Source organism: Chenopodium album, chromosome 5 (assembly GCF_948465745.1).
Source record: "Chenopodium album chromosome 5, dcCheAlbu1.1, whole genome shotgun sequence".
In the NCBI taxonomy this organism is placed as follows: Eukaryota; Viridiplantae; Streptophyta; class Magnoliopsida; order Caryophyllales; family Amaranthaceae; genus Chenopodium; species Chenopodium album.
In genome coordinates this window covers 63395195-63539373 of record NC_137838.1, presented here as the reverse complement: position 1 = coordinate 63539373, position 144179 = coordinate 63395195, and the positions used below count along the sequence as shown (strand labels likewise).

At 35.7% G+C, this 144179-nt stretch overlaps 2 protein-coding genes and 1 long non-coding RNA gene across 6 annotated transcripts; 2 read left to right on the top strand and 1 right to left on the bottom strand.

Annotated features, from left to right (window-relative positions):
- Positions 1–5682: 5682 nt before the first annotated feature.
- Positions 5683–9556, top strand: LOC145630854 (uncharacterized). 3 transcript variants are annotated; one of them, XR_014112280.1, is made up of 5 exons: positions 5683–5936; positions 6965–7056; positions 7604–7672; positions 7977–8088; positions 9050–9556. It is a non-coding gene; the product is annotated as an uncharacterized LOC145630854 (long non-coding RNA). The 3 variants fall into 3 exon arrangements; XR_014112279.1 differs by having other exon boundaries at positions 5683–6007; positions 9153–9556; XR_014112278.1 differs by having other exon boundaries at positions 5683–6007.
- A 14434-nt stretch (positions 9557–23990) lies between these two features.
- On the bottom strand, positions 23991–81086 carry LOC145632166 (alpha-mannosidase I MNS4-like). 2 transcript variants are annotated; one of them, XM_081684468.1, is made up of 18 exons: positions 80940–81086; positions 80335–80480; positions 77987–78106; positions 77777–77869; positions 76927–77013; positions 54930–55020; positions 54058–54113; positions 53750–53822; positions 49554–49663; positions 42867–42917; positions 31276–31364; positions 31114–31195; positions 30842–30955; positions 30220–30299; positions 27143–27278; positions 25621–25691; positions 25200–25455; positions 23991–24421 (listed from the first exon to the last, which is right to left on the bottom strand). In XM_081684468.1, the coding sequence occupies exons 2-18, from the start codon at positions 80458–80460 to the stop codon at positions 24203–24205; spliced, it is 1854 nt and encodes a 617-aa protein (XP_081540594.1). In that variant the 5' UTR covers positions 80461–80480; positions 80940–81086; the 3' UTR covers positions 23991–24202. The 2 variants fall into 2 exon arrangements, with proteins under 2 accessions (XP_081540594.1, XP_081540595.1); XM_081684469.1 differs by lacking the exon at positions 30842–30955.
- Positions 81087–125483: 44397 nt separating this feature from the next.
- Positions 125484–129814, top strand: LOC145632165 (mitochondrial dicarboxylate/tricarboxylate transporter DTC-like). The gene is made up of 6 exons (XM_081684467.1): positions 125484–125809; positions 126026–126109; positions 126888–126949; positions 127366–127727; positions 128700–128914; positions 129398–129814. The coding sequence occupies exons 1-6, from the start codon at positions 125687–125689 to the stop codon at positions 129452–129454; spliced, it is 903 nt and encodes a 300-aa protein (XP_081540593.1). The 5' UTR covers positions 125484–125686; the 3' UTR covers positions 129455–129814.
- Positions 129815–144179: the final 14365 nt, after the last annotated feature.

The following is a 144179-nucleotide window of genomic DNA, read 5'->3' as shown; positions in this document are numbered from 1 at the left end:
ATATTCTTGTCGCCGTCGACTATGTATCCAAGTGGGTTGAGGCCATCGCCACTCCTACCAATGATGCCAAGGTGGTCCACAGACTTTTCAAGAAGACTATCTTTCCAAGATTTGGCGTGCCTAGAGCAATAATAAGTGACGGAGGATCTCACTTTCATGAACGGAAGTTAGACACCCTCCTCAAAAAGTATGGTGTCTACCATAGGACAGGTCTAGCCTACCACCCCCAAACTAGTGGCCAAGTTGAAGTTTCTAACCGTGAGATCAAGGCCATTCTAGAGAAGGTGGTGGCAAAGTCAAGGAAAGATTGGAGCAATAAGTTGGATGACACCCTTTGGGCGTACAGAACTGCATTCAAGACCCCTATAGGCACTACTCCGTATAGACTTGTGTACGGTAAAGCATGTCATCTCCCGGTCGAATTGGAATATAAGGCATATTGGGCTATTAAGGAGCTCAATTTGGATGCCAAACTAGCGGGAGAAAAGAGGTTACTTCAACTTAACCAACTCGATGAGTTCAGGTTGACGGCCTATGATAGTGCTCGAGTCTACAAGGAGAAGACAAAGAGGTGGCACGACAAAATGATCCTTCCGAGAGAATTCAAGGAGGGTGATAAAGTGTTACTATTCAACTCTTGACTTAAACTTTTCCCAGGAAAGTTAAGGTCAAGGTGGTCAGGTCCTTTTATTGTAAAAAGGGCCAACAAATTTGGTTCTGTGGAGGTTTTCGACGAACATGGTAACGAGTTCAAGGTTAATGGCCAAAGACTCAAGCTATATCATGAGGGGGCTACGATTGGTGCAAATGAATTACTTCACCTAAGCGGTTCCGATTCACTTTGAGTTTCAATGTGGTAAGAGGGTCGTGCGGGACCTAGATAAACCAGCTCTTTGCGGGAGGCAACCCATATTTCTTGCTTTCTAGACTAATATTTTTCTTTATTTTTATTTTTACTTTTTCTTAGAGAGGTGAGGAGAGTGAAATTTTACCTTTCATGAGTGTTTTGTACAGGTTTTAGATCACAAAGTACGGAGGTTTCAAGAGAAAAAGGCGAAGAAAGAGAAGCTCCAGGATTGGGTACGGGCCCGATCGGGCGAGGCTCGCCCGATCGGGCGCGTACCTAAGGTCCAGAATTGGAGTTTATTTCGCCCGATCGGGCGAGGAGTCCCGATCGGGCGTGAAATATTGATTTTGTCGGAGCTTAATTTCGCCCGATCGGGCAAGGAGTCCCGATCGGGCGCGCAAGTGAGGAAAGAAATCAAGGGAAACTTCGCCCGATCGGGCGGAATTTTGGAGAAATCGAGTGCCAAAAATGAAATATCGGGCGAGCAAAATGGCGATTTCCAAGTTCGTGTTCGCGCCCGATCGGGCGGAGGTCGCTCGATCGGGCGCGCACTTTACATTTCAGCAACAACTACTTTCGCCCGATCGGCTCGCCTATTTCATCCGGAGGATTTATTCTCTTTCTCCCTTTCTCTTTTCTTTTTCTTTCTTATTTCTTCTTTCTCTTTCACACTTTCTCTCTCTAAAACCTCCATTTTCAAACCTTCAACTTCACTCTCTTTTCAAGATCTCCTCAAATTCACCCATCAAAACCTCAAAATTTTTACATATTATTAATCCTCACACCTTCCTCTACATTTTCCACCCACTTTCTCCCACTCTCTCTCATAAATTCTTCTAACCCTTAGAGAGAGAAAACTTTAAATACCCAATTTTCCACCTACATATGGCTTCAAAGCGTTAGGCAACAAAGGGGCGAAAGTTCGAGGCAACAACAACCAATGGTCAACCCGGAGCTCCAAGTACCGGGATGGGAGGAGGTTGTTATCACCTCGGAGGAACAACGGGCAAGGATGCTAAATCTCATTGACAGACAGGTAATCTCAACCCGCTTTGTTCATCATCCTACGTTATCTAGATTAGTCTTGATAAATATGTGGAAAAATAGTTTAAGGGTATAGGCATGAGTGGTTTCTTCCAAATGTGCCATGATACATATGATTATTTAACATTAGAATTTATCTCTAGTTTTAATGTTATTAAAATGAATGTTATAATCACTCATGTGCAATTCCGATTATTGAACAACGATGTGCGATTAACTCTTAAAGAATTTGGGAAGTTGTTTGAATTAAAATCGGATAAACCAATCGAACCCTCCCAAGACCACATTGTCGTGGTCTACAAGAGACTCACTGGGGAGGGTTTGGCTAACCTCCAACACGCCAAAGGGACATGGATTCAACATCCCGTCCCAAAGTTTGGGCAAAGATTTGCCGGCCTCACTATTTTTGGGAGGCATGAACAGGCAAATGTAAGGAGAGATGAATTAGAATTATTGGCATCCTATGTAATCCTCAATGCTGAAAAATTGAACATACCCCATAGGATAGCCAATCACTTTCAAAGGGCGGCCAATGCGGCCGAAGCGGGTAGGTCTAGGGCATCTATCTATTTTGGGGGGTTAGTGACCCATATTGCCATAAAACACGTAGGTTGGAACCCGGATGGGCATAGGAAAGTGGCGGGGTCAAACCTCATGGACTTAGCTTATTTAGGGAGCCTAAACTGGGTGCAACCCGTGGGAGGTGACACTTGGTGGATAGTCCACCGACAATCGGGTAGGAGAGACCAAGCCTTTACCTTACCCAACCTCGCCTTGACCAAATTTTAGAAGGGGAAGCCTTCTTACACATTTGAGATTAATGGTCAGGGCGAGGTTCAAGTACCTCACCCTTCACCACAACCCCACCAATCACCCCAAGACCAATCCCCCACACACCATTCACAACACTACCCACCACCTCCACCCTTCACCTATGGCATACCCACTTCCTCGGTCGACTATAACGTCGACCCCAATGCCCCTTATGGCTTTTCGGCTTTTAGGAGCCAACTGGACCGTATAGAGATGGGGCAAGGGAGAGTAGAGGGCATGGTGAAAAACCTAGATTCTAGGTTAAGCACCTTGGATAGTCGGGTAGGTCACATAGAGAGGAACCTTGGGAGGGGTCTATACCCCATGTATGATGACTATGCACGCCGAGGGGCTATCCCCCCCCGAGGCATTAGTTCCCCACTGGTTCCAATACCCCCAAGGAGGGTATTCCACCCCCGGATCATTTGGCACTTATGTGGACTACTCTTCAGTCCATGGATATGGGGGTGACGCTCCTTTTGGGGGTATGGGGGGAAATGTGAACCCTAACTACTTTGCAGGTGGTTCGGGTTATGGTGGTGCTGGAACGAGCCAGGGTGGTGCCGTCTCGAGCTATGGAGGAGGGTATGAGAGGATGGATGATGATGAGGAGTAGCTTCTCCTAGCTACCTTCCCAAGTCAATGAGGGCATTGCTTGATTTGGCTTGGGGGGGGGGGGGAGATTTCTTGTATATATGGTAACTCTCTTTCTCTCTTCTCTATTTATTGCTTTCCTAGTGTAGTTTTTATTGCTTTCCTTTATGGAAAAAAAAAATACAAAAAAATTTAAAAAATAAAAAAAAATTCAAATATACGTTCCAATTGTAAATCATGCTTCCCTGTGTCCCATACTTAGGAAATATTGTTTTGATTCTTGGTATATGATAATGAGCTTTGTGAATTGGTTGATCATGATTTGAAGTTTAATTGTTTGGATTCCTAAACATGCGTCAATTTTGCCAACTATTTGTGAATTTAGTGTTTGACTAGTTGATTTGGTTAGGAAAGTGTGTTAGTTCCTGGTATGTCAATGAATTTGAGTATTGGTTTGCAACTATTAGTAATGTTTATATAGCTCAATATTATGCACATTGAGGAGGACGAAGGCATTTGTTCTCTTAGGAAGCCTTCAGACGATATTAGATACATTTGTTCCCTTCTTGCTACCCATGTTGTTGCTTGTGCGTGCCCTTTTATTGTTTATTTAGCCACATTACAAGCCTATATGAGCCCCATTGGTTACTAGTCCCAAGCTTGGCTTGGGGGAGCTATTAGTTGGTGAGGTGAGGAAGTTGTGGTGTGCACATTATTTGCACAATGTGGAAATAAAAGAAGAGTGATTGTTCTTTGATATTATGATTGGAAAATATTGATGTTTTGTGTTACAAAGTTTAAAATTTCCAATGTGAGATAAAAAGAAAAAAAAGAAGAGCAAAAGAAAAAAAAAAGTTGTTTCATATGTTCAAATGTTCTATTTGAAGGTTGTTCAAGAAAAAAAAAAGAAAAAAATTCAAAAGGAAAAAAAAAGTTCAAGTTTGAAAAAAAAAAGAAAAGAAAAAGAATAAGTGGTTCAAAGTTTGTTTTAATTCACTTTATTCCATATTATCATATTTTGTGAGTGAATATGTAAGTGTTGGGATTGTGTTGTATATATGATTATTTGGTGAACTTTTGTAGAGTTGAGTTGTGATTGGAGATGTTTTGGTCATCACTTGTTGTGACCTTGGGTTTTATTAGGATATGGCTCCCTTTATCATGGCTTTACTCTCACATTTTCCTAAATTTATCCTACCCTTTACCCTAGCCTTACATTAATTACAAGCTTTAAAGACCTTCCGACCTTTGTGCATAGAGTTGTATGAATGTGAAAGTGTTGTTTATCAATGCAAGTTATGATTTGACATATTTCGATTCGACTAGTAGGTTGAGCGTTCATTGTTTTAAACACACGAGAGTGTGAGATGGGAGGGCATTGTTCACAAATAAAGGGGTTGGTTGGAGAGCGATCGGGTACATCTTTTACTCGCCACATAAATGAGAGTTGAATGCGTGAGTACTAGTCTTGAACTCCATATGCTCATGTGGTTTGCTTTACTTGACAATTGTTGGGGATGAATGAGATTGATTGACATTGAAGCATGTTCATTAGATTTGTCTTGAATAGTTTGTGCTTGGTTTTGTTTATTGGGATGAGGTATGTTTTATATGTTCATTGATGAGCTCTTTGCTTAGGGACAAGCAAAGGTTTGGCTTGGGGGAGTTTGATATGTCCAATTTATATAGTGTTTTACCCCCGTCCCGTGGTCATAATTAGTAGTGTTTTTGGCTCTTTAGGGCCGCATTTATTACTAATTTGTGTTTTCTAGTGTTTTCGTAGTTTTAGTTGAGTTTTACAGGAAGGAAAATTTGCCAATTACTACCGCAAGTTAATACTACTTTGTAAATTACTACCGCAAATTAAAAAAGTTGTGAATTACTACCGCAAAAAATTTTAAGATGTTGCGATTACTACCAAACCCCCATTAAACCCAACTATAACGTCATTATATCACTTTAACCCATGGTTAAAGCCCTTAACCATGACGTCATTATATCCCTAAACCATTTTCTTTTTTTGGGGGGTTGGTTAAAGCCCTTAACCATGGTCAAACACGGGTTAAAGGGATATAATGACGTCATATTTGGATTCACTAGTACAAAAGTGACCTAAGGTAACATCACATGGTATCACTTTGAAAGCTAGAAACTGAACTTATTTATAAGTAACACTACTGTAACACTTTAACATTAGGTAACATTGGATTGTAACATTTTGATATTAAGTAACACTTTACTGTAACACACTAACATTTTGATATTAAGTAACACTCTATTGTACCACTTTGATACAGTATTAAGTATTGCTCACTAAGTAAAGGTACCATTTAAAACAAACGACCTTTCTTCATTACCTTCCTAAACTTATTTTGGCATTTCGATTCATTTCTTCATTAGCTTCCTCTTAGCACTACGTCCTTCACCACAACTCCCCTCTACCGTAACCGCCCTCCTCACGGTGCTCCACTATAGCCTTCCTCCACCAGAGCCCTCCTCCACCGAAGTCCCCTTCTGACACATACATCTCCTCGTCTCTCATTCTTTCCCATTAAAGCGCACTCAACGTTCTCCTTTGGGGCGACTTCTGAAATCAATTGAGGCCAATTTTGATATCCATTGAAATGAATTCTCTCGGGTAACTAGTTGACTCTTTATGCAATTATCGAATCTCAATTTCGTAATCTAGGGTTTATTCTTAATTTAATTGTAAGTATATTCAATTTAGCGTTCTTCTAAACTCGATTATAATATTAAACTATTGCTTATAATTAATTTTCTATTGAACTATTGCGTGTAAACTTGATTTTTACCGCCCTAGGTGTTCGAAATATGCATATGAATTACCATTGCTGTAGATTTCAGACTCCAAGAGGAAATTTTTCTAACTTTTTGGATAAATTTTTATGATTTCGATTATTAAATTTGTGTTTCCATATAATTTGCCTTTGATGAATAATCAGAAATAGATGATTGAATGTTTACTAATTTGCAGTTTCAATTGTTTTAAGTTATTTTTACCTTTGGCTATTATTGTTTAAATTTAATCTTTAAAAACATGAATCGAAAATGTTGATGTTATTAGTATGTTCATCCCTAAATAAAAGTTTTCTAACTAATTGAGATAAATCCCAAACCAGCAGCAATTTGATGCAACTTGTTAGCTGATGTGGAAAACTGTTACTAGATTTGTTAGAGGAAGAATAATTAACTAATATGGGGGAGTTTAGTTTTGTTATCACTATTAGTTTGTTATGAGGGAATATTATAATAAATAGAAGGGAGGGAAGGGTAGTAAGAATGTAAGCTCATTCGGAAAAGTTGTAAGTAGAAGTTTTGGAAGAGAATTCCTTCCTCTTGAAAGAAGGAAATTGTGTTGAGTTCACACTGAATATTAATACAATCTATCTTTCGGGTATTGCGTCTTCTGTTAATTTCTATGAATAATTATATATATTGATAATTGTGGAACAACAATTATTTATATATTGATATATGTAAAACTCATATGTGATTACCAATTTGAATGTAATTAAGCAGTGTTTCTTTATATGGTTTTGTTGTCTGCCCATTATGAGTTTGAGTCATTAATTTGGGTTAGATGGCATGGTTTATCTGCTGAATTCCTAAATATGACTGATACGTTGTGTTTTAATGGTCATGGAGTCTCATCAAGCCAACGAAAAAGGATGCATCTAGGACTGCTAAGGCTGTCATCTCATGATTTAAGAAAGTTGGGTGGATTTTATATGGATCAGGTAGGTGTCTCTTGATTCTTGGAACTGTTGTATTTATGTTGGTGTGAGAATTCTTTTGTTACAACTTAGTGACTTACAATAGCTATATGGAAGTTATTTATAAGCTAAGGATATGCATTGTCAAACACAAATATGGGCTTATTATATTGAAAAATCTTGTTCAGATTTGGTCTTTGGGTAAGTGATGCTTAAATTAATCAATATCTCTCTTGTGTTTCAATGCACATCACAACTTAACAGTTCAGAAGCTATATAGGTACTCTAAATCAGATAATGTAATGCAGGGTGGTGTGAAATGTAGAAACAAAATCCCAAACACTTAAGTATCAATAGCCCCTCATCAATATAAGTAACTTTTCCCTACCTTATAAAAAGTATAAGCTTTCTCTTATGAACAGTGTGAGGACTTTAATACCCCTCAAAAAGTTTATTTACGTATTTACCCTCACGTGTAAAGCATATGAGTTTACTTCTTTATTTACCTTTTTCATTTCTACGACTATTAGTTACTTTGGCATAACTTTTCATCTTTCTCTGTCTGATGGAGATCTGAAGCACCCTAAGCACCTCTTCAACATCATCTTTGTTGTCACCATAGTCACATTCACTATAGCAGGTACTTCTTCTTTCTCTATTTCAAAGATTTTCTCTGTCCTCTTAACAGTCATGTTCCTAGAAATAAGAGTGACTAATCCATTTGACAGTATATAATTAAAACTTCCACTACTTTGAAGAGGAAATTGAAAAACGGATCTTTACAACTGCCACAAGCTCTTATGTATATTAGTGGTTATGATCGATAAGAATAAATATCCAGTGCCTAAAACAAATTTTGGGACGCATAGATAAAGGGCGGTGAATACTTAGGGAAAAACAAATTATTATCAGTGACTAAACTGATAAACAAAAATGCATGACAGGAGCAAGCAGAGGATACTTGCGGTTGGTGAGGGAGATTTCTCTTATATGGCCTGCCTAGCTAAACAAATTGGTAACACCACCAATGTGACTGCTACTTCCCCCATTCTTAAGGTTTTTTTTTTATTAGTTATATTTCTATTGTATGTTGTTCTTAATTTATAGAAGTTTAATTGTATGACATTAATTTGTTGTTTTGACAATAGCTCCCTTCATATTATCATCTATACACTTACGAATCTTGGTCAGTTTGATAGATTCTTTTTAACTTAAAAGAAAATTTCACCTTTTTAGATAGATATTGGCGATGTGGCAGTAGTAAAATAACATTCATATGCTGTATTATTGGAATTTCACTCTATACGTCAGCAATAATATATCATAATTTAATCTATAAATAAGTTACACACGCTTATATCATTTTTTTTTAGTTATGTGTTTCAATGGTTTGATTTGAATGGCTCTTGCAAACTTAAATTAGGCTCTAAGAAATTAAGCCAAATAGCTCAAAATTAACATTAATAGTCTACTTTTAATTAATCCTACAATACTTAGGCTCTAAGAAATTAAGCCAAATAGCTCAAAATTAACATTAATGGCTCTTGCAAATTTAGGCTCAAAGAATTTGATCCCAACATATATTATGTATGCTCTATTCGCAGATAAGTTGCTTTAATTTTCTTGCATGGCGGAAGAATATAAATGGAGGAAGTAGAGAAGGTATATAGAATGAAGAAAAAAAATTACTCAAAGTGTTGTTAAATCCTTTTATGATTAATTACAGTTTTTAAGATTAAATCTGAAGTCTTGAATCCTTTAATCTTCTCTAAATACACATTGTTATGAATTGATTATTATGTTAAGACTTCCAGTTTGTGAGATTTTTGCTTTATTTATAGTTTAAAGTGCATGTGTTATTATTTTGAGGTCTTTTGTATGATATGTTCAAACTTTATTATAGCTGATTTTGGTTTACTTGTTGCAAATCAAGGGCATAATGTGTTCTTACCTCTTTAGATTGTTAAAGCCTTTTATTCTTGGCTGCTAACTATTTCTTTATTTCTCATTGTGTCAGTTGACTTTAGTTCTAAATCAACATTATTGGCTTCCCTTAAAGAATTTGTAGCAGACATCTAGTGTTGTTGTTGCTCTCACTATTACTGCTGTCACTATTGCAGCTATTACTATTGTCTGCTGTTGTATTCTGCTGTAAACTGCTTCTGCTGCTTAAACAGCTTCTGCTGCTGTAAACGGCTTCTGCTACTGTAAACTGCTAGTACTGATGTCTGCTGCTTGCTGCTGGTACTGTTAGCTTCTGTTGTTCGCTGTTACTGCTAGCTGCTGTTGTTTTATATTACCGCTAGCAGTTGCTAGCTGCTATTACGATTGGTCTACTGGTGACTGCTTTCTACTGGAATGACTGTTATTTTGCTCTTTCTACGGAGTATTTTGTAATTTGGTTGTTTAGTGACTGAATTTGACTTTCTTTTTGTTTAGATTATTTAGACAAATAAAAAAAAATTGGTGTTTATGGATTTTTTTTTTGTAATGAAACTATGAAATAATACCAATTCAAATTATTCTCTCATATATATTAATTTCACATTTGTAGTTGTATATGTTAATATAATACTTATTTTTAAAAATCTAAAAATTGAATATTTTAAATAATATATAATAATAATAATAATAATAATAATAATAATAATAATAATAATAATAATAATAATAATAATAATAATAATAATAATAATAATAATAATAATAATAATAATAATTAATAAGGTGATACATTAGTTTGCAAAAAGTGATACATAATGTCTAATAAAGTGATACTATATGTCAAAAGATGATTAAAAAATGTTACCTAATAATCAACAGAGTGTTATATTAGTTCGAAAAAATGATACATAATGTCGGATAAAGTGATACTATATGATTGAAAAATGTTACCTAAGATAAGTAAGTGTTACATAAGATATAAAAAGTAACATTTTGAAAATGATACTAATTATATAAAAAGTAATACATAAGAGGGTTTATAGTAACACTTTTGAAAGTGTTACCATACGTAACCCAAAGTGTTACATAAGACCTTAGGTAACATGGGCGGAAGTATCACCCAATAAAGTGTTACCTATTGTCTATAATAACACTTTTACCACATTATGTAACACTTTTTGGGTGTTACTTAAGGTTAGTTTTGTACTAGTGATTTAATGGGGGTTTGGTAGTAATCGCAACATCTTAAAATTTTTAGCGGTAATAATTCACAACTTTTTAAATTTGCGGTAGTAATTTACAAAGTGGTATTAACTAGCGGTAGTAATTGGCAAATTATCCTTACAGGAAATTGCACTTTTGGAGCATTTTCCCGGGTTTTCATGGATCGACTACGGAAGCTAGAAGGACACGACCATTCTTGAAGCCCAGGATCGGTGAGAGCCGGTGATTAAAAGTTTGGTATGTGATATCGGGGCTATTGGATCAATTAATCAAGACCCGATGAGGAAATCCAGATTGGGCAAAGGAATCGAGCCCAATCGAAATCCAAGCCTCGAAGAAGAAGCCGGGCCCGATCGGGCAAGCATACGCCCGATCGGGCGGCTGCGCGCAAAGGCACCCTTAAGGAAGAAGCGCGCCCGATCGGGTGAGCGTAAGCTCGATCGGGCGCGGCGCACCAGCAGTGGACAGAGAAAAAAGGCGGGCCCGATCGGGCTCGTGTTTTTCTTAGTAGATGATTAGTTTTGTTTTAATTTTTTTTTGAGGAATGTTTAAGTACGAATTATGTACGTAATTTTTGATTACCTTCTCTTTTAGACTTTCTCTCTCTACTTTGGATATTTTCTCTCTCTTAAATTCTCTCTCAACTTTGTTCTTAATTACTTTCATTAATCCAGATTTCTTTTGGTAACAATTTCTTCTCTTTTAATTTCAGCTATTTTATTTACTTCTTTGATTATGTTTTGCTTTATTTATTTGATTAGTTTTGTTATGATGATGCGTGAGTAGTTTAATTTCTAGGGTTTATGGGGATCTAATAAATAATATGAAGGGGTAAATTTGTGATTGTTGATTATCAATGCTTGGTTAATTTCCTATTGATTGATTTAATGCTATGCAATTAGGTTTGACCAGATTTAATTGTATGAGTTTAGCAATATTAATTAGAGATTCGACAGATGAGAATTGATGTTTAGCAATATTAATTAGAGATTCGACAGATGAGAATTGATGTTTAGCAATATTAATTAGAGATTCGACAGATGAGAATTGATGTTTAGGCTTAGTTTCAATAGGCGGACTAATTTATAAATGGTTAAGTCGAGATTCGACAGATGAGATTTAATACCGGTAAATTAACTCTGTGATTATAATACGTAGCGAAAGCCCTTTGTAATCTGATTAATCAACGCTTGATGATTGCTTATTATGATTTGCCCTGGAATATTGTTTATTAGTGAACCTACGCCCTAGGTCTTTTAATATTTAATTTCTCCCTACTTTATTTCCTTCGATCTTATTCTTCGTAGTACAGACTTTATTTACAACAATATTGGTTACTTTGATAATTTAGATTATAATAATTAATTAGGAGTAGAAAGACTTGTTTCCCTGTGGAGTTCGACCCTACTTCCCTATCTACTTTATTTAGAGGACTTAGGTAATTACTTTTGATTAGGGGATACGACTTTACCCTGTCATTTGACGATCAAATTGTCAAGAACTCTATTCTGGCTGCGAAAGCCGAAATGTTTAGGCTGCGAAAGCCGAAAGGCTGCGAAAGCTGAACATCTGCGAAAGCCGAAACATTTTTTTTTATCATCTTTCACCTTATTAAAATCAAGCTAAAGTTTCAATGACATATTGAGGGACTTTAGACCAACGATGACATGATAGAAAGGAAATCATCCCCTTTACTCCTTTTTTAAACCAATTTCTTTTCATGACATGACATCACCCAGAATACCTTTACTTGTGAAAGTGTTCTACATTTGCAAAGGATCAATCTAAATTCTTTAGCGCACTAAGACTAAAATAATTTTTCTTGCCTTAGTAGCTACTTGTCCCGAACACTTAGCGAATCAAGGATCGTTTCGACATCCTTAAAATTTTTGAAAGATTCTCTATTCTTTGAGAACTTCGCAGAGTGAGTCTCGGATTTATTTCCTTGAATACCTTGATCATCGCCTATTCTAGACTCGATCAAAGTGGGGCTAACTGTAGATACCTACTTTTGGCCTCTTGTCCCGAAAGGAAGTGCGATGATGTTACAAAAATCCGTTCTTCATGTTAGATCAAAGTTGAAGTGTTTATGGACTACGAAATGCATTATGAAGTAAGTTAAAACTCATATTTGAGACCAACTAATATTAGATCCTTTTCCGATTACTAAATAGGCCTAAAACGTGCTCATACATGTTTAAACTTGATTAATAACGGACCTAAATGCGGTAAATGCAATGAATCGATCCAATGGATCTTACATTGTTGAAAAACGAGCCAAACTGATAAAACAACCATCATATTTCCGTTCATTAACTATTCAAATGGATATCCCTTTAAAAGAGCTTTCCAACGGTATATTATAAGCCCAATTCCGAGTTAAAACGAAAAAGTTATGATCAAAACACTAAACCGGGTCCTAAAACTGACACCCTTGCACCCCAACGGCCATATCTTTCTATCCATAAAAGATTTTAACCTAATTCTAACGGTATTAGAAAGTAGACATTCAGAGATTTCCAATGATATCTCACACGCATAAATCCAACTTTGAAATCAAAAGTTATGGAAGTTTTAAATACGCGTTTTCGTATAAGGCAAACTGCATCCCAGCGCAACTCAGTATGTTGCGCGCGCCTGGCGCGCACGACTCATTGAGATGCGCGCGGAACCCAGCGCGAATCAGAGAGTTGCGCGCACCACCTGACGGCGCAACTCGATCTAAAACCCTAAACCTAGATCCCTACGCCTATAAATAGGGGTCTTCGTTCAGCATTATAGGGACCGAAAAATCAGAATTAAAAACCCTAGCATTCTCAAAACCCAAATCTCAACTTTTCTTACCATCATACTACCTTTTCTTCTCTATTCCCAAATACTTTCCAACCCTAATTGAATCCATTGAAGTCCTTGGAGGTACGAAGAAGAAAGAAAGCACTAGGTGAAAAAAGTGCTTTGGCAGCGGTTCAAACCCGGTCTAAGGCACCGGTTTGAACCGCTGCCTATGTGGGGGGTGCCAAATACCCCCCTTTTTAGCACCGGTTCAAAACCGGTGCCATATACCCAATTAGGCACCGGTTAACCTGTGCCAAAAATGAACCAAAATATTTATTTCATTGGTTTTGGCACCGGTTAACCGGTGCCAAAACTACCCAAAATATTTTTATTTTTTTTGCCTTTTTTCATTTAAAAATTAAATCAACTAAAATAAATTAGAACATCAAAATATAAATTAGAACAAGCGCAAAAGACAATGAAATATAACAATATATTAAACTGTTATTGTACAATACAAAAAAAATATAAAAAAAATACAATGAATTATAATCATAAAATAAAATTCAACGTTAAATTGATATTGAAAAATACAAATAAAAAACTACAACATCAAAAACAATATTCCAAAACCAAAGTCTTGAATCCTTGTGCGTCAATTAACACATGCATCAATTAAAAGCCAGAAATCAATAAAACTCACAAAAAAAATGCAAAAAAAAAAACCAGAAAACTCATGCATCATGTACGAACTCAAAAATCAAAATAATTTAATAAATAAATAACAAAAAAAAACCCAAAAAAATCGAAACACAATTAACCACAAAATTTTTGAATGTGTTTTAAATCCCAAAATTTTCGAAGATCAATTAACCCCAAAATTTCGAAAAGCAATTAAACCCCAAGATTTTCGAAGATCAATTAACCCCAAAAATTTCGAAATCAATTATTCCCAAAATTTTTGAAATCAATTAAACTCAGAACCCAGAAAAATCAATTAAAAGCAAAATTTTCGAAATCAATTAAACTCAGAACCCAGAAAAATCAATTTCGAAAATCAATTAAACGCAAAAAAAAATTCAAAGTCAATTAAACTCAGAACCCAGAAAAATCGATTAAAATTATTCCCAAAATTTTCGAAATCAATTAAATTCAGAACCTAGAAAAATCAATTTCAAAAATCAATTAAACGCAAAAAAATTCAAAATCATCCCAGAAAATTCAAAAATCAATTAAACCCATCAATTTCGAACAATATTACAACAATCAAACCAAAAAAAATCAAGGCATTTACCAAAAATAGTCAAACCCAGAAACCCTTACGTCGAATATTAAACCCAGAAACATGCAGGTGGCGGCGGTGGTTAGTAAACCCTTACCTCAAATAATAAACCCAGAAACATGTAGGTGGCGGCGGTGGTTAGTAGCGGTGGTGGGCAGAAGACAGAAGGGAGAAGAAAGGTCGGAGAAGAGGGGGGAAAGAAGAGGAGAGCGAGATCGGACAGAGAAGGAGGACAATAGAGAAGAGATCTGAGGTTTCGTTGTGGTCAGAGAGATCGAGAATGAAGGATGACAGAGAAGAGAGGAGAGAGAAGGAGGAGAGAGAAGAGAGAGGCAGCTAATAATAAGAGAGAATGAAGCTGAGTTCTCATTTAGGGTTAGGAATATAAAGGACAGCTAAGGATAAAGCTTGACTGGTTTTTTTTTTTTAATCTAACAAGGGCACCAGTTCAATTGGCACCGGTTCAAACCGGTGTCTTTTTTATTTTTGGCACCGGTATAGGCCAAACCGGTGCCTTTTCTCATGTTCTAAAATCCCGCCCATTTCTAGACCGGTTTTGGCCACCGGTTTGGCCTGAACCGATGCCATATGGGGGCTGCCTATTGCTATTTTTCTACTAGTGAAGTCCATAAACGCATTAAACGGAGATTAAACATAAAAGAAGAACGGTTAGTTTTCTGAGCACTTAGATAAATCACTTTTCTTTCATTGTTTAAATAACTTTAATTGAATAAATAGTGTTGTTTGATAAATTTAAACAAACTTTTAATTAATTCCACATAGTATCTTGTGTTAAATAATATTAGAATTGAATAATTAATTGATTGATTGATCACCTAAGCCAAGGCGAATCTTGTTTACTTTTGCTCCTTTCACGAATTTGAATTATATAAAGAATAATGACTTTGCAATGTAATTCCTACATGATTAATGCTTGTAAATAAAATCAACTAAATTAGTCTTTAGGTATCACGTTGCATATATTGTTTGGTAATGAAATTGTGAAAAAGGAAGAACTAGTAGAGGCCGCACTAGGGCTAGAATAGCGATTCTCCTTTAAAGGGAACATTATTTTAGTACCCTCGCTCCCAAACTCATTTCTGGTTTATGTAGACCAATTTGGGCATGGTTAAACCTATGATTTGTGCTAAATATCCCATGAAATCCACATGGGAGAAAGGCATGAACGAGGTTTATGGGTTTTCCCAAAACTCATTGGCGACTCCTACTTGTTTCTTACAAAAAAGCGTGATGATAGAATCAATTCTAATTCAAGGTCCCCTAAATAGTCAGGAATTCAAATCCTACTACACCTTAACAAGTGTAAAGTCCTAGGCTTTTAAATGGTCATGAGAATCTAAGGAAGGACCCCATACGATGGGATCACCCTCCTTACAGTTTACAAGTTTCTAAAACTTGTGGCGACTCTTTTGCTCTAGTTTCCTTTCCTTTGAACGCCACCATACTTAAGTATATTATCACAGTGGGGCTCAAGTGTGGGATGCTTGAAATATTCCTTACAATTACCAATCATGAAATATCATATATATCTTAGGTATGAGATAGAATCAAATCTTATTTTAATTACGGAAGATAAATCATATTTATTTCCCATGATTATCCTAACTAATTGAGGAGATTCTATCCTAATTGCCTGGTCAGTCACAAAATTTTAAATCAATTATTATCCAAAAATAATTATGGGATAATCTCATTATTAAATCAATTATTATCCATATACAACCTTTTGCTCGATAATTATCCAAACTTAACAAAATTAACCACCTCAATTTGATAATTATCTTTCAAAATCAAAACTTATCTTTTATTTTAAAATCTGATTTTTCATTAAAATAAAATAAGGAATTTTAAATTTTTAGAAACGCGACAGCCACCGTGATGTGGCCAGCCGAAGCTAGCCACGCTGGTCGTACATCGGCTGGTGTACACTACCACAAGCAACGACGCATAGCAGCAGCAGCGCACGCAACACTTGTGTGGCATTGTTGTTGCTGCTCTTACTGTCCGAGCTACTGCCCCACTTCGCCCCTCCTCGGGACCAACTACAGCGGCGGTCGCCGTGGCTACGCCACCCCCGCACACAAAATCCCTTTAATTTTATTTTATTTTTAAATTATAACAATTCTTTTGTTATAAAATAAATTAATTTAATGTGGTCCAATTAATTTCAAAATTAAATCATATTCAATCTTGAAATTAGGGTTTTTCATGAAATCAATCGCCAATTCAATTTAACTCTTAAATTAAATAATTTGATCATGAAAAATTCATAATTTAACATGAAATCAAATAGATTAAAATCATAAATCATATAGGAATTGAATTAAATCAAAACCAAAACACAAAAATCACAATTCAGGGTTTAGGGTTTCGAATTTCAAAATTTAGGGTTTGGGGGTTCGAAAATTTCGGACATATGAGGGCAAAAATTTGGATCTTTTATGGATAATCTTGAGCAAATTAAACAACTATTAATAATTCTATTTGTTAAATCACATTTAAAATAAAAATTGACCTATAATTAAATTATTCTCCCTCCTAATTGAATTAAAATTATGGACATTCAAAGAATTAAAATTCAATATATGTACATGCATAGGATAACTAATACCACTGTAGGACTTTAGATACTATAAGAGAAATTGCATGAATCATATTCATAAGCATCTAAACACCAAGAACAATGCATAACGCATAAACAACAATTAATAATACCTTTGAAGCGTGAATCCACTAGCAATCGAGCAAGAACAAACGGAAGACTAAGAACCCCCAAACGTGATTCCTCTACTTGGTCCACGGGCACAGATTAAACCTCCACTAATGCTAGTTAGTTGCAATTGAACTCTTCAATTGACCTTCTACGGAGAAGAGAGAAAGATGAACTAACCACGAACCACCACACGCGACACCTAGGGTGGCCGACAATACGGACGAGGGGAGGAGATAGAAAACCGTGAGTGAGAGAGAGAGAATTAGAGTTTTGGGACTTGGTTGCTTGAATTACAATTAACTGACTTGTCAATTGTGGTTTCATATTAAGTCGTGGATCTTATTTATAGATCATATCTCTAAATAAGAGTTCATGTGAAGCCAAAACTTCTAATCCTAATCAAACTACTCTAGCCCAACACTCTTCAGTATGGTTTATCATGATCTCATGAGGCCCATTAATGAGCTTCTTACTTGTTTAACCCAATACCCTTGTTGTGTGACCTCATAGGATCCATTCTATTGGGCTTTGGACTATTTGACTAGCCTAAAGATCATTATTTATCATATCTAGCAACAGACAATGACGACCTAAAAGAATGAACTTATTATCTCCATAATAGTAATCCTTAATATATATAGAAATTGCACTTATCGAAGACATAATTCCTTCATATACTGGTTTACGTTGCAGAATTTAGCAGACAACTAACCCCAACCAAATTCCTGCTGCAAACTCTTCTTTGGTGTGCAAACTCAAGAAAGCCTTGTATGGCCTTAAGCAGCCACCAAGATAGTGGTTTCACAATATTTTTTATACTCTCTTTCAAATGAGTTTTTCTCAATCCAATTTAAATGACAACCTACTCTATAAAGTCACTGATAATCACATTGGTTCTATTCTATGCTGATGATTTGTTCATTTTTGGTAATAATATCACTGATATTGAAATCAATGATATCTGCAGCATTTCATATGAAGGATTTAGGGCCAGTAAGATACTTCCTTGGCATTAAGATTGATAGGATCAATGCTGGCTTCTTTCTATCTCAAAAGAAGTACATCGGTGATATACTGAAAGAATTTGGCATGTTGCAATCTAAGCCTTTACTTCTCCCTATGGATAGTCACACCAAATTGACTCTAGACAAGGGTGATCCTCTTCTAGATCCCAGTTCTTATTAAAGACAAATTGGCTACATGATTTATCTCACCATCACAAGGCCTAATATTGCCTTCTCTATTCATATTCTGACTCAGTTCATGCAACATCCTACAACTGCTCATATGCAAGCTGCTACGAGGTGGTTGCACTATCTTTTGGGCTCAATTTATCGTGGCATTCTTCTTTTGCTTAAAGCTCTGCTGCTACTCTGACTGATGATAGGCACGATTATGCTAAGTTTATTGTTGCTTTTTAGGTCTTTTTGTTGCTTTTTAGGTTGCAAATGCATAAATTGTTTGTTTTTTGCTCTATTACGCTTTATTTTTGTTTTTCTTAATGTATCAGGTAATTTGATAGTCATTTGGACGCTTTCGAAGTGTTTGGAGTTGATTTGGATGATATTTAGATGGAAGCCGATGAATTGAGTTTATTAATTATAGATACCATGTTCGTGAATGTTGATTTTGAGATTTATATGCATGAGGAATGAATATAGCATTCACAAGGGTCGCTATGCATCTTTCAGAAATGAATTTGAGTTAGAAACGAAGTTAAACGATATTTTACAAAGTGACAAAACAGACCTTTGTCCACTCTTTTGATCATAACTTGCGTTCTACAAATCGGATTAATGCGATTCAAATTGCGTTGAAAACAAGACTTGAAGAGATTTTCAATGATAGGTCAAATTCTCCAAGAATCCTCCTAGAACAGAAATTATGGCCATTTTAATCCGAGCTAGGTAGCCTGCGACCATACCCCGCGCCCAATCGAGGCTCCGTAGCTACTGCCAGGGCGTGGGGCTGACCTGCGCCTGTAGGATTTGGCGAGTGCATGACCAGCCCACGACCACAAGGTTTCGTTGCTGCACATCACTCGTCCCTCGTTTTCGTCGATATTATTCGTGCCACGCCACCTTCTATCATCCAATAATATTGCAACTTATATATATATATTATTTTCTTATTTCTTTTCTTTAATTATTTTTAGATTAGATTTAGGAAGTTTATAAATATTTCAAGGGATTAACATTTTCCCTTATGCCTTTTTATACTTTTTATTTTACGTTCGTTGTAGTTTTCTCTCTAGCCCTAGTTTTCTCATGGGCAACTCCATGGATTATCCATGGATTGTTCTTGAGTTTATAAATTTTATTCATTGAGGTAATTTTATTTCTTTATTTTAATTATGCTTTCTTTATTAGATTTAGCTTTAATTATTTATTTCATGTTTGAGTAGTTAAATTTGGGTTTGGGAATCCATGTTTATACTTTAATTCTTGATTGATATTATTTATGATTTGATTATTGATATCTCTAATTGATAGTGTTTTCTTATTAATCTTGCAAATTGATCAATTGTTTGATTAATTATTGTTAATAAGAGTTTTAATCGAAAGATCTTACTTTTAGAGGCTTACCTACAATTAGCAATTCTGATTATGTTAGCGACCGAACTGCATATGTTAAATTGAGAGCGTTAAGACCCGACCGTAGGCTTAGCAATTGCTCTAGATAATTGATTGATTGAATTGTATTGATATTTTGATAGATTTAGAAGTATAATTATGGTGAACCATAACCCTAGGTCTTTTTATTAATTGTTTTATTCCTATTTTAATTTAGACTATTTTTTTAATCCGAATTTCGTGACTTGTTTAGTTTCTCCAATTTCTTAGAGGTTAGATTGAATACCATCTCCCTGTGGATTCGATCTTACTTACCCTATTACATTATTAAGAGGTTTTGTTAGGATTTTTTTTTTTTGACAGGTGCACGACAACTTATCAACTGCCTATTGTGATAGTGATTGGGCTGGTTGTCCATTCTCTAGAAAGTCAATCATTGGTTAATGCATCTTCTTTGGTGATTCTCCAACCTCTTGGAAAGTCAAGAAACAAGCTGTGACTGCTAAATCATCTACGGAAGCAGAATACAGGGATATGGCCTTGACCACCTGTGAAGTTACTTGGTTATAAAAGCTCTCCTCAAAGACTTGGCCTGGGCATTAACAAACTTCCTCCCACAATTTTGAAATGTGATAATCAAGCTGCTTTAGCAATTGCAGCTAATCCAGTCCTGCACGTACGCACTAAACATGTTGAAATCAACTGTCATTATGTGCGTGATCAGGTTCAAAGGGTACAATCAAGCCTGAGAAAGTCGCTTCCTCTAATCAAGTTGTAGACATGCTCACCAAGGTTCTTCCTGTCAAGCTTCATAACTCTCATATGTCCAAGTTGAGAGCTTCATTATCTCGCTCACCAGCTTGAGGGGGAGTAACAAGATTATTATCATAATCTTTCCATATCAGCTTCCATGTCATACTTTCAAGAATATTTTTTGTTTTGCTATTTTGTCTTTTTCCTTAACGGTTTTCTCATGTTCATTGTATGAATGATTAGCTGTCCTAAGTTTGTTGCTAGATTTCCTGAGCTTATTCTATAAGGGTGTAAGCTGGATTCTCTTTTCATTCAAGCAATCTAATCATACTCTCTCTTTCTCTCTGAATTCTCTCTAATATCCTCTGCATTGAATAATTGCATAATGATTTGATTTAATCATCAAAATGGAATTAAAAAAAAGGCACTACATTTAGCAGTTTATCAATACACGTAAATTACATAAGTAGTATAATTGGAAAAACAATACTCCTTCCATTACATATTGTTTTCTTATTTTTCTTATTTGAAATCTTTTTGTGTGAAAATATTGATCGAAGTAGGATAAACAATATGAAACAAAGGAGAGGTTGTTATATACACCAAGGAGATTGTTATATACACCACTTTGTTCTCATTTTGATGATTATTTTCTTTTAATCATCAAATGATAAGCAAAAACTTCAGGTTAGTTGGGTACACGATACACACGAATGTGTATAAAATATTTCAGAAACCTAGGAGAATTGAACATAAGATGAGATATAGATTGCTGGCATATAATCCCTAGTCCATACCTATCCTATAAGTAGTGCATGAAACAAGCGTAGAATTCACTAGTCTTGTCACCACCAGCGTATTGCTCAAATATATCCTTTCCAAAATAAAAGAACTTCGACCCTCCTTCTAGCGCAAGTACAAATGTACAATTAATATCATTATTATTCTTCACAGTTACAAGGTTTTTTTTAAGGAAATTTTCACATTTGCTACCAGTAAAAGGACCCTGCTTTACATTTACTACCGCTTTAATTTTTTATTTTACTTTGCTACTATCTAAATTAGAGTTTGTTAAAAATCACTACCACTTAACGAAATTCGTTAAGGTTCCGTTAAATGGGGCCCAATATTTCATTAAAAATAATTTAATTTATTTTTTAAAAAAAAAACTTAAAAAAACAAAAATCCCCAAACAGCTACCGAAACCACCAAACAGTCACCTACCCCCCTCCCCTTGCCGGCGCCCAAACGTTCCCCTGACGTCGGCGAACCCCTAGACCACCACCACCGACACCACCGTAACCCCCAAACCCGGCGATGCCCCATACCACCACCACTACACCACCCTAACCCCCAAACCCAGACCACCACCAGCGAAAGCCCTATACCCAGAACACCACCACCCACAAAACCACTAAAACCCACAAACCCAGACCACCACCACCACCCACCGAAATCGCCAAACCCAGACCGGTCGGAGTAGGGCTGGGATCGGGTTTCCAAGGATTGCGATTTAATTGGTGGTGTTGGGTGCCTGGAGAACTCGTTCGCGTCGATTTGTGGTTTATTGGTAGGCATGAGGGCTAGTGGCTAATTTGCGGCTGATTGGGTGTCGGTTTGGGGGAAGGGAGAGAATAGGGGTGGCGGGAGTGGGATGAGGTGGGTCGCCTGGTGCGACTAAGGGTGTCTAAGGCGCTGGCTGAGGGTGGGACGAGGGAGGGGGTTGCTGCTGAGGTGGGGAGGGGTGGTGGCTGAAGGTGGCTAGGGAAGGAGTGGTTAGGCGCCACTAACGGAAATAGTAACGGTGTAAGACATCCGGTAGTGATTAGTAGACTGAATCCACAACGATAGCGGTGATACCTGTCACACAAACAATACATGGGCTATGCGATAACATGAACCCAAAACATTTGTTGGTTGCACTGTTACAAGATATCTTAATCTTCCAAATCCGCACTTTTTTGGGTTGGCTCGGGTTGAAATAGGCCATGAGACCAAACCTTTGTTGATCACCTCTAGAACTAATCAAAAACGCAAATTTGTGCCATTTTATTTTGAGTTTTTTTTTTTTTAAAAAAAAAATCTTATAAAGAAATTTTTTGGAAAAATTGTCAAAAATAATACAAATTTTGAGTGGTCGGCAAAAAACAAGTCAAACTTTTGATTATTTCTAAATAATACAAACTTTAAGGGGAATATGCTTTAAGCGAGAAATTTACCTACAACCTAAATGACCAGTAATTTTTTTTATTATTATTTTTATAAATCCATTAAACAATTTAATTAACACATAATTAACATTTAAACTATAGTCAATTAATAATTAGGAACCCCTCAAAAAAAAATTAATAATTAGGAAAAACCACTACTCCCCACCACCAGCAGATCTCCTCCCCCACTTCCACCCTCGGTGGCGCCAGCAAGCCTTCCCGCCCTACTGTCATCTTCCCCCTCCCCAAACCGCCACTAGCCCACTACCGAACTCCCTTCCCCTAAAATCCCTCTCCTTACCCACGGTCTCTCTTTTGTAATTGTTGGTTTTTGAGAAATTTGTTGTGATCCTTCTTTGCTTCAATAATTTATCTTGAGGCCTGAATTGTTATTTTATTCAATGATATGTAAATTTATTTTCTTGGTTACTGCAACATATATAGATTCGGCAGAATTCAAGTTAATCTCTGAGATTGACACAAAAAGTTAATCTCCTCTCACATTACTTTTACTTTTTAAATAATAAAAGTGAAATAGTAAAGTGGCACAAAAATATATGCATAAAGTTGTGAGATGAGATTAACTTGGAATATTAATCTCGGAGAATATCTTAAATGAATTATGTGGATAAATTATGGACTTCTTTATTAATACTCCAATGCAGATGTCCAATTTTGGGCTTGCAAAGTGGCTTCCAGATCAATGGAACATTTCAATTAAGCTTCCTGAATATCATTATGGTTTGAAGGAAATTTGGGTTGGTAGATTGAAAAAAAATGATTTTTTTTTTGTAGCCCATTGTTTACTGGTCGTCTGTCATTGGATTTCGTGGGTGGGGCAAGGGGCAGCGCAATTGGGGTTTCGTGGAGGGGGATTTTGTGGGTTTTTATGGTGGGTGAAAGTCGGGGAAGGGAGTGGGAGCCTGGGAGGGTGGGGGTGCCAGAAATGGGGGAAGGGTTGAGGCGCCGACAGGGTGTGCCGAAGGGCCGAGAACCGGGGAAAGAGGATGAACAGGAAGAGAAAGGGGTGGCTGGTGGGTAGGTTTTTTTTTAATAATAATAAATCTTTTAAAAAATAAAAATATTAAATAGATAAATAAAAATTCAAATTAAATTATCAAACCAATAAAAACAATGACACGTGTCTCATGTACGTATCAAACAAGTCACTAACCGATCCTAAGTTGTTTAAAGCGGACACTTTACAAAGTTTATATTATTTAGAAATAATCAAAAGTTTAACTTGTTTTTGGCAGACCGCTCATAATTTGTATTATTTTTGACAATTTTTCCAAATTTTTTTTACTATTTAAATCTGGATATGCCAAAATCCGATGCTAAACAATCTACTTGTAGCGCAAGTACATCTCTACAGCCTTGCCATTCATAACTTTCTGCACATAGGGATCTTTTAACCAACAATCACTTCACCAAAATGTCAATTCTATAAGATGGAGACTGTCTGAATTGATGCAAATCTTCGACTATACATAGAATTCAATTTACTCCAAGTATCAAAATTTCCTTTCTGGTATATACAATTGAACACTTTGCAAAAATAAAACGCGGAGAATAATTTACATTACAAATAATCACTAGTAATGAAAGCTGCTCAACGTCACGATGCTCAGACCTCTATATAACTTAATGCAATGGTATACTGTCCCGCCAGCTGTTATTGTTGGGGACTCTGATTTCCCATCTCAGATTTGCTTGATTCTTCAAGAGACCCATTATTTTCGGTGTATGCAGGGCTTGAAACCACTATGTTGCTCTTAGAAGAAGCTGTGTTAGCTACCCTATTATCTACAGAGAAATCTTCCTGAGCCTTAAATTGAGGCTTAACAAATGATACCCCGATCTTTTGTCCATGATTCAGTCCTCGACAAAACCCCTATAAAGCATAAAGAAAATTTTATAGAACAATTTATAAATTGGGGAAATGGGGTTCAAAACTACTTGCCATGCAATAAATAAATCTTACTGTAGCAAAAACCAACTTCAGATTCAATGCCTTGATATTTAGGCAATAACCACATTTGATTAAGTTGGCAGAGGAAGGGTTTAACAAATTCTACTCATTAGGTTTATCCATTATAATAAATTAATAACAAAATAATCCTATACACACACCCAATCCACCCTTTCCTAGAGGCAAAGAGAGTGATTTTTCTCTTGTTTGCTGTCACATGATTAAAACCTGCAAATCACAAATTTATACTCACTCCGTTTCACAATCATCTAAATATTTATTATTTGCACAAATATTAGAGTAGCAAGAGAGAAAGTAAATGGATAAAGTGTTAAAAGCTGGGTGGGTGTATGAAAAAGGTGGTTAATGGAAGAGAATGATCCAAAATAGGTAAATGTTGTGCAGTAAGAGGGGCAAGAATTCAAAAAGGATGTGTCAAATACAAAGTACAGAGTAAAACATCTTGTTATAAACATTTTTAAATGGACCAATATGGCAAATGTTAACACTGTTGTGAAACAGAGATAGTATGCAACAGTTGTATCCCCATTGTTTTTATATGTTTCTCCTGATTGGCAGAAAAGAGAAGCAAGAGCATGAAGTACAAGCTTAATTGAAGCTTCAAACAGGCACCCAAGCTAAAAAGCATGTGCATATGAGGCTGCATACAAACAGAACGTTCAACATAAAACACACTGACCTTCACCAACCCTGAGCTGGAACTTGTCGTCCTAACAGGTAAGGCAGATAACAATGCATTGGGCCCCCAACCTCTATGGTGAACTCCACTACCATTTGCTTCTTGGGATTTCCTGGAGATATCAGAAGAGTGTAGTTCTTGCCTCAAGCTGCTATTATGGCTCCTACAGTAGGCACCATAATATGAACAATGTTCACGTACTAGGGATATTTGAGGGGTTGCAGGTAGCAGGTGGCCTTCAGTACTGAATATATAACTGCAAAGGAACAAATAACAAAACACTGGATAATTGGAACTGCAAAAGCCATTCTGTAGAACTTATTCCCCCCCCAAACACACACACACACACCCACCCACCCCAATCCTTTCTCAATTGATTTAAGTACACAAACCTATATATGCATGGCATATTGGAACTTACTTGTAAGGTCCACTTTCAACAAGATTATCAGCACCCACTGCCAAATCAAATAGCAGCCACAGATATTTAACCTGAGCACGAATGTAACTTGCATTAAAAAAAACAAAGTTTTACAGCACCAAAACCTGAAGCAAAGTTTATCATACATGCTGCAATTCTAGACGTCTAACACGGCACAAAAGTGCATTTGGGTTGTATTGATTATCTCAGAATTTTACCCAAGCAAAACACCAGATAAACAAATCGACACCACTGACACAAATTTGGAACATTTTAGGTAAATCAATGCCAATCATCTCTGCAAAGAAATACTTTAGTTTATGAAAACTATTCTATTACATCACATAAAGGGTAATACCAAAAGAGGACAAGGTGTCCTCAAAAAGAAATTCCAAATACTACATGTCAGCCAAATTTCTTTACACTTGTATCTCTCTAGAGAATAATTTGAGAAAGCCTTTGCCCATAAAGAAGAAGGCAAATTACTTTATTCCATATCAAATCATATGGGATAGTAATACCCTTATAATTCGACCATTTCTTTCCAGCCAAACACACTACAAGATTGCCATCATGCTATTTCGCCAAAGAAACTTCTCCTTTGCCCTATCAAAACTCAAAATCGAATCTGCACCCACTCTTGAATGTTCGAAAAGCACAGCCAAGCACATCAACATTGGACCCAACACAAACGCACACACAAAAGTTCTAAGGTAACCAAAAATTGTGAGTACCAATGAGGACGCAGTCATGCACGAGCACACACACCACACACAAACACGCGCACACACACACGCGCACACACACACATGCACACGCACGAGCGCGCGCACACACACACACACACACACACACACGTTGAACCAAATGAGCTTACAAAACACTTTTCACAAAAGATTCTTGAGAAATTCTCATCATATACATTACCTGTGTATAGCAATCTATGTTACATGGACACAGGTATGAGTATCCAAATATTATGGATCAGAGTGTTTAGCATGTCATTTCCAAAAAATTTAGACACGATGACACCATCTTAACTTTGGACAGGTACGGGGATATAATTATTTCAAAAAATAATAAGTTTATAAGTGTCCATCAAAAAGACTGTATTGTTATACTTAAGACAAACTGAATATATAACATAACAAAAAAATAAATCGAATATACATTTTCTACTTCCAAAGTTCTGCTGCAGCAAATAGCAACTTCAGCAACCTTGCCACACCTGATGACAACAGGGCGTGTTTGGTCCTTATACCCCGAATCTGTGTTGGGCCGTTTACCAATACAATAGAACTTCAACCAAGATAACCTAATAGCTCTTTTGGGAAACCTATAGGTACCAACTATTATTTTGTTCAAACATAAATACCATAATTAAGAAAAAAATTATTTTCCTGATATGATATCGAAACCAAAATCTTTATGCACAGGAGCACAAACTTGCAATTCAAATATACAAAACAGGGAGAATAAATTATTAGAAAAGATTGATTCGTCATTTAGATATAAGACTCACAGTTTCAGCTAGGAAAAAGCTCTCCATGTGATCTTCTTGCTTGTGATTCTCAACATCTGTTATATGACAATATCCACAAGGACATCGGGCCCCATATTGCAAGCTGGAAACAATGTCACGTCCTACATCCAGATACCTTCAAGTACAAAATGATTTGGAATAAGATATACACCTAGCAACAAAAACTAAAGGCACAGCAATGGTTCTGAATATTGTGCTAAGCTGCCCTCATAGAGAGGAGAGAGACAAAGAGAGGTACTAAAAGAGATCAAAGACTTGAAGGTATTTGAGATGGTGACACTAAAGTACGATTTAGTAAATAGTTTCAACAGACTGCATTACCTCAGATAGTCTGTAGACAAACACCGTGTCTTAAACCATCAATAAATAGTAAGCTAGGGAAACTTAGAGGTTGGAAAGTTTGATTAAACCATCTTTTGTATAGAACAAAAGAAGCTAAGTGATATATGTGTTTCATATGCTATTTTATCCCCCGTCCCACAGTCATTTATATACATATTTGAGCTCTTCGGAGCTACTTTTAGCACTAATGTGTGGTTTCAAGTGTTTCGTAGAGTTGGCATTTGTTTTGTAGGAATTTCCCGAATTTGTCGGTAATTCCTATGGTTTTTTGGCCACTACGAGATATTGAAGCTTGTAGCACATTCATGACCGTTGATTGTAGCCCAAGACCGATAATATCGGTGACTAAGGGCTTGGTTCATGGAATTGGTCCGAGCAATGGACCAAGAAAGAGTGGCTCTTGATATTTGAAGCCCAAGGAAACATAGAAGAGAAGCCACGACCAAAAGAAAACCGAGCCTGATCGGCAGCCTATGGCTCGATCAGGCAGTTGCCCAGAACAAGAAACAGAGATAAAAGGCGGGCCCGATCGGGCGACCCTTCGCCCGATAGGGCGCATGTATTTTTAGGCGGCTTAGGATTTTCTGTTTTGGCTAATCTTCGAGTTTAGTTATAAGTCTCTTCTTGTAATCTTGTTTTAGTACGCTTTTCATTATTCTCTTTTCAAACTAAAAACTTTAGAGAGATTTTTAGTTGGTGATTATTGTTAAACTAAAGTTTTCCCCTTTTAGTGCAATTTCATATTTTCCTTCTTTCGGTATAATTTCTTCTCTCCTTTATTGCTTATTTTCTTACTTTGTTCTTAAACATGTCCTTTTCATATGACTTGATTAGTTTAAATTTAATTACGTGTGAGTAGTTTAATTCTAGAGTTCTTGGGGGATCCATAATTAATATGAAGGGATAATTTGTTATTGTTGATTATTGATATTGCATGGTGATTTCTTATTGAATTGTTTTAATTCTTTACAATTGGATTATGAATCGAGCAGATGTGGTATGATTGTAAAAGTATAGCAATATTGAATTGATGAATTGAGCAGATGTTAATTTGATATTAAAGGCTATATTCAATAGGAACTTAGATCTTGTAGATTGCGAGAGCGTGTTAGATCTATGTTGATTAATAAATTGCAAGAACCTGTTAATCATGTTATGTTTGCAATATTAATTGTTGATTGTTATGTTTTATCCCAAAATATTAATTATTGGTGAACCTGTAACCCTAGGCTTTTTATTTATTGATTTCTCCCTATTCTTAATCTCCTTAGTATAATTCCCTTAAACAATAAATTGGTTAGTTGATAGTTTGGATTATTTTAATTAATTAGGAACGTTTCCCTGTGGATTCAACCCTACTTCCCTATATACATTAGCTAGAGGATTTACGTAATACTTTTGATTAGGTGATACGACATTAACCCATCACTAAAATAATTTTCGCAATGTGGTTTTTCTTTTTTTCAAATGGCCAAACTTCTTTCACAATACGTTGTACAAGTCAAATAATTACCACCATTATAGATTCCTTATAACTACCCAATGCCATTTGGGATTCTTTTTATCACAATTTATACTAAAGATTAAGAAAAGATAACTTTTACAAGTCCCTATGGTATATATGCACACCATATGATATCGATTTAGACCTTTATCTTAATATTAATCTTGCTTTTAGTCTCGCTTAGTCTTCTTACTTGATGTTCTAATCCAAATTATAAAATATTTAGTTTTCATAATCTTAGTTTCCTATTAATATTTCTTTACTCTTATCTTATCTTGATTAGCGTTAAATTATTTCATGGATGATAATTTGGTTTGTTTAGCTCATGATTTCTCCTTGTTCAATTAACACTTAGTTAAAATAAATAAATTTGCATTTGAGCATACTGTATTTCATTTTTGTTTCTATTTGAAACTGTGGTTCTAGCAAATTCATGATTACTTCTAAGGATTTTTGAGCTATACCATAGAAGAATTTTTAATATTGAGATTGAACATGAATATTGAGTAGATTTTTTTGCTAGGGATAGGTAGGTGGGTGGATTTTGTAATTCTTGGACTTAAGGGGTTGGGATTTAGAATTCTTAATTAAAACCTTTTGCCTTATTGATTTAAGTCGATCTTGTTGCTTTTCTTTGATTGATTGAGTGTTGCACGATTTACCTATAATTCTTTGATAATGTGGCCTAGGAAAGTCTATTAGTTAATTCATCTTAATTGGATATGTAAGTATGGAAAGAAAGTCCATGCTTAACAAACTACTCGCCATTGAAAGGTGAAGAGAGTTTACTTAAATTCAACAATTCCGACTTGGCTTAGTTTAAGATTCAATTTATCCCCTACCCCATTTATCCTTGATTACATGACCCCAACCACCCCAATGTGGTGTTTACCTAGATTGAATTTCATTCTAACTTTTGTGATTTTGTTAGGTTATTAATATCTCGCTTACTTTCTTTGAATTGGCTTGGTTTTGGATTATGTATCATGTTTGTTAGTGTCGTCCTTATGGATTCTCTACCCTTGCTTAACATTGTACATGTATTAGGGTTCGAACTTGGTTTTGTTAGATCTATGAGTTTTGTTTAGACCACGCAAAATTTCCCTTATCAGTGATATGTAAGCAATAATGGTACTCCAAGAAAAAAAAAAAATAAAGTAAAAAATAAATAAATAAATAAATAAATAAATTATTCCCTCAAAATACAAACCTGGTATCTCTGGTAGCTTTGTAGAGCCAATAAGTACTCTCGGCTAATTCTGGACGCAGTGGATAGCTTTTCTGACCTTGCTGAAATTAAATTTTTAAATCAGGTACTGCATCATAGCCTCTCTTTTACAAATATTGTTCAAATATTTTGGCTTGCTTATTGAGGATTGTCACGTGACTAATACACTATACATAATTTTTTTAGTCAACGCCTTTATCACATAGAAAAGGAAAAAGACAGGAACTTCTTTTGAGGACATCCCAATTCAGTAATAAGAATTCCAATTTGAGATGAAGGTAGTACTCTGATACTTGCATAAAAGGAATTTCTTGTGGCTTAGTAAAGAAAATCATATATAGTATGTAGGTATTGAAGTTTACAAGATGAAAGAACTGACACCAATCATACAACAAGAGCTACAGTGCATACATATAGTACAATGAATAATAAAATGATAATTTTTTATAATTCAACCAAAGGTGCCAGTAAGAAGCATTAGCTGAATACTAATTCAAGGAAAACATCAATTTAAAATGGCTTTTAATAATGAACAAAACCAATTTCCTAAACTCACATAACTGTCCTACTAATAATAGCTATGAGGAAACTTTTGAGAATTTACCTGAACATTTAGAGTAGCCAGATTAAAGCCCTCAGGGGTGAATCCATATCTTTTCCAAACACTGTAGAAGGCAGCATGTGTACGAATAGCAGGATCAACATCTCCAGCTAAAACCTTATAAATACAAAGGGTATAAATTCTTCTTGCATGTCATCAATGCAACTTCAAGTTGAAGATGGCTTATATCACTTCTATTTATAAGTAATTCCATTGTAATTGTGTGTTTTTTTATTTAAGGAAACCATTATAATTGTGTTAGAAGTATGTATTACCTGCAAGCCAGGCCAGAATGCTTGTAAACTGTTGAATAATGGCCATACAATAGCTGCAGAATCCATATTTACTTCTACATACCTAAATGGATTTCCCCATCACATCAGTAATGCTGGTAAACCAAATCAACAATAATGAGATCAAAACATGTAGATACTTACCAGGGATCAGTGAAGAGATAGTGCATTACAGCTCCATAAGCCTCTTGAAACATGTAAAGATATTCTTCATCCCCAAACAGTAAAAAAGCCTGGCAATTATGGTTGACCATTGATTATGTACTTAGCCATTTCTTTTTAGTTTAGAGGATAGATTAGTATAATTGTGTATCCAACAAGTATTATATATATATATATATATATATATATATATATATATATATATATAGGGGAGGGATCCGGTGAGAATAGGTTCATATGTGAGAATTCATACTTATATGAAACTGATTTTAAATTTAGAACATGTGAGTAAAAGTTTAGAACATACGAGTAAAAATTTAGAACATCTGAGTAATAATTTAGAACATCTAAGTGAGTAATATGTTTAGAACATTTGATTTAAGAATTAGAATAAGTGATTAAAAATTTATAAAATCTGCTTTATAAAATTTTAAACATATGAGTAAAATTTAGAACATTTGATTTAAGATTATGAACATGTGAATAAAAATTTAGAACAAACAAATATAGAATATAGAAAGTGTGAGTAAAAAATTTAGAGCATACGAGTAAAAATATAGAACATACGCTTTAAAATCTGGAACATATAATTAAAAATCTTAGAACACACATTTTAAAATTTAGAACATATAAGTTAAAATTTTGGAACAAGTTATTTAAAATTTATGATATTAAACTTAACTAATTTATGGTTTAGAACATGTGAATACTAAATTAGAACATTTGATTTAATTTAGAACACCTAAGGAAAAGTTTAGAACATCAGATTTAAAATTTAGAACATACAAGTAAAAATTTAGAACATAAAGAGTGTTCTCACATAAGAAAAATTCTCACGAGAGCCTCCCCCTATATATATATATATGTCGCTCCCATTTTACAAGGGAACGCTCGCATTTTTTTAAGGAATTTCCATTTTTACCCTTAACATATAAATACGGAATTTCCACTCAACAACTCACATTTTCACTCTCTAACATCTTTCACACGCATTTTATCTCTCTAACTCTCTAAAAATTTTAAAAATTAAAATCTGAAAATTTTTACAAAAAAAAAAATAAGGGGCCATTTGGTTCGCACGGGGTAAACGGAATGGAATGAACAAAGGGAAAGAAAGAGAATGGAATGGAAATACCTCAAATTTAGTATATTGTTTGTTTTAAAAAAACAAAGAGAATCAAACCACCCATTAAACCACCACATTACCACCACACACAACCTATTTCCTTTACTTCCCACGTTTTCCGGCCACCACCTCACCACCGTTCGCTGCGCTTCCCCCATCAGTTGGCGCGATTTGCCGCCCTCCTCTCCCCCCGCAAACACCTTGCCTCCCTCGGAAAACTTCACCCAAAAACCCTAGAAACCCCTTCTCCCTCCCCATATAACCATCATGCGACCCTCCCTCCACCGTGTAAACCTTAGCGGCTAGGGATTCGAGGGTGGGGGAGGGTCAGGCGACGGTTTTACGAGGAGAAAAAAGGGGGTTTACGGGGAGAGAGAAGGGGGTTTTACGGGGAGAGAGAAGGGGATTTCGAGGCTGGTGAAGTTTTTCCGAGGGAAAGGAGGGGCGACGAGCGGCGGGGGAGAGGCGCGAAGCACGCCGAGTGGTGGGGGAAGTGTGCCCGCTTGGGTTACCGGTGGTGTGGGTAGATCAGGGTGGTTGTATGGTGGTGATGTGGTGGCTAAAGAATGGGAATGGGAATACCTAAAGGGGGTGGGGAATCAACTTAGAAGGATTTAGGGGAATGGGGAGGGTAAAGGGAATAAGGCTGTATAGAGTGCGGTTTAGACCGCACCAAACCACAAACCAAACCGCAATTTTGCGGTTTGAAAATTGCGGTGCGGTTTTTAAAAATGACCAAACCGCGGTTTGCGGTTTGGTGCGGTTTAAAAAAATATTGAGACCAAACCGCACTTTAATGCGGTTTACGATTTTTATACTATGTTTTCATTAAAATTATATAAAAGAACTAAGTTATATGAGCTAATCTTTAACTATTAATTAATTAAAAGAGTTTAATATTTGAATTATAAACTAATAATTATAAAATGAAATAAAAGTTTTGTTTTTAAAAAAATAATTACAATTTTAATAAAATACGGTAAACCGCAAACCGCACCGCACCAAACTGCATTTTGCGGTGCTGTTTGGTGCGGTTTTTTTAAAAGTGCGGTTTGGTGCGGTTTGAAAAAAATTATAAACCGCACTTTTGCGGTTTGGTGCGGTTTATGATCCAAACCGCACCGCGAACACCCCTAAAAGGGAATAAGAAAATATGCCTAACAAACAACAACAAAGGGAATCAGTACATTTGATTCCCTTTCCCTTTGATGATTAACCCCAACCAAACGGCCTCTAATAATAATAAAATAAATAAATAATAAACATCAAACAAAACAAAACAACCACCAATTGAAGGAGGTGACAAAGGGATGGCTGATCCGCGGCGAATAAGGGTGACGTATGGTGGAAGGAGCTTGGCGGCGACGGTGAGCACGTAAAGTATAAAATAAAAATAAAATTAAAAAAAAATGGAACCAGAACTTCTGCCAGAAATTCCAGAAAACCCAAGGGGGATCCGCTTGAAATTTCCGAATCCTCATTCCGGAATTTTCAGGCAGATCCTCCTAGGAATTCTGTTTTTTTTATTTGTTAATTTTCGTGAATAATTTACTTTTAAAAACTATTTGTGATTATGATTATTGTTAAAAAAACATGATTTATAATTATTAGTAATGTTATTGTTAGTATGATTATTGTTATTTTGATTAATGTTAAAAAAACATGATTTATAATTATTAGTAATGTTATTGTTATTATGATTATTGTTAAAAAAACATGATTTATAATTTACTTTTAAAAACTAATAATAATAATAATAATAATAATAATAATAATAATAACAATAACAATAACAATAACAATAACAATAACAATAACAATAACAATAACAATAACAATAACAATAATAATAATAATTATTATTATTATTATTATCATTATTATTATTATTATTATTATTATTATTATTATTATTGTGTTTATGATTATTGTTGTTGTTATTGTGATTATTGAGTTATTGTTATTGTTGTTGGTGGTGTTATGACTATTGTTGTTATTATTGTTATTGTTATTAGTAGTAATATTATTAATATTAGTAATTTTATTTTTTTTTGAAACCTTGTTATTGTTATTGTTATTATGTTGTTAATGTTTTTTTTTGTTATTATGATTATTGTTGTTGTTATTGTGATTGTTGTTATTATGATTAGTGTTGTAAGTATGTATTATGTTATTATTTTTTGTAATTATTGCTAATATTTGATTTTGTACTTATTTAATGTAAATCGAGGGTTTTGGTGCTCGTCATGCAATATCACAACGTTTGAATGCAGGGACGAGACAGACAGACATCTTGTTCAATAATGATTGGGTCACCGCTTCAGCTCCAGCAGCAATATGGGTCTCCTAGTGGTTGGTTGGGAGACCATCAGCCATGAAGTAGTCGGCCCATGTATGAGGACGAAGACTCGGCTAGTGATGCTGGTGATCGAGATGAAGAATCGGACCCTCGGGATTATCATATGGTATATACAGGGTCGGCATGGGAGATTTGGTTGTAATCAATTGAGTCAGCCTACTACAAGAGACATGGTTAGTCCAGCAGCTGATGCCATGTGGTCCCGAGGATGGGATTGTTATCCCTAGTTTTGGTGGTCACGTGGCGTCATATATATGGGTCGAGCAGAAGCGAAGTGTTTTGCGGTATTTAAGTAGGTTAAAGTTATGTCCGAATTAGTTCGGTGACGAGGTCGTTAATCGGTGGAGAACTTCGAATTGATTGATGGCAGTTGGTTGTCTCTTTTACCCGGGCTTATGTTTAAAAAACTTCATTGGCGGTTGATTTTTTGCTTTTGTTGAGAGATGGCAACCAGATACAAACACATTTCATATGCCATTTGGGGAGATCACGATCATGTTGCACGATGTGTACTACATTCTTGGGCTACGTGTCGATGGTAAAATGGTTACTACTACACCTAGCGTGCTTGGTTACCATGGATATGACTCCGGATGAGTTGATTGAAATTTGCTCAACACTAGCTTCGTGGTGCTCAGTCCACCAACCGGGGCGGAAAAGGTGAATCAGATGCAAGGTTAAGGTCAAGACGGATGAAATGTGACCCACCAACTGTAGCAATCACAAACTCTCGACTCGGTGTTCGGACCTCGTTCCGTGCCCCCAGCGGTAACACTGTGATGCATGAGTAGTAGCAAGGTTAGACTAGGCCTACACCTAGACAAATCACCCTTGTGTTGAACCAAATAGCAATATGAAATAAATCTTGAATTGCTACCATCCAATGCCGCTCCCCAACAGCCCCACCATCCCATCGAATACGCTCCATGTCATTCAAAGTCGTCGAATCCCGTAAATCCGTTCGTACAACCGAGAATGACCGGCGATCTCCTTTGCTATTGCTTCCTGAGCGTCAAACCATTGTGCCCAATCACCAAAAAAGAAGGCGGCCACACCACGAAAGCCACAATTCCCATCACCAATGACATATTTCCACGACGTGATGTAAGGTAACATCGGACCTGAAAGCTGGTGCAAATGTCTAATGTCGCACGGACTGTTGCACAAAATTAAAAGTCAATTATTAGTAAAGCTACCAGATGAAATACATTTAATTTATAAAAACAATAGTTGTTTAATAATACCTATTTCTTGGTCACCACCACGTTGAGTGTTTCGACGGTTTACCTGCTCGAAATAGCTTTGATCACACATGATATCACACATTTCGTCACGGACACGTTATTTCCAACGTTTGAGGATGCAGTTAAATGGGCGGATACTGTTTCCATAAATCTGGGATTTATTTTAGTGAAATCGTCTTATATTAAAACCAGAGATGGTCAGCCGAATCGATATTTAAAATGTGATCGGGCACAGAGGAGCAAGCAGAGAGATTTAGAGAACGTGATACGGAAGGACACAAAAACCAAAGCTAATGGTTGTCCTTTCTACATCAAGATAAATTATGAAATCACCACTGACATTTGGAAGATCCGTGCGAAAAATGATCACACCGGAACCCATAACCACCCAATGATTGTGTATCAAGAGAGTCATCGTAAAGTTAGTGGATTGAACCCGAGTGCAAAACAGGTTGTGCGTGACATGACAAAGTCCAAGGTTGCGCCGCGTAACATCATGGCAGTTATTGCAAAGCAATTTCCTGATGATCATTAGGCGCACTTACAAATTGGCGGAATGACTTGAGGATGGAGATGTCTGAAGGAAGAGGAGTTGTTCAGCAATTTCTTCATTTGGCGAGAGAGAGTAAGTACATTTACTGGGTCATGGCCGATGATCTCGGCGTCCTGCAAAATGCATTTATGGTCCACCCAATCACGGTCAACATACTCCACATATACCCCTTATAATAGGTATGGATTCGACTTACAAGACCAACCGATATGGGATGTCGTTCTTTGAGATAGTAGGTGTGACACCGACATAATTTTTTTAGTTGGTTATGTTTTCGTGTGCAACGAGTGCACGACAAGCTATCGGTGGCTGTTGTAGAGATTAAGGGAGTTGATTGGGTTTGATAAAGAGCCATCGGTATTTTTGTGAGACCGTGAACTTGGACTCTGTGCGGCTTTGAGAGAAGCGTTTCCGAGAACGTCGCATTTACTTTGTCGATAGCACATTAACAAAGATGTGGAGGTTAGGGTGACTGATATGTTCAAAAACAAGAAGATTGGTAAGAGTTTTAAAAACGGTGAAATCTTATCATGGATGCAATAATTAAGGCGAAGTATGATGATGCTCTAGCCACAATGAAAGCAAGGTTGGCAAGCTTTCTGGCAGTGATAGTGATTCTTTATGTTGAGAGAGCATGACTTTGTCATAAAACCAAATTTGTGACATATTGGACAAACTAATTTCTTCACTCTGGTAATACGAGCAGCTGTAGAGTTGAGAAAGTGAAAACGTGGTTTGAATCAACCACAGATTCGTTGTTTTACTATGTTAATTATTGTCTTTATTTCGTCGTTGTAATTTTAATAAAAATTATAATGTTTTTATCTAATCTGAATCAAAGGCAGGTTCTTTGGATACCGTATGAGCCCGAGTTCATTGTCATATTGGTAATAAAATCATTGCAATTTCTAGTGGTTTGGAGGCATCAAGATCTAAGATTGGTGAGATGTACAGACAATTGCCACTGTCTTGTGTAAATGGCAAAGTGTCTTGATGACGAGACGAAAAGGATACGGGATTTGAGTTACCAGGTCTATGAACGTTTGGATGTGCAACGCGTAAGACCCATCGTGTGCCATTTGCTTGCCAGATATATGATTCGCTAGTTACACAAACAGGCTTGTATACCACTCAAATTCATTCTTTCAGAAAGACTTGGTTACCGGTGATAGTGTTCACATTTTTGTTCCCTCGTTGATGAGGTCATGGAAAGTAATCCTGCCGTACGACAAAATGTATCTCGCATCATTGAAACAAGAACTGCTTCCGGATCATACAAACCTTGAAGAACCAAATTGTGAACCACAACGTTCATGGTAGACGAAGTAACAATGATATCATGTGTGATCGAAGCTATTTCGAGCATGTAAACTGTCCAAACACTCAACATGGTGGTGACCAAGAAACAGGTACTATTAACAACTATTGTTTTTATAAATTAAATGTATTTCTTCCGGTAGCTTTACTAATAATTGACTTTTAATTTTGTGAAACAGATCCGTGTGACATTAGTCAATGCAGGCATTTAGACCAGCATTCGGGTCCGATGTTACCTTATATCACGTCGTGGAAAGATGTCATTGGTGATGGGAACTGTGGCTTTCATTGTGTGGCCGCCTTCTTCTTTGGTGATCGGGCACAATGGTTTGACGGTCAAGAAGCAATAGCAAAGGAGATCGCCGGTCATCCTCGGTTGTACGAACGGATTTACGGGATTCGACGACTTCGAATGACATGGAGCGTATTCGATGGGATGGTGGGGCCGTTGGGGAGCGGCATTGGATGGTAACAATTCAAAATTTGTTTCCTATTGCTACTTGGTTCAACACAAGGGTGATTTTTCTAGGTTTAGGCCTAGTACGAACTTGCTACTACTCATGCATCATAGTGTTACCGCTGAGGGCACGGAACGGGGTCCGAACACCGAGTCAAGAGTTCATGATTGCTACAGTTGGTAGGTCACATTTCATCTGTCTTGACCTTGACCTTGCACCTGATTCACCTCATCTGTCAATCGCTAGTGGTGGACTGAGCACCACGAAGCTAGTGTTGAGTAAATCCAGTCAACATATCCAGAGTCATATCCCTGGTAACCAAGCACGCTAGGTATAGTAGTAACCATTTTACCATCGACACGTAGCCCAAGAATGTTGTACACATCGTGCAACATGATCGTGATCTCCCCAAATGGCATATGAAATGTGTTTGTATCTGGCTGCCATCTCTCAACAAAAGTAAGAAATCCACAGCCAATCAAGTTTTTTAAACATAAGCCCGGGTAAGTGAGATAACCGACTGCCATCAATCAATTTGAAGTTCTCCACTAATTAACGGCCTCTCCACTGAACCAATTCAGACATTACTCAAACACCGCAAAACACTTCGCTTCTGCTCGACACATATATATAACACCACGTGACCACCAAAACTTGGGATAACAATCCCATCCTCGGGACCACATGGCATCTGCACTAACCATCCATGTCTGTACCGAACTGGTAGTAGGCTGACTCGATTGACTACAACCTGACCCTATATACCATTTGATAATCCCGAGGGTCCGATTCTTCATCCCAATCACCGGCATCACTAGCCGAGTCTTTGTCCTCCTCGTCAGATGTAAGTAGTAGTAGTAGTAGTCCACCTGGCGAATACATGGGCCGACTACTTCGAGACCCATATTGCTGCTCGAGCTAAAGCGCTGACCCGGTCATTACTGAACAAAATGTCTGTCTGTCTCATCCCCGCATTCAAACATCGTGATATTGCATGACGGGCAGTAGAACTCTCAATCTACATTAAATAAGTACAAAATCAAATATTAGCAATGATTACAAAAAATAATAACATAATACATACTAACACTAATCATAATAACAACAACAACAATCACAATAACAACAACAACAATCACAATAACAAAAAAACACATTAACAATAAAAACAACATAATAATAATGTTTCAAAAAAAAAAAAAAAATTACTAATAATAATAATAATAAGGTTTTAAAAAAAAAATAATAATAATATTAATAATATTACTACTAATAACAATAACAATAATCATAACACCAACAACAACAATAACAATAACAATAATCCTACACACAATAACATAATAACGATAACGATAACAATAACAATAACAATAATAATAACAAAATCATAATAATAACAAAAATAAAAATGATAATAAAATTACTAATAATAACATTAATCATTATAATAACAACAATATCAAAATAACAATAACCATACTACTAATAACATTACTAATAATTATAAATCATGTATTTTAACAATAATCATAATCACAAATAGTTTTTAAAACTAAATTATTCACGAAGATAAAAAAAAAAATAAAAAATACAGAATTCTAGAACATCCGCCTGGAATTTCCCGAGGATCCAATCCACCTGAAATTTCTAGAAAAACCAAGGAGGATCCAGAAATTGCAGGTTGATCCTCCTTGGGTTTTCCTGATTTTCTGGGCGGAAGTTCTAGGTTCCGATTGTGGTTTTTTTTTAACTTTACCTGCTTGCCGCCGCCACCAACACTGCCGCTGCCCAAGCTCCTTCCGTCGTACGTCATCCTTATGCGCCGCGGATCAACCATCCCTTTGTCATCTCCTTCAGTTGGTGGTTGTAGGTGGTTGTTGATCGTGGTTGTTTTATTTTGTTTGATGTTTATTTAAAAATAATAATTAGAGGGATAAAATGAGAGTAAAAGAGGTTAAAGAGTGAAAATGTGAGTTGTTGAGTGTAACAATACCCATATATATATACATATATATATATATACATATATATATATATACATATATACATATATATATACATATATATATATATATATACATATATATATATATATATACATATATATATATATATATATATATATATATACACACACACACACACACACGAAGTATTAAAGAAAAGAAAAGAGAAACTTTAATCATTTAAATGGTGTATAGGAGCACATGTGATTCAACCTACATGTTATCAATGTACTTTCAACAAGAAATAATCATTCCTAAGGAGTCATTATTGTATAATTATAATGATAGAACGACATATACCATAGATTGAAACACTAAATAATAAAACATATGATAGAAAAGACAACAACGTGTTACTATCTTATTGCAGGAGTTATAATATACTAAATCTAACTTCAAACAAGGCCAAATATTTTATCTTAATAATTAATCTTACACAACTCTTTGTTTTACCTTTAAGATCAATATTTAGGTGACAAGTGGTTGATAAATATTTTACAGGGTTTTAAAGCACGTTTAGGTTGCATTTGAGGATCACCTATTTTCATTTAGTTTCTTTTAGGTTGTTTTGTGGTTTTGCTAAAATTTTAGGTAATTTTATTTATGGTCATTTATTAGTTGCTTTTAGAGCATTAGAGTGATTCCTATTGAAGACAAAGTAGTTGAATATGTTTTATGTTCAAAAGTGGAATGCGTCGATTTGAGGATTGTGGGACTTGGTTATATGTTCGTCAATTGCAATTGCTTAGTTCCATGCATTGTTGTTAGTGTTAATAGCAAGGCCTTATTTGAATCAAAGTATCAAAGCATTAGCATCGTTTGTTTTGCAAGCCCATGACGCCCAACAATACTCTCCAGTCTCCATGCTAGATCCCGCACTCGTAGGCCACACCTGTATAGGCATTAATGAAGCATATACCAAGCGATAGCCCACAAGATTTGGCAAGAGCAAGCATCAACGCACACACACAGGCAAACCACCTATGTAAGTGCATAGTTTCGTTGCTTTGCTTTGTTGTCACATCATCCTCCATCGTCTAACAACATTGTAGTTTATGTTGTATAACTTGATTTTATTTTTATTTTTTCATTAGTTGTCAAAATGAGGTCCGTTATAAATAACTTCGACCTTTCTTTTATCTCAAAATAATATAACTTCTAGGGTAACCATTCTAGGAACCTAAATACACATGTTGAATTTACCATCCATTTTTTACGAAATCAAAAATTCCACCCCAAAATACAAAACCAGTAGGTGTCACCAACTCACCACCCCCTCCTCTAATAGAAAACAACCTAAACCGAGGAGGGGGTGGTAATACCAATCGGTTTTGCGTTTTGGGGTGGAATTTTTTAATTTAGTAAAATAAAAAAGATATTTTATATTCTAATAACTATTGATTAATTTCGGTAGAATTTATTGTAATTGTGTGAACATATGCAAATTAAGTGTGTGATTACTGTGCTTGTCATGTATTTCCTAGAATGGAAAAGTTTGTTGTAAGAAACTAAATTGCACGATAAGAAATAAAATGCATTGTATAAATATTTTGAATAAAGTTAAGTATGTTAATTAATGAAGTGAAGTGATATGTGATCATAATGTATCATGATATATTTTATGTGCAACAAATTGTGAATAATGATCATGTAATGTATTGATATAAGCTAAGCTTCTTCTTGCGATTAGATCCTGCATTTGTTTACAATTGGAAAGATTATGGTTACAAATATGATTAAGTACCTAAAGTCTTTAATCATATATGCTACAAAGAGGCACACAACAAAGGTCAATTAATTTCCCTAATTTCCCTATACAGGTGGTGGTTGAATGTTACCATGGGAATGAAGAGAGAACCAGTGTGAACGATTCATATGAATGATTACAAATATGATCGATTACAAATGTGAAGGGTTATGATTACAAATATGATTAATTACCTAAAGTCTCTAATCATATATGCTACAAAGAGGCACACATCAAAGGTCTATTAGTTTCCCTATACAGGTGGTGGTTTAATATTACCATGGGAATGAAGAGAGAACAAGTGTGAAATATTCATGAAAGATACATGAATATTTCACACTTGTTCTCTCTTTCATGAATATTTTGTTCAGTTTGAATTTGCGAAATGGATTAGACTTTGCTTTTTCTTTTGTTTGGTTTGAATAATGGTTTTGAGGACCTTTAATGGTTCCTAGTTGTATTAACTATTTACTAATTACTTTTGATTTTAGGTTTCAAGTATTTTGTTTCATTGATTTCCATTACATTATTCTAAGTAACCCTAATGTGTCACATGTGGCGGAGACAATTTGGTAATTCTCCAAGGTTTTATTAATTAACTGGTTTTAGGAAGAGGGAATTATTGGGACGTTACACACTGGTTAACATGATTAAAGCAGAGACAAAATTTTCACTAAAGAAGTTCATAATCAAAACAAACATTTAAAAGAAAGACGTAGGGGAGGGGGGGAAAATCAGATAATTCAAATTTGATACCAACCTTTAGAAGATATTCATAATATGAGTCAATACTTGTTCCAATTCCAGCATCCTGCAAAGGAAGAATGTAATTAACATGCTGTAGCCACTGCAGTGACCTTCCAATAGATATCAAAAAAGTAACATTACTCATTACTGTATGCAAAAATGGAAAGTAAATATTAACATGAGATGTGTGTTATATATATATATATATATATATATATATATATATATATATATATATATATATATATATATATCTGTTGCAAAGACTGGCCACATTGCTAACAAGGAGCCTCAATCCTGATCTAGTAAATGACAGAACAGTCATAGACCAGTTTTTACCAAGTGAGTCACACAGGTCAAGAGATTGTGTGAGGAATCAAGATAAGCCTTCCATTCTTTACAATTATGCAAGAAGGAAAAGGGAAGTGGAGGACATTATCCAGAGTTAGTTACAAAGGCAATTATACACTTCATCAGGGCTCATTGAATACAGAGGATAAATATTTTATTTCATGCTAAAATCTAGGAAAAAGGAGAGTGTCTGTCCCAACACAGCACACCTCTCAGGCAAGATGTCAACCAGCAGATTATGCCCTACATATCAACATGACAACATTGCATAGAAACAAGTTTCTCCATAGCAGTTCTAAACAGGATTATTTCGAAAGTTCTCATTTCTTCTTTCCAACTCCAAAAAGAAAATTAATTAGTTTAGCTAGAGAGGGAAGCATTAATCCTACTATGACAAATCAGTTTAATCAGACTAATCCCCCATTGATAATATCCCCCACTCTGAATGTATCAACTCTTTCTCAGTTCTCTCAGGATTTTTCTTCTCTTTTTTTTTTTTGGTTTGCTTTAATTTCTCCCCTCTTGGCCTCTATAGATGCTTTTCCCCTCCTCTAATCTCCACCAGGAAGAAAATATGGCAGTCCAATAACTATTAAGTGATACGGAGACCAGTGACCCACTCACTCCTTCAACAGATGCATGTGAGCAAGTTTGCGTCAATGCATTCATGATCATCAAAGTTTCTTGGAGCATGTTTCTGTACCTGCATGCATCACATGGAGCATGCATCACATGGAGCATGCATTCCCAACCAAAAAACATTTACGGTGATAAATAACAATGAGCACAAAACGTTCAATATCATCATCATATATTGAGGGTAAAGGATATTGATAGCAACATAAGCTTTGTGCTGAAGAATACCACGCTGAAGGAAACTGATTCCGTGACCTTTCCATTAATTTGTCAGTCAATATATACAATTGTCTAGCCTTATCACCAGGCACCAATTAAGCTACAATTAAGGAAATAGCTAATTACAAAATATGCTTAAGCTATAAACAAGGTAACTAAAATATTCACATTGACTAAAGATATATTTTGAATATATCTTAACACACCCCCATAGTCTAAGCGGGAGGAGGACGGACACTTAGACTATCTTTAAAATCTTCAAAAAGAACACGAGGGAGCCCCTTTGTAAAGATATCCGCAATTTGGTGCCTAGAAGGAACATGATGAACCCGAACTTCACCGCGGGCTACCTTTTCTCGAACAAACAAAATATCCATCTCTATGTGCTTTGTTCGTTGATGTTGCACAGGATTGCCGGAAAGATAGATAGCACTCACATTGTCACAATAAACCAAAGTCGCCTTTTTAATCGAACAATGTAACTCCAAAAGTAGGTTTCGAAGCCAACATGACTCAGAAACTACATTAGCAACGCCCCTGTATTCTGCCTCGGCACTAGACTTAGATAGAGTAGGCTGTCGTTTAGAGGACCATGAGATCAAATTATCACCCAATACACACAATAACCGAATGTGGACCGTCTCGTATCTGGACACCCAGCTCAATTTGCATCTGTATATGAGACAAGTGACGAAATAGATGATGGGTACAAATGCAAACCATGATCGATAGTGCCCTGTACGTAACGAACTACCCGTTTGAGAGCAGCCATATGACTCTCTTTTGGGTCATGCATATGTAAGCAAACCTGTTGGACCGCATATGATATATCTGGTCTAGTAAAAGTAAGGTATTTCAAGGCCCCTGCAAGACTCCGATACAATGTATGATCAGCACAATGAGAACCTGAGGAGCTGACCTTCGGTTTTACCTCAACACGTGTTGCCGAAGGTTTGCATGAAGACATCCCTGCTCGTTCAATAATTTCCTCCGCATATTTGCGTTGTGACAAAAATAATCCACCTTTATGTCTTGTCACTGCTATGCCAAGAAAATAATTAAGATGACCCAAGTCCTTCATAGCAAATTCAGAGCTAAGAAGAGACATAATAGAACACCGCAGAGTATCAGAAGAGGCAGTAATAATAATGTCATCAACATATAAATGTAAATAAGCCACATTCTTCCCTTGACGATAAATAAATAGGGAATTGTCACTCTTACTATTAGTGAAAACAATGGAAGAAATAAAATCTGCAAACGTCTTATACCATGCCCGGGGTGCCTGCTTAAGACCATATAAAGAGCCCCGCAATAAACACACATAATCAGGGTGAGTTTTATCACGGTACCCTAGGGGTTGATGTCCCCTGAAGCTTACCATGTAGAAAAGCGTTCTTAACATCAAGTTGATGGATCGACCAAGCTTTAGACAAAGCAAGGCTAAGAACAGTACGGTTAGTAGCCGGCTTCACAACCGGACTAAAAGTCTCCCCACAATCAATGCCACCCTGTTGTGTTTTGCCACTACAAGACGGGCTTTATGCCTCTCAAAAGAACCGTCAGATTTCACCTTGTGAGTAAAAATCCACATAAAACAAATAACATTAACATCAGGTGGACGGGGCATCAACTCCCACGTCTTATTATTAATAAGAGCATTATATTCATCATCCATGGCCATTTTCCAATTCGGGTCACGAAGGGCAGAAATGGGGTTACGGGGCAAAGGGGATTTCGTAACACTAGTCGTCATAGCACTGAAATTTTTATATTTCGGATTGGGCTTGACTATAACATTTCGACTTCGGGTGACAACACTAGGAGGAGGGAGCTGTGGAGTTGAAGAATGAGAAGATGGAGCCGTTGGAATCGGGCTAGAGGCAGTTAGGTCAGTTGAGTGGGTAGGACCCTGCTGGCCGTGGCTGATTGAACAGGCCCACGGTCCAGCGAGGCCCCATTCTGCCCAACATCAACAACCCGTATGCCAGGAGTTGGAGTTGAGCCTAGGCTGGTGCGAACGGGGGAGCAGCATGAGGCCCAGCTCGGTGAGAGCTAGGTGAGGGAGACGGAGAAACGCGAACTGGCTGGAGGGTGTGACTTGTGGCCCAGTTCGGTTAGAGTTAGAAGGAGTTTGGGCCGTGCTTTGCAAATGTTGAATAACAAAGGGATTCAATCCATCATCCAAGAAATCATAAGTATGGGAAGAGGGTTTATGCAAGTTCGCAAAAGGAAAAATACTCTCATCAAACACAACATGGCGACTAATAATAATTTTATTAGACGATAAATCAAAGCATTTGTAACCCTTATGATTCGGTGAATACCCCAAAAAAACACATGGTGTGGAGCGAGGTTGAAGTTTAGTAATGGTAGTAGATGGAATCAAAGGATAACACAAACACCCAAAAACACGTAAGTGAGAGTAAGAGGGTTCCTTTTGGTATAAAACTTGGAGAGGTGACTTATTTTCTAGCAATTTACTTGGTAGAATATTATGAAGATATGTTGTCATTTGCAAAGCATGGTGCCAAAAAGACGGAGGTAGAGAAGCATGAGAAAGAAGAGTTCGTATGATATTATTCAAAGATCTTATTTTCTCTCGGCCTTTCCATTTTGTGATGAAGTATGGGGACATGAAAGACGAAACGACATGCCATTAGATTCACATAAAGTCCAAAAAGGACCGTTATCATATTCCCTCCCATTATCACATTGAAAAGTTTTAATTGGTCGTTCAAATTGAGTATGAATAAATGCTTGGAAGGCTAATATTTTGTCAAACACATCCGATTTTTTTGCTAAGGAAAAAGTCCACAAAAATTTAGAATAATCATCCAACACAAGCATATAATAACGATGACCTAATGAACTCAAAACAGGAGAGGTCCATAAATCACTATGAACAATATCAAAAGGCATAGAAGTACTAGAATTCGATGACATAAAAGGCAATTTTACGTGTTTCCCAAGTACACAAGAATTGCAAACATTAGCACTAGAATTATGAGTACATTCAATGCTTTTATTACTACGAAGAGTCCTTAAAATGGACGATCTCGGGTGTCCCAATCGATCATGCCATAAAGAGGAAGCTAAAGCTGTAAAATTTGATGGAGTTGAGTTTTTGAAAGTGGTAGTAAGAGGATAAAGGTCTCCTTGGCTATCACATCTCATTATTGGCATCCCCGTCCGATAATCCTTCACAGAAAAACCATAGGGGTCAAACTCAACGGTCACACAATTATCAGTTGTAAACTTCCTAATAGAAATCAAATTTTTAATAATTTTAGGAGCATGAAGGACATTAGTGAGGGACAAAGGAAGGTTAGGGGAAGGCAACGTAGTATGACCACAACCATGAATTGGAATCGTATGACCACTACCAACAACAATACCATTAGGATGATTGCTCAAATTAAAATAAGACGAGAGATTACCCTTGGAGGAAGTCATGTGCGAGGTTGCACCGGTGTCCATGTACCACGAAGGATTGGGTTGGCTCAACGTCATGGTGTGCATAGCCGATTCAATATCGGTTAGAACATATGAAGTGGGTTGCTGCTGTGAGACCAAGTATGCTTGTTGTTGGCGTGGCCCCAATACACCTTGCTGCTGCCTGACTGGGTCTTGATGACGAGCCTAGCCGTTGGTGGGATATGGGCAAGGAGGAGCCCATTGTGGAGCCCAACCCCATGGCTGAAACGGAGCATACCCCTGCTGCCATGGTGGTGGAGCAGGCCACCCCTGCTGCTGTTGCTGCTGACTGCCGCGACTGCCACCCTGCTTGCCGCCGGATTTTCTAGCCCCATTTTTTTCTGATTTTTTTATTTGCCACGAGACGCCCCTGTTTCACCCCAGAATTGGCAGATTCTCGAGGTACACTCGCCACCATTGTCGAAGCCTTTGTAGCAGCCCTTTTTGCCAAGCCCGCCTCCTCCAAAGTTAGCATGAACCGAGCTTGGTAAAATTGAGGAAGAGGGTTGCTCTGCCTAATTAAAGTTGCAACACCGTTGTATGGTTCCGTGAGACCGGAAACCAATTGAAGGACAAGGCGGTTGTTATCCACCGGTGCCCCTACATTCTTCGACTGATCGGAGAGGCTCTTGAGCCGTTGACAGTATGCCGAGATGTTTGGGAAATCCTCCATATCGGTGTTTGAGAACTCATGTTCCAAACTGACGGCACGGGAGTTTTGATTGTCTTGGAAAATATCACGAAGTCTATTCCAAGCCTCCATTGCCGTAGAGTCAGGTTCCATAATTGTGTGCATAAGGTCTTTAGAGATCGTGGAATAAATACACCCAAGAACCAGAGCATTCAAAATCGTCCATAGCTCCTTTTCCTCGGTTGAAGGTGCAGCAGCCTTCTTTTTCGGAGCTATGATATGATGGAGAACCTTGTGAGATCGAGCATTGATCTTAAACAGTTCCGCCCAAGTGGAGTACTCAACGTTTTCCATTTCAAGAGTGATTGGAACATTGTGTTTGATATTAGACATGGTAAAAGCCGGATGAAAAGAATTTTTGGAGTCCGACATTGTTACAGTGCAAGAGAAAAAGAAAGGTAGAAGAAGACTGGCGGAAACAAAGCTAGGGTGCAGCGGAAATTTGCCCTAGTCTACTGATACCATGAAGGAAACTGATTCCGTGACCTTTCCATTAATTTGTCAGTCAATATATACAATTGTCTAGCCTTATCACAAGGCACCAATTAAGCTACAATTAAGGAAATAGCTAATTACAAAATATACTTAAGCTATAAACAAGGTAACTAAAATATTCACATTGACTAAAGATATATTTTGAATATATCTTAACACACGCAGCTACCAAAATTACAAAATGTAAATTGAAGCATCTTCCACAATGGAAAAATTGATGCTAAACATTTAAGATTCTGTCTTCTACAGTCCCTCCATTTTTTAATATTTGCATCAGTTTGACCTATGCAGTATTCACATACTCTCTTTCAACTAAATTTTTTACTTTATAAAATGAATAAATTTTATTATGCAATATATCTTTGGATTACTTACAATGTCTATTTTCATTTAATATATCAATAATTTAATTTTATACAATTTTTACTAATACTCCCTCCGTATTTGCTCCATTTCTCCATGCGCGGAGTTTTAGGAGAAATAGTGAAAAGTAATAAAATATGATGGAACATGGAAGTGGTGTTATATGAAGAATAAAATTTTTTTTTTAAAGTAAAAGTGTGATAAGTGGGGAAGGAGAGAGAATATGAGAAGTAATAAATATATGATATGAGAGGACCATTAGTGGAGGAAATAAGTAAATTATTGTTAAAAGTTTCCAAATAAGGACATGGAGCATGTAAAAAAATATGGCCGCAAAACAAGTGAGCAAGTTATAAAATACGAAGGGGGTAGACAATTGAAGATATTAATGGTCAAAGTTACATCTGGCCAAATAAGCCGGTCAAAATTATGCAAATATTAAAAAATGAAGGGAGAATGTATTAATACCTTTTGTGTCCATTCACCTGTAAAGACATTTATGTGTGCACCTACTAAATTAAGCTTCGAACGACAAGCCCATAATCCACGGACAGCATTTTTTGTGACTTGCTCAAAAACTGCATTTAACAAAATGGCGTTAGCTACAATGGGGATAAAGATGTGCTCCATTAAAAGAACAAAAGGTCTGTATTCAAGATTCAAAGTTTAACCTACCAACCATTCATAGGATTAAAAATAAAATAAAGAGTGGACAGAAACCCCATTGCAAAACTTTTTTAGACCTTTCTACCTTTAATCGTGTGTTGGATGAGGAATAATGGAAACAAAAATAAATTATTTCATAGGAAGTTTAGAGTACTTTACACCTAGAACGGCTAAGATCTCGATAGTTACTCTGTAAGAAGATTAATTTGCTAGGAATCAGATCAAAAACAGAGCACACACAAACACACACAGAGAATCCAATACAACTCTCCTTCTTTCGAGAGGAAGGATTCTCTCCAACAAACTCCACTCTATTCAATATTCAGCCTCCTTTCTCTATTACAAAACTGCTATATATATATGTAATCAGTTCTAGCATCTTCTACAGCTAAGAGGAATAACAAACTTATTTCCCAAAATTACCACATTACCCTAAACCCCATAACAAACTCATAACCATAGTTATCAAAATCGCGATCCGGATCGTGGAATCGTGCGATTCTACGATCCTAATACACCCAGTCGATCTGGATCGTCCATAGAATCGATCTGTGGTAGGATCGGCCATAGGATCGGTAGAATCGTACAGGATCGGTAGGATCGATAACGATTCTACGATCCTATGGGCGATTCTACCGATTCTACAAAATAAGCTTAAAAGGAACATTTTTATCTTAGTGGACTTAGTATAGACTTGCTCATCTGGTTTCTTTCCAATTTATTTTTTTTCTTTATTTTTTCCCCTTAATTTTTATTTATTTTGTTTATTTTTGTTTAAAATAAGCTAAATCTGTGGGCCTACTATTGTTCTTGGTTGGTAGATACTGTGGATCCAACCCTGCCTGATTTCACTCGAATTTCACTTGATTGATGTAGCTGATTATGTTACAATGAATTTAATTATCTAATTTCAGTGCAAGTATGTAATATAAACCTTTTAATAATCTTTAGTGAGTGGAAGCTAATTTTTTTGGATTTTATAAACATGTAAAGCTCTAGCACAAAAAATTAAAATGATAGCCAAGTATGAATTATGTTACTAGGTCTACCACAACTAGCACCATTTTTTCTCTTTTTTTTTTAGAGGTTAATTTTTTTTATTTGAATTAGAATGTAAAATTAACAAAGAGTATTATAAATTTAGATTGCGTATGTATACACTATCGTCATGTAATGTATTTAAGGAAATAACTTTTAAAAAAATTGAAATATTATTATTATATACTTAATTTAGTTTAAATATGAATAAATATTTGAAACAGTTTAGTAAAATTTTATTTTTTTTGCAATTTTTGTAGGATCGGTCGATCTTACGATCCGATTTTACGATTCGATCCTACTTCCATCTTCCGATCCAAAGTAGAATCCCGATCCTAATAACATTGCTCATAACAGAATTCCAACTCGGCATCAAGTTGCTGGAGAATTCTTCTTGGGCTTCCTTCGAGCATATGTGATCAAGGGCCTACGCTGACCCCTTGCAATACCCCCTTCCCAAACCTGCACCTTGTCCTCAAGGTGGAAAGAGGGAAATCTGTCATCGACTCAAACTCTTGCAACCCTTTCCACTTGATTAAAACCTCTGTAGCTTGCTACGAAGTTCTCACTCCAAGCACTGCCTCTGGCTCCACATCAAGAACCAAGTCTGAAGTAAGCGGAGAAGGGAGCTGTGAGGGTAAGTGTCCTGTTCCAATGGCTCTTTTCAGCTGGGATATGTGAAAGACAGGGTGGATTCTGGCAGAATCAGGTAGTTGTAGCCTGTAAGCCACTTTCCCTACCCTTTGCAGCACAGTGTAAGGACCATAGAACCTAGGGGAAAGCTTTTCATTCTTCCTCTTTGCCAAAGATTGTTGTCTATATGGCTGTAATTTCAAATACACATATCTCTCACCTGAAAATCACCCTCTCTTCTACTCTTATCCTCATACAGCTTCATATAACATTGAGCTTGAACCAAGTGAAATTTCAGTTCATCCAAGATGGCATCTCTTTCCAACAGCTGGTCTTCAATGGATGAGACAGAAGTGCTACCAGGGGTGAAGCGCACTAAATGTGGAGGATCCCTCCCATACAATGTGGGCCTAGGCTGACCCCTTGCATAAATTTGTAAATTTCTTGATAGTACCAAGATAGTGCCCGAGCAACTTCCTCCTCTAGATAAAGTAATACTCCCTCCATATTTAAATAAGGGCTCCATTTCTCTAAACACGGTCTTAAGAGGATGTTTTATTGATGAAAAAATGGATCCATTAGTTTGATGGCATGAAATATTCCCGATTCCTTCTCTTAAGAAAATCCTTACTAATGGGAAAAAATACATTATTAGAAGAGTATCAAGGTGTCTCCCACATGCAAAAGGAAGGTTAATGACAAAAAGTATCATTCCCTCTAATGGATCCATTGTTTCATTAATTAAACATCCTCTTTTAAGACGTAATTTAAAAAACAAAGATACAGACTGCAACTGCAGTGATCATCATCTACAATAGGGCCGGTATTGTAATAGACTATCCTAAGGAGGAACGATATGTGTATTCTAGTAATTTTACTTTACTAGGATAAAAGTCCTTAGTATAAATAGAGAGGGAGGGGAAAGAAAACGGTAGGCAGAAATTAGAATGAACCATTTTGAGAGTTGTGCCACAAAGTCAATATTGAGAGAGTTGTAACCTAAAGCTACTTGTGAGATTGATATCCTAATCAGTTTGCCATTATCAATCAATCAGGCTTTCCACTTATACTATTGCTTATTTTACTGTTATTATAATCTGTTGGAGTTAGCCCATTACAGCTTTCTACATTATTACCCTACCATCTTCAAATATTTTGCATTTCTAGAATAGGCTGTGCAAAGATGCTACTTGTTCAATGACAATATGACTGAAATCTTTGAGGATTCTAGGACAACAAATTGACAAAGAAGGCAGCTCATATTAATAAAAATTTCTACAGCATAGAAACTGCAATGGAGCAGCAAGTCTGAGCACACCAACAACCAATTAAGGTCTATGAAAGGAGACACAAACAGAAGGGCAAGGGACAAGGGGAAGGGCTGCAGCAAATGTATCAGCAAGAAGACAAGGAATATTAATGCTCCACTAAGCTTGGTAGCAAAGGGCATCCTGCCAGTACCAGTACATGACAAATATGTTTAATGAGAGAGTACTTTTGTAAGAGAAAGCTTGATATATAAGGATAGGCAATGTAACAGTAAAATTCATGTTTTTGGAGAAATCAGTATTAGCTTAGCAGTAGCAGTAGAAGTAGAATAGCCCTCAAGAGTAGTAGTTCTTCTATTCCTCATTGTAGCCGTTACATTACAATATCAACCAAATCCTTCAAGCTTTCCTCTAATTTCGATCTTACTGTTTCTTAGTCCTAGTATCCTAGTTTATTGCAGAAACATAACAAGAAGCAGTCATAATGACACCTATAATATAAGTCAAAGCCACCTGTGAAGCCATTCAACTCTTACACAAGTATATATAATATGCAGCAAAATTTCTCACTTAGGTCAAATCATAGTTTGAAAAGGTGCAAGGCGCACTCAAGTCCAGGAAGTCCTTGCAGCCAAGGCGTAAGGCGAAGGCATGCGCCTTTTCTATATTAGGCGCACTTTTGAAAAGGAGAAAAAATGTGGTACTTAAGTAAGTACCTGTAATTAATTGGGGGGTTTTGCCCAACAATATATTTTAGAAGCTTACTTAACATTTTCAGTTGCGCCTGACAGGACTACTTGTGATTAATAGGGGGGTTTTGCCCAACACTATAACTTAGAAGCTTACTTAAAATTTTAAGACGTGCCTGACAGGACTATGGCAATATCACCTTGGTTTGCCTAGCACCCAGGTACGCCTAGGGCACACTTTTTTTTTAAGGAGTCAAGTTAAATCTTTCGGTGCCTATGTTCTCCCCTTTCAGAAAGACTAAATTGGCTTTATAAAAATACAATAAGTAACTAGAAGTTTGCAAGCATAAAGTACTAATAATTTCCTTACCAGGATTATTTGTTAGGCGGCTTAAAATACCAAATTCCAAGGTCAAAGTCCCACCACCAGCTGTTGACGTTATCTGAAGCAGCCCATGAGTCATGATAATAGTTTATGAAATCTAAACGACGAATATACAGCCATGACAGGCGGAAGTCGCAAGACAATAAAGAAAGATTTTGAAAGCTAGTAATCTGCCAACAGACTATCAAATTGAAGACAAGATCATTCCAAACGATGATTTCTGCAATCTTCGCAAGAGGTATACAATACACAATCTTGTAACATGAAAAAAGGAAAGAAAGTGATGGCTTTACCTTACTTTCATTCTCATCTACTCCATCCAATAAATTCACAGAACCAAATGGAATCCCTGGAATATTGCATACAACAGTCATGACATGAATTACACATTTTCTCAGTTTTCTTAGCAAAGTGCCAAAGATAGTAATTAATCATAAACAACTCAAATCTTTTCAGATTTAACATCCATACTAAAAGATGTACAGCCAGGCTTTAGCACAAGGTTGCTGAGAGATATGCATCAAGATAGATGGAGGCCTCCTTTTACAATTCCGATTCATTGGGAATTTTTTCCGGGGAAGAGATTTTGCCCAAGTAGGTGAAAAGGAAATGCATTATAAAGAAAGACAGCAAGATCTATAATTTATTTACTTATCTCACTATAATTTATTGATATGTTTAAACTCGAGCTAAGCCATTCGCCCAAGTATTTAATTATCTCACTAATATCCTAGTCAACATATATCTGAAAATATATATCCATAACACTCCACTTTTTATCCATTGCAGACAATTTAAAACCCCATAAAAATACCAGAATTGAGTCAAAGATGTGCCAACCTTCAATGCCTTAACAAAAGTAATATGTTTTGTCTAGTTCTTTAACAACAATTTTTATAGTGTGTTCTTAGGCAAATCTTACAAAAACACAAAGGCCTCAATCTCTAATTTTTATACGACAATAGCTTTTCAAGACTACACTAAGGGTAGATTTCAGCGAGAGATAATACAGTAGGAAGTAGGAACAGCTCACCATTGGTGTATTTTATATCTTAAAAAATTTGGGTAATTGGAAAAAAAACTAAAATTTAAAAGGTACTAGATGGAGCCTAGGCATTTATAATTCAGAACAGGGAAAAAGAAGTACAAAGTTGAGCTACAATACCTGTAGGCGTGTCAAAGGCAGGCAGCAATCTGTAAGCAAGATCCTCGGCTAAATGAAGTAATTGATTTTCATATGATGGGATTCTCATGCCCTGCAAGTAGACATCCAAATCACCAATAATATAATCGCAATAGAGAATATACTCATTTTAGTCAATTACACTCGAATCGGTTTCCAATGTTAGTGGGAGGTGAAGTGGGGCACAGAAAGGAAGAAAGAGGATATTAATAGATTACACAGCTAGGCAGCTACTCAGGTATGCTACTTGATCATCAGGCCTAAAAGTTTCTCTTTCTAACACTTTTTTGAGAGGGGGGCAGAGGTAGAAACTAGAAGTATGAATTTCTAATTCCCAAAAAAGTTGGATACAATTGAGCAATGATGCACGGGGACGGCTCTGGGCTGCCGTCTCCCGTACCCGAAACGTCTCGGAGACGGGTACGCGACGGGGACGGCTAGGATACATCCCCAATCCGTCCCCATCAAAAGTGGTACGGCACATCATTTTGGGGACGGCTAGGTGTAGACACCTAAAAATGTCTCCCCAAAACCAAACCAACAATTAATTCTACCTATCACGCCTTGGTTAAAGTATAGAACTTCAGGCATTGTATGGACTCCTTGGAATGCTTAGGGGAAAGAATGAAAGAATGGGGAGGCTAGTGTTTAGGCTAAATAGGGAGAAGAGAATAAATTTGTGATCAAGCTTGTTTGATGATTGAAAAAGGGGTAATCTGACCCCTATTTATAGAGAAAAAAGAGGGTCGAAGAATCAAGAAAAGATAAGAATTCGAATCGGATAAAACTCTTGCGATCGACAGCAGTTTTTGCGGTTTTTGTTTTTATCATATCTTTTGATCCAGAAATCGGAATAAGATAAATAAGATATCGTTGGAAAGCCCTTGAAGTCTACTTTCTAACCCAATTGGAATCAGATTAAAATATTTTATACAATAAAAGATATGGCCGAAATAGTGAGACGGTGTCTCTTTTGGATAGAGTTTGACATTTTATTCATATCTTTTCCGTTATAGCTCGGAATTGATATTATAATATATCATTGGAAAGATAATTTCAAGGGCTATCCAACCATATAAAATTTTGATAAAAAATATGAGGCACGAAAATCATATCTGACTATCTTTCAACATCTTTCAATTCGGATAGAATTAGGACTTTCAAAAACAGGAGTTTTATTCAATATCAAACTCTTTAATCTTATCTTTTCAAAACGGATAATTAGGATCTTTTAGAAACTTATAGAAGCTTCCAATTAATCCTAATAGGTTTAGGAATGGGATTAAATAATTTGGACCCTCCACATGATCATTAGGTCGTAGGTAAGGTGGGCTTAGGTTCGGTTTGGGCCAGTTTAATATTATGGCCATAACTTATTCGTTATAACTCAGATTTGGGATTATAATATATCGTTGGAAAGCTCTTTTCAAGACCCAACCAACTATTTAATCATTGAATCCATATTATGGACCAAAATAAACTGGATTAAACGTTTTAATAAAAAGGACACGAAATGAATGATTTTAAAGGACACGAAAAGAATTATTTTGGGTTTAAAGGCACGAAAAGAGGAAAATAAGTTATGGTTTGGGGAAACGGGGTAGAAGTTGGGTTGGTTTATGAAATGGAAATATGGATTTAAGCACTCCAAGATTAAATACTCAACCCGACCAATAATGGCGGTGAAAGGTTGTTCATCATCAGGTTTGGTTTTGGGGAGACATTTTTAGGTGTCTACAGAAGCCCCCACTTTGCCAGAGTTTGTAGAAACGTCAGTTTCGAAAACGATAGTCAAAGTAGTCGATAGGGACGGAGAATGATTTAAGACCTTCTGCGATCCTAAATCACTCTATATACGCCGATACCTGCAGAAAAATGTTAATTCTACAGATAAAAGAGTAAAAGGATAAAATACGTATCTGACAAATGAGTTTGGCAGCTTCCTATGCTTGAAGGAATCCACCAGAAGTCATGAACCGCTCCACGACGCCGTCGAGGAGCCAATCCTGGAAAGTACTCGTAGAACCATAGCTGCAATGAAAAGTAATCTTTCAGCACATAAGTCGAACAAATTAAAATAAAACAAGAAGAGGAAAGGATTGTCACCTCTACGACTCTCCATAAACCGTAGACAGTGACAGAGGACTCGTCGTTCAGCTGCCTACAGCCATGACGTAACGACAAGAGAAGGTCGGCTTATCCGAGGCTGGCAAAGGATCTTATCTCACTGATCCTGACTAAAGAAGGAAGGTAGCAAAAGAGTTCACGTGAACTCCTATCAGGAGAAAGAGTCATGGAAATGAGAATCAAAATGAAGATCCGCACTCGCTGCTGAGGTGATGTCTCCTCCATGTCAAAACCACGGGCTAGAACCGAAGCCAACTCTGATCGCCCGCTCCTAGGACCACCTCGAGACACTGGCTGGGTCCTGATATGCTGAACGATCGGACCTAACAAATCAGCTGCCTCAGCCGCTCCCCAAGAAAGATCATACATCTGGCTACGGTCAGTGAAGCGTAGACCGCTTATCATGCTAAAGTCCAGAGGGGTCACTGTCATCTCCCCCCAAGCAAAGTTAAAGGTGTTGGTAGTATCCCAAAAATACTCGAACAACGCGCGAACGACTGTCGCACCACAACCCCGGGGGCTGCGAAACCCTACGATTGTCGAATAAAAGTCCATTAAACCAGCTGATTCCCATAAGGCGTTCATAGCAGGATCCCTCGTGATAATCCGATGAAGTCGAGGAATCAAATCTCCGACTCCAGAACCGTGATGGCGAAGCGTGCCGTCAACTATACCGGCAAGTTGACGATGAGAAACGTGGTTCTCACGACAGAAAACCAACTGATGTCCACGGAGATGGAGCCCACCTACCTCTACCCGTAGAGGCCCGAGGCTCAGACTCTAAGACGTCGTCATCCATACCCTCGGGAATCGTGGAAGTGTCCTCCCGAAAAGCCTGACGCCGGCCATGAGTAGAAAGATTGCGATCCCGTCGTCTAGGCATGCTATTATAAAAATAAAAATCTAAATGCTTAGCATCATTTCCTAAGACATTTAGTTATTTATATCGAGTTGCATTTTAATAAAAAATCTAAATGCTTAGCATCATTTTCTAAGTTATTTAGTTATTAATTGCATTATACGCTAAATTTTTACCTCAAAGCTAAAAATTGGCAAGATAATGGAATTATTTTTAGTATTAGTTTCTCCATGACGAACTGATACTATGTTCTCCTAATTGCATGATACTATGTTCTCCATGACAATGTAGAACATACACAACACAAAACATGTCTCAAAATTGCACAAAAACAATAGATCGACGCATCATGGCATATTTTACGAGATCAACAACCAATATGTCATCATTTCAAGTGCAAAAGAACAACATGAACAACAAAGAACACCATTTACCACAAGTAGTATCAAAAATGGTGATTTGCTCAATTCTTCACCAAATCATGCAATTTTTGTCTCAAATCGCTCGCAAACACACATACATACATTTACAAGTAAATTCATGGCAAGAATTTCAACAGAAACCTCAAAATCAAAAATCTCCAAATTGATTTTTAAGGGTTTTTACATGAAATTATTTGAAGCAAATTCGAGACAAAAGTGAAAGGAAACTTACATAGATCCTTGTGAGCCGGTGACTAGTCGTCGTGGCACGGGAATCTGGCAGCTTAAATTGAAAAATGGAGATGATAAGTGCGAGCAGGAGAAGAAAGAGAAATGGGGAATGAAAAAAATGGGAGCAATGTCTGATATTTAAAGCTAAAAAATGACCGTTACACGACCCCGTTACCGTTTCACGTTTCCCGTTACTGAAAAACGGTTTTCAGGCGCGTGGTACGGGGCGCGTGGAATTTTTGTGCCAAACGGAATCCCGCGACACGGGAATACCTCCCGACGGAAAATGACCAGCGTGTCACGGGATTGGTCCACATGGTACGGAGTTCGGGCTTTTGCCCTGCACACTTTTCGAAGCTGGCAGCGAATATTCCTGGCATTTTGACCAAAGTTACACGATTTACCGCGCAAATTGGACAGTTAATTTTTCAGTAAAATTACGCGGAAAATTCTAACTGACGGTTGGAGGGTACCAAAATTACTATTTTGCCCCTAGGAAGTGTCAAAGTCAATTTTGTCGATATTTTAAACACCTAATATGGTCGAATAATCGACTTGAAGATGTGCATCATCTGCGGCCCAAGTTCGGGGATAATCGAACCATCATACACTTGCAAATTTCAGAGATTACAATAGTTGTCGGCTTTCCTCAAGCATGGAAAGCGTTATCGGTGGATTTTTCTTCATTTTTGGTTCTCCACAAAGATCTATGTAAGTTTCCTTTGACTTTTGTCTCGAATTTTCTTCAAATAATTTCATGTAAAAACCCTTAAAAATCAATTTGGGGATTTTTGATTTTGAGGTTTCTGTTGAAATTCTTGCCATGAATTTACTTGTAAATGTATGTATGTGTGTTTGCGAGCGATTTGAGACAAAAATTGCATGATTTGGTGAAAAATTAAGCAAATCACCATTTTTGGTACTACTTGTGGTAAATGGTGTTCTTTGTTGTTCATGTTGTTCTTTTGCACTTGAAATGATGACATATTGGTTGTAGATCTTGTAAAATATGCCATGATGCGTCGATCTATTGTTTTTGTGCAATTTTGAGACATGTTTTGTGTTGTGTATGTACTACATTGTCATGTAAAGCATAGTATCATGCAATTAGGAAAACATAGTATCAGTTCGTCATGGAGAAACTAAATACTACAAATAATTCCATTATCTTGCCAATTTTTAGCTTTGAGGTAAAATTTTAGTGTATAATGCAATAAATAACTAAATAACTTAGAAAATGATGCTAAGCATTTAGATTTTTTATTAAAATGCAACTCGATATAAATAACTAAATGTCTTAGGAAATGATGCTAAACATTTAGATTTTTATTTTTATAATAGCATGCCTAGACGACGGGATCGCAATCTTTCTACTCATGGCCGGCGTCAGGCTTTTCGGGAGGACACTCCCACGATTCCCGAGGGTATGGATGACGACGTCTTAGAGTCTGAGCCTCGGGCCTCTACGGGTAGAGGTAGGTGGGCTCCACCTCCGTGGGCTCCACCTCCGTGGGCTCCACCTCCGTGGACATCAGTTGGTTTTCTGTGGTGAGAACCACGTTTCTCATCGTCAACTTGCCGGTATAGTTGACGGCACGCTTCGCCATCACGGTTCTGGAGCCGGAGATTTGATTCCTCGACTTCATCGGATTATCACGAGGGATCCTGCTACGAACGCCTTATGGGAATCAGCTGGTTTAATGGACTTTTATTCGGCGATCGTAGGGTTTCGCAGCCCCCGGGGTTGTGGTGCGACAGTCGTTCGCGCGTTGTTGGAGTATTTTTGGGATACTACCAACACCTTTAACTTTGCTTGGGGGGAGATGACAGTGACCCCTCTGGACTTTAGCATGATAAGCGGTCTACGCTTCACTGACCGTAGCACAGATGTCTGATCTTTCTTGGGGAGCGGCTGAGGCAGCTGATTTGTTAGGTCCGATCGTTCAGCATATCAGGACCCAGCCAGTGTCTCGAGGTGGTCCTAGGAGCGGGTGATCAGAGTTGGCTTCGGTTCTAGCCCGTGGTTTTGACATGGAGGAGACATCACCTCAGCAGCGAGTGCGGATCTTCATTTTGATTCTCATTTCCATGACTCTTTCCCCTGATAGGAGTTCACGTGAACTCTTTTGCTACCTTCCTTCTTTAGTCAGGATCAGTGAGATAGGATCCTTCAGCTGCCAGCCTCGGATAAGCCGACCTTCTCTTGTCGTTACGTCATGGCTATAGGCAGCTGAACGACGAGTCCCCTGTCACTGTCTACGGTTTATGGAGAGTCGTAGAGGTGACGATCCTTTCCTCTTCTTGTTTTATTTTAATTTGTTCGACCTATGTGCTGAAATATTACTTTTCATTGCAGCTATGGTTCTACGAGTACTTTCCAGGATTGGCTCCTCGACGGCGTCGTGGAGCGGTTCATGACTTACCTGCGGGGCCAGCAGGCGTGACCGAGGAAAGTCACGGGTGGAGTCTATCTCTGCGCTGCGCGGGCTGCTACGCCGAGGCACCTCTTCTGTTGGCGTAAGAATTACTTTTGTAGCCTGTTATTTTCTCTCTTGACGTTATTTCCAGTGCTTCATTGCAACTTTTTAAGGTTTTCAGGTTGCTATTGATGTCCAGTATGGTCCTTGGGCTGGGATGACTAATCTTCCCGAGGCCTTGCAGCTTTCAGCGTACCGCACTGTTTTGGTTGGTACCGGACGCTTTGTCTAGTATCTGGGGGAGCGTGTCGTTCGTCAGCACAGTGGTGATCGCTTTGTGGTGCCCTTATCTCCACCGGAGTCGATGCTAGACTCGCGCTTGCTTAGGGAGTTGATAAACAGGGGAGAGCGCTACACTTTTCCTTCGCAGGAGCTTGTGCGCATGGAGCGTGAATATGAGCAGGACTTGCTTCCCTCTCTGGCTCCTCCACCCCGCCTTCCTGAGGTATGATTTCTTTTGAGGAATTTTGTCGCTAGTCTCTGTTTAAATAGTCGAATAACTTCATTATTCGATCGTATTTTCAGGCGACTCTTCGCCGTGTAGGGAGGATTGAGATTTCGCCTCAATCTATCCGCTACCGAGGGCCGATTGTATTACCGAGGACCATATTGCTGACGCTCTAGAGGGTTCAGAGGGTTTCAGACAGGTGCAAGAGTCTTTGCCTGAGGTTTTTGAGCCGGTAAGTTTTTGATGCATTATTCATTCCTTTTAACACCGCTTGTTACTGATTTTTATCTGTTTTGTTCTCAGCCTAACCGCCCGGAGATGATGGGATTCATGAATCTGGTTGATGCTCTGAAGTACTGCATCATCAAGCTTCGGCGTGCTGCGAGTTGTCGGAGCAGTTCTGGCGAGGTATATTCACATTCTTCCATTTCTACCATTTGTTTTATTTTGCATTGTTGACGTCTTTTGATTTTGTATCCTTCAGGAGCAACGGAGGTCCCGCTCGCGCTCGAGGCATAGAGGCTCGGACGAGGGAGAGCCTAGTCGTGGTAGACGATCTCCTGAGGTTCATCGGCATTCTCAGTCTCAGCGGGAGCCTCAGGTTTCTCAGTCTCAGTGGCAGCACCTCAGTCTTCCCAGCGCTTTCAGGGTCAGGGTCAGTGCAAGCGACAGTCGTTTTCACAGTCTGAGTTTAGGCCAGTTATGACTCCCGTGGATCCTGGCTTATTTTCATCTCCATCGTCTGGGGTTCCCCCACCGGTGTTGGGCTTGTTTTCAGTTCCAGTGTATGGGACGATGCCTCCACCGACGATTCCCATTTCTTTGAGTCAGTCTACATCGTTTGCCAGTTGGACGGGTCCTGCTTTGAGTTTGACTGCTGCTGGAGTTACAGGGACTAGTAGGGTGACTACTCCTCGTACTCGGATGATGGCGGGACTCTTTGGCTCACCGTTCCCGTATCCCCGTATCCATAGGCTGGAGATGACACTGATCCTAACTCTTCTAGTTCTGCAGATTTTTGACCGAGGGTCTTTATTCGTACATAGTGTGATGACACTTGATGCTGCTTATTTATTATGACTCATTTTGTACATTATTCACAGTTTATGTATTTGTTATTGTGTGTTAGTGTGTGCTTGAGACTCATTGTGTGTGATTGTGTATTTATTAATGACGCGACAAAAAAATGTAAGTGGAGTAAGTGGAGGGTACCGACCTTCCCCAAAAGAAAAAGAAATAAAAAGAAAAGAAAAATATGAATAAGTTTTATAACTACCTAAAAATAAATATGTATGGAAATGGGACAAGATTTATAACTTCTCCAAAGAAAGAGAAAAATAAAATAATAATAATTATAAAAATAAGAGTACATAATAAAATAAAATAATAAATAATAATAAAATAAAATAAATAAATAAATAAATAAAAAATAAAAAATAAATAAAAAAATAATAATAAAAAATTTTGCAGATTCCACCGTGACACGGCAGAAGGCCACCGTGACATGGTACCTGTTTTTTGTCACAGGGGTTATTCGGAGCATGTTTCTACCTACAGCAGAGAGCCGAGAGCCCTTGCTGACGGCTTTCCCGTCATCTTTTACTTCGTCTAAGGCCGCGTAAAGTTTCTCCAATGCACGTAGGCATAGGAGACCTCCCAAATTCAACATGTTCAAGCACAGATGCTAGACAAGCATGTTCTACCCTACCGTTTGCAAATAAAAGCTTGCAAAACATGCAAAAAATATATGCCCTTCTACGGTATACATGAAACTCAGAGACAGGGCCATTGAAATATAAATTTGCAAGTTTTTCTAAGTCTACCTCATTACCACACACAATTTTATTTAAATTGGATCTGTTAGATTCAGATGGCGTTCAAAGTCTTGGTAATAATACACACGTAGGGTAGGCATGGCAATAAGATTTCTAGCAAAAAATCCAAAGATGGCACCGAATTCCTCTCGGCTAGGGACAGATTTCATCGTAATCAAATTTAAAACAATGTGTTTCTGGACTCCAATAGTCTAATGCTGCCCTAAGAAAATCATGTTCAATCGCTACATGTCTCAGGGCTAGACATGAAACAATTCCAATTCTCTTTGTCAGCATTGGTCAAAGAATAAGACCAGTCGCGCAATGTATTATCAAAATTCTGAGACATTATTATTAAAATATGAAATTCTAATTATTTTGTGTTTTGTAATTATGCATATCACGAATATACTGGTCCTATTTTATAGCAAAAACGCTCGAAACTAGTCAGAAATTATCTTTCTATACGCGTAAACCACACTGTTGTAGAATACGCGCACCGTGACACGGGAATTTCCACCGTGTCACGGGAAATTGTACCGCAACACTACAGATTTTGTCGTGACACGGTGTACAGTGCCGTGTCGCGGCGACCACGCGTTTTTTTTATTCTTTTACTATATCTATCCGAATTTTTTTTTAAGTGTTTTATCTTTTCCGTTTATTTTTTATTCTGTTTTTCAAGAGTTTCATTCCTAATAAAATTCTCAATTTTTTTTATTAGTAACATTTTTATTTTTATTTTTTTTTTTATTTTATTATTATTTATTATTTTATTTTATTATGTACTCTTATTTTTATAATTATTATTATTTTATTTTTCTCTTTCTTTGGAAAAGTTATAAATCTTGTCCCATTTCCATACATATTTATTTTTAGGTAGTTGTAAAACTTATTCATATTTTTCCTTTCTTTTTATTTCTTTTTATTTTGGGGAAGATCGGTACCCTCCACATACGGAGAATGATTTGGTGAAGAATTGAGCAAATCACCATTTTTGGTACTGCTTGTGGTAAATGGTGTTCTTTGTTGTTCATGTTGTTCTTTTCCACTTGAAATGATTTCCTAAGATACGTATTCTATCCTTTTACTCTTTTATCTGTAGAATTAACATTTTTCTGCAGGTATCGGCGTATACAGAGTGATTTAGGATCGCAGAACGTCTTAAATCATTCTCCGTCCCTATCGAATACTTTGACTATCGTTTTCGAAACTGACGTTTCTACAAACTCAGTCAAAGTGGGGGCTTCTGTAGACACCTAAAAATGTCTCCCCAAAACCAAACCCTCCGTTAATTCTACCTATCACGCCTTGGTAAAAGTATAGAACTTCAGGTACTGTATGGACTCCTTGGAGTGCTTAGGGGAAGGAATGAAAGAATGGGGAGGCTAGTGTTTAGGCTAAATAGGGAGAAGAGAATAAATTTGTGATCAAGCTTGTTAGATGATTGAAAAAGGGGTAATATGACCTCTATTTATAGAGAAAAAAGAGGGTCGAAGAATCAAGAAAAGATAAGAATTCGAATCGGATAAAACTCTTGCGATCGACAGCAGTTTTTGCGGTTTTTGTTTTTATCATATCTTTTGATCCAGAAATCGGAATAAGATAAATAAGATATCGTTGGAAAGCCCTTGAAATCTACTTTCTAACCCAATTGGAATCAGATTAAAATATTTTATACAATAAAAGATATGGCCGAAATAGTGAGACGGTGTCAGTTTTGGATAGAGTTTGACATTTTATTCATATCTTTTCCGTTATAGCTCGGAATTGATATTATAATATATCATTGGAAAGATAATTTCAAGGGCTATCCAACCATATAAAATTTTGATAAAAAATATGAGGCACGAAAATCATATCTGACTATCTTTCAACATCTTTCAATTCGGATAGAATTAGGACTTTCAAAAAAAGGAGTTTTATTCAATTTCAAACTCTTTAATCTTATCTTTTCAAAACGGATAATTAGGATCTTTTAGAAACTTATAGAAGCTTCCAATTAATCCTAATTGGTTTAGGAATGGGATTAAATAATTTGGACCCTCCACATGATCATTGGGTCGTAGGTAAGGTGGGCTTAGGTTCGGTTTAGGCCAGTTTAATATTTTGGCCATAACTTATTCGTTATAACTCGGATTTGGGATTATAATATATCGTTGGAAAACTCTTTTCAAGCCCCATCCAACTATTTAATCATTGGATCCAGATTATGGACCAAAATAAACTGGATTAAACGTTTTTATAAAAAGGACACGAAATGAATGATTTTAAAGGACACGAAATGAATTATTTTTGGTTTAAAGGCACGAAAAGAGGAAAATAAGTTATGGTTTGGGGAAATGGGCTAGAAATTGGGTTGGTTTATGAAATGGAAATATGGATTTAAGCACTCCAAGATTAAAAGACCAATAATGGCGGTGAAAGGTTGTTCATCATCGGGTTTGGTTTTGGGGAGACATTTTTAGGTGTCTACATTAGGGTGTTGATCGGATACGTTTCGGGTACGGGAAATCCAAAAATCAGCCGTACCCAAGAAGCCCAGCCTAATTTTTTTAAAAAAAAACCCAAATCAGAACAAAACTTACCTCATACTTGATTTCCCCCAATTCTCACAAACCCTAAAACTTATAAATCCTTCATCTTCTCTTTCCCTGTGCGATTTCATTGTCGGCGGCGACCGGAGACTCACCTGGAGGCTGCGACAACCGACGCCTGGTTCAAGGCGGCGCCGGAGACCCACCTTCTTCGCCGGAGACCCACACTTGCGAGGCTTCACTGCTTCAGTAAGTTTTTCCGACTTTCTTTCCTTTTTTTTTTTTTTTTGAACGGCTCTTCTCGAGTTCTTTCTTTCTTTCTGACTCTCTTCTTTCTTTCTTTCTGTAAGTCTTTTGTTTTCTTTTTTAATTGTTTTATGTGTTGTTGATTTGTAGTGACATTAAATGAGAATGTCAGTAGGTGATTTTTTTTTTTTTTTTACATTGTGCAGTTGAATGGAGTCTCAAAATGTTGGTAGTAGTACGGGTAGTGGGTCTGTTAATACGAAATCAACTGATAATGTAGCTCCATTGTGGAATTATGTTACAAAATTGTTATGGACGGTCAGCAGGGTCAACGGCTACAAAACACCAAGTCAGCCACCTATTTTGGTTTACTCCAGGCGCGCAAAACAGGGGCAGCAAGGGTCAATGGGTGTAAGAAACAATGAGCAACAAGACAAGGCTAATTAAGGAGGAGTTAGGGAAAGAAAGCAGCTTCCTTTAATCATGAATGTTGTGGGTTTCCATTTTAGTTAATTAAGGTCACATGTGTTATCTTAGTCTTGAGTATATGTATTGAAAAGGAGTAGTAGAGAAGGCTATCCAGAAATTGAGTGTAAAACACTAGAGAGACTAGTAGCCTAAAGTTACTCAGAGACTCATAGCCTCAAGTTATGTTTATCCCCTGTAATTCAATCGTTTAGTAATCCAAGTACTCAAGCATTCGACCTTATTTACAAGCTATCATAAATGTTCATTGTGTAGAAATTAATCTATAACAAACTTGGTATCAGAGCGGTGGTCCTGTGACCGCCGGTGACCAAAAACACCACTACGTACTCCGATTAAAAAAAAAAAAAAAAAAAAAAAAAAAAAAAAAAAAAAAAAAATTAGAGGCTAACCTCTCCTAGAGGATGGATACCATGGAAGGAACGTTGGCTGATTTGAAGACTCAAATGACGACCTTGGTGGAGAAATTGCAAACACCCGATGATAACATTTCAAGGGCGGTGGCGGCGGCAGTAAAGGCGACTATGGAGGAGGAGCGGCTGAAGCTGGAAGAGGAGCGGAAAAAGATCGAGGAGGTTATGAATGCCACCGTCGAGAAGGTGGAGGGCCGCCTTGACCGTTTTCGCGTCACGGTGGACACCCAGGCCGCGATTGATCGCGCGAAAATCGACAAGTTACAAGAAGTATTGGAGAAATCCAAGCAAAACCAGACGCAACCCGTGCCGCAACCAACCCCGGTGGTGGAAGAAAATAGCCCACGAGTAGATTTGGGACATAACCTGACCCCGAGTGGAGAGAGACCCTATGAGGAGAACGAGTGGCAGCCGCAACGTTCGAATGACTGTAGGTGGAGAGGTGGTGGAGACGGCGGGGGAGGCAGCGGCGGAGGCGGAGGGCTGGAGGCACCGGAAACTCGAGATGCCCCTCTTTGACGGAACCGATCCGGACAACTGGACGGCTAGGGCGGAGATGTATTTCGAGTTTTACAAATTGACGGAGAAGGAGAAGATGGAAGCCGCGGTGGTGGCGATGGATGGGAGTGCCTTGAAGTGGTTTCAGTGGGAGCAAAAACGGCGACCCTTCTATGGTTGGCCGGATCTTAAGCACCGGGCGTTGAACGAATTCCGGCCGTCGCACAAAGGCACACTCCATGAACAGTGGCTAGCCTTGTCTCAAGGGAAAGGTACAGTGGCGGAGTACCGTCGCCGATTCATCGAGTTAGTAGCCCCGTTGGAGGATGTTCCGAAGAGCCTCATGTTAGGTCAGTTCATCAATGGGTTAGGACGGGAGGTGAAAACTGAGCTGAGGTTGTTGAATCCTTTGAATTTGGAAAAAGCCATGGAAATGGCAGGAAGAATAGAGGAGAAGAACAAAGTTCAATTAGGGGAGAAGACAGTAAGTGGGTGGAGGAGTGGAATTAATGTTGGGCCTTCTAGCTCTAATACAAGTTCAGCCAGCACAACCCATCTTTAAACAAAGGTAGCTTAATTCAGACTTATGGAATTCCAAGTGGGCCCACCCGGGCCTGGCCCAAAGCACCCAAGTCACAAGGCTCAGTTAATGTGAATCGGGTCAAACCACCAGCGGGTCAAGGTTCCGCCGGAGGTACGAGGCGGTTGACGGAGATAGAGTTAGCCGAGCGGAGGGCAAAGGGGTTATGCTTTCGGTGTGACGAGCGATGGGGTGTGGGACACCGGTGTAAGAGAAAGGAGCTTAGTGTATTGATAGTGGCGGAAGGTGAAGAGGAGTTAGAAATGGAAGGGCCGGAGTCAGAGAGTGAGGCGCCAACGGAGGGAATGGAGAGAATGTCTTTGTGCTCGGTGATAGGGATCCACAACCCAAAGACGATGAAGCTAAAAGGGATAGTTAAGGGTCAAGAGGTAGTGGTGATGATTGACCCGGGGGCGACCCATAATTTTCTAGCTATTTCGGTGGTGGAACAAGCCAAAATTCCGGTGACTCGGGGTGGAGAGTTCGCGGTGTCCTTAGGCAATGGGGATACCATTTGTGGGAGTGGTGTATGCAAAGGGGTGGAGTTGGAATTAAAGGGTGGAGTAGTCATCACCGAAGATTTTTTCCCTCTTGCTTTGGGTAGTGCTGAGGTGATTCTAGGAGTGCAATGGCTTGAGAAGCTTGGGGCGATGGTCACGAATTGGCGGACCCACATCATGAAGTTCACCCTTGGCGGCGTTCCGGTGACCCTCACCGGAGATCCTACACTTGAAAAAAACTCAAATATCGCTAAAGGCCATGGTGAGAGTTCTCAAGAAGGAAAAGCAGGGCCTTTGGATTGAGCTCAAGCAAGCTGAAACTCACGAACTGGGCCCAAATGAAGTCAGCGGCCCACCTTCTTATCTGTTGGGTCTTTTAGATCAATTCAGCAAGGTCTTTAATATGCCAAATGGGCTTCCACCAGAAAGAGGCCATGAACATGCTATCATGCTGAAGGAAGGGGCTGATCCAATTAGTGTTAGGCCCTATAGATACCCACAAATTCAGAAAGATGAAGTTGAAAGGCTAATCCAAGAAATGCTTGAGTCCGGAATTATCAAGCCTTCGTCGAGCCCGTTTTCGAGTCCGGTTTTACTCGTGAAAAAGAAGGACGGCTCTTGGCGTTTTTGTGTCGATTATCGTGCTCTCAATAAGGAAACCGTCCCGGATAAATATCCAATACCGGTTATTGATGAGCTATTGGATGAGCTTCATGGGGCTACGGTTTTTTCTAAACTTGACTTGAAATCCGGATATCATCAAATCCGGGTTAAGCCGAGTGACACCCACAAGACGGCATTCCGAACACATGAGGGGCACTATGAATTCCTCGTGATGCCGTTTGGTCTCACAAATGCGCCGGCGACATTTCAATCGTTGATGAATGACGTTTTCCGGCCGTACTTGAGGAAGTTCGTTCTCGTGTTTTTTTGACGATATCTTAATTTATAGCAAGGCTATAGATGAGCATGTGAGTCACGTGAGATTAGTCTTACAAAACTTGGAGGAGTACCAATTATATGCTAATTTTAAAAAGTGTGAATTTGGTAAAGTGGAAATAGCTTATTTGGGTCATGTAATCTCCAAGCAGGGGGTGTCCATGGACGGTGATAAGGTACGGTCCATCGTGGAGTGGAAAATTCCGGGCAATCTCAGGGAGCTCCGTGGGTTCTTGGGGTTAACCGGATATTACCGGAAGTTTATCAAGCACTATGCTCAGATTGCCAGTCCACTCACTGCTCAATTGAAAAAAGATAATTATGGGTGGTCGGAGGAAGCGACAGTGGCGTTCCAGAATTTAAAAAAAGCCATGACCACGGCTCCGGTCTTGGCGGTGCCCAATTTTAATGAGAGTTTCGTGGTTGAGACGGACGCCTCTGGTTTCGGGTTGGGAGCCGTGATGATGCAAAGAGATCGGCCGATTGCTTTTTACAGTAAATTGCTTGGGGCTCGAGCTCGGGGAAAGTCAATTTATGAAAAGGAGTTGATGGCGATCTCCTTGGCCGTGGCTAAGTGGCGCCACTACCTATTGGGGCGGTCGTTCGTCATAAGAACCGACCAACAAAGCCTTAAATTCTTAATTGAGCAGCGTGAGGTGAGCGGAGAATATCAGCTGTGGTTGAGGAAACTAGTGGGGTTTGATTTTGTGAATCAATATAAGCCGGGGGCTGCGAATAGAGTGGCGGACGCTCTATCTCGCAAGGATGAAGCCATGGTGGTTCGGGCAGTTAAGGGAACAGGGGATTCGAAGGTAGAAGAGATGGAATGTGGGGCTTTAGTCCATTCTTGTTATGTGGACTGGGCCGAATTAGAGGGAGAGTTAGAGAAAGATAAAGGTCTGGGCCAGGTTGTATTGGGCTTGAAGGAAGGGAGAGAAGGGCCTAAAGGTTTTCATATTGAGGGAAATCGACTCTTTTACAAGGGTCGTGTTGTTTTGTCTAACACTTCAAAGTTTGTTCCTTTGTTGTTACAGGAATATCACAGCTCTCCCGTACGTGGCCATGACGGGGAAATCAAGACTTATCTCCGCCTAGCCGCAGATTGGTTTTGGGCGGGGATGAGGAAAGATGTGGGGAAGTTTGTTCGTGAGTGCGATGTGTGTCAAAGGAACAAGACCGTCACCAAGGGTCCTCTGGGGTTGCTACAACCTCTACCGATTCCCGAGGCCGTGTGGGAGGATATTTCAATGGATTTCGTAGAGGGCCTTCCATTGTCTCGAGGCTTCGACTCGGTGTTGGTAGTGGTGGATAGGTTGTCCAAGTACGCTCACTTCATCGGTCTTAAACACCCATTCAATGCTCTTAAGGTGGCGGATACTTTTGTCAAGGAAATTGTGAGACTTCATGGATTTCTGGCTTCAATCGTGTCGGATCACGATCGGGTTTTCATGAGTATCTTTTGGAGGGAATTGTTTAGGTTGCAAGGAACACATCTCCGGCGTAGCACCGCGTACCACCCTCAATCCGACGGCCAAACGGAAATCGTGAACAAGAGTCTAGAGATGTATTTGCGTTGTTTCATATCGGAGCAACCCAAGAGCTGGGCCCGTTGGTTACCTTGGTTGAGTACTCGTATAACACATCGCCTCATACCTCAACCAAGATGACTCCCTTTAAGGTTGTGTATGGTCGGGATCCCCCGAAATTGTGGCGTATAGGGGCTGGCAGACGATGGTCAGCAGTTTGGAGGAGTTGCTGCTCGAAAGAGATGGTATTTTGGAGGAATTGCGCTTGAATTTAAATCGGGCTCAACAAGTTATGAAGACCAACGCTGATAAACAGAGGAGGGAGGATGAATTTGCGATCGGGGACAGGGTGTTTCTTAAATTGCAACCGTATCGTCAGCGCTCTCTTGCTCGACGGCCGTTCGAGAAATTAGCCGCCAGATTCTATGGTCCTTTTGAGGTGTTAGAGCGTATTAGACGGGTGGCCTATCGACTTCTTCTTCCATCGAATTGCAAGATTCATCCGGTATTTCATATCTCACAACTCAAGGGAGCCTTGGGTACTTCTCTGAGCAACGCCACCATTCCCCAACAACTCTCTTCCGACTTGGAGTTGCTAGTGGAGCCGGAGGAATTATTGGACGTGCGCACCAACAAGCAGGGGTCTAGTGTGGTCCTCGAGGTCCTGCTTTCGTGGAAGGGCCTGCCCGAACATGACGCTACTTGGGAGGAGTTTGAAGCGGTTAACGCGCGATTTCCCACCTTCCACCTTGAGGACAAGGTGAAACTCAAAGGGGGGAGTGATGTTATGGACTGGGTCAGCAGGGTCAACGGCTACAAAACACCAAGTCAGCCACCTATTTTGGTTTACTCCAGGCGCGCAAAACAGGGGCAGCAAGGGTCAATGGGTGTAAGAAACAATGAGCAACAAGACAAGGCTAATTAAGGAGGAGTTAGGGAAAGAAAGCAGCTTCCTTTAATCATGAATGTTGTGGGTTTCCATTTTAGTTAATTAAGGTCACATGTGTTATCTTAGTCTTGAGTATATGTATTGAAAAGGAGTAGTAGAGAAGGCTATCCAGAAATTGAGTGTAAAACACTAGAGAGACTAGTAGCCTAAAGTTACTCAGAGACTCATAGCCTCAAGTTATGTTTATCCCCTGTAATTCAATCGTTTAGTAATCCAAGTACTCAAGCATTCGACCTTATTTACAAGCTATCATAATTGTTCATTGTGTAGAAATTAATCTATAACAAAAATTAGACAAAAAGGGGGCTTTGGGTGGAACATGGAGATTTCAATGTAATTTTTGTACCGACTATTCTAGAGTTCGAGCTCATTTACTTCAGATTAAAAATCAAGGCATTGCAATTTGTAAGAAAGTAATACAAGCTGATAAAATTGAAATGCAAAGAATAGATGATGAGTTTGAAGCTAGAAAAAATGATTCAAGCCCTAGAGAAGTTCCACTTCCCTGTGAATCTACATGGACTACATCTGATGATGGTTTAGCCTCTAAGAAAAGAAAGCCAGCAGCATCACCTATTGCTAGAGCATTTGGTGTTGAAGCTAGGGACCAATTAAGTCAAGAAATTGCAAGAATGTTTTACACAAGATGCTTACCATTTAATCTTGCTCGAAATCCACACTATATTCGGTCCTACACTTTTGCTGCTACCCTGGTTTTAAACCCCCAAACTATGAACAATTGAGAACAACTTACCTTGTGAATGAGCTAAATAATGTTGAAAGGCAACTTTTGCCACTTAAAGCAACTTGGAAAGAAAAAGGCGTGACAATTGTGTGTGATGGGTGGAGTGATCCAACAAGAAAGCCTCTCATTAACTTAATGGCTACTTCCGGAAGTGACCCTATGTTTCTAAAAGCTGTGAATTGCTTTGGTGAAGTGAAGGATAAATATTTCATTGCTAATCTGATGAAAGAAGTCATTCACGAAGTGGGTCGCCAAAATGTTGTACAAGTGATAACTGATAATGCAGCAAATTGTAAAGGGGCGGGAGAGCTTATTGAGATGGAGTTTCCTCACATCTATTGGACACCATGTGTTGTGCATACTCTTAACCTTGCATTGAAAAATATTTTTGCTGCAAAAAATGTGAGTGGCAATGAAGTAGCATATGATGCTTGTTCTTGGCTTGCTAATCTGTATGAGGATGTTGTTCTAATAAAGAACTTTATTATGAATCACAACATGAGATTATCCATCTTCCGGAAGTTCTCTCCTCTTCGATTGCTTGCTTTCAGAAACTCATTTTGCCTCTTGGATTGTGATGTTTAAAAGATTAAAACTCCTTAGACGAGGTCTTCAAGCAATGGTTATAAGTGATGATTGGTCTTCTTACAAAGAAGATGACCCGGGGAAGGCGGGGAAGGCGGGGAAGGCGGGGAAGTCGAAGGAAGTAATTTTGTTGGATATGTGGTGGGATACGATAGATTATGTCATTGATTTCACAAATCCTATCTATGACATGATTAGATATTGTGACACCGATAAACCATGTCTCCACTTAGTATATGAGATGTGGGATTCTATGATTAAGAAGGTGAAGATTGCAATTTTCAAGTATGAGGAATTACCACTTACGGGCACTAGTAAGTTTTTTGATGTGGTATATGAAATCTTAATTGCTCGGTGGACAAAAAGCAACACTCCTCTTCATTGTCTAGCCCACTCTTTGAATCCAAGGTATATGTTCTTACACTTAATTATTTAAGTAACTACTAAATTTTTGTGATGTAAACATTTCCTATAACTTCCTTTTTTTTGTGTTTGAATATTTTACAGCGATGAATGGCTAGTTAAGGACTCTTCTAGAGTTGCTCCTCATAGGGATGGTGAAATATCTCGTGAAAGAATGAGGTGCTTTCGTAGGTTATTTCATCTCGCTGATGATCTTAGCAAAGCAATGGATGAATACGCACTATTTTCTATGAAAGGTGGGCCTTTTGAGGATCTAACCATCATGTCAAAGATGGCCACTATGGAACCTAAGAGTTGGTGGGCAAATTCTGGTGCAGAAACTCCTCTCCTTCAAACTTTAGCTTTTAAGTTACTTGGCAGCCCACTTCCTCTTCTTGTTGTGAGCGGAATTGGAGTACATACAACTTCATTCACTCACTTAGAAGGAACAAATTAAATCCTAGTCGTGCACGAGATTTGGTATACATTCACTACAATCTTCGTCTTATATCAAGGAATAGTGCACAATATGAGGAAGAGAATACAAAGATGTGGGATGTTGGTGGAGATAAATTTGATTCCATGACGGGCATAGGATTTCTAGAGTTTACGAACCCCTCTCTTGATGAGCCGATCTGGAAAGAAATTTGATCGCTGAAGATTAAATTTACCGCTTTTATTTATGTTTTTAAGAATATTAGCACTTTAAGACATTAAATTCCGTAGTATTTCTTCTAAGTTGTGTTGTATGGATTTTTTTTTTTTTTAATGGATTTATATTTTGCTGATTTTTTTTTTTGGCCGTATCCGAGCCGTACCCGTATTTTGGAAAAAAAAAAATTTCCGTATCCTGTCCGCGTATCCGTACCCGTTTTTGTCCCCGTATCCGTATCAGTGCAACCTAGCAATCGACAATGATCCTTCCTTACTCTAATTTTTTAATTTTTTTTAGAATAAACAGTGGCTGATGGCTTGAACTTGAATTCTGTATTGAGCAGAACTTAGGCTCTTTTGACCAAGCCACCAAGATTCTCAAAAACTTTGACTGCACTTTGGCTAACCATTTTAAAAAGAGCTTCTGAAATATAAAAATAATGTTTTTACTACTTGTCCCACAGTTAACACCTTTCACCCCCACAAATAGAAGACACTACTGCGAGGAATCAGTCCAGGCCCTTCACATATGCCCGGAGAAAGCCCAAAATAGAAGCTGCAACAGCTTGAAGCTGGGGTGGAAATCAGTTGCCAGATTCTGTTAAGGGAAGGGCAATAGAGAGTAATCTAAGGCTAAGTTGTTATTTCTTAGTAGTTTATGAGGGAATCTTGTTATAAATAATGAAGATGTAATGGGGGGAAGATATCCAGAAATTTGCAGTAGAACCTTTTGGGAGAGATTTCCTTCCTCTAGAAAGGAGAGTTGTATTGTTGGTTACACTGATGTGCAATACAACGTACTATAAATTGGGGCTATTTCTCTCTACTTTTACTTAGAATTCTCTGTTTTAATACTAAATCCTAGCAACTACAATGTCTACAAATCGTCATAAATCAACATAATGTAGAATCTGTAACATCCAAATGCAGCTCAAGCACCTTTATCACCCCCAACTCTAACCACTAACCATGACCACCTTATTCACTTGAACTAGCCCAGAAGCATACCCCCAAACACCTTAAACTGCCACAAAACAAGGACCCAAAGGCTTTTCAATTGACCTCAATGTTGTCACCAAACGCATTCCAAGAAATCAGCACCAAACCTCCATTTTATTTCTCCTCTGCTCCTGTCACTTTCTTTTATGTCTCATACTTTACAGCAAGATGTTTTACTACTTTTTTTTGTTTATGAATTAGGGATGGGAATTTGAGAATGCTTTGCTACTTCATTGAGATAACAATGAGGAGCTAAGATGATGAGGGCTGGAAAAGTGTTTTAACTTTTCTATAAAAAGGTCATTAATACATTCCAGAAAGGGTATACCAGTCCATTTGAAAAAACTCAGTAAATGTTGTGAGCAGTACAGGTAAGCTCCTTTGTTCATGCTACTTAAAACAGTTATGTGCTTCGAAAGAAGCTAAAGTTAATTTCGAAACATAACCCTTTTTGCCCAAGTTTCAGATCTTTAGCCTGAGAAGCTAAGCCAATTGGACACTTATTGATTATCTTTCTTATCCATCATTGGTATACAATCAGTCAATTGACCAATATAATGAGGCAATCCAATCCCCTTTAATCCACTTTGACCCCTCCTTAAAGGGATAGAAGTCCCTAGGCTCAAAGACCCCCAACTTGCTTTCCTAACTCAATAAGAACAATGATCCAAATACAACACTTGTCCGTTTCGTGGTGTCTAGTGCTTACAAAGACGTGACTAGGTGCTGAGGTAACACGGGTCAAGCGCCTTTTTTGTCCAGGGAAGACATTGAATTAAGAGCACAACCTTTTTTTCTTCCACGATGCACCTTGAGCCCTTTCATAAAGTAAAAAGGTGGTTGGATGTAAAAAAATAAAAAATAAATAAATAAATAAATAATAAAGGGTAACATAAGAGAGAGTGGAAAGGTGTAAGTTTTGTAGGGTAAAAGGGGCAAGATAGTAAAGGGAGTTTGTCAAAAGAAAGTTTGGAAAATCTATGGGCTGAAAAAGTGTACAAACATTGCAAAACGCGCGGTCAAGGTGTCAACCACGGCTTTTGACATTTTGAATACCATGATATGTGCTTTTTGGGACCTTTCGTAACCAGCTTAGGGCAATTTAAAACATTTCAGATATAACCACGCCGACTGGAAAAGGTTTCTATGCTTCTCAGACTGTGCCTATAGTTTTATTCTATGTCCTCAACTCTCCCACAAAGAGAGGAGGGAACAGGTCATCCAATTTTATTCCGAGATGGTGTCAGGTTGTCAACCAAAGGTAGCAAACAGCTCATTGCATCACAAGCTGATTTTTCCCCAACATGATGCCATCAAGGCACACATGTATGTGACAGACATGACAACTACAACTTAACAAACCAATTGGATCAATTAGATGAATTGACCACTATCTTACACGGAGTAGCAACAAAAGTTCAAGTAAATAAATTCAAGAGATATATTCTAGCAGAAATGAAAGAAAATGAGCAAATTATTCCAGATAAATAGATAGCGTTAGCGCCAACCATACAACCACTACGAGATGAGAGCAAACAATACCGTAGCATAATCACTTGCAATAAGGTGGGCAGATAACAAACCTCCAAGAACTCGTATAGTTGTTTCAAAAACTGATACTGTTTTATTCTGCATATGTTACCACAGAAGATCAAACTTATAAGTCTCTTAACAGAACTCCTATACTTAAAGCAAAATTGATCAAAACACAAAAGAGAAAAAATTCATAAAATGAACCCATTGGAAGTGATTGGTTAGATATGGACTACGAGTGATCACGTGCAACTACAAAAGTTAAAAACTCTAGATTGCCACCACACAAACAGTAACCAGGACAAAAGCAGAATATTGCAAGACCATGAAGCTGGTAACCCCTAAAGTCGACAAGATAAGACACATACTAATATCACAGCCAATGTAAAGTTTTACATTGTTAGTCCACTAAATAAGAGACAAAAATAATCCAAGATATATCTTATTAGGTGGCATAACAATGATAGGACTCCAAAAAGACAGAATATATGACACTGTTCATAAGGGTGAATGGTAATATTGTTCACAAATCACAATTTGACATTATTCACAATAGTCAAGTCATAGAATATTTCAAATAAGGAGCACTTGCTTCATCAGTTGCTTTTCACTACCTTCTATTTGTTAAATTCTTTTTTCGTATTTGCCAATGCAACTCAAAAATAATAATTAATCCCTACCTCTATACTTGATTCCTTGTACCCTTTATTTGTCTCTATTTTTTAGACCTAACCGACAAAAAGTGATTAATGTATCAAAGAGAAATACTGATACCATTTGTCATTTAGTGCTAGGTTTCTAGGAAAGAATACTCTCAATACAACAGTAATGATGATAGCACAAATGATTACCAACTCACAATGTCAAATCGAAGGTTATTCCCAAGCCATTCAACAGAAAAAGAAAAACGCTCTTTATCACCAAGCAAAGCCAATGTGTCAAGGGAGTCAACCTACAACAAAGAGGAATTCAATGTGCGGCAAAACTATTAAAGAGTAGGAATACTATCGACCTCTCCACTAAGTAGAAATCAAATTTAAAAATATGGAACCTGAAGGTTTCTTCTTACCAATGTTAGGGCATAACCACCAAGAGTATCTTCCCCGCCACAAGACATGGGTTTTAACTCATCTCGTGGAAAAGCATGCTTCATATATCCATTAAATGCATGGAAGAACATCTCTTCAACCTGAAATAAAACATTTTGACCATATAGTAACTTCAACACAAACAAAAAAACTCCCTCCGTCCCTTAGAGAACGACCATTTTGGCCAAATTTTAGTCCTAAAATGCTCATCCCATTTACACTAATAAAACCATCAATTTACAATAATATTTGTGCAAAATTAGCTTCTTCAAGTAAATTTTGTTTTTCCCATATACTTTTTTTACTTTCTCTCTCTACTTTTTTGCAAATCCCATGTAAATTTACCTTTTCAATGTAGTTTTATTAGCTTTCCCTTACACTTGTATTTTTCATTTAAGTATCTTAATACCCGTGAAAACTCCCCAAAAAGGTCGTTCTTTTAAGGTCAAGGGAGTAAGTATAAAAAGAAGAGATAGAAAACCAATCGAAATAGTACAACAAAAACCTCACATGGACAAGTTAGAAAGATGTTTTTAAAGCCATGGATTTGTTATCTAATACTTCCTGCGATTTCTTTTACTTTCAACATAGCCAATAGCACGCATTTTAAGAAAGAGATAGATAATGTAAACATACGAAATAAACAATATAATGTGCACATATAGTACATAACCCTTCCTTATTCCCGGTGTTCAAACTATTTTGACAAAATTTGTCTGCTTACCTTCTCTAATCACCTCCTAACTTAGTTTTAAAAGGCGCAAGGCGCACCAAGGCGCAAATGGTCCTTGCAACCTAGGCGTGAGGTGCAAGGCGAAGGCGCGCGCCTTTTGTATGCAAGGCGCGTGTATTTATATGTTTATTTCAAATTATTTTTTACTTTGATTATACTTAATACCAATTAAAAAGATTCATAATAAATTAAATAATGATATATGTAAAGCTAAGGTTGTCTGAATTTGAAAAAATGTCCATCATTCTTCAATTTATAACTTAAATCTTAGTTATTTTCCTTGAGGCGCAAAGGCGCACCTTACCAAAGGCGCTTTAAGGCGCACGAGGCGCGCGCCTTCCGTAGGTGACTGAGCCTCGCCTAGCTAAAGCCCATTTCCCAGAGCGTGGTAGAGGCGCGCTTTTTAAAACCAAGCCTCCTAAAAGTGTGTATCTTAAGGGTAGATTACAAGTAAAAGAAAACATAGGAAGTATATTATTCTCTCCATGTTTAAATAAGTGAAACGTCATCCTTGTGCACGTATGTCAATACAAAATTTTGATTGAAAATATTTTTAGTTATCAATAAGTAAAAGTTAAAAAAATTGAATATTAATAAACTGTTTATTGAGACGATTCCAGCAAGTACCCACAGACTATATTTATTCTTATGTATAAATCACAAATATTAGTCAAGGTGAATTGGATGAATAGTGCAAAAACTCAAAAACGTTTCATTTATTTAAACAAGGAGGGAGTAATTAATAAATTACCTTGTATTAATTTTTAAAAGGATTGTGAAGTGTGATTTGCTATGCTACCACGACTAGGTGAGGCATAATTTGTCAACTCTAACAAGAGGATCCAAAAGTTAGTTGGTTAATATTAATAAGGTTTAATAAAACCAACATTTCCGTTTATTCTATGGTTCAATTCCATTGATAGTCTATACCACAATACAAGTAGCCTAGGTAAAAATTCAGAAGCTCTTGCTTGCCGAATTCAATAATGGCGCATCATTGAAGATAAAGAGTAAGCAAACAGCAACAACAAAAGTTTTCTATTTTAAATTTGTAACCTTCTCTAAGTGTCTATATATGCTAGCCTGCACATTAAAGGCCTTATATGCTATCAACCTTAGCTCTTACAAGTCCCAAAACTAAGATGATTCAATTTTCTTCTAAGAGATGACTTAATTGAAATCATCCAGAATTATAATTGTTGCCAATATAAGGCATACACCACCGTCCTTGTTTCAAAATCACACCTAGACTATAATTTGTCAAATTTTCTTCCAATAAAATATCTGATCCGTAAGTGACATTCAAAATTTTAGACTAATTACTACTAAGTTACATCAAAGATTTGGAAGACATGGTGCTTCCAAAATTGAGTGAAAATTAATTGTAGGTGGCATCAAGCAAAAAATAAATAATTAAATTCCTCCAAAGTACATTGATATCCTACAGCATTGATGAACCACAATCCCAAACAACGCAGTAATACATTTAATCTGGGGCACATTTAAGAAGAAAACCAATACTCCATTACTCAAAAGTCAGAAAGCAACGAAACAAATGGCTCATCAGACATATTCCAGATGAACTATAAAGAATACCTCATCTCTGAGCTGCCTAGCTTCATTTGGAGTAACGCTTTCTGCAAGAGTTTTCCCAATGAAAATGCCACATACTGATATAAGAATACACAAGTTTAGCGTTAACCACGTAGCTGATCCTCGCATGACTTTCGGGTCTCTCTACCCTGAAGAAAAAGTTGCACAACCACGCGCCACATTACACAAAATACTCCCTTTTATAAACAATCAAGCATGTCCCTGGTTGGGCAGGCAGCACGGCCGCCCTGGGCCAGGAATAAGAGGTCTAAATTCATACTTCAATTCTAACATTAAAGGGTTCTACAACACATTAGCAAACAAATTCGATTCAATTATCAAATACGGCTCAAAGAAGCATATAAATAATTATAGGGAGGAAAGCTGGAAAGGCATTATTTGATTTATTTATCAAATCATGCTCATAATTTTATTTTCTAGCAACATAATCGCTGGTTATGATCTTTTATATAATCATAGTAATTAGAACCAATAGTTCAAATTTCGAACCCTAAATTTACTACAATGACATTTAAATTAAATTAGATCAACTACAAATCCTAGATTGTGAAATTGACATGATGATTAGAAAAAGAACAAGAAATTACCTTAGAAGCTGCTTCAGTGAGGGTACAACTATCAGAAAGTGCTTCAATGGAGAAACGTTGAGTGCGCTTCAATGGAGAACGCTGAGAGAGAGAGGAGTATGAGGAGTTGGTACTCAGGTAGTAGCTACATTCATCCGGTTATTTTTATTTTTAAAAAAAAAAAAAAAAAAACTCACACTACAATTAGGGCTTTTTATCGCCTTATTAAATTTAAATTATTTTTACTAAATAAAAATTATGGCTATTTCACCAAATGCCACTGGAAATTTAAAAATTCACCAAATGTCATCGGACTTTTCAGAATTCATCAAATGCCACCCAGTTTTTTAAAAACTCACCGAATGACATTAATGACCAACAGCCGTTAACTACGTTAGTCATTAGGGTATAATTATGACACATGTCATGATATGATTAGACCATTTATCATAATTCATAAAAATTAAAAAAAAAATTTAAAATAAAATTTTAGAAACAAAAAAATTTTGAAAAAAAAACCCAAAATTTTCCCAGCCACCCCCACCACCGCCAAACCGTAACTTAGCCCCCCCCCCCCCCCCATCTCACCGAAAAACGTCTAGTCACCACCTTAACCACCAAAAATCAGTCGATCGGCCCTTTAGCTCCCCACCTGACCTACCGCCGACCCCCAAAACCTCCCACACAAACTGCCCCGACCCCATAAACCACCAACATCGAAATCGGTCGCCTTACTTGCGTCACCAAAATCGCCAAAATCAAGCACCCTCTCCTTAATTACCTCCGTTGCCAAAATCGCCCCTCCTCCCTTTCCCCACCCTCAAATCGGTCGTTTCGACGGTGGGAGAAGGGAGGAGGGGTGTTTTATCGGTGGTTTTTGGGGTCGGGGCGACTGTACGTGTGGGTGGTTTTTGGGGTCGGGGTGGGCAGCGTGGGTGGTTTTGGGGGTCGGCAGTGGGTCAGGTGGGGCGCTAAAGGGCCGATCGGCCGATTTTTGGTGGTTAAGGTGGTGGTCAGCCTTTTACGGCGAGTTAAGGGGCGAGGCTAGGGTTTGGCGGTGGTGGGGATGGCTGGGAAAACTTTTGGGGGGGTTTTTTTTTTGTTTTTTTTTTTAATTTTTATGAATTAAGATAAATTAACCAATTATATCATGACATGTGTCATGATTAACCCCTAATGACTAACAGAGTTAACGGCCGTTGGACATTAATGGCACTCGGTGAATTTTTAAAAAAATTGGGTGGCATTTGGTGAATTCTGAAAAGTCCGATGGCATTTGGTGAATTTTTAAAGTGCTCAGTGGCATTTGGTGAAATAGCCGTAAAAATTAAGGAGAGGGGTTTAGGAAAGGAATTCGACAGCTCTTATCGGTGGTGGTTTAGGCGGGGAAATAGGTTCGACGACATGGGTTTAGGGGAGGACTTCGGCGATTCTTATCGATGGTTCAGGCTGGGAAATTAGGTTCGGCGATGGGGGTTTTGAGCGTCGACGAGTGGGGGAGTGAGGGTTGTCTTTTGAGGAGTGCGGGGGTGGGTTTTAAGGTGGGGGAAAGGTGGTTTAGGGGAAGGGAAAGGGTCGCCTTAAGGGTTTAGGATCGGGTCGGCTTTGGCTTGGGGTTTTAGTACAGCCGTTGGCGAGGTGGCAAGGGGTGGTTTGCTGGCTAAGATGTGGTGGTTGGTGGGATTTGATTTTTTTTTATAATTAATTAAATAACTATTTTAAAATTAAAATAAATTAAGAGAGAACCAATCATATAATGTCACGTGGCATGATTAGCCTTAATCCATTAGTCATTAATGACATATTGTGACATTTTCATAAAACTGAATGGTACGTGGTGAATTTGAAAATGTTGGTGGTATTTGGTGAATTAAGTTAAAACTCAGGGGTATTTGGTGAAAAAACCGTAAATATTAACCTTTATAAATTATTTATTTTAAAACAACAAATTATATTAGTATCAAAATAGTGTTATTACGTTAGTATCAAACATAATACATTAGCTCATTAAAAGAATGGCATTAGTATAATAATATGAGTAATAATAGTCACGGTAATCATCATATTTTATAAACGTGCGGCAAAAAGCTAAGGAGGGTGAAAGAAAGAAGGTGTTGGAAGCAGGTTACGGCAACGAGTCATGGCAGCGGGCCACGACAATAGTTGAGTGGTAGTGGCAGAGATGGTGTAACACCCCCAAATCTCCCTCTACGTAAATATTATGTTTATACGTATACAAATTGTAACCCCCGATTTACTAATTATTGATAAACAAGAATTAAAGGAAAAATAAACAATATTTTTATAAAATATCATAAACAAACACCTAAATCAGAGGTATTACCGCCACACTCGACAACTTGTCAAGTGTTAAGGCTTACAAAATGCCAACTGTACAACTCAATAAATCTAGGTGAGCTATTTATACAACTTTATAAATTAAACTTGTTATAATAAACTAATCGAAACACTTGAGCTCCTTTAGTTACGATCATCACTGGATCAACTTGTTACAATCTTGACTGCTCACCATTAAGGTCAAATTCCAAAATAGATTGTTGTAGGGCCACCATAAGAAAAAGACATGGCCGCAAACATAAGTAGAACAACGAAACAACACACACATACATCAGCAAAAAAACTGAGTAATCATCACATATCAAAATACAAAGAACAATAGAATAATTAATATAATTAACTCACTTAAACAATGTAGTTCGAAACTACATTACACATATACACCTCAAGAGTAGGGGTGGCAATTCAGGTCAGCGGGTCGGGTTCGGGTAAGATTTCGGGTCAATTTCGGGTTATGCTTAAAAACTATCAAAAATAGTTTAAAACTTAATATTATAACGATATATGACACTTTGGTCAAATTGGGTCGAATTTGGGTTGTTCGAGTCGGGTCGGGTTCAGGTTTCTCTCAGTAACTGACAGGGTAAAGTCGTATCCCCTAATCAAAAGTAAATACCTAAGTCCTCTAACTAAATTAGATAGGGAAGTAGGGTCGAACTCCACAGGGAAACAAGTCTTTCTATTCCTAATTAACTAATATAATCTAGATTATGAAGTAACCAATATTTATATTTGAATAATAAACTAAACTACGAAGATTGAGAATAGGGAGAAAACAATATATATAAGGATCTAGGGCATAGGTTCACCAATAAATAATACTCCAGGGTAAAACATAATAATCAATCATTGACATTGCATAAATAACATCATTAACAGGCTTTCGCAATTAATTAATCAACATAGATCTAACAGGCTCTCGCAATTTACTAGATCTAAGTTCTTATTAAAAATAGCCTTTAATATCAAATTAACATCTGCTCGATTCATCAATTCAATATTGCTATACTTTTACAAGCCATAATTGTAAAGCATTAAAACAATTCAATAAGAAATTATCATGCAATATCAAAAATCAATAATAGTCAATCATCAATGCATCAATTAACCAGATCGTAAAGGGCTTTTGCTACGTATTACAATCACAGAATTAATCTACCGGTATTAAATCTCATCTCTCGAATCTCGACTTAACCATTTATAAATTAATCTGCCTATTGAAACTAGACATAAACATCAATTCTCATCTGTCGAATCTCGAATCAATATTTTCAAACTCATGCATAAAAGATCAGGTCTAATCTAGTCACAGAGCATTAAATCAATCAATAGGAAATTAATCTAGCATTGACAATTAACAACAATAAATTACCCCTTCATATTATTTATGGATCCCCATAAACCCTAGAAATAAAACTACTCACACATAGTAGAAACTAAACTAATCAAAGCAATAAAGCAAGACATGATTAAAAGGAATAAAATAAACAACTAAGATTAAGAGAAGAGAAATCGTTACCAAAATAAATCTGGAATTAAGAGTAGATTAAGAACAAAGGTTTAAGAGAAAGAAAATCTAAGAGAACAATTAAGAGAGTAAAGAAAGAGTAAAAAGGAAAGAGAGGAAGAGAGAGAGTGATCCTAAAATCGTATTACGGAGGAGTATTTATACTCCGTACAAATCCTAAATTAAAACAAACTAAAACGACGCTAATCGTCTCCTAATAAATACACGCGCCCGATCGGGCGAGGCACCGCCCGATCGGACGCGCCTTTTTGCTTCCTCAATACCAATCTCGCGCCCGGTCGGGCGCGTCGCCGGGCGCCAACCTTAGCTTCTCTCGCCCGGCCGGGCGCGCCTCCGGGCGCCAGCCTCTTTGGCCGGGCGGCTCACTTGGGCCACTATTTGGACTACGATTGGGCCCAATTCTTCGGGCCAATCTGGGTTTCCTCTTCCGGTCTTGAATACTCGGTCCAAATGCCCCGGTATCACCTATACCGAGCCCTTAATCACTGGTTCGATGGCTCTAACCGGCCCTGGGCTATAGAATCTGGTCGTGCTTCTCCAATGTTCGTGATTGCTCCAAAATATCTCGGGAAAATACTCCAAAAGCATAAATCCCTGCAAAAATCAACCAAATCTACGAAAACACTAGAAAACACCAATTAGTAATAAAAGTGGCTCTAAAGAGCCAAAAACACTACTAATTACGACCAAGGGACGGGGGTAAAATACTATATAAAATAGACACATCAGTAACTTCGGGTCGGGTTCGGGTCGGGTCAGGGATTTCAAGCCCTACTCAAGAATAAAGAACTCCATACTGTGAAAAATATCCTTTGTCACATCCAACCTCGAATAATAATACGATCCCTTACTCAATTAATTCATATCTCCCATAAGTGTACTGTCATGCTCTTTGTTCTATACCTAGCCTTAGACATGAGTAATTCAAATAACAAACCAATAAGTATAAAAATTTGAATACTCTCAATAACTAGAAAACACCTTGAACCAGACCACATACGGGCCAATTCCCACAATAGGGGACCATAGAAAACTAAATAAATAAAGATTGCACCTCTTTCTTAACTCATGATTATCATCTCCTTACCAACATGCCTAGGACTAAAATCTATAACGCCGATCCTCAAACCAAGAATAAAATAATAATTCTCAACCTTTTGATCTCATAGTCTGATCAAATAATCATTCACGTGATAATAAATGATATCTCAACAATGGCACGGATTCTCAAATAATATAATAATTCGAACTTGATTCAATCATAGTATATCTCAACTCTTATAGGGCAATCATACTAGTAACCCAAATGAAATCAATTCTCAACCCAAAATAATACTCTGCACTAATAACCCTAAAACCTCAATAAAACAATACTTACTAAAGCAACAACATTAAAAATCCTAGTGTAGACACCTAAATGTGTCTCCCAAAAACCAAACTCAGTGATGAATACCTTTCATGTCATTTTATTATCGAACAAAGCGAAAGTGTGAAAAGTCTGGTGATGAGGATGTTTTTATTAAAATATCTCTTCTTTCTGTTTTTGAAAATATTTCTTTTCTTACCTTATTTATAAAAAAAGTGCATTCTAGTTTAGTTTGGTCTATGATATGGGTCCAATATTAGTGTAGTTGGATAGGGCTTGAAAAGACCTTTCCAACGATATATTATAAGCCCAATTCCGATGAATAATGAGGAAGTTATGGCAAAAATACTAAATTGCTGGGCCCGATTTGGTTTTTATATGCGGCCCAATGATCTAGAGAAGGGCCTAATATTAATTATCATTCCTAAAGCTATTAGGATTGATTATAGTTTTCTAGATTACTCTAGAAGGTTCTCTTAAATACTAATGGAGTTAGGATTGATAATTATGTTTCAAAGAGTTTGAAATTGAATAAAACTACTCATTTTTAGAATCCTTATTTGTACGAAGTGGAATATATTCATATTTTATTTTCGTGCCTCATAATATTTATCCAAATTTTATATGGTTATATAGATCTTGAAATTATCTTTCCAATGATATATTATAATATTAAATCCGAGCTATAACGAAAAAGATATGAATGGGATACAAAACTCTATCCAAAACTGACACCCTTCCACTATTTCGGCCATATCTTTTTATCTATAAAAGATTTTGATCTGATTTTAATTTGGTTGGAAATTAGACTTCAAGATCTTTTCAACGACATATTATATGACTTATTTGGACTTCCAGATCAAAAGATATGATAAAAACAAAAACGCGTGAAACTGATTATTAGTGCCTGACGACAAGCATTAGCGCCTGGCGCTAATCGAGTTTTATTCTCGTTGAAACTCTGATTCATTTTTTTATCCATCCGACTGATTTTCTCTATAAATAGCTTAAAATTCTGTTTTCAATCAACAATTCTCATCAATTTCCATCATCAATTCTCATCAATTTCCATCATCAATTCTCATCAATTCTTATTCTTTCTAATTCTTTCTTCTCACCAACTCTCATCAAGAATTTCTTGATTCTCTCTCCCTCATTCTAAGCCAACCCTTTTACAAACAAAATTCCTCATACATTATCACTAGACACACCTAGCATAATTCGAAGTTGCCTTTGTCCTAGACGTGAAATGTTTGATTTCTGGGGGTTTGGTCCCAAATCTAGTCTAAACTTTCTTTAATTCCTTATTTCAATTACTTAATTTAATTGTTTTTATTTTATATTTTCCTTGAAGTTACTAACGCGTGTATTTTGTTATTAGAAAGAGATACGAGGCATCAAAGTAAGTGCTTTAATTGTTTTATTGATATTATGATATAGAAATCATGCTTTGGTTGTTTTATTGCTTCCTAGTATCATGTTAGGATGCTTTGATTGCTTTCTTTAGTATGATATTTAGGGTGATTTGCTTATATCAATTATGATTCCAATGATGCTTCCTATTTTCTTTTCTAATATTCATGTTAGTATCATGTTAGGGCTAAGGCTTTGATCTTTATTGTTTAGTGACATGCTAGGGTTTGTTATTAATCTTGTTAGTATCATGCCTAGGATCTTGCTATTATTATGCTTTAACATGATTATTTTTATAATTTTTATAATTATTATTATTATTGTTATGTTGCTTGATTTATTTATTGTTATTGCTTGATCACACCTTTTATGCATGTTTAAAGGGAATTTGTACTTGTAATCACGCTTAATAAGATAATTAATAATCTTGTATAGGGTTAATACGATTATAATTCAAGTGATCACCAATAATAGTTTTATTTGTGCATTAATATTCAACCAACATAGATAAACAGGTTTAGGGTAAACCTATTGATTGCATGTTAGTCAGAAAGCGCACATGAATACGATTAGAATAAAGTAGAGGCCTATTATTAGGGCAGGTTCAATCTCTTTTAGGTTGGATTTGTACCTTCATCCCCGAACTACCAGTCATGGTTCCAGACCTATTGGAGTTGACGATCTCCTGGATCGTTAAGCGGTGTAACCTTCACCTCGTGAACGGTTTACAAGTTCCTAAAACTTGTTGGCGACTCTTTTGCTCTATCTTCTTTCCCTTTGGACGCCACCGTACTTTAGTGTATGATCACAGTGGGGTTCAAGCTAGGGATAACACTTGAAATATTCCCTACACCTAGAAATTATAATAACAAGATCAATAAATACAACAAAAATAATACAATATTCAATATCAATCAAATCATATAATACCATATAATAATCGATTAAACACATGTAGAAGATTACAAATAATAATCATACAATTCATACATAACTAGTGAGTGACCCCGGGCGTTGCCCCGAGTTGCTATTGTTGTAGACGTACAGTCGAAAATTGTTTTAAAAGGCTTTTTAAAACTGCAATTAACCATAATTGAGTTATTCTTTGAATGTAGTTTTTTTTTATTTTTTAATTAAACCTTGTGGTTTGTAGTTATATGAATTTTTTTTTTCCATACAAACAACATAGTTGATATTAGCTTAGATGGTTAAATAGTCATATGTGTTATTATTAGAGGGTGAGGGTTCGAACCTCCTTATCCTTATGTTTTTATATGGACTAATGTTAGTTTCTTGTGAGTGATGATGTGGCATTGTGAGATGGTGGGAAGATGACGTGGCACAACAAAATAGAAATTACGTGGCACATCGACGTTTTTAGGAACACCTTTTAATATATTAGTATAGATTAGTATAGATAATAAGAAATATAATACAGACAACTCCAAAATAAGTTTCGTGTGATTACCTTTCGGAAACAATTAAGGAAATATAAGAGCAGGGTTATGCATTTGTTAGGAAAGAATAGGAGAATATCTTTAATACTTATCATATATTATTGTTTCCTTAATTATAAGCTTAATTGACTCAAGATAATTATGTTGAATATCTTGTGATATGATCTTAGGAAGCAATGTACTCTATATATATGATTTGAGATCAATGAGAAGGACTCAAGCTTTGAGCCCTAATTACTTTGACATGGTATCAGTCGCTAAGGCAGTTTAATCGATAAAAAAAAAACAGAGAACCATGGTTGGTGATGCTACACCACCGCCTCCACCACCGCGAATTGACATTACTTCCCCGTATTATCTAGGTCCGCATGAACGACCTGGTGACTTCATTACTCCAACCTGACTTCGTGGCGAAAACTATGATGAATGGGCTGGTGATATGCAAACCGCGTTGGAGGCACATAGAAAATTTGTTTTTCTTGATGGAACCATTACTACCCCTTCTTCTCCCTGTACTCAAATGGATTGGAATACAATTCACGCCATATTAATCTCATAGCTCATGAACACCATTGACCCGAAAGTGAAGACCACTCTTTCGAAATACAAAGATGCAAAACGTTTATGGGATACACTAAAGATGCGTTTTGCTGTTGTTAACGGTCCACGAATTCAGCAATTAAAATCCTCAATTGCTCGTTGTGAGCAATCCAAGACTATGTCTGTTGCTTCGTACTTTGGCAAATTAACAAGCCTATGGGAAGAATTGAACAACCATGAACCTATTATTGCCCGCTCTTGTTGATAAAGCCACAACAGGTACCAAACATGAGAAGCGTCGAGATACGGCTCGTCTACATGAGTTCTTAATGGGGATGTGTACTGATTTTTATGCTCAGACTCGCACGAATATACTCTCTTAAGATCCGTTGCCTTCTCTTGATAGGGCATATCAATTAGTCACGCAAGACAATCGGATTCGTCTCTCTACTCACGTTCTAGAGGAGCAGCCACCTGATGCGGTGGGGTTCACTCTCCGAACAAGCCATGGAAAACCGAAGCAGGCAGCCTCCGAGGACAAACCATATAAGTCTGGATTGATTTGCTCCCATTGCAAGAAAACAAGTCATCTTGTCTCAGGTTGTTTCGAATTGAAGGGATTCCCAGAGTGGTGGCCTAACCCCTCCAAGCGTGGCAAGGCAGGTGCTAGGGGGCGTGGGCAGGCTAGAGCAAATGCTACCACTGCCAGGTCTACATCAACTAGTGTCGAGGGTATTGGCAATGCTTCACACACATTCACAGCAGACCAATGAAAATCGATTGCAGGATTTATTGGTAATGCAAAGGTTCCCGATGACCGCTTGAATGGTGAGTTCGACAATGAATTGTGGATTGTGGACACAGGTGCATCTAGATATGTTACGTGTTGTGAAAAGTGGCTATTTGATACTCATCCTATCTCTAATTGTTCGGTCTGTCTTCCGAATGGTAAAACTGTATATGCCACAAAGGAAGGCTTGGTTCGATTATCTTCGAAAATTGTCCTTACTCATGTGCTATTTGTTCCTGATTTACGTTGCAATTTAATTTCGGTATCACAATTAATTGATGATACAAATTATACTGTCCAATTTAACTCAAATATGTGTGCTATACAGGACCAGTCGAGGGAGCTGATTGGAACGAGTGTTAGGCGAGATGGACTGTTTTACTTCGAAGGAAGGGCTTCCGTGCAACATGTGGCTACTTCTGAGTCGTCTGAATTGTTAGAACTGTGGCACAAGCGTTTGGGTCATCCTTCGGAAAAAGTTGTTAAGCTTCTGATCTCTCTCCCTTTCAAAATTGTAAGGGTCGTTTAAATAAAGCATGTGAAGTTTGTGTTCGTGCTAAACACCCTAGAGATAGTTTTTCTATTAGTGAGAATAAAACTACTAGAATTTTTGAAAAGATACATTGTGATTTGTGGGGTTCTTATAGGCATACATCGTCTTGTGGTGCTCGTTATTTCTTGACAATAGTGGATGATTTTTCACGTGCTGTTTGGATATATTTGCTTATTGATAAAACTGATGTGTTTCGTATGTTTATGTCTTTTGTGACAATGGTTGATAGAAAGTTCTCTCAAACAATTAAAGTTGTTCAAAGTGATAATGACATGGAATTTAATTGTTTGCGTGAGTTTTTCACTGCAACTGGCATATTATTTCAAACCTCGTGTGTAGGAACCCCGCAACAAAATGGTAGGGTAGAGAGGAAACATAAACACATTCTCAATGTAGGGAGGGCTTTGCGTTTTCAGGCTAATTTGCCGATTTATTTTTGGGGGGAGAGTGTTTTTGCTGCTGCCCATTTAATTAATCGTACTCCATCTCCTCTTTTGCAAAATAAAACCCCCTACAAAATTTTATTTGGCACTCCTCCATCTTACACTACTATTCGTACCTTTGGGTATCTTTGTTTTGCCCATAATCAGAAAACTAAGGGAGACAAATTTGCCAATCGGAGTCGTAAGTGTGTGTTTGTGGGTTATCCCTTTGGGAAGAAAGGTTGGAATTTATTTGATCTTGAATCGAAAGAATTTTTTGTGTCGCGAGATGTTAAATTTTTCGAGTATGTTTTTCTATTTCTTGATCCGAACTCATCCAACATTGTACCAGAAAAAATTGTGCCCATGAATATTCCTGTAGATTTTGATTTTGTTGATGTGACTTTGAACAATCAAGCTGAATATAATTCATTAATTTGGGTAATGAGGTGCAAGCTGAAAATAAGGCTACATTAATTAATGGGGAAGAGTTTGAAGTGCTTTCACCAAAAGAACAGAAGGAATCAGACTACTTCGCAGGCTCCCCGCGGCATACTAGTGCTCATCGCAGGGAGGCCGCGGAGCTTACCGCTCCTCCCACGCAGCAGCTCATGAATCAGCAGCTACGTGAGCCTGTTGTCCCTGCTCAACCACGGCAGCCCCTGCTACTTCTCCAGCTTCTTCAGACCACAACACAAGCAGCGCCACCCCATTACATCATCCCCAAACAACAACTCAAGAAGAACAATTGGGTCGGGGTAGGCGTGAAAAATTCCCCAATGTTCTACATCGGGATTTTGTGACTCATACGGTCCTCACTAACAGTCCATCATCTCCATCTCCTAACACTCCATCTCCAAATCATCCCTCAGGTACTCCCTATCCTATAGCGCATTATATTAATTGTGACAGTTTTTCTCCATAATACCGAAATTTTATTGCAGCTATTACTTCTGGCAAAGAGCGAAGGTCTTTTAAGGAGGCTATGAAGGATGCAGGTTGGAGAAAATCAATGAAAGCGAAATTTAGGCTCTTGAAAAAAATGGCACATGGACAATGGAAGATCTTCCACCTGGCAAGCGTCCTTTGGGGAGTCAATGGGTGTACAAGATCAAATATAAAGTATTGAACGTTTGAATCCAGATTGGTTGTCTTTGGCAATCATCAAAAGGAGGGCATTGACTACACCGAAACGTTTGCTCCTGTAGCTAAAATGGTCACTATTCGTGCTTTTCTTGCTATTGCAGCTTCTAAAAACCGGAACTTCATCAGATGGACGTCCACAATGCTTTCCTCCATGGCGATCTTGAAGAGGACGTCTACATGAAACTCCTTCCGGGTTTTGAGTCATCGCACCATAATAAGGTATGTCGCCTTAGAAAATCCCTATATGGTCTAAAACAGGCTCCTCGATGCTGGTTTGCCAAACTTACTTCTGCTTTGAAGGCATATGGTTTCTTCCAGTCGTACTCAGATTATTCTTTGTTTACTTACACTAATTTTGGCACACAAATTAATGTGCTTGTGTCTATTGATGATCTAATTATCTCTGGGAATAATTCCGCTGCTCTAAGGGCATTCAAGGCATATCTCAGTGATTGTTTTCATGTGAAAGATCTTGGCACTCTGAAATATTTTTTGGGCATAGAAGTTGCCCGTAGTTCTTCTGGATTTGTGTTAGAGAAAATATACTCTTGACATTATTTCAGAGGCAGGATTATTAGGTTCCGAGCCCACCGATTTTCTTATGGTACAAAACCACAAGCTTGGTCTAGAAAGTGTCCCGTACTTTCTGATCCTGAACCTTATCCCAGAATTGTCGGCAGGTTGATCTACCTTGCAATCACTAGGCCGAATTTAGCCTATTCGGTCCATATTTTATCTCAGTTCATGTAGGAACCGAGAAAAGAACATTGGGAAGCAGCTCTGCGAGTTGTTAGGTATCTTAAAGTTACTCCAGGTCAAGGGATTTTGTTACGATCTGATAGTGAACTCACTTTGCAGGGTCGGTGTGATTCAGACTGGGCTGCACGCCCCTTAACACGTAGATCTTTGACAGGATGGATGGTTTTTCTAGGCTACTCGCCTATTTCTTGGAAGACCAAAAAGCAACCAACTGTTTCTACTAGTTCAGCAGATGCATAGTATCATTCCATGTATGCCATTACTTGTGAATTAAAGTGGTTGAAGGGTCTTCTTTCGAGCTTAGGTGTACATCATCCCAAAGCTATTAAATTATTATGCGATAGTCAGTCTTCATTGCACATTGCAAAAAACCAATTGCTTGTTCCAAATTGCAAAAAACCAATTGCTTGTTCCAAATTAAAGCAAAAGAGAAGAGGGAAAAGCCAGAAAACAACAATAATGAAGCAACAAAATATTTATTATGGTTAGGGTTTAAGAATATTAATTAATTAATATGTGTTAATAAAAGAGTCTTATTTAAACAAATTGAGTTTTAAAACATTTTGAACTCTAGATAAAAATATGAGATTAGGGAAGTTATTTAATAAATAAAAATAAACTACATTTTTTTTTTCTAAAAAATATATTATATGAAATCATAAAATATTCGAGTATTACACAAATACCGTAGAGATAGACTTGGGCGTATTACCGCCACGTGAAAAACGTAAGGCTTATTTAATTACTCAAATTGCAGCGGAAAATAACTAACTTTTATTAATAGTAATATGAATAACCATAATAACTGTCTCAAAATACTCTAATAAAAACTTGTCCAGTCATAAATAAAATTTAACTCCTAATTATGTGATCTCATCCCAACTCTAGTATGCTTACGAACAAATCCATACCTGAAATCAAGATTGCTTACTAGTAATGATAAACAGAGCGAACCAAAACAAAAAGGAAAACAAATTAGCAAAAACGCTAAGTACATATAAGTGCAAGGTATGTAAATACTTTTATTAGGCAAACATGCTTTCAAAATAATTACTCCAATTCAAATGTCACTTTCCAAAATTAGACTTTCCAATTTTAGAATTTTCAAAATTTAACCTTCCAAAAGTAGTAATGTCCATTAATAGAAACTTCCCAATTTAAACATTCCAATTTAAAGATATATTTCCAAAACTAATTTTTTTTCTTCGCCTAAGTGTGCACACCCCCCAAGCAAGTTAATATTTGAGGAAAGACAAGATTATACAAAAGCTCATGATCTTACTTAACCACTCCCGGGTAGAGGGACACTTAAAATAGTAAGTACTCGGGCTCATAACGAGCTGCAAATTTTAAATTTACTCATCATGGAAGTCATTAACTTAAACCTTTCATATGCAACATTTATTCAAACAATTATTAATATAAAAATTTACCAAACACATGCATTAAAAAATTGTGTCAAGGACCTAGCCACCTATACGTACCTTGATCACGAGAACAATTAAGGTATGACCACTAAACTTGACCACGATCGATGGACTCCTCCTACACAATCAAAATAACCTTAATTAATATAAGGTTAACAAAATTAACACAAAACTATAAACACCAATCTACTTGTGCATGAACTACCAAAATATTAATCTTGTTTACTTTCAAACCACAAATTATGTTAATATTAAAATAGTGCTACTAGTATTATGGTTGCAACGTTAGTCTCAAAGTAATACATGAGCCTTCCTTTATAGAATGACATTATATAATAGTATAAGTAATAATAATCATGGTAATCATTATATTTTGTAAGCTTGTGGCAAGGAAAAGGGGGTGAAAGAAAGAACTGATACTGCACCTTCTGGGCAGCAAGTTACGGCAACAAGCCACGACAATAATTGGGTGGAAATTGGTGGTTAAACAAAGTGGCAACGGTGGTGTTTGTAGGTGGCGACAGAGGCAGTTGTTCAGCGGCAGCAAGGAGGAAAGAAAGAGCAAGAAGTGAAGGAAGGGGAAAAGAAAAGAGTGTGTATCTTTGGGTGAATAAGAGAAGCAATTTCTATATTTTTTTGTGTGATTAATTGAGGAGGATTAAGGGTCTATTTATAGTGTTTAGAGTGTGGATGGGATAAAAATTAATGTATGATATTTTTTTTTGAAAGAAAGAAAAAATTAATGTATGATATGATTACTAGATAACATGATAAGTTTTGGTGTTTGTTAAAGTACTTGAACCAAATTAAGCCTAGATTAGTAGCTAGGTATAAAAGATGAGTATGTAAAAATTAGATAAAAGTTCATTTTATTGGAGGATTGGAAGAAGGAAGATAGGAATAAAAATAAGATGATGAAAAGGGTTTAATGATTAAGTTATAAGTAAAGAATAAGATAGAAATCACAAAATAAAAATAATTTTTTAAAAGTTTTTCCAAGTTCTTCGGCCAGCTACAGATTAATTAGAAAGATCATAAAATTAATTAAAAAAATAGTTAAATTTGATAATTAAATCTAGTTTAACTATAAAATATTTTAGATAATATCAAAATCAAAATTAGTTGTAAATCATAAGATAATCAAGCTAAGGTTGTTAAATATTATTAAGATAAAATACTGATAATAATATAGTGTAGTTCAAAACGACTTACAACATTAATTAATAAAATAAGGACCGACCAAGAATATTAATTTAACTTAGAAATATGAAAATATTTCATTATTTCAATAATTTTGGCGCCAAAATTTAAAATTTATTTTGGCTCCAAATTCAAATAGTTAAGAAAGTATTTTTTAAAAAATTAGGGGTATTACAGTAGCAGTGGTATTTGCAGGTGGCGACAGAGTTGGTTGTTCGGTGGGCAGCGAGGAGGAAAGGAGAAGGAAGAAAAGAAGGAAAACAAAATGGCGTGTGTTTTGGGCGAATAAGAGAGGAGAAAAATCTGATTTTTGGTGTGAGTAATTTAGGAGGATTAAGGGTCTATTTATATAAAATTTAGAGTATGGAAGGGAATGGTGGAACCAAAATTTTTTAATAAGGGGGGGCCGAGCGTAATATATGTAGTAATATGCCTCGTATAAAAATAGTATGGAGTATATTGAAATATAAAAAAATAATGAGACCAAAAAAAAAAAAAATGTTAGGGAGAAGGTTTGAACTTGGAGCTAGAAAAATATTTTTATATTTTCACCCAAGACCAACTCATTTATATTACGACTAACATAAATTAATTTAACATTTATTAGATAACTAAAACCAAGGGGGAGGCTAAGGCCCACCCCAGTCCCCTGGTTCCGCCAATGGAAGGGATAGAGTTTAAGGTATGATATGATTACTAGAAAATATGATAAGCTTTGGAGATTGTTACAGTACTTGAATCAAATTAAGTATAGGCTAATAGTTGGGTATAAAAAATGAGTTGAAAAATTAGAAAAAAGTTCATTTGATTAGAGGATTGAAAGGAAGAATATAGGAATACTAATAAGATAATGAAAAAGGTCTAACGATTAAGGCCTCGTTCTCTTCACCTTATTTTTGCTGAACTGAATTATTTTGGTTGAAACAAAATTATATTTGCCGAACGGAAATTATTTTTATTGAAATTAAATTATTTTTGCTGAACTGAAATTATTTTTGTTGAACTGAAATTATCTTTACTGATTTTCTATTATAATTTTTCTTTAAAAAAACTGAATTTCAATGAACTGAACTTATTTTTACTGAACAGAAATTATTTTTACTGAACTGAAATTAATTTTACTGAACTAAACTTATTTTTCCTGAACTGAAATTATTTTTACTTAATATTATTTTTTTAAGGTGAAAAGAACAGGGTCTAAGTTAAAAATAAGATAAAATCACAAAACAACAATAATAATTTTTTTTTCCAAGTTTTTCAGCGAGCTACTAATTTTTATAAAAGGTTTTTTTTAATTCATACGAAAATCATATTTTAATAAAGAACATTAATTTTGGTAAACAAATCAAGTTTATCATTTGCAAAATAAATTAAGTAAAATACCTTAGATAATATCAAAGCCAAATTTGTTGTAAAACTATTGAAATTGTTAAGCATAATTAATAAAAATTTAGAAAATAATATGTACAACATAAATATTAAATAAAATACGGAATGTCTAATAAAAGATAATTTAACAAATATTAATAATTTAGAAATACGAAAAAACTAATTATTCAAACAATTAGATGCTTAAATTTTGGCGCCAAAATTTAAATTTGATTTTGGCACCCAATTCAAATAATTGAATAAATTAATATAATAATTTAGAAAGTATTTTTCAAAAATTCGGGGCATTACAGTTGTTGTAACACCCTATAAATTCCTTTCCTTCAAAATACTTTTTTGGCTCTTTTTAAAACTCAAAATAAGAAAACCTAAGACATTACCGCCACCGCAAAAACGGCCAAGGCAACTATCAAAGACACACAACGAAAGAATATCTTTAAAAATATTCAAAACAATTCAACTTTAAAAGTCATCCAAACGAAAGTAAAGTCAAACCAAAGTAAAACGAAGTCAACCTACAACTTGGAACCATTGTAGGCCCTTATTAAAACCATACCAACTTAAAACCTTTGCCTTAGTCTCACAAACATAATATAATAAAATAATCAAAACAATAATTTACATCATAAATTTATGGAAACTAAGCATGATTCTCTCTTCACTCATGCCCATCATGAATATGTTTCATCACATGAAAAGCTTCTCTCTACTTGTCCCCACTACTCTCCATTAGAAATGGTCATCGTAGGGCCAAAGTAAAGACAAGGCCAAACAAACATACAAACACACAATCAACAATGATGAGTACATAAACGTAACTAAACACACTAACATGCTTTCACCTATCATCACACAACTTACCTTGTTGCACCTATTTACAAGCACACAACGTAAAACATGACCCTCAAATAAATATCTAATTCATTCATTTAGCATTGATTACGCATCGAACGGGTTTCTCCGAACCCGCCCCAATAAAAGGGTACTAATACGGGAGCTAATCGTGCCAATATAAAAGAACTACTCGTAAGTAGCGGAATAACTGCGCATAATAATAATAAAAGGAAAATACAACGTCCCCTGACCCCTGTACTCCCAGTATAAGTTATGGTTAAATATAAAACCCCATAACTCCCCCCTATATGTTCATACTCAAGGTATATACGTTCCAAGAGTTTTGGTGCGTAATCTCTTTTACTTTACGTTATTTACATATTATTAAACTTGGTGATGACTCTCAAACCATAACACAATCAATCATAATAATTATTAAAATAATTAGGGAAATTCTCACTGATAACCACCAACTTTTATTTTTTCTCAGTGATAAAGTCTAAAATTTATTATTTTCGATGGTAATCACGAACTAATATTACTTAGCAAATAGTAACCTAAGTTAGACAACTTGCTACTTCCTTAACTATAGTTTAGCTATTGAAATGCAAAAAGACACAATTACCCTAAAAAATGACCGCCCTCACCCTTCCCCCTAATTTTCTTTCTTTCTCTTTCCTCCTTCAAACATCAATGGCAGCAAACAATGAATCCAGACGTCAATTAGAAAAGAAAAACAACCACATCCAAAATTTCTTCCTTTCTCTTTCTTACTTCCAAATCAATTGATTCTAAACCCTGACGACCCTAGAATCAAACCCCCAAATTCTCAATTTTACCCACCTGAAATTTCTCGAAGACCTCCATGAACGCGAAGCTTCAATCTCAGAACTTGAGTCCAAGAAGAAATTCGACATTCCCGAGGTCGAGAAACATCTAGATGAATCCAATCCATTGTCGGATGTGGGCGTTTTCAAAGAGGTGGGCCTTTTCTAGATGGGAAAGGGAGGAGGTGGGAGGGAAAGGGAGAAGGATAAGAAGTAGTTCGGGCAGTGTTCTCTACGACGACGGTTCAGGTGAGTGACGCTAGTGGCTTGGTAGTTAGGGCGGCGCGGAGGAGAGTGAAAGATATAAGGGGGGAGAGAGAAGTGAAACAACAGTCTCATACTATTGATATCGGCGGTAATTAATAACCGGTAATTAGTTCCGGTGACAACCCGCGACTCACTTTTGATGATATTGACAATTTCCGAGGTGAGAATTGGTTTGTTCGTTGTGTTTCGCAACCCCGAGGACAGCACCGATACATTTTTTGACGGCGGATACGGAGGAGATCACAGCGAGGAGAGAGAAAACGAAGAGGAGAATGTTGTAGTTCGATTATCGACATTATTATCTGGATTTTAGGATTTTTTTTTTTTAATAATGTGAAGGGTACTAATGTAAAATCATAGTTACTTAACCAAGATTAACCTTGGTCAATTGTTTAATGATGTTTTATTTTCATTAATATTAGTTTGTGATTACTATTGAAAATCAAAAGTTTTAGTCTTTACCACTGAGAAAAAATAATAGTTGACGTAGAGAATTTCCCAAATAATTAACATACCAATTTAATTCTTGAATATTTAGTGACCATATTATATTTAATGTTGATCCTTTTAATCTACCTCGGTGCCAAAGACACCTTGAACGCTTAATGCGCCAACATTCCTATCCCTCGGTGTTACAAACACCTTAAGTGCACTAAGGCACCAAAATATAATTTCATCCTCGTGTATTTAGACACTTAAATAACTCTTTCCTCATGCTTATAGTATCAATAAAAATTATATGAACCATAATAAAATCGAAAAATATTATGTAGAACGGACTCATGTGAGTCCGTTCTATTAATTGGCCCGCGCTCGGCCCGTTTATTAAAGTTCAGCCCGCGCGCGGCCCGAACCTTAAATAGCCTTTTTTTTTTCAAACACATCCATCGTTCCGCCTTCCTCCTCCTTCTTCTCACCCACGTTTTCTGCATTTTCACTCTATTTTTATCAGTTACACTCCATTACTATCGACTTAATTTCACGTTTTCGAATAACTAGGGCAGCTAACGCGCACGATGCGCGCGTCATAGCTAGCCATATCTTGAAGGTTTTTTTGGTTTGGCTTTTAAATCACAAAATTAGTTAAATTAACAATAAGAGAAATTTTTCCTAAAAAAAAACAATAAGAGAAAATATGTAATCAACTATATTTAGGTGGTATAAATGTTCAAGACAACTAACATTTATGAAAGCATAAAAGTACATAAATATTTTAGAGGGTATAGTTGTCTAAACACTATTCATTAAAATAGCATCTACATATTAATGAGGGTATGTATGTAAATACACATTTTGAAGGGTATAGTTGGCATTACACTATTCATAAGAGTATGTTTCTACTTTTTATAAGGTAGGGATTCGCATAACTACTTCATTTTCTAGCTTTAATTATATTTGCATGTATTTAATTTTTACTTCTTCTTAACATTCGTCATTTTAGACTCAATTAATTTCTACCATTTCGTCGATTAAAGATTCTTCTCCCTTAAAAGTTTATCTTAAACGAAGTAAACAAGCTCGAAAAAAGGAGAATACAGTTGCAATGGCTGAAAGGTTTATTATACTTTAGTTATTTTTTAGGTTATACTGTTTTTTTTTTAAAAAATCATTTTTATAAGTTATTATTTTGTTTTGTAGGGTCGATTTAGAACCACAATTGAAGAAGCGTGGTCCTAAACCTGGGTCTAAACGAAGTCGACCTGTTAGGTGTGAAATTCTATTCTATTTATTTTGCAAAAAGACATTACATTTTGTATTTGTTGTTTCATATTGAATATTTTTCTGGGGAAATAAACATACATATCTGGTAATTATTATATTGTAATTTGGTAATAGATTATATTTGTCAGGATTATCTTTTCTTGTTTTGCCCTTTGTTATGGATATGGTTGTTTCACTATTCATAATGCTATATTATGATGTGAATATTTAGGATTTTTGCATTTAATATTTTTAAGTGAGGAATAAGATTATTATTTTCACGAATTCATTTTATTAGCCAGGATTTAGGATGGTTTAGTCAGACATTAGATAGTTTACTTAAGGAATTGGTGTATTCAAGTCAGACATATAATTCTAAAAGTTAGAAATTATCAAGTTTTAGTCGGATATTAGCTTACTTATATCAGGAATTGATCTATGTTTATCAGTCATAAAAAAATAAAATACTCAATTGATGATGCCAATTGTTACAGTTTTGTATTTAACAATTTTAAGCCAGAAATAAGATTATTATAATAAGGAATTAGTTTGCTTTCTTCAGATATTAGATAATTTAATTAAGTTCTTGGTGTATTTTAGTCTGGCATAACATTCTAAATTTCAGGAATTAGCAAGTTCAAGTCAGAAATAAGATTAAAATAATCAGGAATTAAATATTATTAGTCAGGAATTAGAATGGTTAGAAAATATATCTCAGGCTTGGTGTATTTTAGTCAGGAATAACAATTTAAACGTCAGCAATTAGCACGTTTTAGTCAGATATTAGATAACTTTTATCAGTTATTAGTCTTTCATTTTACTCAGAGTGGTTTTCAGTACTTTGGGATTTGCATAAAGATTTTTATAATAAAGATATGTTTATTATAATCAGTAATTATCATTAACATAATTATTATCATGAATAAGAATGTTTTAAAAAGCTCTCAATTTTAATGTGATTTTTTACTTTTCAAACTTTCAGTTTTCTTAGTGAAGATGATATTGAAGACTTAGAGCTTGGTAATAAATCTGGTCCTAATCAATTAATCATCTTTGTCAAATCATGGAAGATTTAAGTGATCGGCAAAAAAAGGATGTAAAAGAAATCGGGTTTGGTGGGTTGCTTAATATGAAATTAAAGGATATTATCAGTCACCAGTTGTATGGTTATATAGTAACTCATTATAATCCTAAGGCAAGAAATCTGATTGTTGGTAAAAAAGAACATGCCATTCATATTGACAGTTCTGATATTGCTGATGTTTTGGGCATTCCTTTTACTGATATACCTGTGAAAGAGATTTCCAAAAACAGAAAAGGCTTTAATCCTGATGACTATTTGAAATCAGAGTGGCTTGGAGGAAATTTTTGGGTTTGGATGGAGAAGAAGATTTGGAAAAAGAAAATGAATCTGAAACTAACAAAAAAAAGAAGAGGAAAACTGGTGATGAATCTGAAAAAGGTATTGAAAGCAAGAAGAAGGAATCTGAAAGAGCAGCTCAAAGTAAGAAGAAGAAGACATATGTCAATTTTCTTACTTATCAAGCATTGTTTGAGAAATATAGGGGTGGAGGTTATGAATTCAAGAGACTCTTTGTTATGTTTGCTGTATCTAATTTTTTTGGCTCCAATTGGTGATAAGTCCCCCAATTTTAATATCATAAAGTCTTTTGAAGATGTACGTTTCATAAAGACTTACAACTGGGCTGGTTATGTGATGGATTGGTTATGTACATCTATAGCAGAGTTTCAGTCCTTTGTTTTGAAGAAGAAGGAAGGACAAGAATTGAAAAGTAAATCAAAACAAGTAAATGGCTGTTTAGTTGCCTTTATAATTGCTTTTTTGCAAAAGTTTGAGTTTGGGACTACTTTAGATAGGAAGCCATTTGTAATGAATTGGTCATGTGAATCTCTGAATGAGCGGATTAAAGCCGTTGCTGAAAATATTGATTATGGTACTGTGAAATTGTTTCCTCAGACATTACCATTATAGTATGCTAGCAAAAGTGAACAAGAGCTTCTTAAATCTTTTCAGTTGGATAACATTGAGTTTAAACTTGAAGATACTGATGATGATGAAGATTCTGGTGGAAATATGGAAGGTCAGGGTGTACAATCTGCCCCAATTGATTCGGGTGGAAATAAGGAAGGTCAGGGTGTACAATCTGCCCTAATTGAGTTGAAAGCTGAAGATGACCAAGCTAGATATGTCATGTACAAAATTCCTAAAGAGTACCCAACTGATGATGAGATTGATAAAATGGATATTGATGTAAGTTTAAAATCTCATTTTTTTTAATTAATTTATTAAAGCTTTTAATTCAAGATCATTATGTATAACCTGTTATTATGTACTAACTTTTTTTGTCTATAATTCAGTGATTAATATAATATGAATCAGTATTAATTGTAGTCAGAAATTAGTTTAGTTTTATCAGGAGTAAGAAATTTGATATCATTGTTAATATGAGAATGTTGATCAGGAATATGAGAGTTTTGTTCACGAATGGAATTATTTTAGTCAGGAAATAACTTATATCTCAATTAGGAATAACATTGTTTAAATCAGAAATTATATTACTTTTAACAGGAATAACATTATTTTTGTCAGGAATGTGTTTATTTTTGTTAGGAATTAATTTGTTATAGTCAGGAAATAAGGTATCGGTTTCAAGAATAATATTGTTTTATTTAGAAATTATTTAATTTTTATCAGGAATTAGAATGTTGAGTCTCTTTTATGTAGGATATGTTATTATATTTAACTCATTCATTCTTTATTCTCTTTTTTTTTTATTAGGCTGTGAAAAAGAAGTTGATGAAATTTGGTCGTGACTTGAAGATCGTATCAGAGAACCAAATTCACTTTGCTACTGATTTGAAGGATGAAGCAATAAAGCAAGGAGGCGATTTGTTCGCTGGGCGATTCAGCTAGCCAAATCAACAAGAATCTCAATCTCAAGGAGATGATGATATATATTCCAATCCACAGTTCTTAGTTAAAATTGATGAAATAGTGTTAGCTGCTATGAAGAGCAAAAAGTTAGCCACTAAATTGGATAATTTTGATCTTAAGCTTAAGTCTGATGAAATTGTAAGTTTAATTACCTTTATCTTTATTTTTTATATGAAATTAACTTAAGATTTATGTTTGATACTAATGTTTATTTTATACAGGTGAATAATGTTATTGCTGATCTTGATTTGGAGAAAGTCTTAAGTCAAGATATACCTAAAAGTGATAAATTAGAGGATACAAATAAAGAAAAAGAATTCAATGAAGAAGAAGAAACTGATATACCTGAAACTGGTATGCCTGAACAGATACCAGAGAAAAATGCAGATGTAGACAAAGTCTTGACTATTCACCAAGGACCTGTCGCTGATGTTTCACTTGGTGCAGAAGCTGCTGCTGTTGACAAAGGAACTGATGTTGCTGTTTCAGATGTTGTTGAAACTGCTGCTGTAAATTCTAAACCTGGCACAGCACCAGGAGAAAATGTGGTTAGTTCAGTTGGTGTGGAGGGTGTTCTTGGTTCTTCAACATCACCTCCTAGGACACCAAGGAAAGCTAGGGGACTCAATGAAGTTTATTCTGCTGGTTTGAATGATAATCAGGCTAGGATTGTGCAAGAAGGTAGAAATTTTTCCATGGGAGCTCATTCTATGCCAAAGTTTAATTTAATTACCCCTACTCCTCCTTCTCCTCAACCATCAAAGGAGCAAAATGCAGAAGTTACTAAAGAAGAAGTTCCGGTAACTGATGAAAAAGAAAGAAAAAATGACAAAGATGATGACAGCACATCTAAGGTATAATATTTGTATTTTATTTGAATAATATATTAAAATAATTATTGTATTTAAATTTGATATTTTATATAAATAATTTATATATTTTTTATTTCTGTTATACATATGTTTTCAGGTTTTTACTAAATCTGATGACGTAATTCAGAGTAAAGTTACAGAAGAACATCAATCACTATTGATGTTGTGAATCAGGTAATTTTTTTTGTTATTTTTTTCACGAGTTAAAGTATTATGGTCAGGAATTAGATTTATTTTGTCATATATTATATAAGTTTTGTCAGCAATTACAATATTTTTGTTAGGAATTAAAATATATCTGAAAGCAATATAGTTGTTGTGTTTGTAATTAGATATACTGTATCAGGAATAATAATATTTTAGTCAGTTATTAGATGAGTTTGTGCAGGAAATGATAAAATTTTGTTAAGATGATAAAATTTTATTATAGCTGAATGAATAAAGTTGTCTCTGTCAGATATTAGATTACCTTTATCTGTAGTAAGAATAATTTAGTCAGGAATAATAAATTTTTGAACAGAAATTAACTTCTTATTTTTTTCAAAACAATACATTCTTAATCAGGAAAAAGATTTATTCATTCAGCTATTAGATTACTTCTGTTAATAATAAGAATCTTCCTATCAGGAATTAGAATTTTGAATTCATTAATTAGTATAGGTTATTATTGTATGTATTTAAGTTACTTGTTTTTTATTTTAATACGTTTTATTTTTTCTGTAGGAAGCTTAGCCTAGAGATACAACTACAGTTTTACATTTATTGAGAAACAAATACATTGAAAAGGAATCGGTTGCAAATGAATCTGTTCCAACTGAAGTTCTAAAATCTCCTAGTGCTCCTAATCCTACCCTTATTGTAATATATAAAACTCCTACTCCTACTGCTGCTGATTTTTCTCAAGATGAGTTTATGGAAGTAGGACCTCAGCCTCCTAAAACGCACATTCAGTTAATTGATGAGGACAAAATTCCTAATGGTGAAAATGTCCCTCCTGAAATTACATTTATTGCCGCTGATGCATATGTTGAAAAAAAGGCTGAGAGATCGCGATATCTAAGAGATAAATAGCAGTTGGAATTGCAGGCTAATTTGGAAGCATCTCGTTTGGATTCAGATTGGGTAGATCCCCCTATTGATAAGATTCCAATTCAAAATCAAGAAATGATTGTCTTTAGGAGTTTGCAGGAAAATAAGCCTCTGTATCTGAAAAATTTAAGTGAGCATGAAAGATATATGTGTGAATTCCTCTTTTTTAGAAAATATGATGAGGAGTATGTAGATCCTACATAAGAAGATGAGGGAGTTAAGGCGCGTAACAGGACGCTTTATGTGGAAGATACTGGTGAAGTTATCTGTCGATTTAACACTGAAGATCCTTCCCAAAGCGATATTATTTTGGTGAAAGAGGAGTTTTGTTCGTTGTGCCCCTCTGTCTGGATTAATAGTACTATTCATGATGCTTGGGCTTCAGTGTTGAATCTTGAAGAGAGCCAAATAGCTGACAGAGAAATATTTCAGTACAAGAGATTTGTTTTTTTACTGGAGTTGCTATAAGTTCTTTCTTCTTCTTTACTTATTATCTTTGGAATTTTTATGTATATAACATAATATATGTTTCAATTTTTTTGTTTTGTAGGACACTATACAGAGATATTTAGTAAAGAGAGAAAATTACAAAAAAGATGTCAAGAAGATCAAAGAATAGGAAAAAATTTTGAATTCTTTGGAAAATAATCCAGAAGAATATGCAAAGTTTAAGGAGAAGTTAAAAAAATGGAACTGCAAATGGAATTGAGAAAACATGACTCTAATGATGTTTATTTTCCATTGATAAATGGGTTGAACGTTTTCCAAATCTCAACATTGCTGAAGCACAGTTGGTAAGTTTTTAAATTTATGTTTTTAATTAGGTAATGGGGGTGTTTGGAAACCAGCTTTTCAGCTGGCTTTTGGCTTCTTCAAGTTGGTCAAACAGCCAAAAAACATGTTTGGTTAGTGGCTTTTTTAACTGGCTGAAAAGCTGGCTTTTAAGCCAAAAGCCAAAAGCTAGTTGGAGCAGCTTTTGGCTTATGGCTTTTGGCTTGTTGACATAATTAACTTTTGATTAATATATTTTTTTGAAACATAAATTATTAGTATTAAATAATTATTTTTTAATAATTAGTATTTAATAATTAATAATTAATTATTATCATTCAATAATTAATTTTTAATAATTAGTATTAAAATGGAGTAATATATAATTATTAGTAATTTATAACCAATAATTAATTAATTTAAATTATAACTAATTATTATTAAATTATTGTAAACTTATTGTAAATAATTAATAATTAATTTACAATTATAATTACCAATAGTTTATTATTTTAATTAATATTAAAGTACTATATTAGTTCATTAGTGTTGATATAATTTAACAACAGCTAGCACCCAACAGCCAACTTACCGAACACTACAAATCTAGTCAAACAGCCAACTCAAAAGCCAATCTAAACAGCTAGTGAAACCAGCCAAGTAAAACAGCCGACAGCCAATAGCCAATTGCCAAACAGGGCCAATATATTTTTACATTCAAGTACTAGCTTTTATAATCAGTTATTAATCTAATTTTGTCATGTATAAAGATATTTAATGTAGGAATTAGACAATCTTAGAGTTAGAGTGTTGTATTAACATTTTTAAGTTTAACATAATATAGGATAGGAATTAAACATTACAATATTTAATCATGAATTTGATTATTATAATCAGGAATAAAATTTTATTAGTCAGGAATTACTATGCTTAGTCAGATATTAGATGATTCATCTCAGGTATTGTTGTATTTTGTCAGGCTTAACAATTTAAGTCAGAAATATGATTATTCTATTTAGGAATTAAGTTATATTGATCAGGTTTTTACAAGTTTTAGTCATGAATTTAACAATCTAAGTCAGATATTAATATTTTATAGTCAGATATTAGATTACTTATGTCAGGTATTATTCTACTTTAGTCAGGCATTACACTATTTTATGCAGGAACTATATAGTCTAAGAGTTAAAGTTTTGGATTTAACATTTTCAAGTTTAAGATAATATATTATTACAATATTTAGTCAGGAATTATATTATTATAGTCATTAATTAGATATTATTAGTCAGGAATTATCATTCTTTAGTCAGGTATTATCAAATATTATAATATTTAGGCAGGAATTATATTATTATAATCAGTAATTAGATATTATTAGTTAGGAATTATCAAGTATTAGATTATTCATGTCATTTATCGTTAAGTCGGACATTATAATATAAAACTCGGAAATTAGCAAGTTTAATTCAGGTATTGGTTTATAACATATAATAATTTAACTTTTTTTTTTCTTTTATTGTTGCAGTTAATCTTTCCCATTTGGTACAAAAATCACTATACTCTGATGGTTTTCAATTTTATTCCTGGTATTACTCCACGTATAGATTGGGTAAATAACAAGACTGACATTGATCGAACTTACTTGGATTTTATAGATAAGTATTTGGTAAGTTTTTCATCTAGTAACTATTTCATTTTATTTCTTAAAAATTACACTTTTAGATGTTTATATATATAAATATATATATTTATATTTACATATTAGAGCTATTCATCTTTTTTTGCGAAAGAAAGAACATCCTTTAGCGGAAATAGTTCCTGACTTGCCATGGAATACTCCATCTTTTTCTTGGAAGACTAGCAACGACAATTTGGATTGTGGGCTTTTTGCATTAATGTGTATGCAAAAATACACTGGACTAGATGGAGGATTTCTTGATTTAAAAAATGTAAGTGTTTTTCTCTCTTGATATTTTTTGTGATTTAAACTAATTATTTTTTATTGTTCTTATTTTTGTATAAATTTGCAGAAACAAAATCGGAAGTTGTATAGGTGCAAAATAGCTTATACTTTGGTTAATAGAGAAGACAATTTTTTGCGCAAGCAATTGTGGAATGCTTGCATTGAATTTTCTATTAACAAAGACAAAATTTTCAAAGCTCAGCCTGCAAGGAAGAAGCTTGAGGCTCAATATAGAAAGGATGTAGCTGCTATACAGAAAGAAAAAGATAGGAGATACAACTTGGAGCAGAAGAAACTAAAGGAAATGGAAAAAAGCAGAATATAGACAATAGTTAGATAATTTTATTTTGTATATATTACCTTTTTGTAGTTAAATATTAGGTTCGTTTTGGTTGATAAATTTTTGTTTATACAGTTATTTATATATGTATATATTTTGCTTTTCTTTAATATAATCAATCAGGTTTACGTTCTTGTTTTTGCATAAGTTAGATTATTTTTATCAAGAAAAACAAAACTCAGTTAAGAGATAATATTCAAGAAATAAGTTAATATTATCATGGAATAAATCATATTAATCAGCAATAGCATTACTTTGTTCAGAAATTATATTCAAGAAAGGAGTGATATTTATCAGGAAATAAATCATATTAGTCAGGAATAACATTATTTTGTTCAGAAATTAGAATAATTCTTTCAGGAATAAAAAAAATTATCAAAACTTAATTTTGATTATAAATCTAAAATATCACATCAATATATACTAGAATTAAACATAATATTTTTTACAAATATTTTTAATGAATAAAAATTATTTCATGAATATCCAATATTAAATGAGTTGTGGATTTGGAGTTTTGGTACCAAACTCATTTGGATCTCTAGTTGCTGTTCTTCTTCTTTCAAAATGCCCTCTAATTCTTTTGTTTTTCTTTGGCCTTCCTTTTGTTTTTGGTCGTTTTGGATCTTTTACAGCATTCCTTCTCTCTTGTTCTTCATCAATCTCATGAGTTTTTTCTTCATTTGTTTGAAACACTTTTCTTACAGATTTGTACATTTGTTCCAAAGCATCGTCACATAATTTTGTTGCTTCTTTGTTCCCTTGACATATACTTACAAGTTATAGAAATTCTTTGTTATTGATTGCCTCCAAGGAGTGTTTATTAATGAATGATCCGTAGTTGCATTTCCTAACAAAAAAAATAAAAAAAAAAATTATTACATTTGTCATAAAATAATATAGGTCAGGAATAAATATATCTATATCAGGAATACTATTATTATTGTCAGTCATAACAATATATATATATCAGGAATAAGATTACAATGTCAGGAAAAAGATACGTATAGGCGTGAATAACATATGTATAATCAGGAATGAGAATCTAAATGTCAGGAATAATTTTAATACCATTTAAGTAAAAACAATATTGTTTTCTCGTTGGGCCATAAGTGTTCATGTATAATAAAAAGTTATAAAATATGAAAATTTAATATATATTATTATCAAAAAGTTATACAAATTTGACTAAAGTCAAAATAAAGTCATATAAAACTGAAAAAGTATTTAATTGCAACTTCAAAAAGTCATAAAAATCTTAAAAAACTGAAAAAGTATTTAATTGCATCTTCAAAAAGTCATACTAATAAGATAAAACTAAAGAAGTCATATAATTTCAAAGTAATTTATTCCATCATGAAAAAGTCATAAAAAAACAGACAAAAGTCATAATTTCTTTTGTTAAATTACATGTCAATTATTGTTGTTCATACATAACTATTTTCTATTTAAAGGCTGTTTAAATCAATCTTTTTCTATAAAAAAAAAAAACCTTAAATTAACAACCTCTATTGTTTCTATATAAGGTTGAGTCTTATTTTTTCTTTTGTACAATCTTGAAGAGAATGGATGATTTCTATGAAATTTTGTCAAAATGTTCTGTTAAGTTCAGATCAATTTATCAGCTTAGTTTGGTAAAAACATTAAGCTTTATACTATATTTTTGTTTTGTATCTTAGTAAATATTTAATGTTTTAATTCTATTTTGTGTGTTTTTTTTATATATTTCAGCCACTTCTTGCAGATTGGAAAGGTTTTCTTTTAAGATTCAGAGGTCTAGTTAGAGTCTATCGTGGGAATAATGGCAGATTTTGGGAAGTTTAAGTGTTAAGCGTACCACAAAATACAGGAACCTGTGGTGGCGTGTTTATTGATGATGAATGGACAAGCTTTGTATCATCCAATAATATTGTTAAAGGAGAAAAACTTCATATTTATCATGATATTGATTTAAAATTTTACATTAGAGTTTTTACTGCTGATGGGAATGAGAGGATTCCTACTGATGCAGAAAATGGTATTAATGTATAAGTTTCTCTGTTAAGTTTAAGTATGTAATAAATAAGTTTATATTTATCAAAAATAATAATATTTATATCAGTTATAAGTTTATGTTTGTCATAATTAAATTGTTTTATCAGAAGTAACTATATTTATTTCAGCAAAAAGACTATTTTTGTCAGGAATTATATAATATTTGTCAGGAATAAATTCTTATAATTAGAAGTAAATTACGTTCATTTTATATATAATTAACAAATAATAAATTTTAAAATAACAAACTATGTACGTACCTGATTCATTCTCATCCCATATCATTGATTTAGCAAGCTTTGTCCAGCGTTTCAGAATGTATCTCTCTAGTATAGCATGTATGTTGTACATTTGCATTATCTTGAGAATGTGAAAGCACAGCAATCCGGTCTCTGTGAAGCACAAGAACACATAAACTCATTGTTTTGACAGTGTTATATGACTTGATAGGTGTGCATATAATCTTCATCAAGAGAAACATCAAAGAATTTGACGTATTGCATTGAAGTTAGCTTTTCCTTTGCATATGCTCTTAGACTGGTGTCAAATTCCAACTTAAAATCCTTGTATAAGTTCAGAGTATAAACTTCAGCAGCATGTTTTAAAATTTTTGTAGTTGTTTTTGGTTTCTTAGTAGTACATCTGAAGTTGTCACTCTTTTCAGTGCTTCTCCATCTTCTCACAATAGCTTCAAATATGTGAAAGAACTCCAAAATTTTAGTGGTTCTATTGGCCTTAAATGAAATTGCTTTGTTTGTTACTTCTACTCTTTGAGATGAAAGAATTCCTGTAGAGAAAATATACTTGCTCAATGCTATGCACCATTTTTCTCGTAGCCCGAATAACATATCAAACCACTCTTTTTTTCTAATCCATGTTTTTGAACCATCTTGTTCAAGACTTCTTCAAACTCTGATTCTGAATCACAACCACTTAAGCACTTGTGAAACATATTCTTGAATTCAGGGTTGTTTTTTAAAGTTTCAAAGTGTGATACAAAATTCTTTTGTAAATGCCATAGACACAATCTATGTCTTGAATTTGGATACACCTGCTACAATTATAGAACAATTTGATTATTTTCTTCGGTTTTAGATTATTTTGATCAGGAATTACATGATATTCATTAGGAATTATCAAGTTTTAGTCATTACTTAGACAACATAAATCAAATAATTTCATTTTATAGTCAGATATTAGATAAATCATGACAGTAATTGATATATTTTTGTAAGGTATTAAAGAGTTAAAGTCAGATATTATATAACTCACGTCAGTTATTAATCTATTTTTGTCAGGCATAACAATTTATTAGTCAGGAATTAAAGTGTTTTAATCAGATATTAAATAAATAATGTCAATTATAAACCTATTTTGTTCAGGAATAACAAAAAAGTCTAATAGTTCGAATTTTTTAATTTATCTCAGTTATTGTTGTATTATCTAATAGTTAGAGTCAGGAATTAGAATGGTTAAGTCAGATATAAGATAATTTATTCAGGAATAATTATTTAAAAGACAAAAATTAGCACGTTCTTGTCAGATATTAGATAACTTATATCAGGTATTGTTATATGTTTATCAAGCATTAAAAAATTTAATAGTGTTTGATTTTAGCCATTACTTAAACAACATAAATCAAATAATTTCATTTTATAGTCAGATATTAGATAAATCATGGCAGTAATTGATATATTTTTTTCAGGAATAACAATATTTTAGTCAGGTATTAAAGAGTCAAAGTCAGATATTATATAACACGTCAGTTATTAATCTATTTTTGTCAGGCATAACAATATATAAGTTAGGAATTAAATTGTTTTAATCAGATATTAAATAAAAAATGTCAATTATATACCTATTTTGTTCAAGAATAACAGAAAAGTCTAATAGTTCGAATTTTTTAATTTATCTAATAGTTAGAGTCAGGAATTAGAATGGTTTAGTCAGATATTAGATAATTTATCTCAGTTATTGTAGTATTTCCTTCACGTTTAACTTATATCAGGTATTGTTATATGTTTAACACGCATAAAAAAATTAGACTTCTAAAAAAACTTTAACTCCTAAAAGCATTTACTCACTGATTTTATTAGGGACCTTCCAGAATCTTAAATGTGTGTGAGGTTTATTGGAAAGCCAAAAGGTTTTTTTAATAGGGGTAGATGAGAGATCATCTCCCGCCTATTCATTTCTTACCTATTCTTCTATTTAACCCTCATTTTCTCTTGAGATTTTTGTGCAATCTACATTGATCAAAGGAATAATTCTGACTTGATTCCTAAAATAAATTCAGATAACTTGTTTGTCTTATATTGTGGTTGTTTTTGAACTATTAACAATTAAGTTTTAGTGTTTACAGTTTATTTTTGAAATACTGTTTGATTGTTTGAATTTGGGTATTAAATAAGGTTGTTTAATATCTATATTTTATGATTGTAGGAAATAATGGACGGTCTGGAGGATGCACACCCTTTGTTATCGATGGAGGATATTCTTGTTGTCCATGTTTTTCCCAAACTTAATCCCTTAGAAAGACATTCAGCAGGAAATGTTTGCAGAAGGTGGAGGAGAGTTATTCGGTTTGGGCTAGAGGAAGCCAATCCAGTTTTGGGCATGGAGCAGATAATGGTTCTCCATGTCTTCTCTAAACTGAACTTCTTAGAGCAAAAAATTGCCTCTCTGGTTGTCAAGATTGGAGGAGGATTATAGTTGATTGCGCATTTATACCTTGGTATCATTACAACCAAACCAATAACTATTATACATGGGTTATTGATGATCTTATCAACAATGAAGGAAATCATTTCTGGCTGATATCAATGAGGATTGGTCACCTTGTTGTGATGGTTTTCCTCTGTTGTTTAGGGAGAACTAGGTTGTAATTTGGGGTTGGACAGGGTAGCCTTTGGTTTTTGTTAATTTCCTATTGTTTTACTTATATTTTATGTTTAATTTGGATGTACATCTTGTTGTCAAAGGATAGTGTGACATTGTGAAGTTGTTTTTTGTAACACTTTTGTCATATCCTTGACAATTATTTTGGAAACAAATGGTAATGTTTATAAATTTTAATGGAATTTTCTTGATTACTTTTTTTTATTTACTTTCCTTAATATTATTAACTATACTTTACATTGTAGTGAATCTTGTTCTTATTTTACCCTTTGGTATATATATGGTTGTTTTACTATACATGATGCTATATCATGATGTGAATACTTACGAGTTTTACATATAATATTTTACAGACAGAAATAAGATTATTATAATCAGGAATTAGATATTTTTACGCAGAAATTAGGATGGTTTAGTCAGATATTAAGTAGTTCATCTAAGATATTAGTGTATTTTAGTCAGGCATACTATTCTTAAAGTCAGACATTAGCTAACTTATACCAGGGATCGTTCTATGTTTATTAGGCATAAAAAAATTAAATAGTCAATTGATGATGTGAATACTTAAAGTTTTGCATTTAATAATTTTAAGTCAGAAATAAGATTATTATAAGCACGAATTAGCATGCTTTATTCATATTTTAGTTAATTAAATTAAGTTATTTGTGTATATTAGCAATTTTAAGAAAGAAATAAGATTAATAACATCAGGAATTAAAATTATTAGTCGGGAATTAGAATGGTTTAGTCAGATATTAGATAATTTATCTCAGTTATTGTTATATTTTATTCAGGAATAACAATCTAAAAGACAAAAATTAGCACGTTTTTGTCAGATATTAGATAACTTATATCAGGTATTAGTGTATGTTTATCAAGCATAAAAAAATTTAATAGTGTTTGATTTTATTTAGAGTAGCTCTCAGTAATTTGTGATTTGGATAAAGATATTTAAAATAAAGATATTTAACATAAAGATATTTACCTGGACTTTTGGATAAAGATGACAAAAAAAAAAAGAATAAGAAATACTCCTAGAAAATTATTTTAAAAGTAAAGTATTAATCTTTTTTATTTGTCTATAAAACCATGATTTGCTCATACATTTTGCATGTTTGTGTTCCTGTATATTCTCTCTCATAAAACAAACTCTTTTTCTTTATTCCTCAAATATGGAAAATAATTCTCAGTCTTCTAGTTCATCAAACGATCCAGAAGAAAATATTTTTGACAACTTTGAAAAGAGATTAAATGAACTATTTGAGAGAAGAGATAGAGTGAAGGATGGGTTGATGAAGCTGTATGAAAAAGTTGAAAAGAATGAAATCGAAGAACTGAGGAAGAGAAAGAGGGCGGAAGAAAAATTCCAAGAAGAACAAAACAAAAAAAAGAAAGAGGACGATCAACAAAAGAAGGAACAGGAAGAAGAAAAAGAAGATCAAAAGAAAAAACAAGTTTAAAATCTCAAGAAGATGAATAAGATTCTAGGGTTTTTTTTTTTTTTTTTTTTTTTTTTTTTTTTTTTTTTTGTCTCTGTTTTTTAAAGATTAACCTCAATCAATATCATTTTAATATATGAAAAAAAGACATGTAATAATTAAAATTTCAAAAATATATTACGAGTATATTTTTTGATGTATTACATTTTTCGAAATATATAAAATCGAGTATATTTTAGTAATGTACTTTGATTTTATCTTGGTTTGATATGTATTGTCTTTTTTTTCAGAAAAATACTTGTTGGTCAAAAATTAGTATATTTAAATTTTCATATAATAGGTTATATTTTTGTCAAGAATAATAATATTTTAGTCAAGAATTAAAGAGTCAAAGTTAGATATTATACAAGTTACGTGAGCTATTAATGTATTTTTCTCAGGCATAACAATATATTTGTCAAGAATTAAAGTGTTTTAGTCAGATATTAGATAAATAATGTCAATTATAATAATCAAACTATAATACTTGTTGGTAACAATTTTGTATATTTAGTCAGGTAATAGATTAAAATTTTCATATAATGGTTTAAATTTATCAGAAATTAGATTACACTACATTCTTTATATTACAATATTTATATTAGAACTGAGTATTATTACGTGGGCAAATAAAAAACCAGGAAATGATGAATTGACTGATTTAGAATTAAATTACTTGGAAAAACGCGCAATAATAACTAATTTAAATAAAGTATTTAAAAAATCATACTCTCAAAAAAATCTATACACCCTTTCATATTTCTCTTCTGTTTGTTAAAAAAACCATCCATTTCCAGTTTTTCAACAAAGGAGATTTAGTAATTTTGTTCAATTTTTATTCGAATTCAACTATATTGTAAGGTACATATTTCAAAATCATATTCTCTTTTATTTTTATTGTTTTATAATGAAATTAAGTTTAAAATATTATTGGTATTGTATGATTTAGAATTGTACGTTGATCATTAGTTTTTTTTTGTGTGGATGTATATAATGTGTAGAATTTATGTATTTTGTTACTCAAGTAATTTAATGCTTATAATTGGTTCATGATCATTGTTATTATTTTTAAAAACAGAGTATTTTTAAGTTTGAATTATTTTAATATGTGGTTGTGTTAACACTATGATTATTGGGTGTTTTGTTAGTGTAAATGGATCCAATAGACGACCCTCATTACATGGCTGCTCTAGAGGATGCCCCACATGCTTTATCTATTCCTGAAATCTTATGCATGTATATCTTTTCTAAGTGCACCCCCTTGAGCCCAAGCGATATGTAATTGTGTTTATAGGCATTGGAATGATTTGTGGTATTCAAACACCTGGATTCCTCATGTAGTTAGAGCCAGACAGGCCAGTGAAAGGTGGTGGATTGCAACTGATATTATGAGGCATAATGGGTATGAATTTCATAATTCAATGGTTCAGGATTGAGCTGAGTTTCTGGATGGGTTGCGATGGCTATTTAGGGATGAGGAAGATATGTGGAGTAAGAAAAGGAAGAAGGAAGAAGTGGGCCGCAGAAGAAGATTAGGCTAGAGTAGTGATGTAATTAATGCTAGGTTAAATGTGTTGTAACTTTGTTTTTGTTTAACTAGAAGGCAATGTTTTGTATAGAATGGTATTGTTTTCATCTTGTCATAGTTTAGTGTGACAGTGTTCATTTGCTTTTATAAGGCATTGCCAACAGTATGACAAATTATTATGTACTTAATTGATAATTATTAATGAAATGAAGAAATATATACTAATTTGGACTTATTTTTTTTGTTTTTGTTTTTGTTTTTGTTTTGGTTAATTTTCTTTTATGTGCATAATGTTGGTGAATGAAAAAACACTCCTGAATAATTGCACTATGTTACCTCAATAAGGAATATAATTCTTTCGTTCATAAATTAGAGTAATTTCATCAAGAATATTTATATTTTAGTCTGGAATTATACTAATTTAACCAGGAATTAATTTAGTTTTGTAACTAAATATATATTTAAGATCAGGAATAATATTATTTCTTTCAGGAATAATATCCTTTATTTTTGTCTTGAGATTGTGTAAGGAATTATAAAATTTAATTCAGTTCTTCATATATTATAGTCAGATATTAGATAATTGTTGTCAGATATTACTATATTTTAATCAGTATTTAAATATATTTAGAGTTTAATTAGTGTTTTGGAATTAATATTTTTAACTCAGAAATAAGCTTAACTTAGACAGGAATTAGATATTATTTGTCAGATATAATTTCTTTCATCTTAGGTATTGGTTGATTTATGTCAGGCATAATAATATTTTAGTCAGGAATTAAAGAGTAACCGTCAAATATTATATAATTTACGTCAGTTATTAATCTATTTTTTGTCAGGCATAATAATATATTAGTCAGCAATTAAAGTATTTTAGTCAGATATTAGATAAATAATGTCAATTATAATAATCAGACTATAATACTTTTTGGTAAAAAATTAGTATATTTAGTCAGGTAATAGATTAAAAATTTCATATAATAGGAATTAAGCTGATTTAATTTTTTGTTGTAATCGAGGACGTCAGTTATTGAAATGACGTTTCTGCTTCTTTGTTCCCTAGTTTCGCGCGCTCCCACTCTTTTCTCTTCTTGTGTACTATTTACTCCAGTGAAGACAAAAAAAAAATATTCTCCTCTAACTTTTCATCTTCTATTCTCTGTTTGAGTGAAGCCATTTCTGGAAAAACTTTGCACGAACGAATCATAATTGCATTTTAAGGTAAAATTCTGATCATTTTATACTTTTTTTTGTTATTGCTTTTAATTGTTGTGTTTTGGTGATGAATTGTTGATCAATTTAGGGTTTATTATGAAACGTTTTTTATTTAAAAAAAAAATCCCCTTTCATCTGCTAATTGTTGTCATTGTTAGGTTTAATCATACAATTATTTTTAAACTATGTCGATTTTGCGTTTTTTATTAGTATTGATCAATTTGTTGTTTGTTACTTAAGTAATTTAGTGCATGAATTATGTGTAACAGTTCTTGAAAAATAGAGTATTTGTTGCATAAATTATGTGTAATTGTTATTGTGTTAACACAATAATTATTTTGTGTTTTGTTAGGTTATATGGATCCAGTAGATGACCCTCATCATATGGTGGCTCTAGAGGATGCCCCGCATGCGTTATCAATTCCAGAAATTTTATGCATGTACATTTTCCCTAAGTTGCCCCTAAAGCCCAAGGCATGTGCAACTGTGTGTGTAAGCACTGGAATGAACTATGGTTTTTTAAGGCCTGGATCCCTCATTATGTTAGAGCCCAACATGAAAGTGAAAGGTGGTGGATGGCCAAAGATATAATGAGGAATAATGGTTATGCCTTTCATAATGGGATGGTTCAAGATTGGGCTGAATTTTTGGATGGGTTACGTTGGTTATTTAAGGATGAAGAAGCTATGTACAGCAAGAAAAGGAAGAGGGAGGAAGCAACTCAACCAGGTATGTAGAAGAAGAGGATTAAGCTTGAATAGTCTTGCTGCTGTTAGGTGAATTGCCCTGTAGGTTCTTTTTTAGGTAACTAGAGGACATTATTTTGGCTTTAAACTGACTATAAGTACTAGTTGTTGTTGTTATTAGCCTTTTAGAGGCGGTCAATTAAAGTAAAACTTGATGATTTAACTAGGAATTAATGTATAGAATCTGATATAGTTTCTTTTGCTCCCTTGTCATGGTTTAGTGTGACAGTGTATTTTTTGCAATTGTAAGGCAATGTCACAACTATGACAAAGATATGGATATACTTATTTGATTATAATTAATGTAATGATGATTTTGAAGTACTAAGTTATGCCTTTTGTGTTAGTTTATATGCCTTGTCTTCATTGTAAAGATGATGAAGTTTTTTGATATTGTTCGCTTTCTGTTATGGAGATGTAGGAAGAAGGCATACACTTTGTATTAAAAATCAGGAATAATATTATTTCTTTCAGGATTATTATTTTTTAAGTTAGGTATTATATTATTTAGGGCAGGAAATAAATCATATTTCTCAGAAAATTATTTTTGTTGTATTTTTCTAAGGAATTATAAAATTTAATTCAGTTATTCGTATATTATTGTCAGATATAAAATAATTCTTGTCAGATATTACTATATTTTAGTCAGGATTTAAATATTTTCAGAGTTTAGTGTTTTGGAATTAATATTTTTAACTCAAAAATAAGTTTAACTTAGACAGGAATTAGATATTATTAGTCAGATATAATTTGTTTCATCTTAGGCATTGGTTGATTTAAGTCAGGCATAACATTTTTTTTCAGGTAATACATTATGTATGGCAGGAGTTAGTTTATAATTATCAGGAATTAAAAAATATTTTTTAGGAATATAATTATTTTTAAAATTAAATACATTTTTAAATGAGAATAAGATAGTTTTATTCAGGTATTATATTACTTTTGTCGGGAATTAAAACTTAAATATCAGGATTAAGATTTCTTACATCATGATTAAATAGTTTGAATTCAGGAATTAAAAAAATTTGAATATGTTATTAATATTTAGTCAGTTATTGTATTATTTTTCAGAGGAATTATATTTTTTTAGTCAGGAATTAAGCTATATTAAAAATTACTTAGATTGTGTTAAGTTATAGGTTACAAATAACATATTCCAGTATAAAATACAAATATTATGAAGCTAAAACTACTTACCTCTGGTATGGCGTTGCTCATTGCAAGATCTTGATCAGTGATGATTGATTTTGGTTCAATTCCATACATTGACTTTTTGAATATTGAAAGCAGCCAAACAAATGTATCAGTCTTTTCATCAGTTATGAATGCACATCCAAACATTGTTGTTTTCCAGTGATTGTTTATACCAACAAATGGAACACATATCAACCCATATTTGTTTGTTCTGTATGTTGTATCGAAGATTAAAACATCACCATAAGCTTTGAAATCTTCAAGCATTTGAGAGTCACGCCAAAAATAGCTCACAACATTATTTTCTTCTCCAAATTAAATTTCAGTCTATAAAAGAATGAAGGATCTTGATCCGCTCTTTCTTGAAGGGTGTCTAATACATTCTGCATGTCTCCACCTTCAACCATACTCATTTTCACCCTTGATACATAGTTAAGGTGATCTCTCTTAGTATGACCTACATATTCTTCTCCTCCAGCTTCATTGCTTATATAATTATAAGCATCCATTGGTTTAATACCACTCTCAATTAGCTCACCCATTGGAGCTGATATTTGCCTTTCTGATCTTAGATGATGTCGTTGAACTGTTATTACCAGTTCATGATTATGTTCCAACTCATGTGTAAGAACAACAAATCTACCTTCTGCATTTTTTTTAAAACGAATATGAGCTTTGCATCCAGTTCTTGTTTCATTTACCTCCCTTTCTTTTCTCTTTCTTTCATCAATTTTACCCAATATGGGTATTTCTACTGAATGTTGTTCACATGCTATCTTCATTTTACCCTTTGTATGTCCTTCTTTAGAGCATCTAAAATAAAACTCATACAGTTTATCATTGGTAACTCTTCTTTTTGTTGATTTTCCGACACTGAAACCAACATATCTTGAATGAGCTTTGTATAAAAAAAATCCATCATTGTAGTCCAACACAGTATAACCTACTAGACATCTACTTATGTTTTCATCCTTGTCATATCTGTAATAATCTGCAACAAAAGTAAATATAAATCATATCATACTGTATTTTTGTCAGGAATTTAAATATTATACACAGTAATTAAATATTTTTTTTTTAAATTTATAATACTCAGGAATTAGCATTTCTTAGTCATGAATTAGATTATTCGGATCAGGAATTACAATATATTAGTTAGGAAATAAATTATCACAGTCAAGTTTAGGATAATATTAGTCAAGAAAAAAATAATAATAGTCAGGAATTATATAGGAAATGAAAACGATATAGATAATATTAGTCAAGAAATAGATAATAATAATCAGGTTTAATATAATAATATTCAGTTAGATTATAGCATATAGGAATTAGATTTTTTTAATTTAGTCATAAATACATTGTATTTGTCAGGAATTAGATAATATTAGTCAAGAAATAGATAATTATAATCAGGTTAAATATAATAATAGTCAGTTAGATTATAGCATACATGAATTAGATTTTTAAATCCAGTCATAAATACATTGAAATTGTCAGGAATCAGATTATTTTCACAAATTACCATATTAGTCAGGAAATAGGTTCTATTAGTCAGGAATTATATTGTTTCTGTCAGAAATTAGACTATATTAAATTAATTTTCTGCATTTATATCATTAAATTATAGAGCATTTAATTATCAGTATACCTATTATAGCAGCATCTTCATCTCTTTCTTCATCATCTCTTTCTTCATTGATGTTGTCTTCTATAATTACATTATCTGCTGCATACATCATTAGTATTAGTATATTTGAATTTTACTCTAAAATTATCAAAAAAATAGATTCAAATTTAAATTAATTTTCTATGACATCTTATATATACAATTCGAATTAAAATATCTTTGCATGCAAATTACAAGTATAAATTAAATACGATCGAAAAATAAATTAGCATTGATTGCAAGTTATTAGTCGAACTTAAATGCGATCGGAATATAATTAGCATTGATTTTAAATTATAAGTCGAAATTAAATACGATTTGAAATTAAATTATGCTTCATGCAAAATTAACAAAGATATGAAATTTAATAAACATTGATTGCAAATTATAGGTCTAAATTAACTCGAATTTAAATACGATCTGATATTAAATCGAAATTTAATACGATATGAAATTCAATTTGCCTTGCATGTAAATTATAAATCGAAATTCATAATACAAATTCACTATTACATTTGATCAAATATGATTTGAAATTAAAAACAATATGAAATTATGAATTGTATTGTACCTTTTTCAGCAGTAATTGTGCTAGAAATTGATTCTATAGGTGAATCAGATTCTACTTCAATCATCATTGTGTTGTTTGATTTCTCCATTTTTTTGATTTGAATTGTTCGAAATTTGAAGATTTGAATGCTCTGAAATTTGAGGAAATGAAGTCGTTGAAATTCAATGAAATAAAGGCGTTCGAAATTTTGAGTAAATGACGGCGCTCGAAATTTTAGGAAAATGATGAAAACGAAAAAATTCAGACATTTAATTAAATGGCGCGCGGGCTTTGGTCGGGTTTATCAGGCCCGTGCCTTTTTGATTTAGAGCCCGGTCTCACGTGAGTCCAACACAAAACCCTTTGTAATAAAATTTCTTTTCAATGTTCCAAACCAAATTAAACATTTAATTTAATTAAACATGATCTCTACCATGTCAATAATAAAAGTGTGGTTCATATACAACATGCCAATTTAATTGTTTTCATTCACTAATCCATCACAAATAATCCATGCTTTATAATTCAATCACCAACATCAACCAAATAATAATTTCCAATCAAAATCTATCATGATACTATTTGGAATCAATTATTCAAAGCCTATCGTGTTCCTACATCACCAAATAAATACCAAGTACACGAACGTACCTTGAATACGATCTTAAAATCTCCACGACTATATGAAATCACTCACTTGGAAGTCTCCTACAATCCAAAATTATAAAGAGGCGTTAAAATCTACTCCACACAAATTTCCAGCAATATATATCCTCCTTAAATCACTCATAATTTATTTAAAACAAGCTGAAATTTAATTTAAAACCCTTTTCTTTAATCCCAATTACTGGGTAATAAAAAATTCCTTCAAGAAACTTAATTATAGCTTACAAACAAAATTTCCAGCTTTATTAAATCATCAAAACTTGCTGTAAATATGTTTTAAAACCCTCAAATCAAAGATTTAAACCACCCTAAATCATATTCCTTTAATATACAATAATTTAGAAACCTAGCTAGGGTTTTCAATTTGGGGTTTTTTAATTAAAAATCAAATATGAAATTTTATTTACATACTACCTATAGTCAAACATCATGAAATTCATCACAAAACCCATAATTAATAATTAGATTTAGGATTGAAACAAAAGAATTAAAAAAAATAATTTTTTTGAATTGCGTGCGCCGGGCAGTAGCCCCGACACCACAGCCGGCTGCTAGTGGTGCCGCTGCAGCCGCCGGCGCCTACTGGTGTTGCGGCGGCCCACCGGCAGTGGTGGCTAAAAAAATAAGGGGAAGGGGAAAAGAAAAAAAGAAAATGAAAAATTAGAGAGAATAGAGAGAAAAATTACCTTGGGTATTGACAAAGTTTAATTTTCCCATGTGTTGAATATTTATACCCTTTTTTCTCTAGAAACCCTCCTACTCTTGAATTTCCTTTCTGTCCTTACTAATCCCTTCCTTCATCAAACTTGTTTTTGACTTTGACTTTTATAAAAATATCCTTTTATAAAATATTTCCAAATTTATTAAAATACGTAATTAAAATGCCATAAACAATTCATTTTGAATTATTTAAATACTTCACAAAATAATTATTTAAATTAAAATACGTATAAAAATACGGGGTATTACAGTTGTGTGCTTGTGGCCTTGTGGAGGTTAAGGTGAGAGAAAGAAGTGAAAGGACAGGGTTTGCCGTAAGATTTAACCAAGGATAACATCCTTTTTCTCATTAAATTTGAATAATTATATGTAATGCATCCTTTGGTCGAATTCCACTTATTTTATCTTATTAGCCTTGATTTTATTTTACTTAAGCTTATTATCCTTTATCTTATCTGAACATTTCGCTCATAATGTTATATCACCTAAAATGTTAGAAGACCTCTAATTGGTGTCAATGTTTTTATAATACGATTTAAGGAAATGTTTTAGGCTAAGGAGGGAAAAGAAGATAAGGGAAATGGAGGGATGAAGTATTTTTCATTTGGATAACAAATTAAGAAGGAAGAGAATTGGAGAGGTCGAAAAGGAGGGATTAAGTTGTAAAAAATTAGAAAGAAAGGGAATTAGAGGAGGGATTAAACCATACTCCCTCCGTCCCTTTATTAGAAGTCTATTTCTCATATTTATTGCTCACATAATAAAAAGAAATAGACTTTTAATTTAAGAACGGAGGAGTAAGAAATTAATTTATCTAATACTCCCTCCGTCCCATAATATATTTTTTGTTTTTTCACGATATTTAAGATATAGGAGGAGAAAGTGGATGAAATAAATTAATAAATGAAAAGTACAACCATAGACAAAAGTTAGAGTGAGAAAGTGGAAAAAAAATACAAAACATGTACAAAATTCTAGTGTAAATTAGGAAGTACAATGAATAAAGTTAAAAAAGTGAGGATATAAGAGCAACTTCAATGGTAAGCTAATTGTTAAATTAGCTTATCATGCCACATATAATTTCAAGCTAACTTTCTTTATAGCTATTTTTTGCCCCAATGGTTAGCTACTAGCTTGATAATTAAATAAGCTTGACCTTTTCAATTAGCCTTAGAAATTTAATTATTATAATATATTAATCTTCACTAATTTTTGGAAACTTTTTTTAACAATCCAAAAATAGAAACAGGAACAACATTTTGAATCACCAAAATTAGAAAACAGGAAATATATTATGGGGCGGAAGGAGTATTAGAGACATTTGGAAGAAAAAGTAATCATCATTCTTCAATTCTCTCCCCCCTTCCCTCTTCTCTTTAACCAAACACACTCTAAATCACAGAATACTTATTAAAGAATGTATTATTACCCAAATTTCTCTTATTTTATCCCATATGACCATATGTGGTTAACCTCATTTCAATCAAATCCGGTAAGAACTTACAAACCTTAATCTTATCCTATCATATCTCATTAAGGACTGTCTTATCTTTGCTTACTTTATCTGAATTTCACTTATATTATATCATTTTATATGATTAACCTCAAACATAAAATTTGAACTCATTATCTTTAATTTTATCCAATCAAATGTCATTAACTTTTATCTCGTTGTATACAAACTATGGAGTACCTTTAATGTTACTTTGTGTCAAACTAAAGGCGAGGAAAACAGGGCCTAAATAAATTTTTTTAAAAAGTAGCTAGGCAACATGAAGCATGCCAACAACTAGCACATCTCATAGCAAATATCTCAAACATTTTTATATAGGTCCCATCCCTTTCCACTTCTCTTTTTGCATTGCTTACTTACTTAGGCTTACAGAAAACGCAACGTCATACTCTCAAGTCTCAATTTTGGCGAGCGTCCCAAAGACCCTCGTTCTCCTGCCTCTCCCAACACACTTCTCACACTCTTTATAAGTGTGGAAAAAGCGCCGTTTCTTCTCTCTCTTCGATTGACTTCACTACAATCTCTCTCTCTTTAGATCTCTCTGCTTTCTGGGTATATTCTAGAGGAGAGAGAAAGAGTTTCAGCAATAAAAATGGCAGCAGCAGATCAATCCGCTAAGCCTGCCGGAGTTTGGCCCACTGTTAAACCTTTCGTTAATGGTGGTGCTTCCGGTATGCTTGCTACCTGTGTCATTCAACCCATCGATATGATCAAGGTTTTTCTCTTCTCATGAATTTACATTTGGGTTTTGATTTTTGGGAATTTTGAATTTTTAGGTTGAAATGTTGATTTGGGGTTTTTGTTATTTAGTTGGGATTTGTGATCTGGGGTTGTATTTGATTTTTTTGGTTGATTTTATGAAATGGGTATTTTATTTAAGTTGAAATTGTGTGATCTGGTGTTGTATTTGATGTTTTTGTGAAATGGGTAGGTGAGAATTCAATTGGGTCAAGGTTCAGCTGTTCAAGTTACCAAGAACATGCTTGCAAATGAGGGTATTGGTACCTTCTACAAGGTTTGTTTCGATCTTTTATCTCGATTTCTGTCAATTTTTGTACGTGCAATTTTCGTGTTTACAGTACCTTACAAGTCTGAATCTTTATAGATCTGTTTTTTTTTTTTTTTTTTTTTTTTTTTTTTTTTTTTTAAATTTATGTGCACAAAAGGTGGAATTTATTGATCTTATTTAGCTTTCGATTTCGAGGCTTGGTTACCGGCGTTATAATGGAAAATGGGTTAATCATGGGTATAGATGTGTTATCATCTGATGATTGTTAGCATTTTGAGTGGTTCACCTTGCACTTTGTGGTCTGATTAGTTGTTGTTCTGCATGTATTGTTGGTTTGTTATCTCATTTTGGTTTGGAAGCTGACTAACCAATGTGTAATGACTAGTATGGATTAATTTCAGAATTGTACATGTTGTGTTCTGATAAGGTGTTTTTTCTGCAATGTATGATGATTGTTAGCAATCCTTAGCATATTGAGTGTTTTGCAAGGTTGTATGTGGTTTGTCTGACCTGTTTTCCTTTATTGCATTGCTGGCTTCTAGATCTCCTTTCTGCTTACATAGCGGAGAACCTTGGTTCTTCGGCAATATGATAGTAAATGGGACATGATTGAATCATGGAAATATCATGTTATCCTATGATGATAAGTATGTCAACTTGTCAATTGATCTGCAATGTTAGATGTATATCCTTGTATTAATTGGGATTTTATTTGAAGTAATTTATTTGGCTGCTTTAACACTCGTATGGATCATCTATCTCATATCGACTCTTATTGGTGCAGGGTCTGTCTGCTGGTTTGCTTAGGCAGGCCACATACACAACAGCAAGACTTGGGTCTTTCAGGTAAGAATAATTTCTGGTTGATGTGCAATCATTGTAATTTTCGGTTTGTTTACCATCTAAGTATCTGATTTGATTCATAAGAAATACTACATGTAGTTCCTCTGATCTGTCATATGATCCTACTCTGGTGATATGATTGATAGTGCAATAGTGCATATGTATCAAGCTCTATTATAAGTTGCTCCTTGTAAAAGAAAAGACCTTGAGTTTTATGATAATGACAAGTTGGTGTCACAAAACAATATCATGTATTGATTGACATAATGTGTGCTGGGAAGTATTATGCATTAATGCTCTTCATGAGCATATTATTATCAAGTGTTTTAAATATTAAGTTTGCTTGATTTCAAAAGACTTTGTTCCATCTTCCATTTTTTTTATCATTCTTTTAATTATTTGTCTTCTATTGTCTTCAGGATATTGACGAACAAAGCTATAACTGCTAATGATGGAAAGCCTTTGCCTTTGTATCAAAAGGCTCTTTGTGGATTAACTGCTGGTGCTATTGGAGCATCTGTTGGTAGTCCCGCTGATCTTGCACTCATTCGTATGCAAGCTGATGCTACTTTGCCAGCTGCACAGCGGAGACATTACAAGAACGCATTCCATGCCCTCTACAGAATTGTTTCTGATGAGGGAGTTTTGTCACTCTGGAAAGGTGCAGGTCCAACTGTTGTAAGAGCTATGGCATTGAATATGGGAATGCTTGCCTCTTATGACCAATCTGTGGAATTCTTTAGGGATTCTGTTGGCCTCGGTGAAGCTGCTACTATTGTAGGTAAGATGATTTGCTCATCTACTTGCTGAACTGGTTGCTCCCTTCTCTCCTTCGCCAAGTTTTTTTTTTTTCATTCTACCACTCTGTTTTTACATATTTTGTTCCACCCAATTTAGCTCTTATTTTCGGTGAGTAGTGGATGTATCTTTTGGGCTTTTTTTGTTAGCCTACTTTTAAATTTGTCAAACAAACAAACACCAAGAAACCCTACTTCCTTTTGGGTGATGGATTATCAGCTTATAATCTCATATACTACTTGCTGATACCTGAACATTTCTTATTGGTCTCTTGGCATGCCATTTCCTTGGATGAGGCTAGTGTCAATGTGAAAACTTTGCTGGATAGATTTACCGTAAAAATTAATGATTGTTTTTGTTGCTTTATGTTGTGCAAGTTTTCCTGTTCAAGTGTACTTTTCTCCATGCTTATTTATAGTTATCCATTTTCTTAGCTCCAGTCTTTCATATACTTCTGTGAAGAGAGATATATTTGAACAGGCTGAAAGGTTTTAGTATTTAGTCTAGTCTAACTTTATGTGATCAAGTGCAAATTGTAATCAATGGATTGGACTATTGGAGATGAAAGTGCATAAGCTAGCACTAATTACACACACACACACACACACACACACACACACACACATATATATATATATATATTTGATTCATCTATTCTCTCGATTGCATAGTTGGCATAGTATTGAAATCTTACCTCAGTGTAAAATAAATATTTTATTAGTAAAATAAACTTTAATAATAAAAAAACGGAGATATCAATAAAATAATTAAAATTTATGAATATTTGGCACACATTTTCCGAACTCATTTGCCTGGAAGACAATCAGTATTTGTCTGCTGTTGAACTGGCTCAAGTACTTTCTCAGTTCAAGTTGTTGCAAACATTGAAGCATGAGAAATAATTCTGTGTAAGACCCTTGTATGTAGTTTATCTGATCCACTTATTGCCATACAGGTGCTAGTGCTGTTTCTGGATTCTTCGCTTCTGCTTGCAGTCTACCATTTGATTACGTGAAAACACAAATTCAGAAAATGCAACCTGATGCTACCGGGAAGTACCCATATACTGGTTCGTTGGACTGTGCAATGAAAACATTGAAAGCTGGTGGACCCTTGAAGTTCTACACTGGATTCCCTGTCTACTGTGTTAGAATTGCCCCACATGTCATGGTATATAACTCTTCATCGCTCCTTCTCTATTTTGTCTTCTTTCTTTCTTTCATTATCATCGGGGTATACTGGACTAAATGCTTGCAAGTTGACGCCTCACGCCCTCACTTGTCATTACCTTTTGAACCCTGTGATGAGCGCATCTATTATGCTCCTAAGTGTACCAAGGCTATTTTTTTTGTGCTCATTTGGGACTACCTTTTCACATTTGAGACCATCCTAAATGAGCAAATCATTAAAAAAAAAAATGGCTTTTGTGTACCTAAGATACGAGGGGAAGAGAAGCTGCCACATTGGTGAGCTTGTATACCTAAGATAGGGAGCCTGGTCCAGGCCCACATGTATCTGCTAACTTATAGTCTAATATTTGAAGGTGTTCTTTTGCATTTCTCTTGCTCGTTGCAAACGCAAATTAAATTTCATTTCTTCCTCTCTGGTCATTTCTTTTACAACATAATCTAACTCTGAGTGATCTGTTTTCAGATGACATGGATTTTCCTGAACCAAATTCAGAAGTTTGAGAAAAAAGTTGGATTGTAGGATCAGAGACAAGGTCATGCTGCCGTAATAGTCAACCTTAATATTGCAACTCTGGCTGCTGGTTTCAGGCCTCAGCAACAGTCTTTTTTTTTTATCTTTTATCGCATTCAACCTTTCAAATTTTGCTGGAACTGTAATAAATTAGCAAAAACTATCGGATTAGAATTACATGATTCTTTTGAGGTAGGATGAAGCCATCCTTAGTGATAAGCTGGATTAGATACATGTGTGGGCCATGTGGGAGTTGGAGACTATGAAATCATTGCGGAAATTGTAACCTCAACCATAACGTGGTTGTTTATTTTGTTTTCTTACAAAAATCACTCCGCTATTTTTAAGCAAAGCTTGGTTCATTAGATATCAGCTGGAATTACTGTCTTTTTGATTCCAAGTGCCGTCATTATAGACTGGCTCACTGTATTTTTTCGTACACCCCATTCAAATATGCTAGGTGAAAACCGCGGATACAAAGCCTTTTACTTTGTAGCCTTTTACTTTGTAGAGTATATCCTTTCAACATCAAACGGGGATTTTTACTTTGAGCTAGCTAGTTAGGAATTTAGGATTCTATGGTTGGTTTAAATGTCAGGGTTTGAAAGGCTTCTTTTATTTTTTGAGTCAATTATGGAGGATTTGGAGAGTAATGAAATATTTTAAATCAATTTGTTATGTACTGATTGTTTAGAGGCAATATTATTTTTCTCCTTAATTTAGGAAAAAAATGTTGTTCTAGTATAATTCCGAAAAACTATTTTCTTGTGAACGAGATGCATCCCTAATTCCCTACAAAATATACTTCAACATCAAATATTATGATTGATTAAAATATATTCATGAATATCAATCCTGCCAATAATTCATGCTGGTGCTTTGGCTTATAAGTTTTAAATAACAATTGGTCTTGTATGGACCCGGTCTACAATAAATTATTGTAGACCCAAAATTTGACACTTTCAAATGATATAATCGCATTCTAGATGATATAATCACTTTTTTAGACGATATAATTATCCTTTTGTGAGTCATATTTTGAATTATATAATCTCATATTAAACCATTTAATGAGATTATATAATTATCTTTAGGATGATAAAATTTAAAAATCATCTTTTGAATGATGTAATTTATTATTTGATACTTTTTATAATGATAAATTCACATTTTAAGTGATACATTTACATAACAGTTTCAGGATGATATAATCACTTTTGTATTAATATAATCACATTTCGTATGATATAATCACATTCGTATGGTGTACTAGAAGGTTGGGTCTACAATAAGTTATTGTAGACCGGATCTGTTTTAGTCTTTACCTTTAACTAAATCAATATATATCCAAGCTTGGAACTTTGGAAGGAGCTACACAATAAAATAAAGTTGAAAATAATGAACATCAATATAAGCTTGATGATTTTCATAAGCTAAAATTGAATTGATATCTAGAACACATTTACAAATAAGATTTCCTACAGTTTCGATAGTATAAGGCTATGTTTGGATAATAAAAAATGGAAGGAAAGGAAGGGAAAGAGAGGGAGACAAACTTCCTTATTTGGATAATATGTTGGGGGAGGAAAGGGGAGGGGGAGGGAGGGATCCATTTTCCCTCCTCCTTTAATAAAGACCATCCCTTCAAAATTGGAGAGATTTGGAGGGAAAATCGAGCTCATCATTTCCTCCACTTTCCCTTCCTTCCCCTTCCTCCTATTTCCCTCCCTTCCATTTCTCTTCTAATTTGTTATCCAAAAATAGCATAATTAAGACTACTTCGTATTAAAGTCTCGGCCACAATATGGTTATTCGTGTTTTTGTCATTAGTTTCGATAAAATTGAGTGTAATGAGTCCCATCGTGAATTTGTTTTGTTGATAAAAAATTATGCAAGATTGAAATAATATCATTTCTCAATTCTTCAAATTCAATCAAGTAAATTAGATGTAAACCATTCTCACGACTATATCACTTTACCGTATTTAAAAAAATACCCCCTCCATTTTTTTTTGGTTGATACGTATTTCTTTTTATGAAGATTTTTTTTAGTTGACACGTTTTTTTTTGGGGTAACTTCTTTACCTTACATTTACAAGCTACCCCACTTGCTTTTTATTCTCTCTACTCTAGTAATATGTGCAAGTGACATCCCATAGTGTAAGATTTTTCCCTCAACTGTAGTTTTGATAAAGGAATGTAATTACTCCATAAAATAATCAATTTATCCTTTAAATATTGTATAAATTTTTATTGCAATTAGAGATGTTAATTCGGATGACTGAATGGAGTTTGGGTCGGGTTTTTTCGGGTCAAATCTGTTTGAATCAGGTATGTTCGAGTAAAAATTATTCTTTTAATTCGGATCGGGTCGGGTCGGATCAAATTCGGGTCATGGTCTATCGAGTTCGAGCCGGATATGGGTTGGGTCAACTCCAAATCGGTTCATGTTCGGTTCAGACAAATTCGGATCGGGTTCAAAACGGGTTCAACCGGGTTAATTTCGGGTCGGATTGATTTCGGTTCGGTCAAGTTCGGTTTGATTAAAACAAGGTTGATCCGTTGACTCATTAATTGGTCAATTTCAATTCAATTCCTTTCTGTGTTTGACTGAATTTTAATCGAGTTGACCAATTCATATCCAAATAAGGTTATTTTTAAACTAGAGTTATTATTGATTTTTTTTACCTTATTATTGGGTCAATATCAAGTCATTCATGTATCATACTTTTTATCGAGTTGAAAGAAGAGGTTTTAATGTTCAAGTATTGCAAATTATTTGTAGCAAATTTTAGATAAGACAAATATAAAGCTTAGAAAGTAATTTTGTAGAATTGGTACTCCCTATGTTTTCTTTTATTTGCATCAATTTGATCGGCACATTTGCTGAGATACAACTTTAACCATTAATATCTTTAATTGTCTATTAGTAAAAATTGTGAAAAAATTATATTATAAAGCTAGACATCAGTACTAATCTAATGATTTATTATATAATAACATTTATTTATTTTATAGAGTTGAAAATTTAAGTCAACCATGGTATGTGAATAGTGTAAAAATCAAAGTGATGCATTTAAAAAAACAGGAAAATGTTATACATAGCCCTTAGGGCTACATATAAGCATTAAATTTACACTTGAAAATTGTAAAAAGTTAAGAAATCATCAAAATATAAACACTAATAACACTGATTTACCCGTGTGTAGGGAATATTTCAAACATTACCCCTAGCTTGAACCCCACTGTGATCATACACTAAAGTACGGTGGTGTCCAAAGGGAAAGAAGATAGAGCAAAAGAGTCGCCAACAAGTTTTATGAACTTGTAAACCGTTCACGAGGTGAAGGTTACACCCCTTAACGATCCAAGAGATCGTCAACTCCAATAGGTCTTGAACCATGACTTGTAGTTCGGGGATGAAGGTACAAATCCAACCTAAAAGAGATTGAACCTGCCCTAATAATAGGCCTCTACTTTATTCTGATCATATTCATGTGCGCTTTCTGATTAACATACAATCAATAGGATTAACCCTAAACCTGCTTATCTATGTTGGTTGAATATTAATGCACAAACAAATCTATTATTGGCGATCACTTGAATTATAATAAAATTAACCCTAAACAAGATTATTAATTATCTTATTAAGCGTGATTACAAGTATAAATTCCCTTTAAACATGCATAAAAGGCGTGATCAAGCAATAACAATAAATATAATCAAGCAACATAATAATAATTATCATAACAATTATTATAACAATAATAATCATAATCATAATAATCATGTTAAAGCATAATAATAGCAAGATCCTAACAAGATTAATAACAAACCCTAGCATGTTATTAAACAATAAAAATCAAAGCTTTAACCCTAACATGATACTAACGATCATAAATATTAGGAAGAACATAAAAGACATCATACTTTTAATCATACTTGATATTAAAGTTACTCTAGACATGATACTAGGAAGATCAAAACGCCCTAACATAACACTAGGAATCATAATAACAATCTAAGCATGATTTCTACATCATAACAACAATGTAAACAATCAAAGCACTTACTTGGATGCCTCGTACCTCTTTCTAATAACAAAATACACACGTTAGTAACTTCAAGGAAAATAAATAAATAATTAAATTAAATAATAATTGAAAGAGAGATTTGGGACCAAACCCTCAGAAATTAAAACCTTTCACGTCTAGGGCGAAGGCAACTTCGAATTTGGCTAGGTGTTTCTAGATCTTGTGAGTGCGGAATTTTGTTTGTAAAAAGCTAGTTTAGAAAAGAGAGAGAAGAATAAGCTTTAGCTTAGAGAGAGAAGAGAATTAGAAAACTAGAGAGTTGATAATTGTAGATGAGAATTGGTGATTGAAAACGGAGTTTTGAGGAGGCTATTTATAGAGAAAATCAGCCAAAAAGATAGAAAATCGAACCAAAGTTCTGAAGTGAAAAAACGAAGTTAGCGCCAGACGCTAATGCTAGCGCCAGGCTCCAAGCTTAGCGCCAGGCGCTAATGCTGGCGTTAGGCGCTAATCAATTTTTTGATGCATTTTCTTAAATCAGATAGAATTTAACCGTACAGGAGGATAAAATCGTATTTTCCTCAAAAACACTCTTTTATTCTGATTAAAACTCTAAAAAGTCAACAAAAGTTAATTTATCATTGCTAATTGAATTAGGAATGAAAAGAACCTTCTAGAAGAATCTAGAAGACTAAAAACATTCCTAATTGCATTAGGAATGATAAATCCATATTAGGCCCTCCCCTAGATCATTGGGCCGCATATAAGGTTCAAACCGGGTCCAGTTTAGTAATTTGGCCATAACTTCCTCATTATTCATCGGAATTGGGCTTATAATATATCGTTGGAAAGCTCTTTTCAAGCCCCATCCAACTACACTAATATTGGACCAATATCATGGACCAACCAAACTGGATTTACTATTTTCTTAAAATAGGTTTTCAAAAACAGAGAGAAAAGAAAAGAAGCTAAAACTATCCGCAACACTAGACTTTCCACACTTTCACTTCATTCGATTATGATTCGACGTGAAAGGTACTCATCACCCGGTTTGGTTTTGGGGAGACACAAATAGATACAAGATGTGAAAGATGTACATCGCCAATGACGACGAGACGAGACTTCTATGGGAGTCTTGCGGACTGACTGCACTGTTTGAGACCTCATAGGCCATGATTGCCTCTAGCGGGGGTCACCATGTAGTTCGTGCTCTGGTGGAGTTCTTTTGGGACACCACTAACACTTTCCACTTCCCTTGGGGTGAGATGACGGTCACCCCGACCGACTTCAGTCTCATTACGGGACTGGAGTTTAGCTCTGTGGCGCTGCCGTTCGACAGCGAGATCAGCGTCTTTTCTCCTGAGCTCGATGAGCTGTTGGGTCCGATTGCTGTTCGGGCTCGAGCTGAGGTGGAGTCGACTCAGTTCAGCGCGAGGGGGATTCGCCGCTCGACTCTAACAACGGCTTTTGATGATGATGCGACTACCCGAGAGCAGCGGGTGCGCATCCTTGTACTTATCTTGCTGTCAGGGACGTTTTCCCTTGACAAGGGTAGTAGAGCGCTGCTTTACTACCTTCCTCCCGTCCGTGATTTACACCAGATCGGGACTTACGACTGGGCCAACTTGGTCTATGCTGACTTCATTTGAGCGTTACGGGACTCGTGTCGACATCGGTCCTTCACGGGGAACGTTGCTCTATCTGGCTTTTGGAGAGTCGTAGAGGTATACTTTATCTCCTGTAAAGTTTTGCTCTAAGCTTTAGTCAGCACTCGCTGATAATTTTTGCCTTTTGTAGATCTGGTTCTACGAGTACTTTCCCTCAGCTGCGCCGGCGAGACCGTTGCCGCGCAGGTTTCCATTGAGTGCTTCCTGGGGAAGCCGACGTGTTGGGATGTCCACTGCTTATGTCAGAGATTGGATCATCTCAGTATGGTTCTTTACATATTTGAACATTTTGTAATACCTTTGATAGATTCTTGTTTGATAGACGTTCTTTGCAGGAGCCTGACGTGCTGTACCGACCGTGGGTCGACTTGACTGTCCCTGGACTAGTTGCGCAATATACTGCTGAGCGTCGCTATTTCTTGGGGATATATGGAGCAATTGTGTATCTTGGAGAGAGGGTTGCTATTCAGCATTCCTCGGACACTTTTGTCGTTCCTGCTCCTCCACCGCGTCACATGTTTAATGCTGCGAGGTTGGTGAGCATGTCAGAGGGAGCTGGTACCCCTTGGCGATCTTACACGATCCTTGGGCGGTGCTATGAGGAGGAGCTACTGTCGTTGTTAGCTCCAGTCCTTGTACCGGCTGAGGAGGTGGCGGTATGATTTTCAGCTTTTACCTTTCGTTAAGTAGCCCCCAAGTAATGCTTTACTGATTTTGAATTGCTTTGTCAGGGTGGACCTTCTGAGTTCGTGCCACCTCGTATGTCCATCCACTACCAGGGGACATACGACCCGATTGAGGAGATGATTCCTCCGGCTCCTGAGGGCGAGCGCTTTGTGGAGCGGTCGATTCCTCGTCACCAGACTCGAGTAATCTTATTTATTTGCAACTTTTGCCCATATATGTTATGCATGTTTACTGACTTTATTTTCTTGACAGTTCTCGCGCAAGGTGGTCACGGTGATGGCACGATGCATAGATGCCTTTCGGAGCCAGCTCGTCCGGATGAGGAACGTGGCTACATGTTATCGTGACGACGCCTTCCCGGAGGTAGCTTCCCTTCTTGTGTTTTGCATTACCGCTTCTATTTTGCATATTTCTGATTTTGGTTTCTTTTTCAGGGTCAGCCCATTCCTTCTCGTACCCGTACGAGACTTGAGGTGCGGAGGGAATCGGCGAGGTCTAGCTCGAGACGTCGCCGCACTGGATTGGGTGGTCGGGGCGGTCGTTCTGAGGTTGCCAGTACCGAGGCGGTAGAGGGCTCAGGCTCTTCATTTGAGGGTGCACATGCTGCGCCGGTAGGCCAGGGAGAGGCTACCTCGGCTCTTAGAGGTGGTGGGATGTACGAGGTCGGCTCGTCATCGCAGCAGCCTCCGCAGCCTCAGCATCAGGTTGATATTGGGTGGACGGGTCCTGTGCTGAGTTTTCCACCTCCCGAGGAGACCGGAGTTGGAGCTGGAGCTGGAGCTGGAGGTTACTCCTCGTACGGCGCAGTTTTATGAGATGATGGGCGTACGTCCCCCGGCGCCGTAGTTTGTTCCTGTACTTTTTTATTTTGACTTTGTATAGAACTTTGCCTTTATTTAGACTCATTATTTAGACATGCTTGTATACATATTACTTATGAGTTTATTCATCATTTATCGTTATTTCGTTTTTTTATGTGCATGTTTGTGTGTGCAAAGAATTGTGAAAATTAATTTTGCGCGAAAATTCCGTCATTTTTATTATTGATGGAGGGTATCCGACTTTCTCCCCCAAAAGAAAAAATGAAAAAATAAAAGTCAAAAAATATTGGAGTTGTAAAAACTTGGAAATGAAAATTCAAAAAAAAAAAAATATAATTAATATAATAGTTATATTAATTAAGAAGAAGAAAAAAATGAAAATTTTTTAAAAGAGAAGATGTAAAAGAAGCATAAAAGGCCGTAAAGTCGTGGTCGGATTCGAATCAAGTCAAAAACGCGGTGGTTTTGGAAAGCTCGAATTTTAAAACACGTTAGCCCACCTGGCGCCACTCGTTTTGGTGTAGCGCCAGGCGCTACACTTAGCGTTTGGCGCCAGGCCTTGGCGTCAGGCGCCAATGTTTGGCGTCTGGCGCTGATGAGCGCTGACTCTGAATCCTTTCTGGAATAAAACTGCTCTGATTTCGTGTATAAATAGCCTCCTTCCCAGCCGATTTTCTTCATAATTTCAGCAGATAAAATATATTCTTAGCTTTTAGAGAAAATAACAATCATGTCTCTAGTTTCTAAAAGTTTTACCAACTTCACTCATGAATGGTGTCGGTCTTTTACTGCCAAGGAGAGAAAAGAGTTAGATGTTTTTCACATGGGGGATATTTATGGTGTCAAAGGGGTAGATCTTGATTTAGACTTTGTTCATACTGCCCTAGAATATTGGGATGTGGATACTCATTGCTTTAGATTAGGGTATGATGAAATTAACCCTTTGCCAGAAGAATTCGGTGCTATTTTAGGCTTCCCTGCATTAGATCTTGTAGTAATCCCTAAAATAAACGAATATTATTATAAGGATTTTGAGCGCTTCTTTAATTTAAAAGACAGAGATCTAACAAAAATAATAGATGGTAGCATAGTTAATTTGAAAGAATTTGCTCGCCATTATTTTGATAGACCTTATTCTGAGTCTTTCCATGTTTATAGAAAAGAGCTTTTCTCTTTTGCATGCTTAATCAATATTTTTTCGCTAGTGGTAAAAATAATGAGGGTCAAGCAATTATATCCACTGTTTTAGAGCAGATTAAATCTGGGAGAAATCCAATGCCCTTAATAGTTGGAGAGGCTATGCTTAGTCTTGATGAATTAAAGAAGAATCCAAAAGCACCTTTCCGGGGCTCTCCAATTTTATTACAGGTAGAAAAATAATATTTTTAATTACAGAAATCAAAAATATATTTTTGTATAGTAATAATAATTTATTTGCACTGAATTTTTTTTTACAGATGTGGCTAATGGAAAGACTGGAATTAATTAGCCCTCCAGACAATATTGAGAAGTATACTCCAAATTGCTTCGTGAGAAGGAAGAAACGCTTCTCTAAGATGGGGCGCCACGAATGGAAGAAGGTCTTCGAGTCTTACAATTTTTCCATCAAGTGGGTCATTCCTTGGTGGAAAATAGAAAATATGGTTGGTGTCAACAAGCAGCCTTTCTGCCGTCTTCCAAGCTTGTCTCGAATGACTTTTTATTATCCCTGCAGGGTAAAAAGACAGTACGGACTACTTCAAACAATTCCTTCCGGTGATCTTCGTCGTCCCTACGAGTTCCCTATCTCTCAGGAAGTAGACAAATTTGATGCTTATTGGAGCGCTAGACCTTTATGGGAAGTGATTACCCAAAAGGTTCCTCCTTCTTTGCCCAATGATGTGAAAAAGTGGCTTCTGAAGAAACCTTCAAAGGACGTGAAGAAAAATCAGAGTAAAACTGATGTGAAGAGTCGTCTAGGTGATAAAGTGATTCCTGTTAAGGAACGCTTGGGTGAAAGAGTTGAGTTCAAAACACCTACATACAATGCCTAAGAAAAAAAGTTCTGCGAAAGATAAAGGAAAAAGGAAAGCTGACACCACAGCGAGAAGACTTGGGTAGAAAAGAAGCATGAGGTCCTAGCTAAGGGAGAAACTATTTACTCAAAGATTGAATGTAGGTCCTCTAAAGGATGCCTACTAGCTAAGGTTATTGTAGACACCCATTTGTGTCTCCCCAAAACCAAACCCAGTGATGAGTACCTTTCACGTTGAATCATAATCGAATGAAACGAAAGTGTGGAAAGGTCTAGTGTTGCGGAAAGTTTTTCTTTTCTTTTCTTTTCTCTTCTCTCTGTTTTTGAAAACTTTATTTTAAGAAAACAGACAATCCAGTTTGGTTGGTCCATGATATGGGTCCAATAGTGGTGTAGTTGGATGGGGTTTGCAAAGACCTTTCCAACGATATATTACAAGCCCAATTCCGATGAATATTGAGGAATTTATGGCCAATTTACTAAACTGGGCCCGGTTTGAGCTTTAAGTACGGCCCAATGATCTAGGGGAGGGCCTAATATGATTTATCATTCCTAATGTAATTAGGAATGGTTTTAGTCTTCTAGAACATTCTAGAAGGTTTTATCATTCTTAATTCAATTAGAATTCTTCAGAGTTTTAATCAGATCAAATAGCATTTTCGACTGAAATTATATTATTTTATCTTCCAGTACGGGAAATTTATCAGATTTTCGAAAACGCGTTAAAATCCGGTTTGGCGTCCAACCCCAGGCCTTGGCGCCTGGAATCAGGATTGGCGCCAGACGCCAGCCATTGGCGCCTGGCGCTAGCCACTGGTCCTGGCGCCAAGTTAGTTTTTCGATCTTCAGACTCTATTTTGATAAATTATCTTTTTTGGCTGATTTTCTCTATAAATATCGTATCAAAAACTCCGTTTTCATTCACCAAGAGTCACCAATTCTCTTTATTCTTAAGTTTTCATCAACTATTTTCATCATCGATCATCAACTCTCTTCATTCACAAAATTATTCATTAATTCTCTTCATTCATCTACATCATTCATTCATTCTTCCTTTAATACTTTACTTTCTCATACAAAATTCCGCATTCACAAGATCTTGATACGCCTAGCCATATTCGAAGTTGCCTTCGCCCTAGACGTGAAAGGTTTTAATTTCTGAGGGTTTGGTCCCAAATCTCTCTTTCAATTATTTAATTTAATTGCTTTGTTTATTATTTTCCTTGAAGTTACTAATGTGTGTATTTTGTTATTAGAAAGAGGTACGAGGCATCCAAGTAAGTGCTTTAATGGCTTAATTGATATTATGATGTAGATATCATGCTTAGATTGTTATTTTGATTCCTAGTATCATGTCTAGGATAACTTTAATATCAAGTATGATTAAAAGTACGATGCTTCCTATATTCTTCCTAATGTTAATTCATGTTAGTATCATGTTAGGGCTAAAGCTTTGATTTTTATTGTTTAGTGACATGCTAGGGTTTGTTATTAATCTTGTTAGTATCATGCCTAGGATCTTGCTATGCTTTAACATGATTATGATTATTATTATTATTAATGATGTTGATTATTTATTATGTTGCTTGATATATATTATTTATTATTTATTGCTTGATCACCTTTATTGAATGTTTAAAGGGAATTTGTACTTGCAAACACGCTTAATAAGATAATTAATAATCTCGTTAGGTTAATTGTGATTATAATTCAAGTGATCGCCAATAATAGTTTATTTGTGCATTATATTCAACCAACATAGATTAAACAGGTTTAGGGTTAATCCTATTGATTGTATGTTAGTCAGAAAGCGCACATGAATACGATCAGAATAAAGTAGAGGCCTATTATTAGGGCAGGTTCAATCTCTTTTAGGTTGGATTTGTACCATCATCCCCGAACCCTTATTTGGTTCATGACCTTATGGAATTGATGATCTCTTGGATCGTTAAGGGGTGTAACCTTCATCCTATGAACGGTTTACAAGTTCCTTAAAAACTTGTTGGCGACTCTTTTGCTCTATCTTCTTCCCTTTTGGACGCCACCGTACTTTAGTGTATGATCACAGTGGGGTTCAAGCTAGTGGGATTTTTAAAGGCTTGAAATTATTCCCTATAGTTTTTGGCGACTCCACTGGGGAGGATTTCTATTTTAATTCCTGAATTTGTTTCGGCAATGATTTAGAATGAGTGGATGAGACTCGAAAAGTTCTAAGTATTTCATGTGCGTAATTTTGATTAACATTATTGTCATATGCATAAAAAGGTTCTCATTGGAAAGACCATCCGTAATGAGTCAAAAACATAGGATTTTACACGTAGGAATTTGAGAAATGTCTTTCACAACTAGGACTGAAATAACACTGCGCGAAACTGGATGATTTTATTGAGCACAGAAAGCTGCTGAGGCATGTGGGAAGTAGCGTCAGGGGCCAGAGCTTGGCGCCACACTTTTTGCCGTAGCTCCAGACGCCAGTATTGGCGCCAGGCGCTGCAGTTAAAAGTTGGCGCCAGTCTCTGTTTGCTGGCGCCAATTTCCCCCAATACCGAGCCAGAAATATGCGTTCTAATTTCGACCGGTTTTTCGTATTGTTTGCTCGATCCTACTTCCTGATTGAATTTTTTCTCACTTTTCTGAAACCCATATGTGTTCTACATATGGACATAACCCTCTGGGAATTCATGCTCTATCTACCCGATTGAACGCTCCTGGCAACAAAGGGTATATCTGAGAGGTTGAATTCACTAAACCATGGAAGTGAGTTTTTTCTAAAAACTCACGGTGTTCTATCCACACGCGTTAACCCTTCACGGTTAGGCTTCTACGCGGTGCATCTGGACAATTAACCATGGACCCTATTTGACTAAACCATATCCCGAACTTTAGAGAACTAGAGCCATGGTTAGGTTGCGAACTCATTGCATCATATTGTGCCTACTTGCCTAATTGTGCATTATTTGTTGTGCATATATATCCTATGCTCCTCCTAACCATTTGTTGATTTGTGTTGAGATTATAATTAATGACTTAAAGAACTTTGCCTAATTAATTAATTAATTAATTAATTCGAGTCAATAAAGTTTTTTCTTCTTTTAATCGGAATTGACCTAGTACGACTTTAGGCATACCCCAGTTGACTAATAATATCGAAAACAGTCCCAGAATGAGGCTCCAATATTGGTGCCAAAATTTGAACTGTAGCGCCACTGCATGGTGTTTAGCGCCAGACATTTACTAAAAAGTCTGGCGCCAATCACCATATTGTGACGCCAGTCCTGTCGCTTGGCCGACAGTTCGGATTATTTGTCGAGTCATCACCTAGGGTCTAATTAACCAGTTTACTAATTAATTAGGTTAATTTTCGCTGTCAATAACACCTTGTCAAGCCATTAATCGAGTCTTGGTCACATAATCTATCCACATGGTCATGACACGAGTCTTAACATGTCACCTACACTCACTAGTCTTAGCACACACTTTGAGTACACATCACCATGGCCATGTCTTAGGTTCATGCATAAGTCGGTCTTTTCCGTCATTTGAGTTGGGGGGTACATTCTATTCCTAATTCTTCATATCCCTCCACCTAAATCTTCTTCACATTCTTCCATCTTTCTTCACCTCCTCCATCCATTGCATGTTGAATAAAATTTGAGTCAAATAATTAACAATAAGTATCCCCAAATTCCTTTTCCACAGTACTTGGTCGAGGAGAGAAGGGCGATTAATCAAGGACAACCGCTTTATTCAAGTCTCGCTTTTTGATAAACCGATTCGTCAAAAGAGGAAGGCTAAGAAGATAATGGCAACTCAAGAAGAAGTCAATGAGCTTAGGAACCAATTGGTTACCATGACTGAAACACTGAAGCTACTCACCCTCAAGGTTGATGATCCCGTGAAGCAACAACAAATGGACCTCATGCAAGAGAGCCTAAGCAAGTTTTCTAGTGATTACAAGTTTCAAGAGCTTACATCACAAGGGGTCTCGGTGGACAAAGATCTTCTTCCGCAGAAGTTCAATGCCAACGACATCCCAAAATTCAAGGCAACAGATAACCCTTACTTTCATCTAAGAGCTTTTGAAACTATAATGACCATTAAGGGTATCGATAAGAAGGTTTTCCCCTCTCTGTTCCCACTATCTCTTGAAACCGTTTGCCAACAATGGTTCTTCTCCCTTGACAAGGAGAAAACCTCTACCTGGGAATCGATAGCAAACGCTTTCGTTGATAGGTACAAGTGCAATATCCAAGTTGAAACCGGTCATAGACAACTTGAGATGCTAAGACAAAACGAAAATGAAGGCTTTACTTCTTTCTTTAATAATTGGAGGGAAACTTCCGCTAGGATGATTGAAGTCCCCACCGAAAAGGAATCTGTGAGGATGTTTATCAAAAATCTCCAAGAAAAGTATTCAAAGCACCTAAAATATCAACACAATTTGAATACTTTCAAGGCCGTTTATGACATCGGAATTGAAATCGAAGACGACCTTGCAAAGCAAAAAGCTACTAACAATAGTAACCACGGTGGCTGGAAAGGAAAGAAGAACGACAATCCTTCTTCTTCCGAAAACACCCACTCTAGTAACAATGTTAGTACCTTTGATCTCAGTGAAGTTTTAGCCATGGATAACCAAGGATCTAAGAAGCAACTAAGGAAAGACTTCACCCCCATTGGGATGAGCTACGATACTGCCTTCGATCGACTCCATGCCAAAGGACTCATTACTCCCATTGGACCTGTTCAAGATCCCGCACCTGAAAAGAGATTGCCTAGTTGGAATCCAGACGAACACTGCAAGTACCATCAAGGTAGGGGTCATACTACTGAGAGCTGTTGGAAGCTAAAGGAGGCTATCCAACATTTGATTGATAACAACAAGCTTCCTATACCTCCAGTTGACAAGAAAATCGAGTAATGATAAGGGAAGAAACACAAGACAAGAGGCGAGCTTCAACGACAAGATTTCATGGCCTCTTTTTCTATTTCTTTTTCATCTTTTCTTTCCCCAATAAGTCTAACATAGGCACCTTTTCTTTTCCTTTAGATTAATTTTGTAGATTTTTCCTTTTTCCCTTAATAAAATGAGCATTTAATTCCTTGCATATGATCATTTCATTACATTGCATTCAAAACCAAAAAAAAAAAAAAAAAAAAAAAAAAAAAAAAATCCATGTCGAGCTAAGAACAAGGTATACTAAGGATTTGAGGCACCCCTTGTAGCCACATCATATATTCTTTCACCTTTCTAATTTACAAATCCTTTCTTCATAAACCACTTTGAGCCTCGTCTAACGATCGACCTTTCTTTTTTCAACCTACATCTATCTATCCTTGGGATGGGATGGTGTGCAACTTATGCAGTTTTCAAAGAACAAAGCTTGAGTGATTTCAGAAAATCAAAATAGCAAAAATAAGCAAAAGCAAAAAAATAAAAATAAGTGTACAAAAGGGCAAGTGTTCCAATGTCTTCGATATGAAAATATCTTCGATAAGAACACGTCTCAGA

Excerpts from the sequence above, each read along its gene's own strand:
- LOC145632166 (XM_081684468.1), bottom strand. The coding sequence starts at position 80,460 with ATGCGAGGATCAGCTACGTGGTTAACGCTAAACTTGTGTATTCTTATA. Across the intron at positions 77,870-77,986 it reads GTGGTTATGCCCTAACATTG|GTTGACTCCCTTGACACATT; the intron begins GTAAGAAGAAAC and ends TCTTTGTTGTAG. Across the intron at positions 25,456-25,620 it reads GTTGAAAGTGGACCTTACAA|TTATATATTCAGTACTGAAG; the intron begins GTAAGTTCCAAT and ends GTTCCTTTGCAG.
- LOC145632165 (XM_081684467.1), top strand. The coding sequence starts at position 125,687 with ATGGCAGCAGCAGATCAATCCGCTAAGCCTGCCGGAGTTTGGCCCACT. Across the intron at positions 126,110-126,887 it reads GTATTGGTACCTTCTACAAG|GGTCTGTCTGCTGGTTTGCT; the intron begins GTTTGTTTCGAT and ends TTATTGGTGCAG. Across the intron at positions 128,915-129,397 it reads GAATTGCCCCACATGTCATG|ATGACATGGATTTTCCTGAA; the intron begins GTATATAACTCT and ends ATCTGTTTTCAG.